Source organism: Pseudonaja textilis, chromosome 6 (assembly GCF_049901715.1).
Source record: "Pseudonaja textilis isolate UNSWEBS1 chromosome 6, rPseTex1.2, whole genome shotgun sequence".
In the NCBI taxonomy this organism is placed as follows: domain Eukaryota; kingdom Metazoa; phylum Chordata; class Lepidosauria; order Squamata; family Elapidae; genus Pseudonaja; species Pseudonaja textilis.
Window position 1 is genome coordinate 36,791,953 of NC_141995.1, and position 144,179 is coordinate 36,936,131.

A 144,179-nucleotide genomic window follows, 5' to 3' on the forward strand; every position below is an offset into this window, starting at 1 on the left:
AGCCTTGATTAGACTTGGAAAAGTCTAATCTTTTTCAAATAATAGGTTTTCAACATATTCTCACTATATACCAATCTAGATTGAAAATTGTTAAAAATAACTGACATGCTTTAAGTTAGGACTGCTGAATTGTAGCTTTTGCTTATTGAAACTGTATTAATTTGTATGGGGTGTAATAGAAATGTTTCTCTGGGAGCTAATTTGCATTTGACTTGATTTGATTTTGATTGCAAACAAGCAACAAAGTCAGCTTAATTAAAAACACAAATCAACAAAGAGGCATTTGAATCAATGACTTTTATTGAATCAGCAATTGATAGAGAGAGCCCAGAGGAGATTACGACCATATTCTTCTTGTAAAAAATCAAACAGAAAACTGCCCTCCATGCAACTTTATATCCTTATGAAGGGTACCATGCATTTCAAACTGATAGCATAATGGTAAATACAAATAAATCATGTAAATGACAACACATGTGCTAGATAAAGATACTTGAGGTTCTCTTATGAATATGCTAACACAATTATGGAAAAAGTAATCATTTGGTTTCTCTAAACCAAGGGTTGTCAAGCAATCTCTCCCTTAATTGGCTGGATAGCATGGTACATCATTAAAAAAGTAGCTACCAAAAGCATGATGAGACCTCATAGTGAAGGCTATTTTTAACATATATTTTTATATTTTAGCTTCTTGAAAAGATGTGAATCTAAAGCAACAACGCACCAAATTGCCTATTCACAACAGGCATCAAGTTGCCTATTCACTACTTTGTGATCTGTTTGTCTACTTCTCATGTTTTGTCTTTTTGCTTTTCCACTGGTTTTCAATTTTATTTGCCATCCTTTGCCCCATGCCACTTTGAGGACCATATGTTCAAATATTAAAAGGGAAACCATACAGAATATGACCTCATCAGATCCATTGGAAGGAAACATCTTCATGCATTCAACTGAATGTAGTTAGAAATCGTTTCAGATCTAAAGTCAGAACGTGCAAAATCCATATCAGTCACAAGATAATGAAAGAGTGTTGTCAATGTTCCTAGCAAATATAAAGCCACTTCAATACAAAGAGAGATTGGGGGATCATTTGGCAAAATCTTATAAGCTGCAGGTGTTGATTATTTAACAATGATTAGTCTGGCAGAAAAATTATCTCTGAATAAGGAAATGGTGTGTGCACACATATATAGCATGATTATGGCTTTTAAAAGTCAATTATACACCTGCAGCAAAGTAATAACTAACTAAAAATGTAGACATGATATTATATGTGCAGATTCATGTATGAGTGAATGAATAAATGGTTCAAGCTACAATATGTATTACTAAATCTCTTAGATGTCTATCATCATAATGACTACCATAAAGCATATAATGAAATGGTTCCTGGTAGGGCTCATACATCATATTAAGCCTGGGTTTATTTTGATGATTGGTTTACAAAATAAACCAGGTCAGACCATGTAACATAAACTATGATTTAAAAGTCATAATCAAACAAATCACCCAGCATTTATTTATAGAAATGAACACTGCCATACAGAGGCTATAAGCATCATAAATAATTTGAAAGGTGGTTGCAGTTTTAAAAAGTTATCCCACTATTTGTATACAATGTGGTGACTAGAAACACTGTATAAGAAATTACTGAACCACTAACATATTATTGCAGACTTGAGTTATGATTGCCATTTCTTGCAAGAGTTTCTCCTAGTCTCACTAGAAGTAGTGAATTTTGTGTGTGCATATCTGGCCTGTACCACTGAGCTGTAACTCTTTTCTTGAAGATGCACATAATAATTGTGTAAAAGGGGTATCTTTGTATATTAAAGATGAAACAATCTCAAACAGTCACTCTGTTATATTTTATAAACAGCACTTAGACTTATATACCACTACACAGTGAAAGTGTTTTTTCTCCAGTGGAACTGGTCTATCAGGGCAACCTGATCTACCCAATCATGAGACGGAGCATAGTGCTTCCATTTTTACCTTTCAGCCCCAATTCAGGGGCCTTCACAGGTAGTCGCTTTTATTTCTTCGTTGGTAAAACATAAATTTAACACTACACAGCACTTTACAGCACTCTCCAAGCAGTTTCAAATGTCAGCATGTTGCCCCAACAATCTGGTTCGTAATTTTACTCTCCTTGGAAGGATCGAATGCTGAATCAAACTTGAGCCCCCGCAGGATCAAACTCCAAGCTGTGGGCAGAATTAGCCTGCAATGATGCATTCCAACCACTCTGCCAGCAGCTCTCCCATAAATTGTCCCATAATTATGGGAATTGTTTTCCTCTGTTCAATTCTGTCCAATTCTCAGACAGGTCCCTGCAGTTTTTCAGAAGTGGTTTGCTATTGGTTCCTTCTTAGGACTGAAGGAAAGTGACTGGCTCAAGGTCACCCAGCTGCCTCTATGACTAAAGTGACACTATATCTCAGAGTCTCCTAGTCTCTAGACTGATCCCTTGACTACTATATCAAATTAACTCTCTTATATGAAATATACTGTCTTGTTAATTGAAGTATTAAGGATACCTGGGTTCGGTTGTCAGACTGCTATTTAAGTAATACTTTCCAGCTCAGAGCTAAACAATCTGCCCCACTAAATTTCAGTTTGTTCTTTTTTCCTTATTGACCTTTTCTTGGACAGTTCATTTGCGTTTTGGTTTGTTTATTTGTTAATCTTTTCATAAAAATAAACCTTAAAAATGATACATACAGAAGACAAAAGAATAAAAGGGATTTATTTTTGGAGAATAAGGTCAAGTCAATCAAACAGAAAATACAAAAACTTTCTGCCTTTCTCCAGTAACTACTATAACAGCACAATTGAAAGTTGTTTTTTTTTAATTAAAGACCACACCAACAGTGTTTGAAAGATTGCAGTATTACTTACTATATTGGAAAAGAGTCTATTCAGGATTAAATAGATGGAAGGTTGAAAATAAAGGGTGAATAATTACCTAAACAGAAGGCTGAGTATAACTTACAATCAACTCTGGCTTTGTTATTATAATTTATTGCAATCAATAACTGAAAAATATAGACAAGCTTAATGCTCAGGCTGAGCTTCTTTGGACTATTGTTTTAATGTTTTTTTAACTTCTGTAATTTCAAACAGTAGCTTTCAAAGATCTTCACAAAGGTGAATAATGCCAGGGCAGAAAGTCATAATTTATCATAAAATCCTTACTATCTTTAGGGGAAGGAAGGATTATAGCTGAATAGAAATATCATATATAACAAGTAAGCTAAAATCTCTTCAAAGACTATAGAACTATCTCTAGTGATATAAAATCTACACAATTGTCTACAAAACCACAACATGGTCTGATCTCGCTTGACTAAAGCATCCTGAAAATCTAAAATCATGAAATCATAAAGAACCTGACTGCTTACAAGTCTGGTAAAATAGTGTCGAAGAAAAAGTTTGCTACATGGAAAAGTGAAGTGAAGAAGCACAGTGACTGATTTCACAATTCAACTACCAGGTAACCTAATTGACAAAGATGATGGTGTTTCCAATAATTTTTGGTCTCTTTTAATCAGTCCCATTGAGATAGAAAATAATAGCATTTTTCCCTATGATGACTTCTTCACTTATTGATCTTTCATAACAACTGAACTCTTGAAACTTTTCTGTAAATGAAAAGTGCAATTAATGGAATATGTTTTTCTAATCCTGCATATTTAGTTCATTAGAAACTGAGTAGTCTTGTAGAGGAACAGAAAAGATATATTATCTTTTAAGAACATCCAGCTTCAATATAAGTCAAAATTAATACTGAAAAGCATATATTTAAGTAGATATTATTTCTATATTCATTCAGAGACTTTTACTAATCAAAAGCACTATATTTCCATTCTTAATACAATGTTAACACTGAAACATACTTCATATCAATCATATTTAGCAAGTTTGTTTTTTGTTTTTGTTTTTTACATTTATGGCTAGTTAGCTATTTTAGCTATTTTACCTGCTAAAGTACTAGTAGTTCAAATGGGGGGAGAAATCTTTTGGTGGCCAGATAGTACTCATAACAAATTACAATGGATGGATTTGATCACTTTCTACTTATAGACAAATGTGGGATAGTAAGGGTTTTATTTTAAAGGCATAAACTTATTTTAGGATTTATGTAATAATCTTCCTGTCCCCAAATGGAAAGAAATCTGCTGCCGGCTTTTTATTTCTAAATATAAGGAGAAAATTAGCCAACATAAGAAAGCTATGCTTCTACTTGATAGATCAAAGTTACCATACCTTATATTAAGGTAATTATTCATATTATTGTATTATTGTTCTAATTCGCCAGTTCACAAATGCAATGTGTGGAAGAAAAGCTAATGATTGGTCATATCTTCAAACACTTTATGTCCTATTCACAATCTAAAGCCTTTGGGCTTCCAAATCATAAAATGTGGCCTCCAGAGTTCTAAAATTGCTGACAAATTGCAATTTTTAATATTGTAGCATGAACCAATTTATTAAATAGAGACCAAGTATTCATACAATTATTTAATTTTGAGAATTGTAATTAAATTTTTAATTAAGTAAAATATAGAATGTGTTTTGGCTCTACCCACTTCTTTATCCCAATCACACAGGTTTTCTTGGGAAACTTCCCTGAGAACATAATCAAAGTATTGTTTTGGCTTCCAAATTTGCATCCCATTGATCTTCATGCTTGCACGAATGTCTGAGGGACTATTGCATTTATACAGAATGCTCTGTATGGTATGATAACATACATAATTAGGGTCATTTTGGAGAATTGTTACATTCATAGCCTTACCAACATTTCCTAGTACTTTTTTGTACTTTAATTTAAAACAAAAACTCATATCTGTCTCATATCTAGACTTAAAACTTATTAGCCAAAACAGAGTGGGCAAGTTGAGAGCCAAGATGCTGAAGTGTTTATAAGAACCAAAAATGGAGAGTGGATAAAAACAACATATATTGAAAACATAGGAGACTCTAGTAGATCCAAAGGGCATTCTCTAACAGAATAATCTAATAACATAGTTGGAAGGATCTTGGATGTCTTCTAGTCAACTCTGTTATTCTGTTATTCTCTTCTTGTGTTTATCGGCCGGTGCCGTAAAAAGTTTCCCTAATTTTGAACAAATTAGATGTCTTTCATCGTTTTTCGAAATATGTGTTTCTTGAAGACATATTATATCTGCATTATGTCGAATAAGTTTTGAAAATATCCTTTTTCTTTTTGATATTGAATTTAATCCATTTATATTGATGGAGAGCAACTTCTTCCCTTCCCCTTCTGTTATTCTCTAATACCAGCCTTTAGCCCTGATCCTATGAGGATAATCATTTTGAGGGACATACATAATCATTTGGAGACAAACCAACTGTTCTTTAGAAAAAGAACATATCACTTCCTATTTTCATAACCTATATTATGTGTGTGTGGATATGGGCATAATGGAGAGGTGGTATGCAGCAGGTTCTGACCAGTTCTGGAGAACTGTTAGCGGAAATTCTGAGTAGTTTGGAGAATTGGCAAATACCACTGACTGGAGAATTTACAATATTTACAGTATCCTTCCCCTGCCATGCCCACCAAGACATGCCCACAGAACCAGTAATAAAAAAAAATTGAATCCCACCATTGGCATAATGCATACAGGATGGGACATATTGTAAATCTACAATAAAACCAAAACCTTTCATCATATTTAGAGAAATCAGTTTGAAGTATCAAAATTCTTCATGACTCTTGTATTTTTGAAGAAGTCACATATAGTTAATAACTTCCATTTCTTACCCATTTCACTGACATTATTTGACACTATATGAAGGAGGAACTACCAACTTTTGATGTGGTCATGTCCAAATTGAACATCTGTCTTTTGATATTATATTTTATGTGATAACCAAGCCATGATCTGTTGTTTTTCTTCTAGAGTGTATATTGTCTGGGACAAACATATTGAATAAATATTTAATCGGCCAGTTCATTATATTCTTTTGGCCTAAAATATGCTTTAATTAGTACCAAAATATGCATTTAAGAATGGCAATTCATAAATCAAACTTATACTTTCTTCTGTCAAATATTTCATGGCATACCAACATATTTTACATTCTTATATAACTGCCATACTAAGACATGTCTTGAAATTTCAATTCATTTCCTTCCCTTCCCTTTCCTTCCCTTCCCTTTTTTCCACTTACTTGGAGGTTCACTACACTGAATTCAATACTACTTCTGAATAAGTCTGATATAATTGCAAAATTTAAACAAATAAACTCTCCTCTTCAAAAGTTGACATGCCTAATTACCTCACAGAATACTAAAACATTTTCATGGCTTTGTTCCAACTACAAGGAACTAAAAATGGGGCTTAGACATATTTATCCAGCTTTCTTTATGACTTAAAAGAGTGATCAGAATCTGCTAGTATTGCAAATAATTTGCAATAGATGGACAGGAGTAATAATTGAAGCTGTAATTCTGACCCATTTGTTTGGAAGCAAATCCCATTCAATTCATTAAGACTGTCTTATGAATGGAAATATTAGTACTGTGTCAAAAAACACATTGGGTTGCTGAAATTAAGACAATTTGACAAAAAAAGTCTAGAGTTTTGTTTTGTCTGATAGATATTGATTTCAAACCCTGATATTAAAAATAGATTCCAGAACTGATCATGATCAGAATAGCAGCTTGTTTTTCAATTCTGAAGATATGCATGATACATAAGCCAGTCACTGCTTGGGTCTCTTCAGCTTTGAAGCTTGAATTAAAAGAACTCTAAAAACAATAAACTCACAAATTTAAGAGATTATCTTGTCTTAGTCTCATGTCAATGTGTATAAGTTTATAACTTCCTCAGGAGAAGCCCATATACATTCTATAGTCCTGGTTTTTATCCCCAAAGTTTTCAGATTATTTTTAGGAATATCAACTACAATTTAAGCAAAATCAGTAGGTTGGAAACCTGCCATTCAGAAGCCATCTTTCTTTCCCTAGGTTCATATTTCTTTATCAGATGAGAAGAGATGCTTGGCTGGCAGGCTGTTCTCCATTAGGAGTATGGAAAACATACAGTGATGAACAGCTTTGACTTTGAATATCTGTACTGAGTATTCTGAGCTCAAATTAAATTTCATGGTTTCTGAGTAGGAAATAAAAATTAGGCATTGTTTAAGTAGCATAATTTCAAGTGTTCTGTGTTTTCTGAACATTTCCACCGATTTTTTTTCTAATGGCTTGCATATCAATGCTATTATGTGTGATTTTTCCAGTTGATCATGTCCTTGCTATATTATTAGCTGAGACTTCAATAGGGTGAACAGAAATGGGGATGGTGTAGTCATTAATGTGCATTCAGCATCTACTCTTCTGTCCTGTTATTTTATGTAGATAGATGATAGGTAGGAAGGTAGGTAGGTAGACAGATAGACAGACAGATGATAGACGTAAATACTTCTTTGTCAATGGTGACCGGTTTATGGCACATTTTCTTCTGCTGACTTTTGTCTTGCTTATGAGCTTTCATAATGAAATAAAAACAAGATGTTCTGATAACTGGTTCTAATAAGGCTATTTTTTTTCAGGTACTCTTTTAGTTGTTTCATAGGAGAAACCCTTATGGGGGCTTTTAAAAAAGTTTTTTGAAAAGTATTTTGAAAATCATCCTAGTTTTCTCTCTTCCTCAATGTTGCTGCAAGTTGGATGGCCAATAGTCTAGTCCTAAGATGAAAAAAAAAACAAAAGCTAGGAACATTTTTCAGAGTTTCTGCTGGTTTCTGTAGCTGAAATACTTGTAACATTTTGAGCCTTGTCCTGTCAGTTTTGTTTCATATACCCACACTCATATAAACATAGTTTTGGATGGATGGATGGATGCATAGATGGATATTCTGCAGAGAATATTATGATATACATTATTTTTGACTCTGATAATGAACTACCCCAAGCAATGAAAAACTCCTTGTTTTATTTTGAAAAATTGCTGTTTTTATCTTTTTTTACTTTCAGATGCATTTTCTATAATATGAACATTGTCAGAACAGGACAAAAAGGCAATTTAGGCTGTGTCAGGCAAGAGCTGAATGTAGGTTTAGTGCCTCTCTTTGGGTCGTTCCTTCTACAAACATAAGTCTCAGCTAAGCCAATTTGCATATCAGCCTGAAAGCAGTATCATATCACAGTGCTAAGCATGGAATGATGCCCAACAGCAAATTTTCTAAAATATTATGGAAAGTCTCCGTGTCAAAGTTTGAACCAGAGAATATAACACAGCTTTTATTTTTAACTTCCTTTCAGCAAAGGAGAATTACTACATCCTGCTAGACATATAGAGCCCCGTCATCTGACTAAGAATGCCATTTCTTCAGGCAAATGCTGCAGAAGTTAAGAGAACAATCCAGGGTTGTTTTCTTGGGTTGTTTTTGTCCTTCTGTAGTGACCTTTATAACAGGCAAAACATACGGTTTGCAATTTCAAAAATCCTTGATCATTTTTATATTTAAATGTTGATTTCCTTGTGATATAAAAGACAGGATTGATGCCATTCTTATAATTCAGTTATGTTCTTCAGGCATCAAAGCCTTGCCTGCATTTGAATGGCATCTTTATTTTCATGGAACAGCCAGTATGGTGGATATTATAGCCAGAAAAACCTTCTAGCCATCCTGTTTGTCATAGAAACATTTGGTGCTTGATGGCAGCATCATTCAAAACGCAACGTGCTTTCTGCTGAAGTTTGATGCACAATGCTGGTCTGCGCTAACTCTAACTACAGAGGAAGGGCTCAAAATATGTCAGGCTGAATAAATCAGAGATACACATTTAGAAGTCGCAAATGATTTATTTAAGCACACTGATACTTACCTTTTTGTTGCGTTATTTTGGTCTGGGTTCTGATAGGTAAGGTTTCAAATACCAGAGTACTGCATAGATTTCTTTAAAAAAAAGAAAACTGGTAATTTCAATTAAATTCAAAAGAAGAAAGCTGTGTTGAATATTTTAATTTTTCTGTTTCCATTCTTTCCCATATTTGGGTAATCTGTTCTCTTTCTGTTCACCTCTTCCCCATTCCTCCATATCATACCTGGCATATACTTATTGTTTGTTTGTGGCTGTTCAATGTTTTGGTTCATATTATACTACACTGCATGCTTCCTGTGGAAAAAAGAGTCCACTGCATTCCATATCTAATATAAGTGGACTTCCATTGTACTTTTCATTCACAGTAGTGACTACAGTCATTAAAAAAACTTGTCCAGCTTGATTCCATCAATGGAAATTTGAGATTTTTCTTTTGTACCATCTTGTTCACTATTATAGCATCATAACACGTGACAACATGATTAGGTTTGTTAATCCCCCCAAAAGGTCCATACATTATTAAAGATTTGATGCCTAGTGATTACCAGTTCCTTTGGAACCCATCTAGCATGAGATCATAGGTGAATTTTAACTCATACTTTTTACAGTTGGTTTCAGGGCAAAATTATTAAGAGACAATTTAAACAATTGTCATACCAACAACAGTGCATCTTCAGTCGAGACATATTTCTTGATGGCCAACAGTTATATTTAACATTGGATCATTAGGCTTTAAGATAGCCACATTATTTATGACGGGGTGGGTTTCTTAGTTTTGTCACTGTGTATATTTTATCACAAGTTCTTTTTCTATACTCAAGTTGATTGAGTTAGGCTCAAAGGATCAATGAAAAACATTAGACCCTAAACAACTATATTTTTATTTCTCCCTATAATATAATGGTTAGGGAGATAGAAGAAATATACAAAATAAAAGAGCCAGTTCTAGTGCTTAGGACACCAGGCTAAAAAGCAAAATATCAAAAATTCAAGTTCCACCTTAAGCTTGAAAGCCAGTTATGTGATCTTCGGCCAGTCGCTCTCAGCTCACCTCAAGTCTCAGGGTTGTTGTGGCGAGGAAAATAGAAGGAGGAAGGTGTGTTGGGTATATTTGCCACCTAAAAAAATAATAAAGGTGGGATATAAATACAGGTAGTCCTTGACTTACAACCGTTTGTTTAGTGACCATTTAAAGTTATAACGGCACTGAAAAAAGTGACTTATGACTGGTTTCACACTTTCAACTGTTGCAACACCCCCATGGTCATGTGATCACAATTTGGATGCTTGGCAACTGATTCATATTTATGATGGTTGCAATGTCCTGGAGTCATGTGATCACCTTTTGCAACCTTCTGACAATCAAAGTCAGTGGGAAGCCAGATTCAATTAACTACCATGTTACTAACTTAAGAACTGCGGTGATTCATTTAACAGTTGTGCCAAATAAAGTCATCTAATGGGACAAAATTTACTTAACAACTGTCTCACTTAGCAACATAAATTTTGGCTAGTAATTTGGCTCAATTGTGGTTGTAAGTCAAGGACCGCCTATAAACAAAGAAGCAAACAAATAAATACATTGCTCTCTATTATTATTATTATTATTATTATTATTATTATTATTATTATTATATACTATTGCTTATACCTCTATACTATATTATTCCATTTCTACTACAAGTAGATTATTACAGAGCTGTGATGGTGGAGTGGTTAGAATGCAGCACTGCAGACTCATTCAATTCTGACTGGCTCAAGGCTGACTCAGCATTGATCCTTCTGAGGTTGGTAAAATGAGGACCGAGATTGCAGGGGGCAATAGGCTGATTCCTCACCAGTTAGAGAGGGCTGTAAAGCACTGTGAAGCGGTATATAAGTCTAAGTGCTGTTGCTACTGTTGCTACTGTGCTACTAATATTACTAGTATACAATGATGCCTTCACTGTTAAAGTGGTTATTGTTTAAATCCTTTCTCTCTTTTTCTTTCTCTCTGTCTCTGGGGTTTTGTTCTATTGTTATTTTCCTTGGTCTGCTGTAGCAGAAAGTTTATTGTTGTTATTTTAAAACTTTAGCAGTTCTGTGAGTAACATCTAAGTTTCCTTGAACATTTCTAATGATGCATCCTTTTAAACAATACTTCTATGAATCAAATGGAAGGAAACCTGAAATTAGAGAATTTTATAGGAAAAATTGATCATAGGAAGGACGAAACTTATGATCAATTTCCTAATGTGGTTGTGAAAAAATCTAACTTTCCAATCAAATTATTTTTATCAAACATTATCCAATTCAGTGTATAATTCTTTCTGCCTGGTATCACTAGAATGTAATTAAAAATGTATCTTTGAACCTAATGTCTTTATTCTGTTCTTAATATGAAGAAAACTAAATTAATTAGTATCAAAAATGATAGCATTATTACAGTCTAATAAAAACATAGATGGAAGCAGAGTTAGTAAAAAGTGCAATTAGTATCTCTTTTCTCTTTTAGTTATCGGTTGCAATTGAAAAGAGGTGATTTGGCTGTGACAAATAGGCACACGGAAATAAATGTAGCATAAATAGTGTTAGAAATAGGTTTAATCTAGCACTTAGGTTGTTAGGCAAAAACAGTTATTGCTGCAAACCATCTTTTAACTGCTTAAGAAGACACTGACATCTATGGAAATAAGGCAATTGGATTTTTTTTTCCTAGCGGTGTATGTTAAATTTTATGAACTGTATCAAAAGGAAATAGAAACATTCAAAATGTTCAAGAGCAAATGTGTCCATCCTCATCCACAATATAAAGGGGAATCAATTATACTGAACCACAGGATTTCCTATACCTACACCCACAAAAGATCATTTCCTACCAGTTTTCAAACATTAACCAATAGAAAACGGTTTATTACTAAAGGGAAGCAATGACTTGGGGTCAAAATTGCTTCACCGAGCGGCAGAGGTAGTATTTAGCAGGTTCTGACCAGTTCTGGAGAACCGGTAGCGGAAATTTTGAGTAGTTCACAGAACTGGCAAATACCACCTCTGACTGGAGATTTTACAGCACCCTTCCCCTGCCACGCCCACCAAGCCATGCCCACAGAACCGGTAGTAAAAAAAAATTGAATCCCACCACTGCCAACCAGGTATATGAACAGAGCAAAAACTACATAGAAAGTTACAACATTTTGTAAACATTGTTCCAACTTTCAGGAAAAAAATGGCAGTTTCATTCTTCTTTTAATAACTCAGCATTATTTCAGATAATCAAGCTTTATATATGTGATGTTCCCAAAAGGATTTTTATCCAGATGTGCTACAGATCAGAAAAATAATCTTGCCTTCTGCCTCTGGAACACTGGAACTGTCTCTAGTTATTTATTTCAATACAATGTTGTCATAAAAATTGTAATATTTATTTAGTGTACGTTTTAGTGTTGAACTATTTATGCAAAGTTTCACAAAGACTCCTTGACTCCTTCATCTCTGTCAAGGTGGCTAGAATGCTGGGCTTATATTCAGTCATATGAAATTATATCTGAAAGGAAGTCCAATAGCAATTTAGTAGTTCCTCTCCAGATTGCCATTCAAGAATACAATTTAGGTTGCCTTGATTTATTGAAAGAGGGTTACATTATTTTGGGGGCAATTAACTTGAAAATGTGCAGAACTCAATGTAAATTAGAACCATGATGAAGGCAAGGAATTACAGAAACAGAGAGGAGAGGAGAAGAGGGGAGAGGGAGAGAGACAGAGACAGAGACAGAGACAGAGAGAAAAGAAATGGGAATGGGAATTGGGAGAGAGAAGGGAAGGGTAGAGAGGAAGAAGAGGAGTAGGAGCAGGAAGAGAAGAAGAAGGAGAGATATTAACTACAGCATGAGTGAGAAAGGTTGATCCCTAGTTATTTTAAATGGGAAACTATTACTAAATTACTACTTGATTAAGATTCACAATATTTAATTTTGATCCAGATCAACAGAAAGCAATAGCTGATGCTTTTGTAACCATGCATATATACTGACCAATCATATACAGTATGTCATTAATTGGATTACAGTGGGTTCTTTACTACTGCATATCAGATTTTTTTTTTAAAAAAACTATTCTATGACCCCAGGAATTGAATGCTTATTATTTATTGATGCCCCATGGAAAGCCATAGCTGGATACCATTTTGGGTTAAGTTTCTGAATTCCTAGTCAATTGTTGTGGACATAGAATAAGCAAAATGTCTACTGTCATTGTGAAATTTATTTTACAAATAGTTTTGTACTGCATTATCAGTGATGACTTCTCATCTGTGTGAAAAGTGAGTTATTCTTGAGTTATAAGCTTTAGTAGTCCTCTTTATATTTTACAATAGTAGAAATTAGTAGTAGAAATGGTAGAAATTAAAAGGGGAAATTTAGCATTGTTATAATTCATGGTATTTCCTGAGAGTCCTCCCTGTAAAAATAAGCTATTGTTTCTTGGGATGCATGAAGAATCTATATTAGTTGACCTCATCTGCAATTTACAGTTCAATATTTGAATCAGGATTTAGAGAAGTTATTTATTCATAGTCTTTGGAAATATAGTTCTAATGTCAGAAGAAAAAATTAAATTAGCAATTCATATTTTTAAATAGCATATCAGAAAGCTATTTAAGTTAGTATTTAAAATAAGTCACATTTAAATTTAAACATTAAGAAATTATATTTTAAAAATGGACTAGCAGACAAGCAAAAATGAGATGAAACACAAATAGTTCTATAATTTTCTCTTTAATATTCATCTGTAAAGGTATTTCCACTCTCATGTTTTTTATTTAATATCTTAATCAGGAGTACATTGAGTTTTCTGACTTTCTTCAGGCACATCTAAACCTCGTTTTCCAGTTGATTGGATAGGAAATCAAAGGCAAGGCAAACAGTTTTACCTGAAAAATAGTTCACCTTTTGTTTGACCTTGTGGGAAACCAGGAGAAAATACTCTATTCTACACATTATAACTAAATCATACATCATAAAAAAATCATCATAAAAAGAGAGGGAGGGAGGGAGAGAGGGAGGGAGGAAGAAAGGAATATACTTTGGCAAAAAAATGATCTAAATAAACCTTAATTATCAGCATGAAAGCTATCAGCATTTTACGGAAGCCTGGTTCTCCAATCAAACTTGAAAAGTCTTTTCCCAAGAATGTTATTTGTAAATATGGAATTGAAGTGCACAAGCCAAAATGTGAATTAATAATGAGAGAAGTCAGACTGATGTGAGATTGGGATAGAAGAGAATTGCAAAGGGTCACAGAGGTTATCAAAACAGCACTTAAAAGATATGAGGTTGATGACAGAAGGGATGGAGGGGGAGACAGAGGCAGAGAGGTAGGGAGGAATTGAGCTTGTATCATCATTTTTTTTGTTTCTTTTTTCATCACATGTTTGGAACAATTATTGTACTTTTTCAAAATAGTTTTGGATTATTTTTAGACTTCTTAATTTTGATTTTAGGATTTAATGATGAGATTTATTATGATTATATAAGTTATGCACCTTTATTGTTATTATTAGATACGTATATTTTATATTTGTGTATTTTAGGCTTAAATTGAAAACAAGAGATTAAAATAATTGAAAATAAGAGATTATTTTATTATATAATTATAGCATTTTGGTTGATTTTGGTTTTGGTTTAATTTATATATATCTAGATTTTTGCTTTGGAGAAACAAGTTAGTTTACTATATATTTGTATATATACTGAAGAAAGTCAGAAGTCAAAACACTTCTTTTGTGTTTCTTTTTTCCATTTTCCAGTCAGTTTTTAACTTTCTTTTTTCTCTTTTGATCCCCCACTCCCTATGCCTGATTTTTTGTTGTTGTTGTTAATTTTGCATTTTGTCTCTTTTTGAAATTTGATAAAGTTCATTAAAAATATTCAAGGCTTTTCTAGTTCTAGAAATTCTTTTAGCATCAGAGAACTTTCTAATGAAGAAACCAGACCATTCGAATAACCAATCAACAAGAGAACTAATCAGCTGCTCATAATTTAATTATAGCTCCAAATGAACAACCAATCACATGACCAACTGACCACACTGGCACACAAGACATTTATAAGTTAAGAAAAATAGGACAAGAAAATTCTTCTGATTTTACCTAGTCTGGTAATGAAACTTTCAGAAATTAAATTGACACAAACTTGGAGAACAAACCACTGACAAAAACTTTTCATCTTGTCTATCATTGTATATGTAGCCCTATTTTTAAAAATGTGAGTGAAAACCAAAAATCTTAGTTAGATGATTTTTGGAATGATTTTGGCATCTGTCAACTAGACTTATTCAAACATACCATTTAATGCTTTAAGAACACACTTTGTAATTAGTTTCATAATTTTAATAAAATTAAAAAGAACAAAAGATTTAGCCTAGCTTCATATATTTTTCCTTAGGAAAAAAAGCATAGCCCCAGGTATAAATGATTAAAATATGATGCTTGATGTTCTTGAATTAGTGAACTGTGATGGAGAAGGAGTAGATATTAATGAAGTTCCAGAAAAAGGAACTTTTTGTCTCAAATATACAAAACCACAAAGTTAAAGCAATCCCCGGAATGCAAACTCATTAAGACCATAATGTTTTGAAGTTTTTCAGGAGAAACTTTAAGCTTATCACCTCTAATTAAATGTTTGCTGTTTGATAAGGAACATAATGCTACAGCAGATATATAGTGCATGCGGCATTTATAAAAGCCTAATCAGGAAGTCCAATTTCATCCATCACTTGTAAAAAATTATTTATCTCTTTTTCAGTTTAATGTTTATTTAATAGATATTGTGATTCACATAGCTCTAAAAAAAGCAAAGTTTCTCTTCCTTGTAAATATGTGTCACATTTTATAATAGTGCAAAATACATGATATGTGTATGCCATGAAAATTGAGAAAAAAACATCATGACATGGATGTTCAAGCTTTACAGCTAAAATCATAATTCAATTACACTGCTTATCTGATTTTGTTCATATCAACTTTTGATATACAAACTTGGCATATATTGCTGGACCCTTCAACTTTCTCTTTAAAAACAGACACTAAAAATCCTTTATATATTATTGAACTGAAATAAATAATAGTTTTAAATTAAAGGCTAATTAGATAATTTTCCAAGTAATTAGTTAGAAGGGAAGCAGGAAATGTGGATAAACAAAATATATAATATTCATTGAAAAGGGTACCTTCACAAAGAAGCATCAAAAAGGCCAAGATGGTGACTGAAAACATGCAGTATTGATAATATGAGACAAAAGGATGGCCAACTTTTTGAGATATGGGGAGTTGTAGTGAATAGAGCAGCAACACAAAATAGGAGGAAATCCTTGACACATACAAAAATTATGCAACTCTTTTTCCCCCTTTTTTATTTTTAGATTAACATTTCAAATTCATGTAAGATAGAAGTAGTGTGTATAGAAAAGGTAACATGAGTTCTGTTTCAGGCATAGATGAATAAACCATGGCTCAGAAATTAAAATGAACTCTTCTGAGTAGATCAAGGTTTAATTGAATGAAAGCCTTGTGATGTTTGGTTTCTCTGGGTTTAAGCTGCCACATTTTGTAGAAAGATGTTACAAGGAGAAAAGTGTGACACTGCTATTCCTCATCTTCTCTCTGTTCTTCGTATACTTGACCTATCATTCTTCCTAAAGCCTCCTAATCTAATTTAATTACTGCTATATTTTAATTCATAATATAGTGGCTTGATCACCCCTTCTGCAATCTTCTTATTGCTGGAAAGAAAAATGGTGACCATGGCAGTGGAGACTAAGCAAAAGAAGGTGTGTGTTTGTTTGTTTACCATCACCACTACCATCACCATTGCCATCAATTTTGTGCTAGAAGCATCTGCAAATGCTGGCCATAGCAACACTGCAATATGTGCATTGTATGTATGTATGTATTTTTGTGTGTGTGTGTGCAATATTAATACAAAATGGGTGATGTGTTGGTCGTACTACAGTCCTATTGTACCACTGACCAACTTGATATTTTTAGAGAAAAAATCAATCACCATCATAGATGTTACTGGGTCTCACTTTTTTGCTCTCCATCTATCCCATACTGAAATATCTTCATTTGAAATAAATGGTTTTCAAGTCTGATCTGATCTGAATCAAGTGGAGGTATTTCAGGTATCTTGGATAAATGTGTGTCTGGCCATACACAACTCAAAATTAGCTGTTAGGTAGAAGAAATGTGTCATGAAATTGGCCTTTTAGTTTCTAAGTAGTTTTCAACCCTCATAAGAGATGCTTCTTTTTTTTTCTACTTTAATCTAAGAATGCTTGAATTTTTTTCTGGAATTTCTCTGGAGGTATGTATACAAGGAATTTTCCATAAAATGAAAAGCAATATTTTCACACCTCTTGAGTGCCTCATACCTCTTGAGTGCCATAACTAATTAGCTAGATGTCAGAATCAAATTATCTTTTGACAAATTAAATGAAAACGTATAGGGAGAAAAAGGCAAACAGTGAACTCCAAAATTTTGTTTTGCTCTAAATATATGTTATTAAGTCTGGATATTTAAAATATGAGGTCAGAGGGAGCACTTATTAAACCAATGAATTAGCTAAAATCCATGCAAAATTTTGTACAGGTTTTCTGCTGTTTGGTTTCACCATTTTATTTTACCTGTGTTTTGTATCTATCATAAAACAATGTAATTTACATGCCTTGAATTGGCTAGCCTATTATATATGTTTGCCATATGTCATTTAGTCGTGATTCTGATTCTGATTTATTGTCTGTTTGTAGATTCCCCCCCACCCCACCCCACCCCAGTAATTATGGTAACAATACACTAAATCAAAAGATTCTGGAATCCCAAACTAAAAAAAGATTTTAATAGCAATCTAGTTTACTTTCTGCTAATGCAAAGAAAGAATAATGGAGGTATTGATTATCAGATAAACATTTTTTTCTGAAACGGAAGTCTTAATTATTTTTCAAATAATAATCAAGAAGAAGAATAAAATGAATTAGCCTAGGCATTCTTTTAAAATAACTCTTTCTAATTAAGTATAGTCTAAATTCAGGTCTTAATCAGGAATTTTCTTTGAATGGTGAGGGCTAGTTTAAACATCGATGAACATGTACTATAAATTAATAAAATAAAGTTTTTGCTTGAGAAGAATTTATGTTCATTTTGCCACTATTGTTGTTGTTGTCATCATCATCATCAATCATTGCAGTCCAACAAATGAAATGTTTCATTTTTAACTTTGTATACCTCAAGATCAAATGTGAAATACCAGATTTCCTGCTTGAAGAAAAAAGCTTGCATGCTCAAACAAGATTGTATACTTCTCATACAAGTGCTGGGATTATGCCAAGTGAATGGCTTTTCTTTATTATTCATAAACTTGTCAGGCAGCTTTGTCACTATGTGAAATGGAGAAACATGCAGTTATAAACATTAAACAAAGATTAATGCCTAAGCATGGGACTATTTACAAACATAGAAAACAATATGATGGATGTTTTAGGGTAGATTAGTAGCTGTATCAACTTTATGCTTCTACTTTTCAAGCAAGAGACTTAAGCCTCTGTATTTCAAAATGATATTCACTTGCATAATATGTCTTCTATGCAACTTATATCTGCATATCCATCTTGCCTTCTGGTATCTGTGATTTTCCTCACCCATTTAATTCCAGTATAAATTCTATATGCGCCTATTCACCCTGTTACTGAAGTGAGTTATAGCTAATGAAGCTTTATATCTATAGTAACATTTGTTAGGCTGATGGTTCTGACTTGTACTTTCTAGATATTATATTGGACAAACATTCAACCTCTGCACAGAAGAACAAGTGAACACATCGAACATCAGAACTCAAAGACAAAGCAAACACTGGAGTATTTCAACCTTTAAGAATAGCCTATTCACAATTTCAAAGTAGCCATCTTGGAAAAAATAAATTTTGCCAGTACAGCTAATCAAGAAATACATCAAAAAGTTAAAAATATGTTCTCTCCAAGGGTCTTAAGAAGAATATTCAAATTGTTAACTGATGTGGTAATTGCAATCTGTCTCACCTATAACTTGCATGATCATGATCACTCTATTTTCTGTTCTCCATTCCTTCAAGCCATCCTTCTTCTGCTGCTTAATCCCCAATATAATCTTATATCAGTTTAGCTACTTCATTGCATCTAATGATAGGAAATGTTGCTATAGCTCACAAAATGTATGCTTTTTACATAAACCGTATAGTCCAAAAAAGGTGCTACCATACTCCTCCTATTATGTTGGGTTTGGAAGGAACAGAAAGATCATGCAAAGAAAGAAAATCAGTAGTTTGTGTCACATGCCAATATTGCCTCCCACTTTTCCTAATAGGCTGCCTTGCCCTTTCTAAGTACATCAAGTGGGTGAGGCAAAGTGACATTCAGACAACTAACAGTAAATTTGGATGCATACATTTCTTTTCCATAAGAGTAGATCAGGGTGAAAAGAGGGCATGTCAGTTTCCCACTCTAGGAGAGAGAATGTAAAATTCAGACTTTGTTAAATTGCATGGTACAATTTTGTTGACACTGGCTATAGATGAATATAGTGGTATTGAATTTCTCCTGAATTTCAGTTTAAAATGATTGTAATTTGAATACTACAGATTTTTTTTTAAAAAAATATCCAGACTTGGTGGAACAATGACCAATGTTGGTGTTGGTTTGGGTTCACAAGGCCATATCCCTTGAATTGATATGCCTTTGGGATGATGCAAGGAATCATGGGGAGGGATTCCTTGCATCATCCCAAAGGCATATCAATTCTGCACTTTGAGAAGGCAGTTATAAAGCCACCCTTGGTTGAAGAAGACAATAGAAAATAGGCACAACATTTTGGTAAAGAGTTTGACTTTTTAAATCCTCTGGTTTGAAATGCCTTTAATATGAGAATACAAAACATAGGTTTAGAGATTCAGAATGAGGTCAAATATTGACTTTTGAGTGAAAAGCATTTTTTCTGCTTTAATTAATACTGTTGGATAAATTTTCTGCATCCGGCCATTCATATAATTAAGAGTGATGGAATGAAGAAACACATTAAATTAATTAATGGTTACAATTGGATGGAAAATGGCTCCCATCTAAAGATCATCTTCACCAGATCAGGTGACATTGTTCTCCCACTTCCCCCAACATTTTATGAAACACAAATCACATTATTTTGACTTTGCTATTTTTCCATAATTTGATGGTGCTTTTTTAAATTTAGGCTTTCTTTCTAAACCCTAGAAACCTTTCTAGATGAACAAAAATAGCCAGCTGTCTAAAGTAAAAGACATTTAAAAATTAATGCAATACCTCACTTGTGAAATATGAATATATATGAGATGTTGAATGTCTCATTCAGTGATCAAAGACTATAACAAGAACATGACAACAAATTATTTGTCCTTCTGTTTCTGTTTCTCTAATGAAAAACAAAATAGCTATGAAATGTTGATTATCCACATAATGAAAAGAAGAAAACTCAGAAGGAACAAAATTGTATTTGAGAAGCTTGCTATTAGTGCATCCGACTGAGCAATCATTTCACTGTCAGGTTTCCATACTAGTAGCAAATCCCACTTGCTGTATCTTTATTTTGTGTCACAAATCTAACATGATGCATGAGTACAAAACATGCAACAGGTCACACCTGTTTAAGAAATGATGAGACTGGACCCAAAGTCATAGCATAGCATGTAGTGTCACTTACTGGCTCTTGTGTAAGTTACTGTGTACAATTCTGAGCCGCTCCGTGAAGTGAAGATTATCTTCACTTCATTGTTAGAAGGATTATAATTTGAATTCCCTTTTATTGGAACTCCACTTTAACTGAGAATATTTCTCCAGTTAATTAGGAACACAAATGATTTGGTATAGCTGGTAGACACTTCATCTCTCCCAAGTCCTTAGTTATTAACAGGCACACTGTAATTCCTGCCAGAAAAATCCTTCTGAGATGACTTTCATACCTAATATCCCTTTTGTGCATTAGCGAAATGCTCCCTTTTGTGCATTAGCGAAATGCTATGCAAGAAAAGTCTTAATATACCAGGGTTTGTATTCATCTTGCTTTATCAGCACAGACTTACATGCCGAAGGAGAAAATCTTTGGAGGAACAGAAAGATTTAAGAAACTGAATACAGTTGCAAAATGTGCATAGACAGCGTTCTATAAAATGTCATTACTTTTAACAGAAATGACAGAGGATTCTTATTTAGAATGCATTGGTTCTTCTCCGGAAATAAGGCGAGCTAATTTGGAAACTCACATTCTCAGGAAAAAGATTAACGTGTATAATTCCAAAATCAAGAAATTCTTGCCAAGAATAGGTATCATGAGGCCATCCCAATATTATTGGACTACAATTGACAGCATCCCTAATTATTGATCATATTGGCCTGAGAGTATGAAACCATTTGCACAGAGACATAGCATCCATAATAATATAGCTGGGCACTTGTTTTGCATGGAAGAGCTGATCCAAATATTTCAAGATGAAGCAGGGAAATTTTTCTTTCTTTAATACAATGTTAGAAAGCTGGTATGAGAACATGTGATTTTTTTAAAAAAAAAAGATTACCTGTTCTTTATTATATTATCTTTTTATTTCTTGCTATTTAAGTAAAAAGCACCAAGGGAAACAAATAGGGAGGCAAACATGTAATTACATACATAGCAGTTTAATCCTTAACCTATCTAAGTTGTCATTTTTCATTTTTAAATTGTTATTATTATTACTATGTTATAAACTTTTTTTTTTCATAAGGTTGGCATGGTAGATGAAGGTTGAAATAAAAATCCCCAAAGTGAGATGGATTTTTTTCTTTTTTAAGAAAATAGAAAAAATTGTCTATAGAAAAAAAAATTCAACCAGCCACCCTCTTTTGTTCTATTCCCCCCGCTTCCCCCTTCCTTCTCCCTGATTGCTAACTACCAATGAAGTATTTTTATACTGTGCTTCAGAGAACCAGTTTAATGCAGTGGTTACGCATGGAACTAGGCACTGAAAGACTGTGAATTCTAGTTTAACCTTAGGCACAAAATCTTGGACCAGTGACTTTCTCTTTATCCTAGGAAGGAAATAATGACAAAAACCACTTTTGAAAAAAACCTTGCCAAGAAATCTGGAGGGTTTTGTCCAGACTGTCTCCAAGAACCAGACATGACCGAATGGAAGAGACAAAAAATTTGGCAACGATATTAATTTCTGTGTAAATCATATCATTATTTTAAATCAGTTTTGCTTTTTATTTCAAAGCCATGTTCTCAGTGTTTTAATTTGCTTTGCTGTGTGTTATGTTGTATATAAGGAAGCCATTCTGCTTGAATTTAGTTAAATCTCTGTTATGACTATATAGAATTATTTTTTCCCACTGCTGCATATTTTCCGATTTTGGTCTTAAACTCTTGTCTGTCAACAAGGTTTTCTTTTAACTTATGCACTCATTCAGTCATTAGACCTCTATGGCTGCTCATCTTAAAAGACACAATTCTGGGCAGTTCACAAGAACAGTAAAAAGTAACACAATAACATAAAAGCAAAAGCTTCAACCATTTTCTGATGTGATTAGGAGATCTTGTTCTATTTCTTTTGATAATTTTGGAATATGGATTTATTGCACCCTATACAAATAAAATACTAAATATTTCTCAAGATCCTTGATGGCGAAACTATGGCACACATGCCACAGGTGGCATGCTGAGCCATTTGTGTGGGCATGCCAAACTTACTGCACTGTGCATGTCTCCCAGCTGATTTTTGGCCCATTTGAGGCCTTTTTCGACCTCCCAGAGGCTTGAGGGAAGCCTTTGCAGCCTTAGGAGGCTGAAAAACAGGCCTATTTCATAACTTCCTGTATTTCCAGAAATACCGGAAGTGACGAAATGGGCCCATTTTTTGGCCTCCAAAAGCTGCAGAGGCTTCCCTTGAGCATCTGGGAGACAGAAAATGGCCTCAAATGGGCCAAAAAATAAGCTGGGAGAATGCACACATGTGTAGTGCAGGTAAGGGGGTGGGAGGGTCACACGCATATGCGCAGGGGGTGGAGGCCATGCGTATTGCCTTCTGGGTGCTGACATGTGAGCGTGTGCACAATTTTTGGCACAGGAGCACAAAAAGGTTAGCCACCACTGCACTAGATCTTTTGCTATCTTGTAATCGGTCTCTTTATTCATAGTTTGCTTCTTCAAGAGTTATTATATTCTTCGTCCAGAAAGTCAGGCAAAATCTTTGATTACTTTGATCAACTACTATATAGAATTTTGTGGTTACATAATTGTTATTAGTGCATCATCTGCAAAATATTCATCTTCTTTATACTTTATAGTTTATATTATTCTGCATAGGAATGCTCCTATTAATGTGGATCCCAATTATCTTTTTATCTTTTCAGATCTTGTTGGCCAAAACTTCCAGAGCAATTACAAATAATAACAGGCAAAGTGGACACACTTCTCTTGTTACTTTGCTAACTGAAAATCTTATAAGAAGTATTCCATTCTCTATAATTTGCCTTTTATACAGGTTCACAGGCTAGCAGATCCCAAGTGATGCATTGTTGAAGTGGTTCCACTATGTAAAATATCTATCACTTTATCCTTGCCTTATTTTAATAGTAATATGATTTTTAGAATTGATAAAGAATAACCCACAAACTCACCTTTTGTGAGATGGATGGCCATATTAATATAATGAATGACATAAATAAATAACAACTGTGCAATACACCCACATAATTCTTCTGAAGGAAGAAAAAAACCCCCAAGGACAACATATATATTTTCCTAGAGAAAAAAATACTTTTACAAAACTCCAAAATATATAGTGTGCATAAAAATTGATGCAAACTATTTGGGAAGAGAAAAACAGAACTAATGATATCAGTGAGTTTTCAACTCGCACTTCTCACATATAAACCTCATCCTCAACAGCAACTAACATGTTTAAAGGGATGAAAGATACTATATGTATTTGTGTATATGAAAGCGTTTATTAATGCATGTTTTCCTCTATTGAAATCTAGTAGGGAAATGTTCTCAGATATTGTTTCCTTTTGGGATTTTAAAACAAATGGCAAATTGTTGAAATTTGAAATTACATCTCTTCCAATTATCTATTGTAAGTCCTGTTGTGACTTTCAAGTACTGAAGAGTTTCACAAATGAAGCTCTCCTTCACCTTCAAACAAATCCTATAAGCTATTTTAACCCTTCAGAAGATCCCTTTTAAATCTGATTAACAGTTTTTCATTCATCAAGCTTTGGATGAGTAGCTTGTATATCACAACAACTCCTAATGCTTTCTTAGTTTTGCTTGTTTTACAAATCTGCTTGTGATGAGACCTTATCATTTCTATTTTGAAGTGGAATCATGTGAACAGATGCCTCATTACATGACACTCTTAACATTTCCTAAGGGACACTTCAAATGTATTCTTTTTGTGTCCACACAGATGTATGCTTAGTTTATTGAAACTTGTTTGTTTAGACATGTGCAGGATTCCAGCTTCAGTAATTCATCAAACAGCTGTCCAGTTTTTTATATATGTTTTCAAATTTTCCTCACTCTACTAGATCCCAAAGTCTGAAATACTTTTAGAATAGTTGTAAATTGTTTCTTTTTAAAATTCATTTTACCAATTTAGTTCTTTTCCAACATAAATATTTTAAGGTTAAAAGCACATACAAAAAACAAAGATTATCACCATAATAGTGACAAATACAACAATGTTCTAGAAAATAATAGCTTATGATCATATTTTCAAAAAATTAATTAATTTTCAAAAAAAATTCAAAAAATTAATTAATACAACAATGTTTTAGAAAATAATAGCTTATGATCACATTTTCAAAAAATTAATTATATTGTGTTATTGTATCATTCCCATTGAGTTTTTCAAAAGTCCAGTAAGCATTTTTAAATTATTTCACAACATTATCATCATTAATAATTATAAACATATAGTAAACTTTAAAAGATAGGTCAGGAGTTATTTTCTTGCCATTAGATGTTCATAGAATGAGTTGCAGATTAATGTCCTCAGGGTAAAAATTCTGCATCAGACCAGTGTGGTGCAGCAATTCAATGTGCTTGTTTGGGATCTATTCAAACACTCTCTTCCATCCATCCCAAAATATAAACATAGGTGACTTTAAACTAACCAAAATATCAATCTACTCTAACATAATATTTCTACCCAATTTCTTAAATCAGAATATTCCAAGGGTTAAATGAGAAAATATACACTACTTTGAGTTCTCAAAGACTCAATGATGGGAGATCCTGAGAGACTTTTTCCATGTTAATCTAAATGTGCAATCAGATTGATATATACAGTAACTAGATCATCCTTCAAATATTCAGGTCCAAAGTTGACTTTAAATATTAAATCTAAGTAATCCTATTGTTTGGAAATGGATGAAGAACCATTGAGCCTTGTAATCATCAATGGCATATTCCTCAATAGAAAAAGCAAAAGGTCAATTCTTTTTAAGTTCCACCATGATCAAATCTATATTTATGCATTGCTCAAATCTGTGTCCACTTTTTCTTTTCTATGGAAGACTGACAACTCAAGATTAAAAATGGGTGAGACAAGCAGAGAGAGATAAAGATTTTCAACCCCATAGTAAACTTTTCCAAATACTTACAAATAATGAAATAGGTGTGAATCTCACCAAACAGGTTTACTTAAGAATAACTGCCTGGTGTGAAAGTATCTACCTTACTTCTTTCACTTACAAAATATCCAATGAAAAATATTCTCTATACATTTTTATAAAGTTTTAGTCAAGTGATATTTTGCTTGTTCGACAAGTAAACATCATAGCTGTTAACCTCTCAAGATTAAAGAATAGGTTTTGGTTCAACATTATGCTGCATTAATAATAATGGGTTTTTGAATGGTCAATTCCAATTTATATCTTCAGAAACAATCCCAATTTAGCGTGTTACTGCGATCTAATCTAGAAGTTAGCAGATATGTGCTGGAATATAACTAAATGACATCAATGCCTTCAGCTTCTCAGGATGCACAAAGGAAATGGGCAATTGAAGCAATTGAAATGCAAAGGAGATTGTAATTCCAACGCTGGTACAGCTACTATAACTCATGCAGATCTTTTTTCTATTTTTTTTATTTTTATTTATTTTGTCAAGTGATTATAAGATAACAGGTATAAGCATAAATATAGTTATGAATTCATGAAATGGATACATATAAGAAAAATAAAAAGAAACAATAGGACAGAGATGGTAGGCACATTGGTGCACTTATGCACGCCCCCTACAGACCTCTTAAGAAAGGGATGAGATCAATAGTAGAAAGTCTAAGGTTAAAGATTTTGGGGTTTGGGGAAGAAACCACGGAGTCAGGTATTCCAGACATTGACCACTCTGTTGCTGAAGTCATATTTCCTGCAGTCAAGTTTTGTGCAGTTTACCATAAGTTTGCATTTATTGTGTGCTCTTGTATTGTTATGGTTGAGGTTGAAGTATTCATTGACAGGTAGGACATTGCAATGTATACTTTTATGTACTATATTTAGATCGGACCAAAGGTGGTGTAGTTCTAGGTTTTCTAGGTCTAGAATTTCAAGTCTGGTGGCATAAGGTATTCTGCAACAAGTAGAATTGAGAGAATCTTGAGCTGCATTCCTTCAGGCTCAAGTGATACATACTGATACATATGTAAACATTGTAAAACATATATGTAAATTGAAATGTGAATCAGTGTCCTTGGATATGAACTCTCATTTCTGCACACGTACCTGCAAAGCATGTGGTAATCGGAACTTATTTTGTGTACTTTAGTGTTATGTCCCACCTTCAAAAATAAACAGATAAGGCTGAAAGCAGCAGTCCTCGCAAAGGCAGCAACCAGGAGTCTCCACCGATCACAGCTGTGGCCAGCCTCCACAAAACAATCCAAAATAATAGTTCCAACAAATCCAATTCAAACAAAAATACTTCAGACCCAAATCCTCCAAGTCAAAGTCTTCAGCTCTCCTTGCAGACAATTTGTTCCCGACAAGAGTGCAGAGTCATCCCTCTTCCTTTTATAGAGCAGCAGCTAATTAGTCTAATTACTGATCTGCCCTCCTCCTGTGCTCCCGTTGGTTTCTCTCGTCAGGAGACGCCTGCTTCTGATATCCACCCAGCGATTATCTAAATTATTACTTTCACCTGAAGACTTCCCGGCTGATAACCTGATTGAGAAGCCGAGGAGGTTGAAGGTTCAGGCCGGTCCTGCAAATCAAATGTCCTCCCTTGTAACATTCTCATTCAAAACTGCAGGCAAAACTGTTAGGATTCCCTTTTGAAATTCAAACAGTCATTTCATGATCAAATCAAACTACAGGGAGTAACGTTCTCATTCAAAACTGCAAGCAAAACTGTTAAGATTCCCTTTTGAAATTCAACAGTCATTTCACAATCAAATCAAACTAAAGGGAGTAACGTTCCCTGGTTCTGACGTCAATCCATGATCTAACAGTCATCAGATTCAAAGTTCCTAACAGGATTGGACCTTCCAATCACAACACTTTAGTATTTTTTTTTAGTATTTATTTGATTTGTCATCGCTTACAAGATACAGGTATAAGAATAAATATAGTTTTGAATACATAAGATAGTTACTTATAAGAAAAATAAAAAAACAATAGGAGAGGGACAGTAGGCATGATTCGTGCGCTTATGCACACCCCCTACAGACCTCTTAGGAAGGGGGTGAGGTCAATAGTAGACAGTCTAAGGTTAAAGTTTTTGGGGTTTGGGGAAGAAACCACAGAGTCAGATAGAGTATTCCAGACATTGACCACTCTGTTGCTGAAGTCGTATTTTCTGCAGTCAAGTTTGGTGAAGTTAACCTTGAGTTTTTATCTATTGTGTGCTCTTATGATTGAAGCTGAAGTATTCATTTGCAGGTAGGACATTGCAGTGTATGATTTTGTATACTATATTTAGATCGGACTGGAGGTGGCGTAGTTTTAGGTTTTCTAGGTCTAGTTTTTCAAGTCTGGTGGCATAAGGTATTCTGCAATGAGTAGAGAAGCGGAGAACTCTTCTAGTGAAATATTTCTGGACTTTTTCAATTGTGTTAATATCAGATACGTAATGTGGTTCCAGACTGATGAGCTGTATTCAAGTATAGGCCTAGCAAATGTTTTGTATGCTCTAGTTGGTAATGTGATATTACCAGAGAAGAAGCTACGTAGGATTAGATTAACAACTCTTAATGCCTTTTTGGCTATGTAGTTACAGTGGGCTCTAGCACTTAGATCAGTAGAGATGAGTACTCCAAGGTCCTTGACAAAGTTTGATCCTCAACAAGGTTTTGACTATTTAGCTTGTATTTTATTTTCAAACAGTGCTGAAGCAATATTTTCATTCTAATAGAAAAAAGGAATGGAGGGAGGGAGGGAGGGAGGAACTAAGCTATTTGGCTGTTGGCTTTAATGTAAATGGAAGTATACTTTTAAGGGGTGTATATGTAAGAATAACTTGCATTGAACAATATAAGATTCAGATCTGAGATGAAGATTTTTCAGTTGGTACATTTGCTTAATTCTGAATTAGGAAGGTAGAAAAGAGATGATACCCTTATTTTTAGAATGAATGAATGGATGGATAGGTGAATTTATTACAAGACAGATCACTGACCCATTAAGCATATCAAAATAAAAGCAATAAAATAAAATATAGTGAAATGAGATAAGAACAATTTAACACTCTACATACTGTAACCATTAATCTATTTCAAAGTATATTTTGCCCAATACTGATTATTGGAGTACCTCAAAATAAGAAAAAAAAATTAAAATACAATTAGGACAATTAAGAGAAACATTGCTTTAAGGATCCAGAAGGCAAAACAGCAGATAGCAGGAAACACAGAGACACAATATGGTTCAATACAGCTTCAAAAGGGCTCAAGGTGATTATCAGAAAAGAGACACAACCTTCTTTTCTTTCAGTTTAATGCTACCAATTTGCCTTCAGGAGAAGAATTAACCACAGTTTAAAGCTATGAGAAAACCTTATTGTATACAAATTGATCACCATATGATTTCTGCACATTCCTGAAACAGTGTTGGCTTTCCTTTCTTTCTTTCTTTCTTTCTTTCTTTCTTTCTTTCTTTCTTTCTTTCTTTCTTTCTTTCTTTCTTTCTTTCTTTCTTTCTTTCTTTCTTTCTTTCTTTCTTTCTTTCTCTCTTTCTTTCTTCCTTCCTTGCTTTCTTTCTTTCTTTCCAAAGCAAAGGAATGCTAAAACCCTTTGTTTTTCTGCTATTAGGATGGGTTGACTGGATAAATGGAAGTCCTGAAGTCCTGATGTGGGTTCAAGAGAAATATGTCATGAATTTCGGTAAAATATGTGAGTTGCCTAAATTGTAGCACAAATGTCAGCAATGAAGACTGCTCCTTTTTATATATAATTTCGTGCTCCAAAAAGAACAGGAGGAAGGAAAAAAATTAACAAATGTTAAAATTAAGGAATATGTATGTATTTATATACTGTATGAATATATGTACACATACACACCCACACACATTACCTAAAGTTATATGAAACTTTATCTAAGCATTAAAAAGTGCTTATTAGTTGTCATTTATATATTTCTCTGTAATAATGTTGAAAATGCAGCAGATTTTCCAGCTCTTAGAATAAAAACCATTTACTTCAAAAGCTGACAGAATATAATGAAATACCAGCTCTTGTGACCCTGAAATAGGACAAATGTATGCATCTCATCTCAGGATATCCTGCAGTACTCTCACTGTATTACTGCCATAGCCATCCAAACATTATCTGCCATTCACCTTCTACCTTATTCTGTTTTTTTCCACATATTCCAAGATTTTGCCTTCAATTTTCACAACCATAGATTAAAGACTAAACTAAACTCACCTATGCAGAGTCCACTAATAGGTTCTCACATGCAAAAAATCAACACAATGTCACTGATAATCCATTCTTCTTTATTTGTCATTACAAAGCTGTTATTTATTTGTCATGATTGTGACTGTGAAATGTATTTGCGTTGGCTGATCTGAAAATTCTGGGAATATGCATTGTTAAGTTAAAAAAAGAAATGTTAAACTGGCATCAAAAACTCTGTGTAAGATCTTGTGAATGTAATGCCTTCTATTCACCAATATGGCAGCATCTGTAGTTACTAAAAGTTTATATATGTGCCCTATTGTAAAATACATAATTTTTAAGGACTTTTCAGCTTTTTTTCTTATAATTACCTTATGAAATATACAAAACATAAAACGGGTGATTCAGCTTTAAATATAGCTTTCTAAACCTGAAGACATGTTCTGGGAGAATTCAGATATCAGAATAAATCCAGAAAACCTTCTGTTCTGTACAGACATTTGAATACTCGAGATCCGGCAACCCGGATTGGCTAAAGCGCACAGCCACTGGATTGGCTGAGTGCGCGGCACTGATTGGTCGTTCGGAATCGACCGCGATTGGCTGAGCCGATCGCGGGCGATTCAAAACGACCCGATTGGCCGCAGCACTCGGCAGAAAGTGTTTTTAAGCCGCGCTTCTTCCCCACTCTCCCCACTTGTGTTTTACCCTAATAAATGAGCTGAACCAAGTCACCGCCTCGCGTCTTTTGTTCGTATGAGATATACGACACTGGCGACGAAGGTGGGATTTTAAAACAAGTCCCACACCGCACGTGGCCCACGGAACCGCAACCGGCAGCATGGCCAGCGGCAACGTGCCACCCGCTCCCTTCAACCAAGCTACGGAGGATTGGGAATCGTACATAGACCGATTCCTCATGTTCCTGGAGAGTAGCAACCTCAAGGACGCGAACGGGCAGAGGAAAAGGGCCGTCTTCCTCACACACTGCGGGCCCGCAGTGTTTAAAATGGCAAAAGCCCTCGCCAAGCCGCTCGACGTAAAGGCCATGGACTGGGCTGATCTCGAACCGCTGCTGAGGAGCCACTACGCACCCGCCGTGCCCACCCTTATCCGCCGGCACGAATTCTACCGCCGCGATGAGAGGCAAGGGGAGAGCGTCAGCAACTTTGTGGCCGACCTCAGAGACCTCGGGGGCCTGTGCGGGTTCACCGATCTTGATGAAGCCCAGCGGGACCGCGTCGTCCTTGGCCTCCGGGACCCCGTCCTGCAGAGCCGGATCATGGCAAAGGGCGACATCTCCCTCGCCGACGCCCTTGCCGAAGCCACCGCAGCAGAAGCAACCCGGAAATCAGCGGCCCAATTGCGGCAAGCCGGCACCGCAGAGCGACCCGCCATGACCGAAGCAACCGCGACCCCCGAGAACCAGTCCGGATTCGACCATCGAGCAGCCGCCTCCACACATCACGGCGATCACGAATCCCCCTCCGACTCAGAAGATGACGAGGAGGACATCCACCGGCTGCAGACGGGACGCGACCGGCGCGAGCAACGGAACCGAAAATCAAAGTTCCAGTGCGCCGGCTGCGGCGGCGAACACCCGCGGTCGGAATGCCGGTTCTTTGATGCAATATGCCGGCATTGCGACAAGCGGGGCCACATCGCCAAGGTCTGCCGTTTCAAACGGAACCACAGCCCCCGCCACCGAGACGGCAGCCCACGGAGACGCGACAATGCCAGACGCGACAACACCCCCCCAAGGAACCGCGACCGGGATAGCGAGAGCCGTTGGAACCGGGAAGCGAGGAGCCGCCGTTTCAACGAAAACCGCCAGCGCGAGGAAACGCACCAGACGGTCATCGTTGGCCATTCCTCCAACTGGGATGGCCGGAAGGTCCACGTGGAGGTCGCCATCGAAGACCGCCCCTGCAAAATGGAAGTCGACTCCGGATCTTACCTATCCATGGTCGCGTGGCGGGAAATTAAGCGGCTAGTACCCTCCATGAAACGGCACGAGCTGGAGAGCCAGAAGCTCATCCTCAAAGACTACCAGGGAATCGCATCCCCGTGGTAGGGACCGGGCACTTCAAGGTCACATTTAAAGGGCGCACCGAAATACTACCCCTAACCATCATCGAACGAGACCGCCCCAGCCTCCTGGGACTTCAATGGTTCGCGCCGTTGGGACTAGAAGTGACCGGCACCAACCACGTCGCCGAGGCGGACTGGGAGGAGCAGCTCGTGCGCGAGTTCCAAGAGGTCTTCGACGGAAACCTAGGCAAGTACCGGGGGCCCCCAATATCGTTCAGCCTTGACCCCACCATTGCCCCTATCCGCCTCAAACCCCGGCGAGTGCCTTTTGCCCTCCGCCCCAAAATCGATGAGCAATTAAATAAGCTCATCGAGCAGGGAGTCCTCGAGCCAACAGACCATGCCCGATGGGAGACCCCTATAGTCACCCCGATAAAGCCAGATGGGTCGGTGAGAATCTGCGGGGACTATAAGGCCACCCTGAACCGTGCGCTACAACAAAGCGCCTACCCCGTCCCAGTAGTGCAACACCTTCTACACTCACTGGGGGGGGCAGGGTTTTCGCCAAACTCGACCTGGCCCAAGCCTATCAGCAACTGCCGGTCGACGAGGAAACCGCAGAAGCGCAGACTATAGTCACACACCGAGGGGCATTCCGCTGCAAGAGGCTCCAATTCGGAGTCAGCGTAGCCCCGGGGGTATTTCAAAGCCTAATGGAGAGGCTCCTCCGGGGCATAAAAGGGGTAGTACCCTATTTTGACGACGTGTTGGTAGCCGCGGCCGACCAGAAACAATTGGAGGGCCGCCTAAGGGAAGTACTGCAAAGATTCCAAAGTGCAGGACTAAAAGTTAAGAGGGAGAAATGCCAACTGCGCACGGCACGGGTCGAATTCCTGGGGTACCTACTAGATCAGCACGGAATCCACCCCACCGAGGGCAAAATAAAAGCTGTCAAAGAAGCCCCGAAACCCAGAAACAAAACTGAGTTACAAGCATTCCTGGGGTTGATTAATTTCTACAATGTTTTCCTGCCCCAAAAGGCGACCGTGGCGGAACCGTTGCATAGGCTGCTCCACAAGGCAGCCACCTGGACGTGGGGGAGACGAGAAGAGGACGCTTTCAACAAAACCAAGGACCTTCTCACATCGGACGCTGTCCTCATCCAGTACAGCGAGACACTCCCCATCACGGTAACGTGCGACGCATCACCCTTCGGCGTAGGAGCCGTCCTCAGCCACACCCTCGCCGACCGGAAAGAAGCACCCATCGCCTTTTTCTCAAGGACCCTTTCAAAACCCGAAAGAAACTACAGCCAATTGGACAAAGAGGCTCTAGCAATCGTCGCAGCCGTAAAGAAATTCCACGAATACCTTTACGGCAGGACTTTCTCCATAATCACGGACTACAAACCGCTGCTGGGAATACTGGCGGGAGACCGGGCCACCCCAATCATCCTCTCCCCAAGGATGACAAGGTGGTCCGAATTTCTCGCCGCCTACAATTACCGGCTAATCCACCGCCCCGGTAAGTCAATCCCGCATGCGGATGCCCTCAGCCGCACACCATTGCCCACCCTGGACGCTGACCCAGCACCCACCACATCCACCCTGAGCATCGAGACCTTACCCAACCTACCCCTGACCGCGTCAGACATTGCCCTAGCAACCAATAAAGACAAACGTCTGGCGCAGGTCCTAAGATGGGTGGGAAAAGGGTGACCGGAGAAGGACGTGGACAACGAGTTCAAAGCTTACCGGAACCGACAAACAGAGCTATCAATGCAGAAAGGCTGTCTACTGTGGGGGGACAGAGTCATAGTCCCAGAAAAATTGCAAAAAGAAGTTCTGAGCATGCTGCACGAAGGGCACCCCGGCATCGTTAGGACAAAAGCCCTGGCCAGAAGTCACGCCTGGTGGCCAGGGATGGACAAGGAGATCGAAGCCTGGGTGGCCTCCTGCAAGCAGTGCCAGGAATCAAGACCAAACCCCCGCCGCCCCGATCCGGGAATGGGAAACCCTCGGGGCCATGGTCCCGAATCCACGTGATTTCGCGGGACCAACCAGAGGACACACCTTCCTGGTAACCGTGAGACGCTTACTCCAACTGGCTGGAGGTAAGCAACATGAAGACAACTACCACAGATGCCGTCATCAGAGAACTCAGCAAGCTCTTCGCAACCCACGGCCTTCCCGATGTCATCGTGTCAGACAACGGCCCCCAGTTCACCGCGCTACCCTTCGAGAAATTCTTGGCAGAACGAGGGATCCGACACGCATTAACGGCACCGGCGCACCCGGCGGCGAACGGAAGGGCGGAGAAAATGGTCCAATTCACAAAAAGACCATCCAAAAGATCGAAACCGGGACATACAAGACAAAATAAACCGGATGCTACTAATTCAGCACATAATCCCGAGCACTACGACGAACAAGAGCCCAGCAGAGCTACTAATGGGGAGAAAATTGCGATCACCGCTCGACCGTTTGCACCCCACATACAACCCGGAAAGACCCCCTGACTCCACCAGCAAACGCAGAACATTCGCACCGGGAGACAGGGTCTACGCAAAAACCTTACCGGGACCCCTCTGGATACCGGCAACGATCACCCAAGCAACAGGCCCACACTCGTACCGCCTTCAAACTACCGACGGACGACCGTGGAAACGCCACATCGACCAATTGAGAGCAAGAACCACCGCGGGAAATACAACCGACACGCAAATACCAGACACTGAAAGGAACCGGCAAAACACCAACCAAGAGGGGAGGGAAGCCCCAAAGAACAAAAAGAACAAACCCACCCAAAAAGAAACCAGCAGTACTCACCACCTGAAGAACCGGAGAGCGACCCACTCGAAGCCTCACCTGGAAGGAGCAGCCGAGCCAGCTCAACCGACCCGGAAGCCCGAGCGGGAGCAGCCAAGCCAGCTCAACCAGCCCGGAAAAGCCGAGCGGGAGCAGCGAAGCCAGCAGCTCGACCAACCCGGGGAGACCAGGAGGGAGCCGCGGCGAGAGGCCTGACTCACCCTTCCAGGTGGTTCCATCAACGAGGCGGAGAGCGACAGGAGTCCCACCCGAACCGGCCAACAGCCAGGAGACAACTGACCAGCGCAAGTCAAGTCGGAAAATACGGAGCCCTGCCTACTTACGGGACTACGTCACGTAGGACCAAACCAAGAGGGGAGGGGTGTTCTGTACAGACATTTGAATACTCGAGATCCGGCAACCCAGATTGGCTAAAGCGCACGGCCACTGGATTGGCTGAGTGCGCGGCACTGATTGGTCATTCGGAATCGACCGCGATTGGCTGAGCCGATCGCGGGCGATTCAAAACGACCCGATTGGCCGCAGCACTCGGCAGAAAGTGTTTTTAAGCCGCGCTTCTTCCCCACTCTCCCCACTTGTGTTTTACCCTAATAAATGAGCTGAACCAAGTCACCGCCTCGCGTCTTTTGTTCGTATGAGATATACGACACTACCTTCCATGGTCAAAGATTTTTGCATGCCTGTGCTAGTCAATAACACTTAAAAAATTTCATTTTAAAAAAGTTACTGTTTGATAGATGCATTTGTGTGTGCATGCGTGTGTGCTGATGATTTAAAATCAGGATTGTGGGGAAATGATTTATTGGTCTCACATTCGGAATAAAAAGTAAGGCTTCAGCTTCCCTGAGGCCATATACTTAACAATAGTTAATAGTGCATGCTACCTTCAATGGGCAGTAAAAATTGTTCTATACCATTGATTTTAATGTAGTATTATGATTTGTTGGCCTCAAATGTCAAAATGTATGGTTTGTGGGCTTTTGTTGATATCTTTTTAGCTTTATATTTGTACTAGGAAATAAATAAAAGAGCAAAGATCTGTAACAAGTGCATGAGATAGTAAAGAAAGGCTATCTTAAATCTTCCTTGCTATTTAGCAGACAGAAAATTTGATCCATGTTTAAAGTGATGAACTGATGAGCTGATTCTAGTACCTTATCTTATATGATTGATAGATGACCACCTGATTCTTAGCTTTGTAAGTACCCAAGTCCATGCATATAATCTAAGCTAAATATTTAATGGGCTATTTCCCTTGATCTTTGTATCCTAAAACCTTATCTACCATATCTAGAAAAACCTGATTAATCTCTGGGTTCTTCTGGATAATCATCAGTACTCAAAATCACTAATTTGTACAGATTAATGCTAAGTCTGAATATTATTTACTGGAGATTGTAGGAGGAAAGTCATCTGAGCTTATGATAATTTAAAAAAATCAGAAAGAGCCTGGTAGAATCTTTTAAGATGAACAAATGTTACTATAAAGAATTAGTTTTCATGAACCTAGGAGAACAAGGTTCAGTTAATCCTCAAAATTCTCTTTTGTTTCTATATACTTTTATAGATGCAAAAGTATCTTTACTGTCATATTATAGATGATGAAATTGTACAATAACTTGTCATTTTGTGGCAAAGATGGTAAATTTGTCCTTGATCTGAAGAGCACTTTTAGCTATCAAAAAGAACTAAATAGTGTATTATGCTAGGCATATGCTGCAATGAAATATTATTATCATCTATCTAATTTGATATTATAGTGAGTTCAAATTCTTTTTTCCACAGAGCTGTGCTGATGAAAATAGAAAAATACATCTATTATAAGATGCTCAGGTACGTGCAGTATGTCTGCACTACATATGCTACAGATATAACAGATAATCAGATTTGGAAGGGACCTTGTAGGTCATCGAGTCCAACCACCCTGCCCAAGCGGGAGACCCTTCACCATTTCTGACAGATGGCAGTCCAATTTCTTCTTGAAAGTCTCAAGTGATGGTGCTCCCACAACTTCAGAGGGAAGCTGTTCTATCGGTTGATTGTTCTCACTGTCAGAAAGTTTCTCCTTATTTCCAGATTAAATCTCTCCTTGTTCAGTTTCCATCCATTATTCCTTGTCTGGCCTATCAACCTAAGTCAACTGGCAAGCCAATACATTATTGCTTCCAGTGGAGACACTTAAATGTTGTCCATGTGTATTTCTCTCCTAACTTCAGAAATGGGATTATTTTAGATTGCCATTTCCTTCTTCATAAAAACAAGCTTGATTGTCCACACCCCAACCAGGCACCCAGATGAAACCTAGCTTCCTAACAAATGATAGCCATCCATTTATCGGAGCCAAGCCACACTAAAAGCCTCCAATAAAGGAACACAATGTTGCCAGCCAATCAAGACAAAAAAAACTACAAAAAAAGAAGATATTAGAAACACCAATCAAGAAGAACACAGCAAACTCCAAGACCAATAAACACAGACCAAGATTCCCAACCAATCAGGATATAGAAAACACCATTCTGGCACAGCAGTAGGCTGCCCCAAATTTAAAACTGAAACAACTGTGGGGGCAATCACGTGGGAAAATACCCGAACAAAGCTGAATACCATACATACATACATACATACATACATACATACATACATACTCATTCTTAAGTTTTAATGGGTATTTATATGTATGGTATTCAGCTTTGTTCAAGTATTTTCCCACATCATTATAGTTGTGCTTTTAAAGTTGTAGCAACGTTTCAGCAGAATCTCATCTGCCATCATCAGGCTTCTGTATTGTGTTCGTCTGTATATATATATATTGTGTATATATTGTATATATATTGTTTTCTTAAGTTTTCACAGGTACTTACATGTATGGCATTCAGCTTTGTTCGGGTATTTTCCCACGTCATAGTAGTTGTGCTTTTAAAGTTGTAGCCATGGCAGATGAAATTCTGAAACGTCGCTACAACTTTAAAAGCACAACTACTATGACATGGGAAAATACCCGAACAAAGCCGAATGCCATATATATGTATATGGGTGTGTATATATATATATGCTAGCTTGATACACATGCTTCATTACAAAACTATGTAGCTGGGCTTAGTTTTTTTTTTGGGGGAATAAGGGGAAAAAATTCTGCCTCTGCCTACCAGCATCCATTCTGTACTAAAGCTGGTTGCTGCTATGAAACTAAAACTGAAACTGAAACTCCTCTTTTCCACTTGTGTTTTCCATTTGTAACAGATTTATTTTCAGGGGGAGTAGAACTCCTTAGCATCAGAGTGTGTTAATAATAATATATTAAATACTAATACTCTGATTGTCATTTCAAAAAATCCTTTCTTAGTGAGTACCTAGAAGCCAAAAGAAACATGAGTACCAATTTTCAAGTTTGTAGGTTTTATGATTCTGGAGATTTTGTGATGGTGCATGATACACACAGATACACATACAGAGAGACACACTTTCATAGATAGATAGATAGATAGATAGATAGATAGATAGATAGATAGATAGATAGATAGATATGTAATATATATATAGATATATATAGAGATGTGAAAGTCTGACTCACAGACAAACACAATACAGAAGCCTGATGATGGCAGATAAGATTCTGCTAAAACGTTGCTACAACTTTAAAAGCACAACTGTAATGACGTGGGAAAATACCCGAACAAAGCTGGATACATACATACATACATAAATTTTATTGACTGCCATGCTTGCTATTTATGAATATTGAAACTAAGAGCTCTTTGTTACCCAAGTTATCCCTGTGGTAAGAAGTTCTGCTTTGACATAATCTGTTACCAAATATTTTTCCATTGGAATGAAATAGGGAATAGTTAGGATTACAATGATGACAAGGCCAGATGAAATTGTAAAATAATAGAAAAAGGAAGTGAAAAGATCTGATAAATATAGCTAAACTCAAACAAAGCTACACTAAAACTCACCATGACTCATATAATCTATGTGAGAGTTACAATACACTTAAAATCCTTCCATGTAATCCATGGTGCTTAACACAATTTATATATTCCTGGATTGTATCCATGAGTAGCTCCTGCAACACATTTAAAGTTAATATTTTGTGATGTGCTCCAATGTAAATAGAAAAAAAACAACTATTTCTTATTCAAAATTCAAATGGGAAAGCTGCTCTTTTGTCAAAGTGAAGTTTGTCAATTTGCCAACCAGCAACATTACCTTAAAGAAAGTAGTGCAATTATTTTAACATCTGTTGCTTTGATGAATTTTTGCAAGAAGGGGAGGAGCTGATAATAATAGTTCTAAACCATTGTGAGAGAAATGACTGATCCTTTAATGACAGCTTAGCAAGCTCTATCCTATTTAACTGGAAGAATTAAAGAGAATTATGAAAATGTTTATATTAGTAAAGTATGCTATCTTGCTCAGCTTTCTTTTTCTGAAGAAATAACTTGTTGAATAAAAAAGTGTTTTCTATTAGTTCATGACACATAAGGGGAAACAGAGTTTGTTTTGATAAAAATTTGCATACAAGATTCATTTAGGATGTACAGATTAAAATTTTTAGCATAGTACCAACATTTTAGCATTGTGGATTTGATCTGAGTTGTAACGATATATTTTTACCATGTGGAAGAACTTATAGCAATTTCTAATTATGAGATAGTTAGAAATTAGTATAATCTTTAATGTTATATAATGATAATTTTAAAATAGCTTTAAAGGGATATTTAAGTAATGTGTGCTTGGTTGTCAGTTTGTGGACATTAATTTTATGGGAAAGAAACAAATGCAGCCAAAAACAACTTGTTTAAAACAGTATTATTGTATAAAGTTTCGTGATAACATCATGATGTCTTCTTTTGGAAAGTATGAAAAGTTACAGAAGCTACAGAGCCAGAAGGCATGACTAAACACTAAAAGTCACACACTGCTCACTCCAGTCAACATATACATACGTTAAGATTCCATAACAAAGTAAATGAAAGATTATAATGCACACAGTTATTTAAAATTATCCAGTTTATTGATACGAATTTATGAAGCACCTTTTTTAAAAATCCAACTGAATGGGAATTCACTAGAAATAAATTCTGCCTAGTATATAGCAAATGGGTTTTAGCTCCAGGAAACAAATTCCTCTTTAATACTTACAAGCATCAAAGATCCTAGACTTTGCTACCCAATGAGAGATTATATAGTCTGTTTATTTATCAAATTCCATGTTTTATTTACACAGGCAGTTTCTGTAATTAGCAATCTCACAAACAAGGAACAAGAAACATGCAAGACCATAAGGAACCCAGAATAAATATCTAGTGTTCTGCATACATGTTAGAGAAGGGCTGTCAAATTCCCAGTCGAAAGGCCAGATGCATTATGTACTGGCCACGCCCAAGCCCAGTTTAACAAAGGAGGGAAAGTCCTGATATGTCACATGACGCCACCATGATGACGTGAGTGTGACACCTCTGGGTTAGAGTGTTGTGAAATGCTTAAGAAGTAATACATTCCAAATAGGTATGATACATATGCTTGAAGTAACATGGTGCTATAAAACTATAGCTGCTATTTGGGATGGACTAGATGGAATGTTTCAATGCCTACAGAGAATCATAGAGATGATCTATGAGAAGGAATATTTTTTTACATAGTAAACCTAGGTGCCACTCACCTCACCTAGGGGTGAATTAAGCAAGTGAAAGGAAGAAAACATTTGGAAGAAATTTAAAATGACTCCATTTAACTTTATTTGGTATAAGAGTGGATGGATAAACTGTCAAGCTTTCATGATTGATATCAGTCCTTCAAGCAAACTCCACAAGAAACTCTGTAATTCTATTGATATAGACAACAGTGAAAAATATTGAAAGCCCAACAGCATTTTCCCCCTGCTTCTTCCCTCCCCTGCTTCCCCAAGGTCTCTTCCAACCCTACTATTATTATAGAAGCTAATCACTATGAATCTGTGTTAGGCAATTGTGGAATATGAACTAAGTTCTGATAGCATTTAACCAAATTTCAAAACATTTTGGGCAAGTGATCCATTCAGACCTCTGTTAAGAGCTCTCAGTTCTGTCAGTGCAACCTGTTACATGAGAAAGAAGGAAGATAATATTAGAACAGGAGCAGATACTCTTCTTCATGCTGAGATTAGGTCTGCTTGTATCAACACCACCTGCTTTATACTCTCCTTTAGGTTATATATGAGAGTAATTAGCCCCTTATCAGAAAAAAAATGATTGTTTTCTGTGTACATGCAGTGGAAACTCTGAGGCAAATATATGAGAGTAAATACAAAATGAGGATAGAAATGTCAATTCAAACAAATGGTTATTGGAACACACAGCTCTTTTAAATAAATCCTGTGTGTCTTATTCTTGGATTCTATTTTCTGACTAGAGAGGCCTGATAGCTAGTAGAGTTGGAACAGATTAGTACCAAACCAAGAGGCTTTAACAGCTTTAAAGTTAAGGTGATTTCTGAAGTAAGTCATTTAAGCTATACTTTGAGTATCCTTTTTCCATTACTTAATTTAGCTCACTCTCCATGACCTTACACATACTAATTGGTTCAGCTTTTAATTCCCTTTTTTAACTTAAGAAAAGTTATTTAATTTAAGTTATTAATACATTAAAATCATAAGGAAGGAGCACTAGATAGATAACCTGTAAAAATAAATTAATTCCTATTATTAAAATTGCTTATGAAAATGTGCTTGAAAACATTGTGCTTCCTGGCATGTTCATAATTAGCTATGGTCACTGTTGTTAATAAGAATGCTTAAAATACACTAAATATTGTAAAATAAACTGATTCCTACTTGGAATCTGCAGTTAAAAACAAGAACTATGAAAGCACTATGCAAGATATAATAAATCAAAAAAAGATTTTGTTTGTTCTACATGTGTAAATTCTATGTCTCAATTTTACTTCTTGCATTATTTAAAAGTGCATGTAGGAAAGTGTGATATGGTGGATACCATGTCCTTAGGAAGATTAAATGTTTTTAATGACATTTCTTGTAAGATATAAGATAAAGCTGCCCATTCAAGGCATTTCCCTAGAGTTCTCGCTTTAAGCATAAAAATCTGGAGAGATTTGTAACAGTATACTTACTAATCTTAACTTGGATTTTATTTTATTTTTTAATGACAGCATTCCTTTTAGCATTCAGTTTGAATTCCTGTTTGAGGTTAATCATGGATAAGTCATCCACTAAGCGATTTAAAGAATAAATATAATGACAAAAGACTTATGCTGAATAAGATCTGAGATTTACCCATGCTACATTATCCTTCTCAAACAGTCTAACATGGTATTTCTGGAAAATCTATTAAAATAAAACATAAAACAATCATTCCTGGCATTGCCCCTAATAATTAATTATAATAGTCTCTGTACATAGAACTTCACTGTAGTTGAAGCTAAGAGCTAAGTAACATTATGTAACATAAAAATATAATATATATGTTGTGTATGGTATAATGATCATAGATGGATGGATGGATGGATGGATGGATGGATGGATAGAAGGAAGGAAGGAAGGAAGGAAGGAAGGAAGGAAGGAAGGAGGGAGGGAGGGAGGGAGGGAGGGAGGGAGGGAGGGAGGGAGGGAGGAAGGAAGGGAGGGAGGGAGGGAGGAAGGAAAGAAGGAAGGAAGGAAGGAAGGGCCTCTGTTTGGAACACATTTTTGTTGAGAGAAGAAATACCTTGCAGCCATTTTCAGAAGAATAATTAAGCTCCTTTCCTCTATGGAATTAAATGAATTAAACATTTTCTGTTAAAAATCCAGATACAAATCTTTCTGAAATTCATGAAGGCAGATTAATCTTCAGGTCCTTGTTATAGTACATACTTACAATACATTCTCTTTATCTCATGTAATAATTGCAAACAAGCAAGAAATTCAACTGTTAGTAGAAACCAAATTATTTTTATTCTTAAACTCTAACCTCACTCCTAAATCTAAGATATTATCAGCTGGAGAGCCTTTAAAAATAAATCTCAGGATTTGAAATGTGGTCCTAAAGGAATTGCTCCTGCTACAGAATATTAATGTTTCATGACACATTACTATCTGATACTTTATATAAAGTATATAATTTATATATTGTGGGAGTTTTAGTACTATAATTTGTAGGGTACTGAACCAGACCAAACTCTAAGCACTCAGAGATCACAAGCTCCCTTCTTGTTGGATCTGGCAAGAAGGATATCATCCTGACCTCCACATATAGCCAAACATAGAAATACAGAATTTTAAGGAGACCTTGGAACTTAGTCCCAAGTGATAATTGAGATGAATTCCCCTTGCAATTTCCCTTTGAGAAATACTATAGGGAGAATTGTGTGTGAGTGCTTCTTCTTCATTTTAGACATTTTTTAAAAAACCATACCTTTTTTTGTTATTATTCCAGATAAAACACAAAAATCCATGATTAATGGACTCATGGGTATCTCTATCTTAGCTGTGGCCAAATGCTTTTAGAATGAGATTCTGTTCAGGTTGCTTGGCATGGAGTGAGGACTTGATATATTTTCAGAAAAAATGTTTTTCAGTATATATCTATAAAGATCATCTGGTTCAGTGTTAGTTTGGCTTTCTTTGCCTCTCATCATATATATTATCCAGTATCTCATCATGCTATTTCATATTATCCTGTATATTTCCCTTTTTACCACACAGCAAAATAATCTCATTCCTGAAACTGAACCTCAGTTTCAGTAGGAAACATTACACACCCTTGTACTTATTATGAACTTATAAAGCTAGTGTGTGCCTTATGTACTTATGGTGACAAGTAGGCTCAACAATGCTCTATAACTGATTAAATGGGTTTAAAACTGCTGCGTAAAACTGCTATGTAGTTTACACCAAAGGTACTATGGCCACTGGAGTGCAATCAAATATAAGACTGTGCAATTTACATTGTAAACACTACATATGTAATCTCATAATTCAGTGGGATTCGGAGAAAATGTGATTTGTCATTTTTTAATTGAATAATACTTTTTATACTGGAATGAAGATTAAGAATTGTCACATTTCCTGGGTTTTGTTGTGGGGTTTTATTTTTTTGGCTCATAACATGGATTCCCACTTGTCTACTGACCAATGTACTGTTTGAAAAAGATGGCTAGACATTTTTTTTAAAAAATATTCCTCTTATAAACCTGAGAAAAATATCTAAAAGCCAAATGGATGAAAGGCAATTTTCAGGAATGATAATTCTACACCATTAGATTCAGAGCAGTTGGACAGAATGTAAATGGAAAAACACAGCTATGCATGTGGCTAGAAAAAAGCAGCTATGCTTGTGGCTAGAAAATGCCAGACAACAGCAAATTCTCATTTAGAGGTGAGTAAATAATTCAAAGCAGTGTATTCATACTGGAACAAGTGGACACATTCAGCAAAGTTAGAGTTTTGTGTTTGCTAGTTTATATTCCTGAAAAAAGTAAAAAAAAATTGAAAAATATATCACCAACTGTTATTGTAAAAATGATCTGAATATCAGAGAAAGAAGAAGGAATTCAGAAATGGAGACACATATGAATAAGTCACAAGGTGAGTTGACCTAAAAATACGTATTTATCTATTTGGGGTTTTTTCAACACATAATCTATTTTCTAGTCCCATCCTTTCTTGTATAGTAAAGTTTCACAGGACAACAACAGCAATATAGCTTTTCTTTTTGTTCAATGTCATTTATGTACTGGACTGTGAGATAACAGGGTGCCTACAAAATGGCAAGCAACTGTGCTGCTTTTGTCCTGTCCTTTTAAGTCCTCTCTCTCACCATCACAATAATTATTTGCTATGAAAACTAAGTGGAGAGGCAGTTGTATGGTGGTCTTGGTACATAGCTTTGTAAAGCAGCCTGAAGCAGATGAAAGCAAATAAAAAGATATTGTTTTCCAGCAGTAGAACTCATAAGAACAGTAGTTGGGAAGTAGGAGGAGGAGGAAGTGTAGTAGAAGCAGAAAGAATGGAATAGCCTTTGAGTGCTTGTGTGGGTGTTGCCTAAAAACCTGTGGGATTCTGTTGAATCTTCTGAATTTTGGAGCCCACCGACTTGTATACAGGTATACAAGAACCCATGATGTAGAAATTGATTTTCTGTAAATCATATTTCTGTTCAAATAAAAGGATCCTCCCCTCCTGGTTTTTTTTAAATGGGAAACATTCATAACGAGAACCAGTTTGTTATAGTGAATGAAGGGCATCGAGCTAAAAACTCCAAATGTTGCGGCTTCTATTCCTACATTATGCCTGAAAACCAGCTAGGTGGTCTTGGCCCAGTCATTTTATCTCAGTTCTAGGAAGAAGGCAATGGCAAACCACTTTTGAAACACCTTGTAAAGAAACTGCAGGGACTTGCATAGACAGTCTTCAAGAACTGGACATAATTAAATGGAAGGTGAATAAAAGCCACAAGAAAAATCCATAGATATATTGAAGCAATCCACTTTGGAATATCTTCCTTTCTGTTTTCTTTCTGCTCTTTGCCAGAAAGGAAAAAAAAATTAAAAATCAAAAAATTTCTAATTCTGATCTAGATTATTGCAGCCAAGCAGTAGTCATGAAGTAAATAGCACTGCATTATGTCACCAACATCACAGGTCTTGTATATAATGACATCGCAGGTTGAATAAACCCAGTGGAGAATAAAGTGGGCAGTTCTTCGTACATCAGTTAGTATGATCTTAACTAATAGGAATGCCTACTGGATAACCTTTTGTGTGCAGTGTTTTCTCTGAATGCTTTTATAGACCACACATCTTAATTCAAGGCAACTCTTTTAAATTATCTTTTCAAAACTGCCCAATGGAAAAGTGTTTTTCAAAAATATTCTTAGAAAATATTTATTTTTCATTTTAAAGAAATTTCTGTGTGATTTGCATTTCTGGAATATCATTGTGAAAAGAAAATGAGCATCCTGTAGGGGATTTTATGCTAAGTTTGGATTTTATTTTAGTTTGTATATGGAGGTAGAAAAATGGTGTTCTTTCCTAAAAGCTATTTTATTCAATCATAGTAACCTCATCCTTAACATATGACTTTCCTATGCTTTACTCATATTTATGTTCCATATCTTACTAAAGCTTTGCTTGACCAACTGAGAGCTACAAGCTACTAAGCTGGAACAAATATCAATCTACAAAATGTCAAAATATAATGAGAAAAAGTATAGGAAGAGACTGTATAGTTTAGTGTGATAGAACTGGTATATGAAATCATTTATCTCTTACCATAGTTCTGAATTTTCTTCTCTCAGTTATGATTCTTTATTTTCTGGTTCTTTATTATATGAATTGATCCTTTATTATAGGACCAATTCAGAGGTAATCTGTGCAGTTATTTGTTGACTGGTATCTATATCATTGAATGCATATTTTCACTTGCCATAAATAGGTATTTTTAGCCCTATAGTAATAGGACTAAAGAACTAAAGTAAAGTAACAGTAAAGTTAGCTGTGGGGTACCACAAGGTTCCATCTTAGGCCCAGTACTCTTCAATATCTTTATAAATGATTTAGATGAGGGATTAGAAAGGGAACTCATCAAATTTGCAGATACTAAACTGGCAGGAATAGCCAACACCCCAGAAGACAAACTCAGGATCCAAAAAGATCTTGACAAATTTGAACAATGGACCCTACCCTACAAAATGAATTTCAACGTGAAGAAAAGCAAAGCTTTACATTTATACATGAAAAATCAAAGATATAAGTAAAGGTTATGCAAGACCTGGCTCAAAAACAGTAACTGTGAAATAGTCCTTGGAGTCTGAGTGGATGATCATTTGAATATGAGCCAGCAGTAGCCAAAAAAGCTAATACAATCATAGGTTGTATAAACAGAGTCATAGAATGAAGATCACAGGCATAGAATCAAGTATTAGTGCTGCTTTACAAAATCATAGTAAGACCACACCTGGAATACTGCAACCAATTTGGGTCACCATACTACAGAAAGATGTTGAGACTTTGGGAAAAGTCCAGAGAAGAGCAACTGAGATGATCAAAGGCCTGGAGACTAAGCCAAATGAAGAATGGGTGAAAGTTTTTGCTCTTGTTAGTTTAAAGAAAAAAAGAATTAGTGGTGACATGATAACAGTATTTCAGTATTTGGGGGCTGCCACAAAGAAGAGAGGGTCAAATTATTCTCCAAAGCACCAGAGCTCAGGGAAAGAAATAATGGTTGGAAACTGATAAAGAGAGAAGCAACCTGGAATTAAGGAGAAACTTCCTAACAGTAAGGACAATTATCTAGTGGAACAGCTTTCCTTCAGAAATCATGGGCGCTCTATCACTGGAGGTTTTTAAGAAGAGACTGGACAGTCACTTGTCTGAGATGGTATAGGTTCTCCTGCTTGAACAGGGGCTGGACCAGAAGACCTCCAAGGTCCCTCCCAGCTCTATTATATTCTAAATTCTAAAGTCACTTTATAACTAAAGTCAACATTTTAAGCAGTTCCTCAGAATTCTTTGCTTTGTTTTTTAGGTTTAAGTATGAAGCTAATCTCATAAAGATTGTGGTTTATAAATTCTTCTTTATAGCTTAATCCTATGCATAAACATGTCACATTGTTGTACAATAAACTATTTCTAGCACAATGTAAACCTGTTAACCATTTGAGATAGTTCAGACAAAATGCGTAACAATGAATACTAGCTCTATTGTTATTTTATGATTATATTAATAGAACCTTGCAAGTCTGAAAGTATTTCTTCCCTTTTCTTTTTTTACTGCGTGGAAAACTAGGGATGATCCATTCTGAAATGCTTCCCATAACCTCTGTTTTCTTTTGGGGATGAAAAAAACATACCACTTGTTCAGTCTGTGGTGCACCCTCCTGTCAAGGTGATTCCCACATGCCATTACAATGTGTGAACTCAGCCAAGAACATATTGTATAGGAGCTGCTCTGCCGAAATCCAGCTTCATCTATGAGTGCTAAATATATATAAAACGCAAATCCCTGAAATGAATAAAAATGAATTTATCTCATAGATATTATTTAAAATTCTTCTTTCTTCTTTGTTCAAAAATATTATTTTATATGCATTTAAATCTCTCTTTGTATACTACTACAAATATAGCTACAGATATGTCAAACTATGTGTGCAATTCGAGAGTTCTCGGGTACTTCCAACTTCCAAATAAATTCCTATTCAGAGGAATTTTTTTAACAGACTAGAAAAACCAACAGATACAGATAAGCAAAATGGAGATGTCAGGTTCTATATGTTCTGGGCAAATATGCCACAGAGAACAACAGAATGAAAAATAGCAAATTCGTCATTCATTTAAGGGCTTCATAAAATATCTGTTTGTAGTGATGTGAGGGCAGTCATATGAGATGGGAATATCTAAGTCAATGACCAGAAGAGGACAAGGCAGACAATGAAAGTTGATTATTTTATTGTGCTATTGCCAATTTGGTAAAAAAAAAAAATGGTATCTGGATAGAACATTTTCATATACATTTTCATTATAGTTTTCAGTCCAGAATGGCTAGGCTAGAATTCTGATATGATAATTTTTTAAATGCATTATGTTTTGGTTTTGAAATGGACAAATTTAGGCATTGTATCCCTGATTAGATTTGAGGACATATATTTATGGCCTTCAATCTCCTTTTGCGATGCTGTAAATTATTTACAAATTTTTGGTCCTTCTGTTCTAAAATATGTAAAATGTTGCTATCAAAAGATTTATTTGCTCCATTTTATTAGAACTGTCATTAAAAAGCATCTGTGCTTTCATAAGGTTTGCCTTGTAAAATGTAGACGAGGCTGCAAAATCATAATCTGCCCTTTCATTAGGCTGGGCTATTTTCATTTTTGTTGTCATAATGATAGTATAAGTCTCCTACTTGAGCAGGACTAGATCTCTAAGGTCCTTTTCAATTCTGATGAACAACACAGGACTAACTGATATGGATTCCGTTTCCATTAAATATTTTTGATTTAGTTAAGTATGTTCATGCTTAGGATATTCACATATTTATGGTTGTACAGGTATTCTTTTTTCATACCTTCATTGGATACATTGAGTTAAAAATAGGACTGCTCTGACTGGCAATACTTCAAATTTAAAATGTCCACTAATTATATATTCTGATGGTCACATGTCCACCACAAAAGTTGAACATTAACTTCAGTATCAAAGCTAGTCTGTATTACAGGAATGCAGAATAGTTAGACAATTGTACTACAGACTTATTCCTATATGAAAATAGAATGTGAAAACTTCATCACAGCTCTTTCTTCCCATGGTTCTCTGGGAAGAGTAAATTACTAAACTGTTGGTATAGATGCACTTTTAATTTTACACAAACGCATCTGTGTGTTTTATTGAGCATGTGTAATTCCAGAAGGGATTTCCATTTATCAGAGACATCAGGATAAATAAAATGAAAGTTTGTAGTTTTAATACAGTCCTGGATAAACAGCTCCATGTGGCTGGATGCCAACATCAGCACTTCATTTTAATGATAACTACAGTTCTGGAGTTCATTCTGAAATCCTTAAATGTATTTAACAACCTGTTTATGCTTGGAAAGTATTGAGTTTATGGGGATGGCTAAATGAAGCAGATAAGTATATTATGTAAAACTATGTTCGGAAATGCTTATTCTAGCAGTTAGTATGCATCTGGAGTGAATTTGTAGACTGTTATGTTATGGTTCTGTGCATATTAAATACAGGATATTCATTTTAATTTAGAAACACATGGTTATATAGAAAGCACAAAGAAGTCAATGAACCTTTCTCAGTTTATGCTTAGTTAAAATAGGCATTGACATTTGGAATTCAACATTAATATTGCATTCTTCCAAATATCCCTTGAATATAGTTGATGAGGTATTCAAGCATGAATAAACAGCAGTAGCCATTAAAATTTTAATCTGTTATATATATTATATATATTTGTTTGGCACCATGGCTTTATTTTTTTCTTTCCCCAAAATAATTCTCAGGTTAAAAAAATAAAACTAGTAGGAAGAACCAACTTTTTCCACTTAACTAACACATCTGTTGCATCTGTGGCTGTATTACTTTTCTTTCCCAGATAGTATTTTAGTTGGCAGTAGTGTGGTAACCAATTTTTTATGAACCAAAAGAATACACTGTTATGCTTCTATTCATGTGCCAACAATCATCTCCATTACTCAAGGCTGATAGTTATTGTCTCTACACACCTGCTATAAGCTATGCTCACGGAGTATACAGGAGTCTATTTTCTACTTATTGAATAGCTAAAAGGGTTCTGTTCTCTTGATCTGAAGTATGTCTAAATACAATTATTTGAAGACTATCTTGGCATTAACAGGAATTGTGTGAAGAGAGACACATTTCCATTATATAATTTTGGCTTCATATCTTTTGCCCTGTACAAACAGGTATAAGTGCACTTTAATCTCTAAGATACGAACCCCTTGCAGCAAACTCTATCTCAAAAAGTTTCTTTTTTGTATTATTAGTCATGTTTTAAAACTGGCCTGTGTAATTATAATATACAGTATGTCTAATATACTTCACCCACAATCTTTCTCTTGATAGAAAGAGAGAATACTTTCATGTGTAGGAATATGATTTCTGAATACACAAAATTGTGGTCAGGAAACCAGAAGGAATGCAAAGAAAGAGCTAATATGGTATAGTGAATAAGGTGTTAGTTTAGCACTGGTGAGAATCAGCATCTAGTCCAGTCTTAACTATGAAACACTTGCTGGTGACTTTGAATCAGTGATTGTCTCACAGTCATGGTGAAAAAGGTAAGAGGGAACAGTGTGATATAAACCTAGTAAATAAATATATTAAATATTATAAAGAGGTAGAAAATTTACATTTGGTATATTCGTAATGCTCTCTCTACTATTCTCTGGTCTTTATTTAGTTATGTTAATTGAATGTAAATGCAGAAATTAATCCAGATTATATGTAGTATGTGTTTGTGAGTGTGTATGTGAGAGATCTTACACATCCTGAGTCACCAATCAATAAGGCAACACAACTTTACTCCCAGATTGGATGAAAACAGATTGTTTCTCACAGTGGCACTGCAAGGATGAAACATAGTGAAATTGCAAGAATGTGGCACCTTAGGAAGGTTGTACCTTCTGCTTAGGAGACTTTTAGAACATTATGACAATAATTACACAAATTTAAAAATTATAATCTACAAACTCCTATGTATTTCTTTTTCCTACAAAAAATAATTCCTCCTTCACCTAAAAAAAGAAAATTTCTTTCTTCTTTCATCTTACACTTTCATCATTACTGTTGAATTTCTTCTTGATGGAATTTTTGAGTCCGTCTCCTTTCTGTCTCCTACTACATACTTCCATGTTGTAAGTTGGTGGTATACAACAATTCAATATGTTTAGGTAGTCCATTTCTAGGATATCACAGCTGTGCTGTGATTTCCTACTCATAATGGGAGTCAGGAATACTTCAAGAGAGAATATTTGGTTACAATAAATTTTTAATCACACCCCTTTTAAAAATATAACTAGTTATTAACTGCAGCCTTGAATCCTTGAAGATAAAAAAAGAAAAAGAAATGTTAAGCAAAATTTAAAGTTAATAATTCATGCCCCCATCTCCATTTTGGCTAAGAGCTGTGGTGGCACAGTGGTTAAAATGAAATATTGCAGACTAATTCAGCTCATTACCAAGAGTTCGATTCTGAATGGCTTAAGGTTGACTCAGACTTCCATTCTTGGAAGGGTTGGTAAAATGAGGACCCAGATTGTTGGGGGCAATATGCTGACCCTGTAAACCACTTAGAGTTGTAAAGTACTATTGCATGGTTTATAAGTCTAAGTGCTACTATTGCTAGTAAAACTACTTCAACATAGAGAGAGCTCAGAATGAAGACTCATTTTAGTCACTTGTAGTGGTTTCCTCAAATATGTAAACTCAATTTCTTTCTATGTGTAAAATTAATTCAGAGGTTTAATTGACTTTCTGGAAGCATTATTCAGACATTTCCTTCTTAAGTCATTTTATTTAAACTGGAATTTTGTTCCTCTATTGTGAGAAATGGAAAACAAAATAAGAACTTTTTTGAGGGATTTGAGATGGTTATATGGGTGATGTTTACCTGAAGGATGTAGAGACTTTCAAAGTTCATGTTTACATTTATGCACAGGAATGCTGTGAACTAGTTTAAAGTGAACCAACAGTAAATGATCTTTGGAAAATGGAACTACTATCTCTGTTGATGACTGTAACACAATTAATATGTCATCTGCATAATAACAGCTATCTCTTACTTTTCTAATTTTGAGTTGTGATGGTCTTCTATGCATTTATATCCCATCATGGAATTGTGTGGACCTTTAATAATTGGACAAGACATTCCCCAATTGATAGAGGCATTAAATAATAATTGGGCAAGGATAGTTTTTGTTTTACCCTTTTGCTTGATTTCCTTGATATTGAGATTACCCAGAGATGTGGCTGAATTGTGTTTGGTGCTTGAATATTATATCATGTAACAAAAATCTCAGTAATGTAGCAATAGGGATATAAAAATTTGGCATCATAAATCCATTTTATCCAAGACTGTCATACTACAGTGATAACTGTCTCTCCCCAACGTGTTCATTTGGGACACACCATAGGAAGATGGTGTAGCCTGCCCCTGAGGCAGAAAGCAGTTTTGATGTACAAGGGGAAATATGGAAATTGTGAAGGACAGAATAGCAAGTTTTTTTACATTAAGAAGTTGGCATGCATACACTATTATATTCAGATGGGTTAGCATTGAATCTTGTTCTCAAATGGATAAAAGTGTGTAGACACTTCTGAATCAAAGCAGAATCAAAGAAAACAGCAACTGAGGCACTGCAGCAGCAGAGACAGCTTATCAGCCTCTCCTGTATGACTCAGACAAATACAAGAAACTGTTGGCTAGGCTTCCTGTTTCGCTTGTCAATATAAGATTGGTGCTAGCGGCAATCCAATTCTTTTCTTTTCAAGTCAGTCTCTATCATAACAGGCCAGCTTTTCTAGTGTTGGTGAAAGATTAGAACTTTCTTTTGCTCATTGATTTAATTGTCACAAGATGAAGAAACTGGCTCATTTTCAACAAGAATTTGACAGATTTATGTTCTGTCTCACTTTTCTTCTTTCCCAAAAGATGAAAGAATACAAACTCACACAAACACAGGCAGGTAAGCTGGCTCGGACTTCACAGAGTTAATTCTTTGGAACTGATAATATCCTTGGCATTCCAACACCCTCTGCCTGCCAAGTCCAAACTGATAACAAATAAAAATTTTCTCAAAGAAAATTACAAGGCAGTCCACTAAAATCATTCATGAAGAAAATCTGAAGTAAGATTAAACTTTGTCCCGTACAAAGTTCCAGCCGAAAACACACCCACTTTTATCCCCTTTGGGGTGTGGCTCAATGACTCAGCTCACTCTCTGACCTCCCATGCTTCCTACGTTGCTGCTCATGTTTCTCCCTACGACGCTGCTTAGGATCAAGCCAACACTCTTCCTCTTTACTCCCTGTCAGGGGCTGGTCCGATATGCCTTCCTCCTGATTAATCTCAGGCTGTTCCTCTCAGCTGTCTGATGAAACCTGAGGCATTATCAGGGATGAAGGCATTGCCAAAGAGGAAGGTCCTGGGGAGGAAGGCATTCCTAGTTCCTCCTTCTCATCTTCCAGGTCTTCTTCCTCTGACAGCATAGGCTCGGGAATCAGGGCCACAACAGATTTATGAGCAGCATTGTATGTTGAGTTCATAACCTGTGATTTTTTTGATTATCCATAGAGAGATGGAAAGTTAAACCCTCTGCCAAAACAGACATATACTTTTATATATGATGGACCATTAAAGGCAAATATGGAATACAGAAGCAAAGCTAGGAGATATCCTCAAAAACAATCTGACATACAGGTTAGAACATCCCTCCCCCTATTATTAGTACTATTTTTATTTTCCTGAACTACCTACTTTCTCTTGTGCTTCTTTTAAAAAATAGAAATAAAAAATTACACCTAAGTTCCAATAGAATTTTTTTCAGTTTTTGTTGCCTAATTAAAAAGAAAAAAGTCCAGCACAATAATATTGTAGATAGCTCAGGGAAAAATAATAATAATTCAAAGTAAACAAACATAAAGCAGTTTCGATCCATGAATTTTCCACATGGCAGGCAAGTGTTATTAACCATTATGCTTGAGAAAAGAATGTTCTATAATGGGCATCAAAAGTTTTACTAAAAAATGAGAATGAAGAGGCATTTCTAACTTAGTTTAGGAGTCAATCAAAGTGCAGGTCTAGCTTGGAAAAATTAAAACATATCAGCAATTCACATGGTAGTAACTTGTAGTGACAGAAACTGAATAAGATGTTTCTGGAAGCAGCATGGGAAAAATGCACCTCAGAGTCACTTTCATGATGGGCAAATATATGATCTTATTCCTGAGCCTCAAATTGTTTGTTAACCTGTACAGGTAATCCTTGCTTAAGGACCTGTCACTTAATGACTCTTTAAATGACAATATGCTAAAAAAAAGTTACTTATACCCACCCTCAAAGTTATACACCAACATTCACTCAATCACAATTCAGGCAATTGATAACTGGCTCATATTTATGGTTGGCTGCAATATCCCATGATCAGTTGACCCCAATTTTTGAACTTATTTCCTGCTTTCCAGTATTATTTTTTACTAATTTCCAATGAAATATGCCCATTAGGGAGAATGGATTTGTTTAACAACTATGTGATTTATTTAATGATCATAGTGATTTGCTTTATGACCATTGTAAAAACAGTTATAAAATCAATTCATGTCATATAATGACCTATTTAACAACCCCAATGAATTTTAACCAAAACTATGGGGTCAATTGTGTTTATTAAGTTATTGATAGGGCAATCTGACAAATAATGTGACAGACTACTGTTAAACAACAGTTTCCCAGTAACAGTGGACCATATTCAAAGGGAGGGGAACAAACAACAACAAGCCTGAAGCTGGATCAAAGAAAGAGGAAGAAATTCACTGTAGTCCATCACAGATAATCTAGAGTCAGGAAATTGCTAAATTAAGCTGAAGTGTCACCATAATATATAAAAACCTGCATATGTGTTGAAATAATGATAACTGACATTACTGATCATCAAACTGCTGCAAGAAATGGTGAAGAAAATGCTGTTCTTCTTTGTGGTGACCATGTACTTCCAAAAAGGCAAGAATATTTACCAAACAATTAAATGAACCAGTTTCTCAGGATAGATGGGTCAGCTATGTCAGTAACTAAAAGTTGTATATTCCACAAGGCCACAACAATTTTTTTTCTTAAACTATAGCAAAGGTGGTTAAAAAAAAGACATGGAATTAAATTACAGTGCATATATGAATGGATTCCTTTTGACAAAGGGAAAGTAAAGTTTTAAAGTTGTTTATCCCAGAGATGGGCTACACTTTTGTTGACAAGGGGTTCACTGGTCATGCACATGTGCTCACTTTACTTGCTCTGCTTTGGGGCTGAAATGCAGTTTCAAACAGGCAGCTAATCGAGTCAGGCAGCTCCAGTGAGCATACCAGGGCAGCGTGCAACTCACCTGCACAGACTGGGCAGGGGAAAAATTAGTTATTTAGGGAAAGCATACAACAAGGGCGGGTGGGTGGGCCCAGCCAGAGATCACAGCTGGGGCTCACAAGTACCTCACTGACCATCCAGCAGCCCACCACTGGTTTAACCTCATATTAACAAGTTTTATTTTTAAACCTATACATACAATTTCATGTGTCTGGGAGACTTCAGCCAGGTTGGAGCCAAGAGGCTAGCCAAGTCGGGTGAATGATATGAATCATTGCTGAATTGTTGTTAGTAAGTTGCCAATTGGTTCGAACACCAAAGCTATTATTTATTTTATGAGCTTCCTGTTATGATCCAAAGTACGTTATATCATGAATCTCGATATTTACCTTGAACAAATGTTAAGTTATATTGAATCAGTATGTATGTTAGTTTAAATAAGATGCTCTGCTATAGGTATGTTCAACTAGATACACTATTAAAAATTCTGTTTAGTGTTTCCAAACCAGCAGGTATCCGAAAGCTTAGAAGACTAATCTTTGGTCCCAGTGACCAATGCAGATTGAATCCTGGGACATGTATATTTGCAACATTATTCTGGGAAATGTAATTTGCTTTCATTTGTTTCCAAAGCACTTTCCAAGATGTGGTATCATAAATAATATATCCAACAGCCAACATGGTTTAATTTTTGTTTTAAAGGAACATGGGTTATATATATTTGAGGTTAAGAATTTCAAATGAGATGAAAAATAGTATTTCATCCAGAACAAGTAAGAAATCATAGCTGGAATTTAGAAAACAATTTATATTCTGTAACTGAGTTTTACCTTTTCACTGACACAAACGTCATCGGTGGCATTTCCAAGTTTTGAACTGTATGACTCTATGTGTATACATAATACACACATACACCATTTCATTACGGTTGTTAAGTGAGTTATAATGGCATTAAAAGAACCATAAGGTCATAACTGCAGAATGGCATTATAGTCAGAAAATGGCAAAAAATATTAGAAAACACAAACAAGTGATAACAGGATACTGCAATTGATTGTAAATGTGAGGCAGTTGCCAAGCAACTAAAATATTATCATGTGGTCATAACTTCCAAGATGGATCATAAGTTTTTAGTCCATTGCGTTTTTGAATGGTTATTAAGTACATTGAGAACTATCTGTATAGCATTATTTCAATTAAATAATAATCTCACTGAAGCTATATGCCTTGCAGTAGTTAATAGGAAAAAGTCTGAAGCTATTTCAGCTTTTCTATAGATGATTGCATGCTTTGGAAGAGAAAATATTTTAATTTTCACAAACTTCCCCAACTCAATGGACACCTTTGGAAAAACTAAGTAGGGGTAGAACTGGTTAGTACTTAGATGAGAGATTACCAGAAAACACCAAGGCTAAATTGGGAAATTAAATACATCCAGGAAGAAGATAATGGAAGCCATTTTCATATTATTGCTATAAATCTACATGAACATGTTCATGACTCAAAGAAGCATTTTTAATTTATAAACTTCTCCCTGTGGCATAGTCTCACTTTGCTCATGCTTGCCAGCCCTAACAATTTCTATCACTCTTAGATCCCAAATACCAGATAACAATGAGATTGGAACAACCTGGAACATTTAGAGTAGGAAAAAGAAAAAACATCTAAGTAATGCAGGCTGGGAACACCTGCTAGCTGGACATTTATGTAAAGCAAGATCTGGAGAGACATGTAGAGTAAATTAATGGAAGCAATTTAGTTTCAATTGCAACTTGTCTTCAACTGCAACTTCTGCTTGATTATTAATTGGTAGCATATGCCATTTGAAACAAAGCAAATTACATGAGAAAGTTTTTCTCTCTTTGCACATTCTAAAATCTAATGCATGAGTTCAGCTTGTTCTTACAATTTAACTTAAATCTCTGTGAATCAACGTAAAAAAAACAAGTTATATCAAGTTATTTCTATGTCTTCGTTTTGAAAGTTAAGGAAGAATAACTTTGTTTAAGAAAGAGATTGCAGAAAGTCAGACACTGACATTTAGAAATATATTCTTGGATGAATTCCAGACAAATGGCTTTATGAATGTGAACTTTAACGGTACACTTTAATGGTTCTGAAGCAGTTGATATTATGAGAATTACTCTTATTGGCATAAAGAACTCCAGTGGACATTTAGGTTAAATAAACAAGTTTCTGAAAAAGGAAAGTTAAAAAGAATGATTTTATCCTGCAAGGTTTTTAATGCACTATTGCATGGATCAATAGAGTGATAGGACAACTGAGGCTTGAAATAATACACATTAGAATTATAGATAACTTGATATTATCTGATATCTGGAGTCCTATGTATCTCAGCCAATGTGGCCAGTGACAAAGAATTTGGAAGTCAATATTCAAGAATTTGGAAGTCAGATAATTTTGCTCCCTGATGTAAATGAATTTGGGTTTGTATGATGTAAATATATCCAGAGAGAATCGATCTGCAATGTTGATCTGCAATGATATGTTTTCATTTTTGGCTCAGTATAAACATACTCGGTGATTCCATTTTATTATTTATATAATAATAAAATAAAATAAAATAAATATATATTATTTAAGGAAAGCATAATTTTAGCAAAAAAAATCCTATTTATTTTTGAAATAAGCAAAATAGAGTTAAACTGATGAACCTATGAAGACCATAATTCTAAGCTCCAGAAAGACAATTGTGCTTAAGATGCCATTAAATCAATGTAATATACTGTATGAACTGATTAAATTATTGTTAAGATTGGTCTCAATCTTTGGAACGCTCTTTAAACTTGCCTTTGCCATAGGGCCAGAAGAATCCACTGAAGTGTGATGACTGCTAAATAGTTATATTTTGTGTAAACTTGGAATTTACTGTCTCATGTTCTTTTTTTTTTACTTATTATAGTTTTTTAACTCTTTTAATTAAATTTTAATCATTTTTTTAAATAGTGTGAGTGTTAGAATTTTTAATTATTTGCATTTATTTTTGTTGTTATGTGCAGCACCTAAAATCACAAGTGTGGGAAAGGCAGCTGTATAAATGCAATAATTTTTTTTAAAAAAAGATACCCACACAAATAAAATAAGTCACAATAGATGTAATTTTTATATTTAATGATATTAAATCTTAAAGAAGTTAAACAAATACATTCCAGGATAAATTTAGGATTTACCTTAAAACTTCAGATAGACTTTGAGATAGCTGAAGAATGGCATGTTTAAATCCAGAGCTGTGGTTTCCAATGTCGTTCAGGGACAGCAAGCCACCACAAGCTGTCACTCATGTCAGATAATTTGTCATGTTTGATATGTGCTATGTATTACTTTATCACTGAAGCCCTTGCTAGCTTGGACATCTCCTTATTATTGTCTACAAATAAATATGGAAGGGTTAGCTCAGAGTACATTTTTCAGCTTTTGTAAAGTCCCGGTTCATTTCTTCATATAAGCAACTGAATAATTTTTGGAAGCAAAACTAAGAAAGTGCTCTAAGGCTTGTTGCCTTACAAATCCCTTCAAATTATTATTATAGTTGGTCACATAGTCGGCAAGATGTTTGGCATTTATCCACTTACTAAGTCCTTCCCAAGGACCTGGAATAGGCAGATGTTATTAAAGGAATTGTCCCAAGATGTCAGCTGTTCCAAGTAAATCCATCATTTGAAATGGTGATTTTAGTGATTTTGTCAATAGCAATGGTGTTCAAGGCAGCTATTACTATTGGTACTATCTTTTCTTTCTTTTGCTACAGTTGTTCTACTGTGACTATTATAGTTTGTTACTCAGTCAGCTAGATATTTGGACAGGATCTGGCATTTTATCCACAGATGGAATCCTTGCCAAGGACCTGGGATAGGAAAATGTGGATGTTTGATGATCTTAAAGGTATCTTTACAGAATGTAAGCTGCCTTTTGCAGTTCAACGATAGTGATTTTGTCAATGGTAATAGTGTTCAAGTGGTGTTCCAGTTGTTTTCTTTGCTTTGTCTTCACATTTAAGTACTTTTTGTTTACTTTTAAAATATTCATTTATTTTTTATTTTATTTGCCCTTTTGGTGTTAGATTTTGTATGCAGTATTGATACTCTTAGTTTTCATTATGACTACAGTCTTGAAAAGTTGAAAGCAAGTAGATCTATCTAGGGTTCTGGGAAGGCTTGGTTATAATAATAATAGTCTTCTGAAAATCCATGTGGCTTCAGGCCAACCAAAGTAACTTCCATTAATCATTTAAACATACATGCAGTTCCTTCTACTCCTGTATATTTTACTGTATATCTTTTTGAACATATATGTTAGAGCTCCTAACCAAACTATTACAAAATTCATTGGAAAGTAGAAAATGATAATAGAAAATTATACAAAATGCAAGACAAGTAAATCCATGCACACAATAGAAAATAAATAATTTGTAATGTTGGCTTCTCTTTTTGATATAACCATAATATGTAATATTTTTCTGAATCCGTCTTAGATGTACCACATATTATGTATGGATCAGAGAAAATCTGTAAAATTTCGGATTAGATTTCAGTTAGTGGACTGTGTTAAGATTGTCTAGTGATTTAAATGCTTATCAGAGAACAGAAAGTGGAAAAAAAAACAAGCCTTGCGATGTGTATTTATCCAGAAGAGAAAGGCATACATAAGGCATTATATTCATTGTCTGGTATGTGCCATTCAAGCACATTCTTCATTAACTACTCTTCAAATGAACAGGAAGCCAATATCATTACTATAACAACTATGAAAAGATGAGCTTTGTCTATAGAGAAAAATGCTGCATTATCTTCATGCTTTAGGTGTGTACTGTCATTATCGTTTAGCCCCTGTGCAATGAATTATAACTCTTACAGAAAATGCCATGCATACATTTCCACCAGAATAATTTCCATGAAAGAGTGGAATGCATTTTTCAATAATTTTGAGGAAAGGAGAAGGCACAGAACAAGAATCAAAGGTAAAAAAAATGGTTATACAAAATACACACAAACCTTTCAGGGAATTATTGCCTTGCTCATCAATCTCTTCACAAAATCTGGTTTATATTGAATTTTAAAACGAACAATAAAATTATGGAACGATAAGGACTTTGGCTGTGTGTGTTTCTTATAAAACAGGCTGTGCTGCAGGATAGAATTTTGCCAATTTGAGACTTACCTTTCCAACATTACAAAAACACAATGGTTGTGAACCAGTGTTTCTGTTTTCTTGTGGAATCTTGAAATGCTTCCTTTGCTTTGCCTAATTCTGTTTGTTATATTAGGCTGTCTAAGATTAACACAGAGGTACTAAAAATTGTAATAGCAAAGACTATTTGTTCAGCCTACAATTAGACACTATTTTCCCAACTCCTTGAGCATTCAGTTAATCCATAGCTTGTCCTGGATGCTGTTAAATCTGAAAGATTTTGCCTTATATATCTTCCACAATGACACCAAATGATTGGCTTTTACTTTTTCTTAACACTTTGACATATTTGAAAAGTTAGCATTGTCCACTAGCAGATCTGTCCATTTTACTTACTCATGTTTCTTCAGTGTTCTGGTTCAGATAATGTAGTGTCAATACTAAGTGGCATTGTTCTGCCCTATCCTATTCCTACCATATACATTTTAATTTGTTGGAAGCTAAAGCATTCTGTCACAATGTTAGGACTTTTGATATTGAAAAATATTTTATAATAACAAGAAAATGTATTTAGGGAAGATGCATTTATTTATTGTTTAATTTTGTTGTACACCATCCAGAGTAACTTGTTTGTAAAATGGGCAGCTATATAAATTAGCTAAATAAATAAAATACTATAAAATAGACAGCTGAAAAGCATGTCCTCTGACTGTACATGTCTGTCCAGAAAGTGACCTCAGGTTAGCTATCTCATAGGCAAAATATTTTCTTTCTACCAAAAGTCTATTGTCCTCATGTGGTAAGTAGATATCATGATGACCAAAGAATCAATACTATTGTGTTCAAACTTCCAACAAAATTACAGTTTTCACTACTGTTTGCTCTTCTGCCAGGAACAGACTAGGTCAGCTTCAAGTTATGGTTTCTATTCTAGCTTGGACCCAAATAGTAGGACCACATTGTTTAACTCAGAAGTTACAGAACATCCTTCCTCCTCTTGCCCTGGCCCCCAAAGAATCCTCAATACACGATGTTTCATAATCTTTGGAAAGATTCACAGTAATCTTTTCATTTGCATGTTAACTGAACTTTATTACATTAATTTAAGTAAATTTGAGTTTTTGTCCTGAAGTCATCCTGTGACCTAGCATAACCTTTAATATGCCACTCAGTGCCAAGTAGACCCAGTAATATGAAACAAATTGATCCTAACATTTAAATTTAAAAACCTTTAAAAAAAAACCTTTAAATTTAAAACCTTTAAAAAAACCTTTAAATTTAAAAACCTTTAAAAACCTTTGTAGGCTGTCCACACAATGCTAAACAACTTACAATAATAAACATATAAAAGCACAACACATCCAATAAAACAGAAAATTACTATTTTCCCTATAGGTGTTCCATTCCATAACTCTTGGTGGTGAATTTGTCTAAGATCTGAGAAACAATGATTTGTGATAACCTGTGTTACATTAACAATCTACCTGGTGATGACTAGAGACTGAGGTTCTCACATTTGTGAGATGAAGCCATGAGAAGGCCAGTCTTTCTTCCTGATCCTCCCTGTTGTTCTTTTTATTTTGATGGAGGGATCAGTATTTTTTCCTATTTTCAAAACATTAGTCTCTAGTCATGCCCAAAAACTATGTGTCAGTTTTCATGAGTTCCCTACTATAACCAGTGAAAAATATTGCACTGTTTTTTCAAAACTATAATATGTTAAAAAGAGATTTGCAGTTTAGCTGCGATAGATGGATCACAAAATAACCCAGATTTCTCTCCCCACAGAAGGACATCATTTAGGTACCCAATTCTTGGATATTATCCTAGGACTACTTAATAACCCAAAGATACTGAATCTTACACCCTTTAAGTAGGTCAATTTTAGCCTGGTTTGCTAATAATTTAGATGTTGACATGGCTCAAAGGATTAATGTTTCCTAAAAAATAACCAGCTTTCAGAGTGTATATTTCTTTCTGTAAAACATTTATTTCACCCCAACTTTTCCCCAGCAAGATAAATACAAACAGAACTTTACTTTTACCAAGGTTGACTAAGATGTATGAATATTTTTTGATAATGCTGAGTTTCAAAGTCTGCTTTAGAATGAAACCTTCAATCATAGAAGCAATTTTGACCTCAGCCTGCCAATTTCAGAGGTTTAGATTAGATAGATTTCTGAGTTGGTTAGTTGTACATAAGAAAAAAAATGTCAAAAAGAAGATTTTATATCTTTTTTCCTTCCATTTTCTTTCTCATATATAGTTTCTCTGTTCTATTAACAGAACTTATATACTTCTTATAGCCTTTGCATTTTTCCCAAGAATTCCAGTGGGCTGATTTTAGCATCATGCAATGTGATATTTTCAAATTGGGCTAGTATCCTTACTTCATTATACCTTTATTTGTTTGTTTGATTAGATTAGGCAGACTTAGAGGACTTCATGGTGTCAAACTCAATGGTGTCATGTGTATTGTGACATATCACAATGGTGTGTTTTTTTGCCTTTGCAGAACCAGGGTGGGTGTGGTCTGTGCATGATGCATCCAGCCCATAGGCTGCCAGTTTGACACCCCTGCTCTAAAATGACTGAGGCTTTCAAATAGTTTAAAAGGAAAGAGAAAAAATCCAAAGAGAAGAACACGTATGCCTAGATAAAAATATCCAGTATTTTGTCAAAAACTGCCAGATGTTAACATAAAGCCAACCCCAGGCTTCACAGTAAAGGCATGTTTTTAAAGTATTATGGAACTCTTGCATGGAGGAAGCCCTGCAGAAGTGTGGAGGCATGTAGTTCAGCGGGCAAGACTAAATTCAATAATTCAGTCCAGTTTTATTAAAACTGCAATGAAGGGTAGCCCATCTTGCAAGATAAAGATAACCATCTTTAAGGTATCATATTCTTTTGAAAAGCAGAATTTACCTGGCAGTGCCATAAACCTTTGAACAGAAAGGTACTGGATATGAATTTTCTTACATATTTTAACATCAAACAATCTTAAAATCAAACAGGGTAGCATTCAGGTCACCCTAAAATATCGTCATTAGTTGTGGCATTTCTTAAATGTTTTCTTTTGAAAAGCCATTTTTTTGACATAATTCATCACATATGTAAAAAATGTGTGTTATAGTCATTAAGACAAGATTTTGTGTTGAAACCCAAGTGATAGTTTCAGTGATAGTCTTTATTGGTTCTCCCCATTACCATTTCAAAATAGACCATATGTGCAGGTCCTCTTAGAAACCTTCTATGTTTGTGATGTCATCTCTGAACTTGCTCTTAATAAAAAGATCAAAATCTATTGCCTAATTACTTCTTGCCTTCATTTCTTCCAGCAGAATACCCATAATGTATATCTTGTTATGAAATAAGTTATTTTGAATATCTAAATTGTTCCTTTACAGATTTATGGGGAGGATGATTCTTTTTTGTTCCAATGTAAGAAATTATTTTGCCAGTTTTTAAAATTTTGTGCATAACTATTTTTTTACATGGGAATATTATGATTTGAATCCAGACCTAAATAGACTTACTGAAATCAATGAATTTTAGGTAGGTCATGGCCACCTTACCCATCAATTTAATGAATTCATACTAATTTTGGCTAAATTTATATTTAATTCAATTACAACTACAAGATTACAGCAGTTAGGTAAATATTGAATAAGTATGATATAGACGGTAAGTGTGATGACCCGTAGTCTCTCAAAATAACCCCAAACCCAAAACATATATTAAAGTCCAGTAAAGCCTTCAACTTAACTTCACTGTTTTATTAGGCACAGTTTAAAGTCACAAAAGTAAATAAGGAGGCAAACAGAAAACCAAAACAAACCTCATTGATGAGACTTCTTTTTGTGGATGGTAAAAAAAAAAAAACAAAAAAAACAACAAAAAGAAAAAAAAAAAAAAAGAAAAAGATAAAAAAAAATATAGGGGGGGGGGATAACAGTTATATTTTTTTTTTTTTAAATAAATTTTTTTTTTGTTTTTTTTTTTTTGGTTTTGGAAAAATTGGGTAATAGAAAAAAAAAAAACAAAAAAAATTTTTTTAATAAAATTTATATTAATTTAAAAATTGTTTATTATTTTTTTTTTTTTTTTTTTTTGGGGGGTGGGGTTTTTTGGGGGTTTTGTATTTTGTTTTTTTTTTTTGTGGGGGTGGGGGGTTTTTTTTTTTTTTTGTTTGATTTTTTTGAAGCAAGCCAAGATAACTAATTATAAACTCTAGGAAAATAGCCGAGAAAAGTCCATGGGAAGAACACCAGCAAAGATAAGCCTCTTTCAAGGTGAACACTAATTGACTTCAGCAATTCTAACTGCGCAGTTGGAAACTTATATATATAGCTCCCACCTGCAAGCCACGAGGAGGATCATGGTAATCTCCTCTTGAGTAGACCTCGCTTTTCCCTGATCCTCTCCTCTCTGTGTGACCTAGGATGGATAGGGGATATGGGCCTGGATCCTCCTCTGACTGCTCAGCCAGCCTCTGCCCTTCCCCACCCTCCTCCACTACCTCTGGAGCCACACTCTCATTTCCTATTGGCTGTTCCTCCTCTTCCTCAGAGTCAGACTCTACCAGGGGCATGACAGGAACATTTTCAGAAGTTTTCAACTGACTTCTTTCAAGTGTTGACAGATAACAACTGGTCCATAATCACCTAGGCAACTTTGTGCCTAAGCAGGACCAGAACTCAGAGCCTTCTATTTTACAGCCTGATGTCTTAACAACTAAATCTTTATGCTGTCACAGGATCCCTATTTTAAAGCAGGCCTTAAAGCAGAATTATCAAACTTGAGCACTGCGGGCTGGTTGTGTTATGCACTGGCCATGCCCAACCCCAGTTTAGCAAAAGGGAAAAAACTTGATGACACAAGTTTTATACCCCTGCCTTAGATCATGCTTAAAATAAGGAGAAACCTAGCTAATTAGGACTATTCTTCACATTAAACAGAGCAATCTTGACAAGAAGGTATGAAACTATTATATGTTTCTTCATGGTTTAAATCAAATGCATTTCTTAAATTGTTCTGTCTGTCTCAGTTCTGGATGACAGAAATTCCAGGAGCAAATGTCCTTAACAAAAAAGAAGGGAAACTTCTAAATTTTTCACAATGTAACAAACAAGCATACCCTATATCTCATGAAACTATTTACATATGTTGGGTTTGCAGAAAGTCATTTAATTACCATAATTATCTGTTGCCATTTAACAGGATCCATACCCAACATGGTATCTGCAAAGGACTCATTGTTTAAGTGGGATCTTGTCTCTACCGCTCAGTGTGACTGACTTAAATTGACTTGAGTTGACAAAATATTCATCACATTGTGCCCAAATGTTCACCAAAAGCTTATACTGGCCCAAGGTCTGATTTTTTTCAACATAGACCTCCCTGTCCTTGAATGGCTGGGTGGACTGGACATTAACATTTGAACTATTATGAGTCCATATATTTGCCATACATTAAACAAAATAAATAAAACCAAAATTATTTTCCAATGATTTTGAACTATTTTTTTCAATATTTTAGTAGACATTTCCCATCATTTTCACATATATTTATCTAAATTTCAAAGCTTAACTAAAAACTGAAACTCTGGGAAAGTTTTTCTTTTGAATTCCAGTATTATACAACCTTTTAAAAAAGCAACCTTATAAATTCATAATGTAGAAGTATGTGCAGAAGTCAGTATTTGATTTATTTCTGATAGCTAGACATTTCTGCAGATATGTATGTACTCAACACCAACCACGTGCAAGGAATGAGGAAAGAGAAGTAATAGGGAGGTTTGAAGAAATAGATTCAATACTACCATGAAACCTCATATGATAACTTTGGACCAGCCATTCCCTATCAACTCAATGTAACTCACAAACTTGTTCTGAAAATAAAATAAAGGTGGATTGTAGATACAATGCTTAGAAGCTGTTTCATTCCAAGGAAAGGTATGATTTAAATGCAATGAATCAAGAAAGAAATAAGCATTGCAGAAATAAATAAAATCAGTTGAGAATAAATTCTTGAATAGCATTTTCAGTGGCTTTAGACTGCTTGCTTTTCGAGGAATGGAAAAAGGGAATGGAAGATTAATGTTGCTTCTTTTGACAGTAAACAGAAATCTTTCACATCACAACATTTTACTGCAAACCACATTTTAGAATATATTTCTTCAGATCACAAAGAAAGAGCAGCAGAATTGATCGCAATTCTTCTTCAACAAGGGTTGAAGAAACAATGTTAAATACAAAATATAACTATTCTACTTTTTTCAAGTGTGTTTCAAGTCTGTTTTCCCTTGCCATAATACTTCTTTTTTCTGCTACTTTGAATCTTTTCTACTTCTTTCATAATCTTCCCCTGTCTCTCCCTCTCTCTCCCTCTCCCTTGCTCCTTCCCTCCCTCCCTCTCTCTCCATTTTGAAGTTTTCTGAATATGATAATTAGGAAAAACTAAGCAGTTGTGATACTGAATTTGCTATTATAGTAGATCAGAGTTATCCATAAACTAGCAACGATCATGCTAACCATTTTGCAGTTAAGGAATCAAAAGAACAATGTCGCAGAAAAATGTCAAGTGGAAAATCCAAATTATTTCTCCTTGACTCTAAACCACGGGTGTCAAACTCGATTTCATTGAGGGCCTCATCAGTGTTGTGTTTGACCTCAGGGGACTGGGTGGGCATGGCCAGCTCAACATCACTCATGTCAAATATACCTTTGTGACCCAGGCCAGGCTGGGAGATCTCTTTTCATTGGCAAAGGGCTGCAGGAGGCTGTTGTGAGCAAACACGGAGGGGCGTGTGTGGCTCTCCTGAGCACTTTCTTTGCTGGCAAAGACCCTACAGGCTGGTCCTTCACTATTTCCATGGTGACCCCACAGGCAGGATCTAAGCACCCCTTTGGCCTTGAGTTTGACACCCCTGCTCTAAACAATAGCATGTTGCATTATAGTAAGGTATGCCATACATGGTCATCTATGATTGGGAGAAAAGGTGGCTAGTGATGTTATCTGATCTGAAAGGTGACTAATGATACACCATCACATCATCATGCAAATTATATATTTGACACATGTAATATAATTCATGTTACTTGTGCAATGACTCCCAGATGCCCATGGTATCATTGTTCCTTCTACTGCATTCAATAAAGCATAATTTCAGAAGATAGGTAGCTATCCAGGTATAAATAGCATTCATGGATTTTATCATTCTCTTGAGACCAAGACTTTATTTGATGAGCATTTGAAACACAGGCATTGTTGTATTCAAAATTGAGTGGAAAGGGTGATGGGTTGCCTTTTGAAATGCTTAATTTTATCCTCAGGTAACAAAAAAGAAGCAAAATCCTGTTGATTATCAATATTATGACAATTACCTGTAAATAAAGTACAAGCTGTCCTGACCAGATTTGGTTTAAACCATTTTATAGAACAAAACAGTAAACAGAACTGTATTCTTAAATGTAAAAATTTTTCTTCTTCTATTCAGTCATGTCCAATTATCAGATACTGCCTGGATGAGTACCTGCAATTTTCTTGGCAAAATTTTTCAGAAGTAGTTTGCCTTTGCCTCCTTCCTGGGACTGAGGCACAGTTACTAGCCAAAAATCACTGGCTTTCTGGATAAGTAAGGATTAGAATTTAGACTCTCTTAGTAGTGAAGTTTACCTAACATCTTTACTGAAGTATTACCACGACCAAACTCCACCAGCAGCTTTACTACTAAGGTGGGTATCATACACTGTTTTTAATTTTTGCAAAAATAATTTTCTAAGGAATGATAAAGATGACATTTTGTTAATTGTAAAAAATGATAATGATGCACTATAGTTTCATTTATTTCCAGGGTTTGATATACTGAGCTAATGCAATTTAAGCACAACTGTGCTAAATATTGTAAAGATAGGTATATGTTTTGGTCCTTGGTTTGAAGACAGTTTGGCCATACAGTATGTCAGTTGCAAATCTGGTAATGAAAAAATAACTTCTAAATATAGTACCAGTTATCATTTCAGTATGCTTCTCAACAGACTTTGTCTTACATAGGACAGAACAAAAGTTTGTTCTCATTCTCTGAAAACTGGTATGTATTTGTGTGTGTGTATGTGTGTGTGTGTGTGTACGTGTGTGTGTTCACATCTGATTCATCCAAAATGCATCAACATTTGCAGAATTCATCAGGATGAACATCCAAATTTCCTTCACAAAGCTCTGTAAAATTAATGCCAAATTTTATAGCCAGGTCATAATATAACAAAAAATGTGAATATGAATCCCAAACAAATAAGATTAAGCTTTAAATAGTACATTGGTTTAATCAGATAAAAAAGAAACAGGACAGACAGAGACAGAAAGACAGAGAACAAAACATGAATGAGAAGTGTACTTTGAGTATGCCTTCAAAAATAATAATAACAAGAAAGAAAGAAAGAAAGAAAGAAAGAAAGAAAGAAAGAAAGAAAGAAAGAAAGAAAGAAAGAAAGAAAGAAAGAAAGAAAGAAAGAAAGAAAAGGCATGAAAAATGAAATTGAAAGATTATGACATAAACCACCCTGAATACCTTAGACAGTATTTCAAAAATCTGCACATTGACAAAATTTCTATCTGGCAATTGCAAAAGATTGTACTGTTTGGATCTGCACATATACTTTGATGATACATTAGACCATCCCTCTTCTTGGGAAGAACTCAATATATATGAAGGCCAACATTGTTATGAACAGATACTAAGAATCATAAGACTGAGGTATTGCATACAAAATTCTACATAGCAATGCTTCACCTGTAAATGACTTTTGTAGCATTAATCATAATGTAACACATGTGAACAATTACTTTAAATATAATGTAAACTGCTCTAAACTTGATTGTAAAAAAAATGATTTTTATAACAGAAGTGTCAAAGTCTGAATATCATACCTGATTCAGTTGTCTCAGCCATTAACTTTCCCAGTTTTAATTCTAACTTACCTTCTGTGAACCTACATTGGCATGATTATTGCCCCTGTCACATTTTGATTTTCTTATTTTCTTTGAATGATGTAATTTTTGTTTGACAAATAAAAAAAAAATAGGAAGAAAGAGGAGGCATGTTGGAAGACAGTGTTGTTGACATGATCAGTTGTAATTTTGATAGCCAGGTTATGCAAGTTTCTTGCACTTGTGTTATAAGCAGCAGCATTCTTATATGTAAATATCAATGTGGAACAAGGAAATAGGAGAATTATTAAATATATATAATTATATCATCATGGAAATGTTATGACTTCTGAACTTGCATCAGACATTAGGACACAAATACCGATAGTTACATTTGTAGGCTGATATCATATGAGCATTGTCATTTGGCATCATTGTGATGTGTTGCAGATGTCCCTAATTGCATAGTGTCTCATATGCTTGTATGTATATATTTTGACATAAAAATACTGTGTTTGGCAGGTGCAGTATTTCTTTAAAACAACATACTATGATGACAGGTAATGAAATTGAAATCTTAAAAAAAGGAAAAAAAATCATATTTGGTAGAAACAGGAAAAATTAAACTGTAGAATGACCATGTGGATTTCATTATTCTACAGTTTGTTGGAGCTTCAAGAAAAAAAATGAATATTTTCCAATGGCTATTGAAATGCTTCTTATCTGTTCATCTGTCTTTCATATCTGCCTGTCTTTTATCTCTCTATCTATCTATCTATCTATCTATCTATCTATCTATCTATCTATCTATCTATCTATCTTTCAGAATAGAATAATCCAACTTGGTGCTAGCTAATACTTTAAAGTATTATTAAAGAAAGCAGGTCACATAATTTAAAGGCCACTAACAGTGCTCTCCTACCATTTTACAACTTTTTATGTTACAACCTTTTTTCTCTTTTTTATATCTCTTATATGACTCTTCTATTGTCCATTTGATTCACATAGATGTTAGAAACATTTCTCAACATGACAGTAATAAGGTTCTTCTTTAGGATACCACTTTCTCTTTCTAAATTGAAATTTGCTGAGTTGGGACTCTAGCAGTTACTCTCATTTGTCAGGTCCTTGTTAGTATGTAATATTCTAACTTTTCTAGCTAGTAGTCAGAATAACTGACTGGGTTTTTAACCATATGTATGAAACCAAACACACAAATATATAGATTGTTTACATTTAATAAATGTAATAGATCAAGTAGGAAGGCAAGAATAGAATAGAATAGAAATCTTAACACAGTTTGCAGAAATAGAAGTGCATCCAATGTGGTACATGAAAAATGTCAACTAGTAAGATTGGTATAGATCGTCAGGCATCATTATATTATACAAGTCAGCATAAAGTCTGTTTTGCACATCATTTTTAATATATCTTAATTTGGTAATTCAATTTGTATTATAGCAATAGCAGACTTATCTACCACTTCACAGTGCTTTTACAGCCCTCTGTAAAGCAGTTTACAGAGTCAGCATATTGCCCCTCACAATCTGGGTCTTCATTTTACTGACTCAGAAGGATGGAAGGCTGAGTCAACCTTGAACCGGTGAGATTTGATCTGCCTAATTGCAGGCAGTTGGCAGTCACCAGAAATAGCCTACAGAATTGCATTCTAACCCCTGATCCACTGCGGCAGTGGTTATAGTTTATAAATAAACTATAAATATTTATACTTGTCTAGCCCACAGCACAGATCTTGACTTTCCTTTGCCTAGTCAGGGAAAAATACATATTTCCAAAGAACAAGCTATTTAATGCTTAAAATTTAATAATTAATTACCTAAACAGCAGTTATAGAGTATATTTTTATTTTTTCTTTCTAAGCTTTAGTTTTCTTTAATTTTCTTTCCCAATTAGTCCAATCTTTCAGCAGAACAGGACTACCCAATTCCAGTTTTTCATGTGAGTTTCTTTTGTAGTTGCTTAGAAATGTTCTTCCAACTTCAACAGTAACTTCAATGCAGCATACATACCTTTACTGTGTCATGTCATAATACACAAGCTATTTAAGGGCTTTGATGTTACTCTTTGTCTGAATTAGTCTGCCTCAACTTTCCTGAGTAAGGCAGAAGCATTCATGTCAAATAACTGAATTCCTAAAAAAGATCAGTATAGCATTATTTCTTCAGGAGGCAATGTCTTTCAAAAAGGCATATTGTCACTACACCCTTAAGCTGCTCCTGTCTTGTGGTCATGCTAGATAGACTCTACATTGGCTTTAAAAAAAATCCTCTCCAAATTGAGAAAATTTGGCAACAACTTAAAAAAATATTCAGTCTAGATGGAGACTGCCACACTATTAAATGGACAATTTCCCTACTGCTGTGCCGTTCCAACTTCCTTTCCAGAAAACCAACGGTCAGTAATTTTCTGTCCAGTGGGTAGAAAATGTGTGCATGTCTGATTTTTATGTGTCTATTTCTCTGTATGTGTCTTTATATAAACACACAAAATTAAGATAAATTTATACGGACAAGGTTAAAACATCAAAATTGCCTGCAACTGTAGCCACAAATAGCAATTTTAAAATAAAAATTAACAAGTCTCCAAGTTCAGTATTTTATTCATAATGTCATAATAGTACAATGGTTATTACAAATGCATTTTAAATAAATTGATTCCTGCTCAGACCTTGATATTAAACATTTTAATGAATTTATTTCCTGATACTTTTCCTTGGACTTTTTAAAAAAGTAAGTCCAGTGATACATCATGTCAGGATTCAAATAGCTCAGGGATTACTTTAGATAATTTTTAATTTTTGGTAAAGGTTGGAATGGTCAAGAAATCTTATATGCAAGGGTGGGATTCAAAATTTTAGCAAAGGGTTCTCTGCCTGATTGCTGGGTGAGCGTGGCCTAGTTGGCCACCTGCTCCATGGCGGAGTTAGCGTTTTTGCCCTTTCCGCCTCTGGAGGTTTTCCTTTAGCCTCCGGGCTCTGGAGGCTTTCCTTGAGCCTCAGGAGGGCAAAAACAGCCTCCCTAGGCTCCAGAGGCTCTCTGGAAGCCAGAAACAGGCCCATTTTTGGCTTTCCCATACTTCTGGGAGGCCTGTTTTTCACCTACACAAAGCCTCCGTGTGCGTCCTGCACTTAAAATGGGCTGCATGGGGACTCCTGGGAGGAGAGAGGCAGGGAGGGGGCAGCCAGGAGTGGGATTTGGGAGTTCAGGTTCATAGCTAGGGACTCTCTCGAACCCCTGTGAACCCCCAACAGCCCACCCCTGCTTATATGTGTGTCTTTTATAACATAATATCATTATTGTTTCTAAAATATACAATGAAACTGAGCCATTTCTGGTTTTTAATCCCGTTCTTCTATTCTTGCAGCTTCTCATGTAATATTTAGATAATTTTGGGTTAGGAATACTGCTCTCATACTGCCAAGATATAATGGTATGTGAGAATGACCTTGATGGATCAGCAGCATATCTTCTAGGAAGATCAGACAAGAGAGTGGGGAGTCCACAGTTGCTAAATGATCAGAGAAAGAAGTTTAGGAAAGATCCAGCTTAATGAATAAGGCAATTAAAAGTGTCAGAGGAAGGTTTGTACTTTAATACTTGCAAGATTGGTCTCAGCCCTCCCATTTAAACACCAGACAGGAAACACAACCAGATGAACTATTTTTATCTTATTGCAAGGCTACATTAACACATTCTTGCAGCTGTCAAAATACAAAGCACCTATGACACTTATAACTGCCTAATCTATTAGGGCAGATTCTCCTAAGTTTCTTTTTCTGATCGTTAAACAACTGCTGGCTCACTTTTGTCTTGTCTGATTGTTTCCAAGGCAGTATCTCTTCCCCTTGTTCTCAAGGTTATTCTCACATCATTACACAAACACAGACCTACTGATTAATGCTTCATTTTTCTGAGGATTCTACTTCTTTAGTGCTTGTGAAACAAGACATATTTCAGTAGGTGCAGGAACAAAAGAAAGAAAGAAAAATAGAAGGGGAAGCAGGTTATATTATATATGGAGTATTTAACAAACCGTGTTCCTATTTCTTATGCCAGCATGAGGATACAAATTGGACATCCTCCCTATACACATTTGGCATAAGTTCATATCTATATCAGACATGCTATATTCATCTTGCTGGTACTGAACCTATAGAATACATGTTCTGATGCAGATCAAGATTATTAGATGAAAATATCCCTTCCTGGGTTAGAGATATCATCTTCTTTGCTTCAATTTCCAATTTTCACTGTGAGTCTGTCACTGACTTTTATTATCTTCATGACAAGTTAAAGCTCAAGCCATTGATGTCAAGTACTTATGTTCTGGCACATGGCTGGCTAACCTCCAGATTAGATCTCAGTGACATATTGAATTAGGATTGCCTTGGAAGACAGTTGTGAAATAATGGTTCAAACTCCCACTGCTGTTAACAGAGGTTGATGAGGGAACATGAATAATGTCCTTATTTTTGATGTTGACATGTTGGCAGCTACAATATTTACCAGACAAGCTAGCAAAAATAAGACAGATTTGTAGGACTAAAAGAAATTATTTTATAAAGAAAATAGGATATTTTTCACTAACTGTTCTGTATAAAGTTTAATCAAGAAAAATATGATTGTAAGACAATCATATTACACATGCCTAACTTCACTCAATTACAGCTAATATTCAATACAATCTGACAATATCTTGGTGTTTAGAAACTGTTGTCACAAGATTAAGCATGTTAGGCTAAAAAAAAATCAACCCAGAAAAATAAATTGAAAATTGAAAATAAGAAAAGCAAGACAGCTAAAATGATCGTTCAGAAGAATAAGAATAGCCATTACTTTTAGCTCTATATTGGAAAGCAGAAAGGACTCTTAATGCAAAAAGAGCAATTGGATATCTGCCAAAAACCTGAGCCCCAAACCAGAAAGGATACAAAGAGCTTCAGCCATTGAACATTCTATCCCAAAGTCAATACGCAAGTGAGGAAATTTAAGTACCATTGCATATTGTGTAGGGTAGGAGAAAATGAAATGGCTGTAGAACTTATTGTGGGCTTGAAGGGCCTAGTGAGTTTTTATGTCTCTGATGCTACAAATGCTAATTTTAGCTTCTGAGCAAAAGTGAAAGCCCATTACTAAATGATGTGTAAATGTAAGCACTGGGCTAAATTAGAATAGGGCCAACAAAACTTGTAATTTACTATGCCAAATATAATGTATCAGGAAAGTATTTGAGATTTGTCAGGTGTTTGACAGGCTCTATGTTTGTATGGTCCAAAGAAAAATAAAAAATAGAAAGTTAAATAAACATCCCTAGGCTAAACAATGTTATATAATACAGCATATTAACAGTTTAATGTTTCTAATGAAAGTAAATATGGAATAGAAAAAATGTCACCGTTTTCCATGGATACCTAATTTTAATTTCTTTATATCACATTCAATCAATATTGAGAAGGGAATCAAGATTCTATCTTCTGCCTCTCCCAACAATACTCAACTTAGCGTAACAGTGAGTATCACATAGACCAGAGGTGGGCAACTATGGTCCCTTTATGACTTGTGGACTTCAACTCTCAAAATTCCTGAACTAGCATGGCTTGGTCAGGAATTCTGGGAGTTGAAGTCCATAATTCATAAAAGGGCCATAGTTGCCCACCCCTGACATAGACAAAGTGAGATCAAATGGAACCCCCCAATCTGTCTTTCAAAGATGGAGAGGAAGCGAGAGATAGATGAGTTGGATTAATAACGGTTCAACTCAAATATCTTTTTCATAACAGCTCAGTATTTTCTTTTGTCTGAGTCAAACCTATGTTCATTATAATAGAATCCTTTCCAATTGTTTCCTTTTATAGAGGACTGGGACAAGGTACAGGACTTTCCCTAATTACAATTAGTCTAAGTGGTTATTCAGTTTGTACCTGTTCTAAAAAGAAACACTCTAAATTATTTGTTATGAATTATTTATAATTTTTATCTCCCCATGTTGAGGATACAAAATATAATAATTCATTTTTAAAAAATGGGTCTTCTTTCAAAACAATAAAATAACCATCTGACTAAATAAATAAATAGATTGTTTTTTAAAAAAATATGTAGATTAGATTTAGAATTAGATATTCCCAGGAAGATAAAACAGTCACATAGACCTAGGGAAGCAGTTTTTCCTTTCCAAGATATCACAGTGGTAGTGTCATCACTCAAGTAATCAGTCAATCACTTCTGATTTCCATGGAGCAGATCCTACTTGCCTGCCGTTGGAGAAAAAAATTATACATAAAGCTCATAAGCTCTTAAGTAAAACTACAACTATGAACTCGTGTTCTGTTTTTTTCTTGTGAGCAAATATTTTCAAAAGTTGTGACTATAAATGATATAGTATCATGTCTTGTCAATACTTGGTTTACAGCAATGAAGCACCCCAATTATGTGCTGTCAGATCAAATCCTCTGTTGCCACAGTTATTAAGATGTTTACAAGCTGAAAATAATTTTATTAAAATATTTCAGAAGTTATTCAGTACAGTAAATGTATATTATAAATTACAAAGTTCCCCAAAGAGCTGGTATATACTGTGGCTAAATAAAAAGCTTAATCATTTCATCTGTTTCTGCAATAATTTTCCAGCAAATATGTATACATATATAGATATATTTTGCAAATAAATTCAATGCTATTTCAATTTTTAAAAACATAAAATATCTACATTATCATTAGACAAAGTCATATGGATAAGCTACATTTCATAATTTAATGGATTTGCAAATGTATGAAAGAACACTTGGAATCTAAGAGTTTACAAGGCTTTCAAAATAAGATTAGCTAAATAAGATAAATTTTGAAAACCAATATCCCTGAAAAGATTATTGTACCAGAACTAGACTTCTCAAAGCAATATCCAGTTTCACAGAAATATTAACAATATTTTAAAATCCATATGTTATTTGTAAAGTATATAGAAAAAATCCTACAGTTATTTACTTTCTTGGTTACTACTATCTTCAACTGACATTATATGTTCCATGTGGGCCTCCTTTAAAGAATATTCAAGCATTTCAGCATGGACCAATTCTTTGCAATAAATTCAATCCCAGGAGATTTAAGTCTTGATTCAAAGTGCTTTAAGGACCTCCGATAGGCTTCTGCATCTATAGACCTATTAAGATAATTCCCTAAGACCATATTTATTGACTCTTCATTTGGAACCATAGGGTCAAAATACTAATATGTTAATAGTCTATCTCAGTGGTAGGATTCTTTTTTTTTTACTTCCGGTTCTTTGTGCGTGGCAGGGGAAGGATACTGTAAAATCTCCAGTCAGAGGTAGCATTTGCCGGTTCTCCAAGCTACTCAAAATTTCCGCTACCATTTCTCCAGAACTGGTCAGAACCTGCTGAATACCACCTCTAGTCTATCTGTATTTGTATCAGAAGCACCTACAAAACTAACTGAAAGATGCTTCTGGATTGAAAGGTTTTTCAAGTGACAACTCCATTGCCCAGCGAATGCTCCAATGCCAAAAATTATGCAATCTTCAAGGATCATCTTTTCATATCCTCCACTAATGATAGTTATTGAATTCTTTCCCTTATTGAATTCTCTCTAAAGTTATCAGGAGAACATAAATGTGTATGAGTATAAGGCTGTGCTTGAATCTGCTGGAGTGTTCAAAATAAGCAAGATGATTATGGCATAAGAAATGAACCCTGGCTCTTTTATAGATGTATATGATATCAACACTTATATAAAAGAGGCAGAACTTCAATTGCTACCATGTTACTTGTTTTTTATTTCTTCTGGGACTGGGACTCATATTTCAGTATCCTCTGGGGTTAAATTCCAAAAAGCTGAAAATTATGTGTGGATAAAATTGAAATGTTATTTCATCTGCATATAAACTTGATTTGATTAAGTATATTGATATTGATTAGTCTTTCAGAGCTCATCTATTGCATATTAGATCTACAGGTGGCTCAGTCTACTGCTCAGTCTACTAAGATGCCTTTTCCACATCTTCCAGAAGTTACATTAAAATGCTAGTTCTGTTTAAAGTTTGGATATTACTTCTTTTGACTGGGTTACTCATAAAATTGATTTAAAATTGATTTATGCTTTTAGATAAGAGTTAAAAATGTAAGTTTTCTATGACAAACTCTCTTGGGAAATGCAAGTGATTGCTTATTCCTTTCCTCCACCTTCCAAATTGACTTCTTAAAAGCAATAACATATCTGGAATATGTGCATGAGATTCACACTGTGGAAAGGTTTTACTGAACAGAACAAAGCTGAATAAATATACTATCATTTATTTCTCTGTTAAAATGATTATTAAGCTTTTTTTTTAATTTGTCAGAAAATGAGTCCATAGACAATGTTGGTTTGGTAATGTTTTCTTTTGTGTGATAGAGAACTTTAATTTTGTTTAATGTTTGTTATATACGTTGAACAGGGTGCTGGACTAAAAGACCTCCAAGGTCCCTTCCAGCTCTAGTGTGATTCTAATAATCAAAGTTAACTGGAAGCTATTGGCAATTTCAGTTCCAGATTTATTTAAGATAGTTCTAATTCTACCAACCCTGTACTTGGTCTTCAGAACTGAAGGATTTCCCTATTCCAAAACATATTTTGAGTCTGAAAAAATGAAAGAAAAAACAAATTGCTGGAAGAATTTGACTAAGTAGGTATAATATTTACACATTAAAACAACTTTAAATATTTTCCAGGTGCCATTTGTCTGAAGGAGTTAAATGAAAGCAGATATCTGCCAGTCTGATCAGTTCAGGCCAACTTCAGACCAGATTGTAGCAGCCAAACCTCCAGCTGCCTTCCTTGCTATATGAACAGGTTTCTGTCTCTTTTCTGATACCAGAGATTTATAGGCATGAGATTTGAAAACCAATTAGTTATACCAGAAAAAGCCTGATAGTCTTTATCAAAGGATTTTGGTGTCTGGAATTAAAAGCAGCAGGTTCATAATTAGAAGACCTTACTCCAGTATCTGCAAATTTGAAGAAGGATAGCAAGAGTTGAACTTTTCATATCTTAGGTTAGGCATTTTTTACGCTATGGGAATCAGTACTATAGATGTCCAAATTTAATTTGCTCAAGCAGTAATTAATAAACTTTCCATATCCAGGAGAGATTAAGCAGCAAAAGGAAAATATAAGAAATAAATTGCAAATGACATAATTTTTTTAATCAAAGCAGTCAGAACAGTGGTTTGTTCTCTCCCAGAATTTATGGGTGTTGGTCAGAAATATCCTATAATATTTTTCTTTACCAAAAAAACAAAACAAACAAATAACCTCACAAAAACCAACATTTCTTTTTGATGTAGATTATGTAATAATGCTCTCTGTGTGCAATATTTCCATAAATAAGTATGAATTCAGTGATTATTGTTGAAAATTGCTAATTGCTATGAGACTATATTGCTATATAGAAATATCTATGTTGCTGTATCAATGTATATAATTTATAATACACACAGTAGATATTTTACGTATGCAGCCCAAATTCAATTTTTCTGTGCTCAAAATGATAAGTGAGATTCTTTTTATAGCTGCTTGACCAGATGTTCTTTAATGTCAGTCTCTTGCTCACACTGACACCTTTATTGATTGCTACAAAATGACACAACTGAAGAGCATTTTGCTGGTACCTATGCTGCTGGTTATATTTCTGGCTATGATAGCAGATCGGATAACATGGGGACACTCTGGGTCAGCTTGTAAGGTGTAGGTGTTCTGTGACCAAAGATGTGTGCTCAGGATGGGCATATCTGAATTTTTATAAATGTCCATTTTATCACTGCCTTCCTAGCCCAGCAGAGTGTGTGTGTGTGTGTGTGTGTGTGTGTGTGTGTGTGTGTGTAGAGAGAGTAAGGAGGGGGGAACTGTTCTGTATTACTTCATGAATTTGTATCCTTTTGTTTTACTAACAATCATTTATTTTTGATTTGTGAATCACTTACAAGATAACAGGTATAAATATAAACATGAGTAAGAATACAGGAAATAGGTACGAATAAATTGGGACAATAGGACAGGGCAGGAGGCACGATGGTGCACTTATGCACACTCCTTACAGACCTCTTAGGAATGGGCTAAGGTCAATAGTAGATAGTTTGAGGTTAAAGGAGTGGGGGTTTGAGGATATAACAACAGAGTCAGGTAGTGCATTCCAGGCATTGACCACTCTGTTGCTGAAGTCGTACTTTCTGCAATCAAGTTTGGAGCAGTTAACATTGAGTTTGTAGCTATTGTGTGCTCTTGTATTATTGTGGTTGAAGCTGAAGTAGTCATTGACTGGTAGATCATTGTAGCAGATAATTTTGTGTACTATGCTTAAGTCCAGCCATAGGTGGCATAGTTCAAGATTGTCCAAGGCCAAAATTTCAAGCCTGGTGATATAGGGTATTCTATTACAAGCAGAGGAGTGTAGTACTTTTCTTGTGAAATATTTCTGAACTAGCTCAATTATACTAATGCCCGATATACAGTGAGGATTCCAGACAGATGAGCTGTATTGAGTATTGGTCTAGCAAAGGTTTTGTATGTCCTAGTTAGCAATTCAATATTTCTAGAGGAAAATCTTCATAAGATTAGATTTACAACTCTTAATGCCTTTTTGGTAATGCTGTTACAATGAGCTCTGGCTCTTAGATCATTAGATATGAGTACTCTGAGGTCCTTGACAGAGTGAGGATCATCAACAAGGTCATATCCGCCTAGCTTGTATTTTGTGTACTTATTTTTTTTACCAATATATAGGACAGAGCATTTTTTTTATCAAGATTTGGAGTTGCCAATTGTTTGATCATTCAGACACATAATCAAGGTCACTTTGAAGAACAGTAGCATTGTCAGTGATGGTGAATAGTTTTACATCATCCACGAAGAGGACACAGTTACTTATTATTCCAAAGGTCATTTATATAGAGTATAATATTACTAATTTACTAACAATGCCTTTATTTAGGGATTGTTTTAACTTCATTTGAAGATCAACTGATTATGAAATGTGAACAAATGGCTTTGAAAAAATTGTTAATGTGCCTCTCAAAGAAATCTACTGTAAAGTGAATACTTAACTTGACAATGTACTGTGTGGGATGAAATCTGATTATTTTTTTGTTATTGTCAATTGTGGATAAGTAAAACGATGGGATGTACCTACACACTGATTCATAAATGCTCACAGATACAGATAAACATATACACTCAGAGCATATTCAATTGAACACCTGATATGTTGGAAATGGAAATAAGCTCAAGTAACATGAATGACGAGCAGAACCTGCAGAAATGTTCTGACCAAGGCTTCCTGAGAAACCATCAAACACATGTTAAATCCAAATCCCTTTTATTTTAGTTCAACAGCTGTGAATTACTGTCATTCATAGCCTGTAATGAGTTTCAACCAGTTATAAATAATTCCATGGAAGTTCCTTGGGAGAAGTCTGAAAACAACACACCTTTATTTTATTTGAAGTGCTGCCAACTAATTAGTCTTTCAAAACCAAACGGAGCACAAATTCACCATGGAGCTTTCAGATTCCAAACCAACCAGAGCGAACAACATTGCTTCCTGCAAAGGTTCCTGTCCCTTTGCACTTCCTTTATGCAATCACCTCCAAGCCTTACTCCCAAGTCACCCCTTTTGCCTTCACTGCTCTTGCCTTCTGGCAGCTTTGCGCACATGCACACTGGAAACAGGCTCTCCTTGTTCCTCTGCCTCGCTGCTCTCCAATTCTGGAGGCTCCAGAGTCAGCACATAACTCCCAGATGGCCCTGGCCCCATCTCTGTGTTGGACACAGGACCATCGACCAACTCTTCCCCAGACTCCTGGACTTACCTATGTTCTTCCCCACTGTCCAGTTCTGCTGCTGTCTCTGTAGGCTGCCAGCGGACCACAACAAGCAATATATTTATTACTTTCAAATGCTTTATTTAATATTAGAAAAATAATTAATTGCCTCTCATTTATTCATGCAGTTGAATAGACTTCTTACTTTCATGTTATGTTTTGCTTAGATAAAGGTAAAAGTTTCCCCTGTTGGACTCTAGAGGGGTGGTATTTATCTAGGATACGGTGCTTATCTCTGTTTCTTAGCTGAAGGAACTAGTGTTATCTGATGTGACTTCAGATAGCTGAAGGAGCCAGTGTTATCTGAAGTCACATGATGGTCATGTGGCCATCATAACTCTATACCAAGAGTGTCAAACTGGTGGTCCATTGGCTGGATGCGTCATGTGGAGGCCATACCCACTCAGCTCCTCAAAGGCAAAAAAAGTCATGATACGTCACAATATGTCACATGACGCAATCAAGTTTGACACCCATGCTATACACCAAAGTGCACTGAATACTGTTACCATCCCACCAAAGTAATACCTATTTATCTACTCTCATTTGCATGCTTTCAAACTGCTAGGTGAGCAGGAGCAGGGGCAAGTAATGGGAGTGCACTCTGTGATGCAACACTCAGGTCTCGAACCCAGACTGTCAGCTTATTATATTTTAAATAGCAATTTGATTACTGTTGAGAAGCACTGTTGAATAGTGTCCATATTGCTCCCTCCAAGTTCAGCAACATTTGAAGAATTACAGATTTCCCATCTGAAAAAACAAAATAATACATTCTTACAGTGAATTAACATATCTTCTAATTTTTCTTCATTCTTACTCAACATGATAAAAATCTTGAAAGAAGATTTATTGAAATCTGGTATATTTTGGGGTCAATTTCATAAACAGTGATAATGCTTTAATTTATGTAAGTAGCAATGTTCCTTTAAAGCTTTACTTGTTTCTGCAGTGTTACATTAACACATGAATCTTCTCCTGGTTAAAAAAAAATTAAATGGCTTTCCTTTGCTTATGCATTTCTAGCAAAGATCTCATATCCAATATCTAGGCCTTGTAAAGAGAATACCAGAAGTGTAAGAAATTGTACTTGACACAAAACTGTGCTTTCTGCTTCTATTTGTTATGAACACCAAGAAACAAAGTTTGGCCTGAATTTTCTGTGGTACCATTCAAATAAATAAAATATCTGAAAATTTCTTGGTCTCTGAACATTTCTCAGACAAAAAAGCAAATGACTGAATTAATGAAATAGGTTTTCATTAGTAGAAACTTTTCTTTTAAAAAGGCTCCAAGGATGAATACTATATATTGTGAGACAATTTTTTTTCTGTTCTATAGTTGTTTCAGATTAGTGTGAAGAAGCAGGTATGTTGCCTCTTCAAAAATTAGCAAACAACAAAACTGAATGCATTGTTAACAAAAAATTGAATGTGTACGTGTGTGTGTGTGTGTGTGTGTATTTCAAAGAGTTTTATACTGTACAAACCAACCAGATACTTACAAAAATGTTAAGACTGAAAAAAAATATGATAAACTCCATTGTGTATATGGAGTTTGTATATATCCATCCATGACTATTCAAAAATATCAAAATATCAGAATATTGGGTTATGTAATTAATAGAAGTCATTAATTCTCTGTTGACTGGGCATTTTGCTATCCAAACGAATTTTTGAAGTCACTGTTTTCCTCTTTGCCAGTTCAGTTTGTTAAAGTCACTAAAATGCTCTCATGTTTTTCTAAATATCTGAACATGTTCGTTACTGTTCCAAGATCACTCTGATAAATTAGTCATTTTCATCTTAGCTCAACATAAAAGCACTATAGAATAATTTACAATGTGAAAATATTTGACTAGAGACATAGGAAGTTGCTCCTATTGTGCATTGGCATAATGAAATTTAAATGTCAGTGACCAGGTACCAGGAGCATAATTAAAACAAAAACAAAAATTGTTGGTTTTTCTGAAGTGCCATTTCCTTCTTCCCAGGCTTGAGATAAAGTGATCAGTTTCAGGTCACTCAGTTGACTTTGTGTTGAATGTGGGACTCACAAGTCTCCTGATTTCTAGCTTGGCACTTAAGCATTACACCAAACTCGCTTGCTGTCAATGATTATAGACAATAATATTATTACAACATTAATAAATTAACCAATCCAGATAATTGCTGGCATTCCATGCCACTGGTTGATAAAGAAGTGGCAATATCTTTTGACACTGACATATTTCTTCTAGCTATTTTCCCACCGTTACTAAGAAAGGGCTCTTGAGAAGATAGAGACATAAGTCAGGAATAACCTGTTTCCCATTACAGAAGCCATGCATACATGCAGCTATATCTATCTAGAGCTCCATTTTCATTTTGATCAAGTTAACAACCAGATTTATTGAGGAACATCAATTTCCCATGCTTTACACTTGGATGAGGGAATATAATTTGAAATGTTCATATGGAACCATACTTTATATTCAAGGCAGTAAAAAATTAAAAGAAAATATTAAGAACATTTCAGTATTTGGATTTACTTTTATTTTGCTGGCCCATTGATTCAGTGAATAAAAATAGATGAAAATATTCTGAAATAGGATTGAAGTAAAAAATGACAGTGAAAAAGTGAAAAAGAAGGAAAGAGATAACATTTTATACCCAGGTGTCTTGCAGTGGTCCTGAGTACAGCTCATAACATTCTGAGTTCAAAATGTTAATGAGATTTTTCACCAGCTACTTTATAGGTGCTTGACCAGGCGTACTTTAGTGACAATCTCTTATAATGACACTGTGAAGTGACACAACTGAACAGTCATTGCTGGCATGTAGGCATGGGGGGAAAAAATGGCCAGCAAGCTGACTTTTACTAGTCTTTCTTGATTTCTTTTTCATCATGCTTGTGCTATTTCATTCCCACTGAAGGAGTGTGAATTTCAACATTTCAAAGACAGTTGAGTGGTGAAGAAATTCAGCTAAATATATATCAGTCATCCCTATCACAGTTTTAGAAAATATTCTAAATGTCAATCAAGACACAATTTTTAAAATGCTGTATTAATAATAAACCACATTGATATATACAGTAGAGAACCAAATAACTCCTTAGCTTTCAATGTTTATTTTGTTATTGTAATTGAGTTTTTCTCCAACATACCTTGGAATTCTTAGATACTGTGTACTTCTGATCAATCTATGTTTCTTACTATTATCACTGATAATAAAGCAGTGAAGAAACATTTCCATTTTCCTATCCGATGTATAAAATGAAAAATTGTAAACTTTCTTAATTGGGGCCAATAACAATTAAAATATAAAGACCACTGTATTTTTCTTCACAAAAACATATTAAAATAATTGTTATTTTATAATTGATAGAAATAGTGCACTATTTAGAAATAAAATGAAAAGTGGAATATCAGCAGCAAATTGTGTGATCACTTTTACAGGACGAAATTGAATTGCTTCAATTCAATTGTTAGAATTATTAGAGTTAGACTGAAACAATAACTTAACATCACACCCTACTATTATAGCTACATATAGAAAGTGTGATCATGGTTGGCTTTAGTAAAACTATTAGGGTTGATAGCAAAAAGAAATACCTTGTTGGATCAAGACTTAGTCTAATGTTCTGTTTTCAATAATTGTGATGGAAAGTAAGAAGGAAATAGATTCCCCAGACAGATGGGGTGCATTCCAGAGGAGTAAAACATCCAAATTGAGCAACTCAATCTGGATATTATGTATGAAAAAGGGTGAAAACAATTTCTCCCTAATAGTTCACAGTGTGTATTGTGGCTGCATATAGTAGACTGCTCAATCTGGCAAGATTTTGTCTATAGGTGCGAAACAATAAAGAACTCAGCTTGGAAGAATCATCATGTGTCACTCATGGTTTTTACATTAACAGCTAAATTAGGAATAGTCAATCAAAGAAAATATATTTTAATTTCTTCTTTTAAAAAGTAACTAGTTTTCAATTTTCTTGTCTGTCTTCTTTATAATTACTATCTAGCTTTCCTTAGTAATTTCTAGTTAATTGTGCAACAATTATCATTCAGAAAAATCTATCAAGGTTGATGAAGACCAAATGGAACACAATCACTTCTTTTTCAATTTTCATAGCATATAATGATCTGACTACTAGTGAATTATCAAAGTCAATTGATATACCATAATAATAAGTTTTGAATGAACTAATAAACTTATTCATTATTTTATTCACATACCTAAAGCATGCATACACCTCCCACAAGATAAAACAATCAATATAAATTAAAACAAGCAAACCATTTAATTAGAAAATATATGTAGTAACCATAATATATTAATAGAAAGGCACAGAGATTTTACAGAAATAGTTGAACATACCTAAGCTGTGGCTATTTACTCAAAGGATGATGAGAACTTTGATTTGGAAAGTTACAAATAGAATAAGGGTTTCATTCACTTATTCAATAAAAATTTGAAATAAAATTTTGGAATTAAGTATTTGAATCCTTCACATCAGTGGTGGGATTCAGACACTTTTACTACCAGTTCAGTGGTCATGGCTTGGTGGGCACACCAAACACGCACTTTGTGCAGGAGCAGAGGCATTTGCGCAAGTGCAGAGGCGTTTTGACTCACCTCCTTCAAGCCTGCACTCTCCCAGTCACTTCAGCAACTGCCATGCACCACTCTTCTATGCTGAGCAAAGCAGCTGTGCTTCAAAAGCAGAGTATGGGAGTCCGGGCGGATAGAACTGGTTCGGTCTCCACTGCTCATTGCTACTAACAGCTCAGCAGAACCAGGCCAAACTGGTAGAATACCACCACTGCTTCCAATGTGAAAATTGTTTTGTTCTGAATTCTTTAAAAAGACATTATAAGATGGGGCTTTGAAGGTTAGACATAAGAAGAACCTAGAAGGCACTAAAGATTAACAAAGTACAATTAAATAGGGAGAATACTTGAATTTGATTTACTGATATAGAATAGAGTAAAATACTTTAACATTAGATATGTTGAAGAGTGTTTTTGAACAATCAACCCAGTAGTTGATTTTATCTCTATCTCTATGAATAAACTGTGTTTAAAGACGTCAAGGAAAAAGAAAAATATTTCATTGGACAAGACTAAGATTGATCTGAAAATGGATATAAAAATGATAGGCCACATAAATAATATGGAAAAACATTACACATTTAATAATGAGTGATATTCAAATAACAAATCTAAAGAGTGAACTTTAATAGATTTCCTATTCTGAATTTACAACAGACTTGTTAAAGCTTTGAAGAATTTTATGAGAGGGGACAAAGAAAAATGAAAAGAATTCAAGATCTTTAGAAATAGATCCTTTAACAAGGAACAGATCATAACAGATAATCAGTGTTGGAAGGGACCTTATAGGTCATCTAGTCCAATCCCCCTGCCCAAGCGGGAGACCATACACCATTTCTGACAAATGGCAGTCCAATATCTTCTTGAAGATGTCAAGTGATGGCGCTCCCACAACTTCCGAGGGCAAGCTGTTCCACTGGTTGATTGTTCTCACTGTCAGAAAGTTTCTCCTTATTTCCAGGTTAAATCTCTCCTTGTTCAGTTTCCATCCATTATTCCTTGTCTGGCCTACAGGTACTTTAGAAAATACCTTAGCCCCTCCTTTCCTGTGGCAGCCCCTCAAATATTGGAAGACTGCTATCATGTTTCCCCTGGTCCTTTTCTTCACTAGACTAACCATGCCCAGATCCTGTAATCGTTTTTCATATGTTTTAGTCTCCGGTTCCCTAATCATCCTGGTTGCTCTTCACTGTACTTTTTCTAGAGCCTCAACATCTTTTTTATAATGTGGTGACCAAAACTGGATGCAGTACTCTAGGTGTGGCCTTACTAAGTCTTTATAGAGTGGTATTAGTACCTCACTTGATCTCAATTGTATCCCTCTGTTAATGCAACTTAGGATTGCATTAGCTTTTTTGGCTGCTGCTACTGCACGTTGCTGGCTCATATTTAGCTGGTTGTCCACTAAGACTCCAAGATCCCTCTCACAGTTACTGCTATTGAGCCTGGTTTCACCCAGTCTATATGTGTACTTTTTGTTTTTCTTGCCTAAGTGTAGGACTTTACTTTTCTATCTAGGACAATTGAAGGAATTAAAAATTAAAGTTGTTAAAAGTAAAACGAAGGAATTTTTTGCGATAAACATTAAAACAAATCTGTGTTATCTCTACTAACACTTAATAGACTTTTGCTGTTCAGTACTGAACAATGGGGCTTTAAGGACTTGTTTATAAATCGGATATAAGAAAGATCATTTCTTGAATTTTAAGCAGTAATAAGTTACTAAAATTTCTTATACTTATTGAGATGAAAGGGGAAGTCATTTCTTTATATATTTATTTTCTTTTTCTTTACTGTATTCTTATTGATTTCATATTTTTCTTTCTATATTTTTCTTTTTCTGCATTTTTTACTTTTTTGTTTTTATTCCTTTATTTTTAGTTTGCATTAGTTTTTATCTTTTTAATTGTTTTTTTAATACAAATGACAACAATTGACATTGCTGTCTGCATCAAATAAGCATTCTATTATTTAAGTGATAGCAGGTGTCAGAATCCATTCTTGTTTGCCTATGGCTCCATTAGTAGAACATTATAGAAATAAAATTGGTTGAATAAATAAATGTATACTATTTGGAATAAATTCTCAGAGGACCATTAGCAGTGTTAAATTGTATTATTTAACAATGTTTCCTGGTCCATAAAACAAATGAGGTATTTATCTATTCATGACTCCATGTTTTAATCAGTTTTGGGTATTCATTATATGCTAGAATTAGGAACATATTATGCTATGCATTAACAAAACTCAAAATTTAGAAATGCAATAATATAATTATCCCCTTTATTCTAGTTAGGACCCATAAGAGTCATGTGGCAAACATAGCTGAGGAAGCCACAGAGTTGTGTGTTTAGTCTTGCTACCAGATCTGTGAGGTTCACAAGCTGGTTTCTTCATGCAGACTTGGAAATCATCTGTAGAAAGCAACCTGTACAGAAGTTACATCAAACATAGCATGAGGAAAATCTTGGCTGGGAACAAACTTAAATTTAACAGTGCTCATGCTATCTCATCTTGCTTTACACGGACCTACATGACTGAGAAAAGATGTAAACAAGTAAAACTATACAAAGGATCTGCTTCTGGATCCCTCTCCAGATACGAGTTCTGAAGAGAAGAGTGAGTTGAATTGGCAGAGGAAAACGTGGAGCTGAGTGTTGGTCAGGATCGGGGCAGCCTCAATTGGGTCAATGGATAAGCAACAGGTCGAGACTGATTGAGATAAGCCACAGTTGCAGCAAGTTGGCCAGGAAGTTCTAGGAGAGGATCAGAAGCAGTTGTCGACAGTGGTGGAATTCAAAAAGTTTTACCACCAGTTCAGTGGGTGTGGCTTGGTGGGTGCACTTTGCGCACGTACACACACTTTGTGTGCACGTGCATGCCAATCATGCACTTTGTGCAGGCGCAGAGGCATTCCAACTCATCTCCTGCAAGCCTGCATTCTCCTGATCACTTCAGCAGTAGCTGCACTTCAAAAGCAGAGTATAAAGGTGAGTATGTGAGCCCAGTTGGGCAGGTGGGCCCAACAGCAGAGCAGCGGAGAGAACCGGTTCTGTCTCTGCTGCACATCGCCGCTATTGGCTCAGCAGAACCAGGCCTAACTGGTAGAATACCACCACTGGTTGTTGACCATTAGCAATGATGATAAAGTGAAACCCACAGCTTTTCCTGATCCAAGGATACATAGAGCAGAGTGGTGACAGGCACAATGCCGGTCAGCTAGACTACTCATGAGGAGACAACCTCACCTCTCATTAAAGGCTGCCCTGGCGTTGCCTACTTAATCCCACCTTGAGGATTGAGTGTTGCTGAAGCAATGTGCCCAGTTCTGTGCCTTGTATACTTGTGTCATGTATCCTGACTCATTTGAATCATGAACTGACTTACTGGACTTTGTTTGGGCCTGTTGGGCTTAGTTACCAGTAACTCTTACTGTGCTGAACTCAAAATCTGGACCCACATAATTGGGGTGCTTTCTTGTTTGGGGGTTTGAATAAACATCAGTAGAACTCTTGCTGTACATGTGAGGGGGAGAGCAGGGCAGCACAATAACAGGTGATCCTTATCACAGTCTTCTACAACACATGTAAAATATCTCATTTCTCATTTTTGTCAATAAGTGATTTCTAAAATAAGAAAAATCAAATATATTCTTCAATTAAACATATGTATGTAAAAGAAGAACAGACTGAGCTAGAAGATGGGGTTGAACATGTCATTAGTTTGGAATTATTGCATTGCCACAAGATGCCCAAATCCACTCCTGATGAATTCTGTTGATCCTTATTTAGTGCCAATTGAGCTCTGACCATTAGTTAATTAGATTCTTGTGTATAGGTAGCAATAATAAAATCTCTGAGCTTCTATAATTTAACTCTTACTCTTCTGCCTTACAAAAGTTACCAGGTATATATTTTTGCCATTGTTACTGGTCAATTAATACTTAGCATCTTATTAATTTTTCAGCAACTAAGATCATTAGCCATGTAAGTACAAAGACAGCTAGAGAAATGCTTGAAGCCTGGGAAATGGGACCCTTGTCAGTTAACAGGAGTGCTGATTTGCCACCATCAAATACCTAGGAGCCAAGGACTTGTTAGCGCAAGGAAATAACAGCCAACCACCAGCCATCAACACACCGATCAGCCAATAGGAATGCACTAAATAAACACAACTCATAGAACAGGCCAAAGCACATTTTCCAGTAAAGAGAAATTCCCTGAAGATGGGTTCCAGCATGAGTCCAAAAGTTCGGAAGAATAAATCTCTGGTCTTGGTGACTGACCCAAATTCAAGCTTACAATATCTAGTATCATTTTACAGCTGTCTGTTTGTTTTATATTATATATTTTTTATTGTATTAATTGCCTTCATTAATTAATTAAGTAGAAAGTCAGGATGTGAAGTTGATAGTAAAAAATATAAATGAGAGGCCTTCTTAACCAAACATTAACAAAACGATGAGAAACTTTGGGGTGGATTCACTTTTTTTTTTCCTTTTCTAATAGAAGGGAGGGGTATTTTTTTCCTGCTGGAAAGCTTTTTATTCTGGGCACTGATATTTCATAGGAAAAAATTCACAGCTGTTTATATGTCTAAAATCATTTAAGAGAATTACATATTTTAAATTGCATCTGTGGCTTTGACAAATGAGCAGGGCATCTGTATATCAATTTTCCATGCATTAGTTTTCTTTTTTCTTTTTTAATCTGAAGAAGCAATCAAATGTTAATCCAAATTTAAACTGTTTCCTTGTTAGAGAATACTAGTTTCTTTTCTGTAGCAGCATTGAGATATTGAAATTAAATGCAGGAGAAGTTTTGTAGTAAACTTCTTTGCTAAGATTTAAGAGCTTTCACAGTCATATATTTTGAGATAAGCTGTGGATGGTGAGCTGGAAAATTCCCTGCTATGCACTTCTTAAAGTGATGCAATGTTTTAAAAACTTCCTCATTGACATTTCACTTATTTATTTAAGATTCTTAAATTGGGAGACATACATTCTTTTTTCCTAGGAGAAACCCAGGTCTGTTTGGGCCAAGGTTATTGTCAACTCCAAAATATAATATATCAAATTAATGCACCAAATCATTTATTTATTTCATAAACTGTGTTTTCTATATATGTAGCATCTGAGGCAACAGGCAATACATGAATGAAATACTTTCATGTTTAGTTACCCTTAGGCAAGGAGCAAAAAAAAAATACTGGAGGTAGCAAAAATATTCAGTATTAAAAGGACTGATATTACAGAATAATCTTTACTAGATATCAGAAATAGGAAAGAAGACTGACTCATTTTGATTTCTCTGTTATTACATTAAACTGTCACTCGTGAGCAGGCAGTAGCTCTATGCCTTATCCTCTTAGAACTAGAAAAACAGAATACATTTATTATGGTAGCCATGCCTACAATTTCCATCAAAGATTTACACCTTGAAATTTATGAAAAATGACTGGTTTTTTTAGATATCCTGAACCTAACAAATTGTGCATTATACATGGAAACTACCAAGATGTAGGAAAGCTCTTCCAAGGTTGATATAATGTGGTCTACAAAATACACTCCTTACAAATATCACCGTTTCTATAACTTGCAGGTCCTGAATACTTTAAGAAAACCTTTCCCCTTTTCACATTTGCCCTTCATTTCAATAACCTAAATGAGAGGTGATTAATGCATTAAAGCTTGTAGCCAGATTTTTCTTCATCAAGAAATACCACAGCTGGTGCACTGGGTGATTTTGGACAAACATGTTGCTGGCTGTCACTCTTATGAAACCATCCAGGGGGTGGCCAGATCCAAGAGCCCATTCTCCTCTCCCTCAGTGTCTCCTGATTGCCTGTGCATTTGCTAGATTTAAAAGCCTGGCAACTTTCTTGTAATTAGGGCTGGAAGGGTGTCTTTTCCATGTTCATATCAGTTATTAGCTAAAGTCCACAGACATTTCTTTCTAGAAGGTTTAACAGCTGGGCTTGTTTTCATGCCCAAAATATAAAGAGTTTCTAAATTATCATTTCAAATCATGGTATGTGTGTGATTCCTACCCATTTTCTGATTATAGCCAGGAAACTTTCTGTTCCAAGTTTCCATTTTTTTCAACAACTCTAGAGACAATATATACATTATATATATACATAAAAAGGAATTACTGAAGCGGTGGGATATTTTCAGAGAGCTTAGTGTTCAAAGCATCTAAGCATGCCGAGCAATTTTGAGGACATCATCATTTTTTCCTATTAGTGTGTGTTATACCAGCTATTTTTAATTAAACCCATTTGTCCTTCTCATTACCCAAACTATTCTTGTAATCTCCTCTATTTATCTTCCTTACAGAGCCAATCTTGTAATTTTAATACACAGGAAACTTTTTTTAAAAGAGTTTTATGAGTGCAGTATAAAATGGCCACTTCCTTTGTCAAAATCCCATTGTATCAGGAAGGAAAACATAAATACCATAGTCAAGTCCCATATTCTTCAGCTGGAAACTTGGAAAGGACTAACTATTCTCCTTTGCCCCCACTTTTTGTTTGCATTCACATGTTCTTTAAAATCTGATGCTGAGGTTAAATGCTCTCTGTCACATGAATGGATTCATCCCTTCTCCAAAGTGAAAGTGAGAATATGCATGGCACCAAGAGAACAGATTGCTTTTCCCCTCAATCCCATTCCCATCCCATTGGAGCCTTGAATGTGTAACAAATGTCAGAGAGTTGTGTGTGCAAGCTAGAGATAGGGCTTGGCAGTAAACATGTGTGGTAAAGATAGCGGTGCCTTAAGCTCTGGGGTAACCAAGATAATAACCAGTCTGGTCTCATATACACAATACGTTAGTGAAAAGATAAAAATGTTAATGAGGTCACTGAGTCATTGCACAACTTCAATATAATGGGACATCAAGTTATGCAGATAATTCAGCTAAGGGGAGATGAAAGGAAAATTAAAAATAAGAACCAACCTTCCTTCCTTCCTTCCTTCCTTCCTTCCTTCCTTCCTTCCTTCCTTCCTTCCTTCCGTCCTTCCTTCCTTCTTAAAATCAAACCAGCATAAACACAATAGGAATAACTTCAATGGTAACTGTGGATATAATATATTCCAGTTGTGTAAACAACCAATTTGAAATAAATGATTTAGAGTAGAAAGATAAATGGAAATGTATTTATGAAGCACCTGGTTATAATTTGCTGTTAGATGAGGAAGGAAAGAAAGAAAGAAGGAAGGAAGGAAGGAAGGAAGGAAGGAAGGAAGGAAGGAAGGAAGGAAGGAAGGAAGGAAGGACTGAAGATTAAAAATTGTGACAAAATGTTTCCAAATACATATTTGGAAGGACAAATATGCCCATAAAATATTAATATATTCAGAATATAGGCTTTCTCAGAACAGATCAGCACAACATGTAATGCTCTTTTATTATATTAAAAATAAAACTATTTTGAATTATCTAGTCTGTGGCTCTTTTCATGCTTCCTTCTTGTTCCTTTTGAACTACTTATTTCTTTCAATGAATGCCTCACATAATTCTAACTTAGATTACAAGTATTGTTAGGCCCAAGTATTATCTTTTATCTATGAAGTATCTAATGAACTGCATTCTTAATCAGCTCTTTAAATTTTTCAAAAGATTCTTTGGTGGAGTTTTTTTTTTAATTAAATATATCTATGTGCAAGTTAAGGATTCAGCTAGATGTGGTTTTATTGTTTTCTACTCTTCTGCATATTTGTCATTTATAATGTTGAAAAGGTACAGAGAAAAGATCTATGATATTATCCTTCTATTTTTGCTTGTAATACTTATACACAGAGAGATGCACATGGAGATCTATGGGATGTCTGCAAAATGTGTGTTATGACTGGGGCTGCTGGGAACTGTAGCTAGTTAGCAATAACAAAAGAACCATAGGTTCCCAACCCTTATTATAAAATAACTTGATCAAAAATCTTCCACTCTTCAGCCTACACTTTTGTCTTCTTGGGAACTTATATGAGACACAGTGATGAGAGCAAAACAACTGAAATGGAAGAGAGATTAATGTAGACAGTTGCTTAGGAAAATCCTGTAAATTGCTTTTAGAAAGATGGTCTATTTCTTTCTGCCTCTCACTCAAGTATGTTTATGTCTTCTTTATTCAAATGTATCGGTGTATTCAGAAATTGATCTGAATATTATCATAAGTTATCAATATCTCTTTAATAAGAAGATCAGGAATAGCAATAAAAGTAAACAACTAGATACCTCTCCTTAGTACATTCTGCAACCTGGGCTGCAGCGTTTTACATTTCTGATGCTCTGTATGATTATCTATCTATCTATCTATCTATCTATCTATCCATCCATCTATCCATTTATCCATCCAGCTAGCTAACAATTTATCATCTCCCTCCTTCCACCCCTCCCTCTCTCTCTTTCCCTCTCTCTGTCCCATCTGACAACCTACCTATCTTTACAATGAATTTTCCAGTAGTTGAAACCAGCTTATCAAACAGTTGTTCAAGTTTACTGTACTGCATTTTGTATATCAAGTTCTGTGCAGTGAAGCTGCCAATTCTATTTTGCTTCCAATTTATCTTCAACCCTTAGTAAGGTACTTACTCTGTCATTACATATTTCATTTTATATGTATCAGCTAACCAAAATTTCAAAGAAAATATTTAAACAAGACATCCTTCCTTGGATTTTATTCAATATTGGTTACTTCGTTCTGGATTTTTAATTTTCTTTTTAAAACACACTACATACTTCACTTTAATTGTGAATTAATTAATTCACTAATTCATTAATTCATTTAATTAGCTGGCAATCACAATAATTTTAAAATAATTGAGTACACCAAAACTGCATGAGATCCAAGACAGGTCAGAAACCAGTGCAGTTAACTGGTTTTTGGTTTTTTTTTCAATCAATATAAAATTGAAAGATCCAATCTGAGTCAGTCAGTCACTGGGACCAGATGTTTAATCTTCCAAGCTTTTGATGGCATGCTGGAGGCCATTCTCGGGAAACTTTTCTCTCTCTCCAGATTTTACACATTGGGCTGTTTTATATATAGTATTTATGTGGTGCTTGGTTGTGTGTGGCTTTTAGTTGTTAACTGGAGAGTTGATGGCCAGCTATTAAATCATTCGCGGTTGATTCCTTGTACTGCTACTCCCTCTGCTCTTAAGTGCCTGGTAAGCTGGTGGTAAATCAGCACTCCTGTTGTCTGACCTTGTTTTGCATGCTTGAATCATTTTCCTGGCTACTTTTGTCCTTGCTCAACCAACAATCTTAGTAGCTGCAAAATTGAATATATGTTCTTATTCATTGAAATGTGAAGCTACCAATGAGTTCAGGTCTCCTTGTCTAATCACTCACTTATGTTTTTGCAATCTGGTTATTAGATTCCTCCACATCTGCCCTATATAATCATAGGGACAAACCATGCAGAGAATCTGATAAATTGCATTCTAATGCTTCCAAAATATTTTTAATATATGGCAGGTTGTGACATATAGTTGGTTTTGTGTCTTCTTTTTTCCTTTCTCTGAATATTGCATAGGCATCTTGTGATAAACTCTTGTGGGTACTCATTCTGCCTGATTTGTTCACATAGATACCTTCTCTCTCCGGTTGCTGGATATTACAGTGGTAGTATCATCCTGCCAACTAAAGGCCACATACAACTGGGCACCACATAAATACTCTGCATAGAACAACACAATGTACACATTGTGGAGAGAAATTCCATGAGTCTGAAAGCTTGGAAGATTAAATTTCTGGTCTTAGTGACTAATTCAGATTGGATCCTGTAACATGACCCTGGGACATGTATAGTTGCCTTTATTCAATATGAAATTACTTTGCCATTCCATAGGTTTATATAGACAGTATATAAGACCAAGGAAGTCTGAAGGTATCTTACTTCCCAAACAAAAGATTGCCAACTAAAAAGATTCCTATTATACATATACACACACATAAACAAAACCTACTTAAAAATGTTAGCATACCATTAAATTTTATACCCAAAGACTGGAATTATTATATCTGTGAGGAAGCTATATTGTGCCTGCTGCAGAAAAGGTATATTGTTTTAGGACAAATATATATATCAGACTATTAAGACTAGCTGAATGAAATTCATTATATCTTAGCTTTGGAACAGCAGAGACACAGATACATTCTTTATGAGGAAAATTGTTGTTTAAGAAAATGAATTCTTATGCTTTGTATATTTTTGTCCTGTAGAAGAGAAAAGTTACAGCATTTATTCTACTTATTTTTATATTACCATTTTTCCTTTTAATTTGGATTATATAATTTTTAATACAATAATTACAATTAGCATATTTATTTTTAACATTGCTTTTCAAAAACTCTGTACCATAAATTTGATAGTTTCATTTTAGTTTAACATTGGCAATAGCATAGGATTGTAATAAAACTGAGAAGCTCAGGTAGAGTGCAAGATCCACAATGATCTGCCTAGCCCACCTAGCTCTGTCTATCAAAGGTAGGAATTTATTAAGGAGGTCGGGAAAGTTGCTTTATAATGTGTAATTCATCTCCCACTGCATTTGACTTTTTAAAAAATAGGCCAGTGAAGAATATTATGTGATAAACAAATCCTTTTTCAGCATTGATGCCTTATTTAGAACCTATATTTCCATACATATCAACCAATCAATTCCTTTTTTTTAAACAATGTTATGCAGAGTACAGGAAAATAGTAAGACAGAGGAAGAGAAAAGAATCAAAAGCAAAATCTAGTTTACACCAAGTCATTCACTATATGTCTCCATATATCTTTAATTCTTGTGAACAGTCCTTGCTTCCATCTTTTCTATGCACCATTTCCTATATAAATGTATTATTGAGAACCTACTGTTTAATAATACTAAAATTGTTTCTTCCATAAGTTGAGTAGCAGCTAGCTTACATATTTGATATTATACTGAATGTTTCGGCATCAGATCTGATGATAAGAAGACTGTTTTATGAAGAAAGTGAAAGATGTCTCATCCTTAGCCTGTTTCCCAAATGAGATCTTTCTACTTCAGGAGTGGGAAAGTGAACACATTCTAAAAGTTTGAATTTGTTTTCCATCCTTCTTCTGTATTATTTTATTAAATATTCCTAAAACACATATTGCCTCAAAATATATCAAACTGGTTTACAGCTACTCGATGCTTTAGGCTTCTCACTGGAATTATGCATAATCTTTTTCTGTAGAAAAATAGCAAATTGGGGGAATACACGATAAAGTAAAAAAAAAAAAAACCTTATATTTGAAAACTAAACCAAGTTATTTATAATTCACATTTTTAATGTTCTTGTCTAGTTTTGCTTTGTTTGTATTTAATTTTTTTCTTTTGGATTTTATACTTTAATCTTTTGAATAAAATAAAGAAATTTTAAAAAGAAACTAAATCTAATACAGAATTCCATTCAAACCTGGAAATCATTCTTATATTTCAAGTTCACTGATGGTCATCTATCTTATCTTGGATTTCTTCTAAAATAATGATTTAATATTTAAGCTTCTTTAGGATCAATGATAAGTCTATATTACATAGACAAAGCTACAGAAGTCATTTCTTGCATGAGTTGATAAGAGAAAGTGGAGGGAAATTTGTTCCTATAATTATTTTGTCATTTGCTAACATGACACATATATTGCAAATCTATTAAATTTACAGTTCCTATAAACTGAAAGTTTATAGTGAAAGCTATTAAAGTAAAAGCTATTAAAATTTCTCCAAACAAAATATGTGTATATAATAAATGCCACCTATTAGATTAAATGCAGTTGTATAGAAAAAATATATAGAATAAGTCAAATTGTACACAAAAATGTGAACTGGAGAAATGGAAAAATAACCCCTCATTCACACGTCTGATTAGTATGCTTTAATGTTCAACTAATTCCCATTTTATCTTGCAAATTTTGGTTCTCTAGATTTGTGACAGTACTTGAAAAATATAGTGGGAACTTTTTTCATAACTTCGTTTTACTTCAAATTATGCTCTTTCATAATTTATTAATTTATTAAATATTCATTTAAAACTCAAAATTAGCTTTTTGGAGGAACATTATTTGATTTCATTTTTTAAAAAATGACAAGGATTGCACAATTTGCAGAGTCAGAAAGAGTCAAAGTTTATTACTCAGCTATAGATTATGCATAATTAAATAACCACTCATTTAGAAACATTGAAGCTTGTATAGTAATTATTACTGTCAGAAACCAGTGAGGACTTGTGTATATGTGTATAATACATGAATATTCTTTCTTTTATTCTTTTAAATTGTTGTTACTGCTTTTAATGGTTAAAATTTGTTTAGTGTATTCAAGTCATTACTTGATTAAAATATAATCCATGAGTAAAAGGCAAAATGCCAGAATTTGTTACATTTGAACCAAAGCCATTGAATTATTTGTTCCATACTGTATTGTTAACTCTCTAGATCTCGCAAATATGTAATAAATTTTCAAGATTCAAATATTGAATGCTTTCCAGAAGGTCATTATAGTCTTAACTCTTCTTCTGTAGCTTCCAACAGAAACAATGAGGCTTATGTTTGTGTTTTCAGTGCCATAGCCAAACTTTGGAATAATTATTTCATCTCTGATTAAAAGTTAGTCAAGCACAAATCTGGCAACACACTTTGGTATTTTTGAATTAATGAAATCTGAATTGACCAATGCAAGAAAGTTCTATCTACTATATTACATTTGGCAAGAGGTACAAATATGCAGAATTATAAACTTCCACAGTGAGAATATATTGGGAAGGGATAAATATTTCAGTGTGTCTGGAAATCTTTGCTCTCATCAACCTGCAAAGCTATGAAATTGTGTTTAGGCAGATTTCATAGACTGGATCCAGAGCTGCATGAAGAGAACATTTGTGCATAAGGAAAACTGGTCTTTGGGTTTTTTGCTAAAATGAAGAAGACTAGACTATGATTTTTTATCAATAATAGTTCTACTGGAGATGATTCATTGTACAGTCCCAGAGGCAATCTTGTCTCTTTACCAATCCAAAATATCCTAATAAATTTGAATATTACAGCAAGCAAAACCAATCAGGTTTTCACCCAGTGTTGGTATTCTACCGGTTTGACCTGGTTCTGTCAAGCCGGTAGCAGCAATGTGCAGTGGAGACCGAACAGATTCATTCCGCCACTCTGCTGTTGGGCCCACCTGCACAGCCAGGCTCCCATACTCACCTTTATCCTCTGAATTTGTATGGCACAACAGAGTGCTGTGCAGCAGCTGCTGAAGCGACTGGGAGTGACTGGCAGGCTTTCTGGAGATGAGTTGGAATGTCTCTGTGCCTGCACAAAAGCCTCTGCACCTGCGCAAAGTGCGCATTTGGCAGGCACACATGTGCAAAGTGTGTGCATGCACACAAAGCATGCCCAGCAAGCCATGTCCACCGAATCAGTGGTAAAACCTTTTAAAACCCACCACTGTTTTCACCTCTATGTAAAGAATAAAATAATATTGTATGGAACTGTATCCTGGAACTATATTTTAACCGGTCCAAAAAACAGATTGGAATCCCAAAAATGAATAAATTCTGATCATTTTATACATTTTTGAATTGTCCATCTTACTACTGTAGTCTAATATATTTTATTTATTGAACGTATGGTGTTACATTTATCTGTTCCTTTTGAAATCAAAATGCTTAACTCCACCTTTAAACTATCTTTCAGGAGTTCTCTTGTAGGCTGGCTTTTTATATGTGTGTTTGTGTGTGTGTGTGTATATGTATGTATCATGTTAGATTTGGCAATAAATATTTGACTGGATCCATGCAATTTGTAGGGAGAAATGAAAGTATTTCCTGTTCTTTTAGCTTGGATACATTAAAATAATTACCTGAAACATCAAAGATTCTTACATATAATTATTATTAATTATGCAACATGTTCTGTAAGAATATTTTTACACTAGATCTTTGGGTGTATTTCTAATTATTGTGAGAAGGAATACTGACAATTTAGTTTAATCCCAGGTATGTAACTTAAAGGAGTTTGAAAAACAGTGGTTTTATAAATTAGTCTACCCTCTAGCTACATCAGAATGGAAAACAATCAAATGTTGCTTTAAGCAACAAAAAAATGTAGGAGTAGCTGTAGAAAATATAAAAAAAGAGTTTTGAACCAAATAATGGTTTTGCTTGTTTTTAAACTAGCAAGTGCATAGGAGCAGGGGCAAGTAACGGAGCTTATCCTGTTGCATGGCACTCAGGTCTCTGCAATTTTGTGTTCATCTAGGCGGGTACTTATTCTTCTATTGGTCTGTCCAATGTATGTGGCCGGGCATGATGCACAGGGGACTTCATATATGCCTTGGTTTTTCAGGTCAATTTTATCTTTGGGATTTCTTAGGATGGCTGCTATTTTTCTATCTATTTTGAAGGCAGTCTTGATGTGATGCCTGTGTAGTATTTTACTGATTTTGTCTGTAGTACCTCTTATATAGGGCAGGACAGCTGTTCCATAGGTCTGTTCATCTTCTAGGTCTCCATTATATCTCACTGTGTTTTTGTGGATCAGACCTGTGATTTTGCTTTTGTGGAAGCCATTGGCTGTCAGTACTTTAGTCAGGATGCATAGTTCAGACTTTATGTGTGTCTTGTCTGCCAGGCATTTGGTTCTGGCAATTAGTGTTTTGGCCACAGAGTTTATCTGTGCTGGGTGGTGATGGGATTGGGCACTGAGGAAGCGGTTGGTGTGTGTTTTCTTCTGGTATATGGTGTGTCCTAGTGTGCCATCTGTTTTTTGTTTTTTTTTTGTAGATTAGTACACTAGGAATGGTAGTTGTTTGTTTCCATTTCCATAGTGAATTTGATTTTTGGGTGTGTGCTGTTTAGGTGTGTTCGGAAATTGTTTAGGTTTTCTTTTCCATGGGGCCAAATAACAAATGTGTCATTGATGTATCTTAGCCCTGTGCATCATGCCCTGCCACATACATTGGACAGACAAATAGAAGAATAAGTACTCGCCTGGATGAACACAAAAATGCAGTAAAAAAGCTGGAACACACTTCCTCACTAGTCTAACACACGAAAGCCATAGGTCATAACATCCGACTTCAATGGCACCAAAACCCTAGCCACTATAGAAAACCGAAGCTACAGAATTATCAGAGAAGCCATAGAGATTGAAAAAAGACCTGAAAGCATGAATAGAAGAGATGATTCCACCAGACTGTCAATTATCTGGAAGCCTGCACTCACAAACAAAAAAATGTCCACACCACAAGCCAGGCAAACATCTGAGCACAAACAGACCACCCCGATACCTCCAGCTCAAACACACCCCAAGATGAAACCTAGCTTCCTAAGAAATGATAGCTGTCCATTTACTCGGAGCCAAGCAGTACTAAAATCCTCCAATACAGGAAACACAATGTTGCAAAAAAACCCACTACAAAACAGACAGAAGATATTAGAAACATCAATCAAGCAGAACACAGCAAATTCCAAGACCAATAAACACAGACTAAGACTCCCAACCAACCAGGATGAAGAAAAAACCATTCTAACACAGAAGTAGGCTAGCACCAAATTTAAAACAGAAATGGCTGTGAAAGCCTGACTCACAGATGAATACAATACAGAAGCCTGATGATGGCAGATGAGATTTGCTGAAATGTTGCTACAGCTTTAAAAGCACAACTATAATGACATGGGAAAATATCCGAACAAAGCTGAATACCATAGATAGATAGATAGATAGATAGATAGATAGATAGATAGATAGATAGATAGATAGATAGATAGATAGATACCATGTTTCTCATATAATAAGGCTGGGTCTTATTTTTTTTGAGCCCCGAAAAAATGGCTAGGCTGTCTTTTCGGGGGTTGACTTAATTCCTCCCCCTTGCATCTTCGGGCGGGCGGGCGGCAATGGCTTGGGTGTTGACCTCGGCGTTGGTGGGGCACTTCGTATCTGGGTCAATGCAGGCAGCACCATATCCGGGTGTGCAACAAAAGTACTTCCTAACGGCAAGGCCTCCCACCATTCCCCCTATTTCACATGTTTTAATATAGGCCTTAATTTGGGGGGAGGGGCTTAATTTCATTTCATGCCTATAAAACATGCTGGGACTTCCTATTGGGGGAGGCCATATTGTTGGAGAAACAGGGTAGATAGATTATAGATTATAGATTATATATAAAGCCTTTTTTCTTCCTCCACAGACTGAGTTTTTTTTTTAAAATGAAAGTTATAGCAGTTGAGTCTTTTTTTTAAGAGAGAGAGAGAGGACAGGAATGAAACAATTTTGCTAATTAACTGGCTGGTGGAGGAAAAAATTCAGGCTATTTCTCTCATACACTCAAGACTCAGTCAAGATCAGAGACCTACCACCTTACAGCAGTCTGGACAGAAATGAATGCCTGCAAGCTATTTCTTCAAGACAGCAAGTGGCCTAGCTTTGATTGACCTCTGAATCTTTGACAAAGGTCAATGATAACATTGAATTTCTTGAAGCTAGTTCTGTAACTGTTTAACTGTTGAAACTTCTATCCCAGGAAATATTTATTCATATGTTAGATTTATATCCGGCCCCTTCTATAGGAGCTCATGCATAGGTATCCTGCCTCCAATTTCTTTCCAAAACTTTGTTGAGTACACTGGGGTGGAGGAGTGGGATTGTCTGAGCCTAGACCATTCATTATCTACCATATCATTCTGCAGTAGCTCTATTTCCTTTGAATGTATAAACATTAAGTTATGACCACAGCCACAAATTGGGTTGTGACTACACCCTATGCTTCCAGTCCTTAAGGCATATGCATGTTTGTAATGTTTTTTCCATGAAAAATGTTGAATCCATGTACTCTGAAGTTTCATATGAAATAGGATCATAATATACACTCTGCAATAGCTGATTAGATGTATTGCTGAACCCCACTGATACTAACTCTATGAGGTAGTCCAGACAAGAAGCACAACCAGAAGTAGTAGATCTATCTTTAGTGTAAAATTATATTAACAGAATCTTTCGGGATTGAAATATTTCTTTCTTTCCTTTTACTCTCTGGAAAACTAGAGAGGCTCCATTCTGAAATGTTTCGAGCCTCTTCTGTAACTTGAAACATCTTTTACATGCTGATTGTCCAATATGCAGCTCTCTGTTCTCATTCCCACATATCATTATAGTTGAATGTTATTATGGTTCATCACATAGTTAATTAGGCTGGATTTTCTATTTTAATCACCTATCAAGTCATTCCTATTGACCTGGGACAGGCAGATGTGGTTTTATGGTTTTAAAGGTATTGCTACAAGGTGTAAGCTATTCCAAATGAAGCTGCCTTTTGCAATTGACTGATGGAGAATTTGTCAATGGTGCTCAAGTGCTGCTTCAGTTATTTCGATATTGCATCTAGGGCACATGAATCATTGGTACTACCTTTGCTTTCTTTTGCCACAATCATTCTATTTCTATTTGCAGGTCTTTGTATTTTGTTATCTTCTACAGTTCCTTCTTTTCTATTCTGCTGTCTTGAGATACTGCCATGTCCATTATCCAGACCTTTTTGTCTTTCTTGTAATAAATTGTTAAGTTTTGAGTACTACGTGTCTTTTTGAATTCTAAAGTCCCATAACATTTCAGCTTCTTTTTCTATTTTCTATTTTATGGTCCTACTAATTCCTACTTACAAACAAATGGTATTTCTTGCAGATATTCCAATGCAACCATTGTTACTATTTTGTTACTACACCATTGTTTGTAGTCAGTTTGTAATCAGTCTTCTTGCAACAGATAACTAAATCTACTGTTTCTGCAGCTTCTTTCCAGAGGCAATATTTGCTATCTGTTATTTTTATTATTATTCAGATATACACAATGAATTAATCTTTTCAAGTCACTAGAATGAGGAAATTGTATGCTTATGTTCCTGCTCCTTCCCTTTTACTTAGTAATTCTGTGCATGTGACCAACTGACAGAGTACAATCCTCTATTCTGAAAGGGATAAGTCCATATATTGCAAATAGGAAATATATCAATCTTTAACTGTTGATTTTATATTTATTGAAAAATGAGGTATTGAGATACTTTCTTCAAGGAAACAATTATCTCTAGAGAAAACAGGATATGCAATATTTTGGCTACCTTGAACCAACTGGAGCAAAGGTTCATCTCCTTAACCTTTCAATTTCTTTCTTGCCATTTGTTTTAAATCAGAGTTAACATTTCATAGAACTTTCTTTTTTTGTGCTGAAATAATTTATTTCTTGTTACAACAAATCCCCATGCTAATGAAGATGAATTGTTTCTAATTAAGGGAAACTTGGCATTTCAAGATTGGTTTGAAGACTGACTTCTAAATGCCTACTGAGAAAACACAGCAATCAGAACCAAATAAATGATATTGATTCAGCAATGGTCTAGCTGGAAATGTTGGATGTTCATGACTCATATCATTGTTCACATAATAAGATTTCTGTGTGAAAGTGTTAAAATGAAAAATTTGATAATCAAGAGGGTGGCTGGCAGCCTGATGTTAATGGGACTTTGTCTACCAATAAAGACCAATCTATCTCTATAATGTTGTTGTGCTCACTTCCATTGGTAGTGATGTTGTATATGACAGTTGATTATTAACTAATGTACAGAGATTAGACAAAAACATTATGAAAGGGCTACAGGGGTCTGCTGATGATACTACAATTGAAAGAGTGTGGAATTGAACTATATCCTGAAATAGCAATGAAAGTCCCTGGGAATACAGAATGCCATTTCCCAGCTGCTGACATGTCTGTAAGATCCAAACTGCATACATATTTAAGTTCCAAGTTACTGCTTTTAGGAAGTAACAACATTAAGCAAGGAAGTTCCCACTTTTAGTTGTAGAGGAAATATAAACACTGTTTAAACTAGTACTTCTCAGCCTCAGCAGTTTTAAGAGATGTGGGCTTCAAGTCCCATACTGTCTGAGTGATTCTGAGAATTGAAGTGCATACATCTTAAAGTAACTAAGACCAATTTCAACCTCTTCCTTGTCCCTGTTTTACATGTATAATTTGTAGATACATGATTAATAAAGCATTTAGAATATAATATAGATTTGCATACAAAATATCGATTTGCATACAAAGTTGTTGCCTGTTATTTCAAACTATGAAATGTGTTAATTTTAGATTGTAAAGTTAAAAGAAATATATGCAAGAGTCATAATGTTATTTCTTAGAACTGGTGTTAAAAATACCAGTTCTAATTGTTAAACAAGTGGCTAAAAAAAAACACAATGAAAGGCAGCAAACAGAAGTAAAAGAAGACTAGAATGTCTATCCAGGGAATATTGTTATCAGCTAAATATTACAATTGCTTTAGTAAATCTATTACAACTTAAATGAAGTTGAAATATTTTTTAAAGTTTTATATTACACTTTTTCCAGGAATAATCTATGATCCTGAAGGTGTCAGTAAACTGGGCTGCGTGTCTTTTTATTTTTCTTGATCTGATCTAATTAAAATCAAAATAACTGCTGCATTAATTATTGAGTGTACTGGAAAAAAAAACAATTGACACTGTTTCTCACCTAATCCAATGAATGTTAGATTCATAAACATATGACTTTGTACAGGTTGCATACCATGAAGCAAATATTTAAGCATAAACAATGCCAAAACATCATGTTCTGAAGATATTACCTAGTTTGGATAATGAAATGTATGGAAGAAAACAACCAAGCTCAGAGAATATAAAAGATTCCAGAACATCAGATAAATTATTTGCTTTTTGTAATCAACTCAGATTGGTCTAGGAGGCAGACAACAAAGCCAAGATGAAGGAATAATCTGAATGAGAGAGCAATTGGAATCAGGAATCAGGACTAGAGATCAAGCAAGAACAAAAGTTAAATCTTAAGGAATGCATTTGGCAAGAAATAATAAATACTTTTTTGAAAATAACTATTGACTGGTTTGGAAAATGTAATTTCCATATGGAAACTGCTGAAATTGTCTGGTTAAGAAGAATTTCAGTTGTAAGAATGAATCTTCTACCGTGATTTAACTTAGTAGAAGATAATTCCAATAAAAATTAAAAACAATTACTGGTCTAAACAAATAATCATGGTATAATAAAACCCCAAGGATTAAAATCAAGATTCTACAAGAATTAAGCAAATGCTAGCACTAAACCTTAAATCTTATTATCAAGCTAGCTGCTGAAATTGAATTACAGACTTGATTGTATCTTCTTATGTCCTAGTTGCTTCAAAGGGGAGAGCAGGATGCTTAGATGATTTGGATTTATACAAATAGAAGCAAGCAGGTTATAGTAGTTTATACAATAAGAAAATATAATGAACATTTTGGAATAAACAGAAAAATTATCTGCAGATTTATTCTTTCTTGCATTATTTTTAAATGTGTGTGTTTATGAAAATGAAAGAAAAGGAAATTTACACAGTGGAGACATAGCAATTATACAATTATATATTACAAGATTTGATTAATAATTATACAAAGATAAAATCTTTTTAGACGTTTACTTTTTAGTGGCTTCATTTGTCTGGTTTGACATCTTCAACTGTGTAATACAAAATTTAAAAAACTATACAAACAAGGTGAAATATTTAAAATTTGATTGAATTGAAGAATCTTACATCATGACTGAGAACATTTTGGGGAACCTCACTTACAAAATCTTGGTAAAATATGACTGAAGAACTAATCAAGTTAAAGATCATATGGTTAAATGAATTCAGAATGTAGATATAGAAGCATATATTCAACAATGTGTTTTCAATATAAATTTATACAAAATATCATGCCTAGAGAAAACTGATATAAGATCTTTTAGTTTCAGCATATTACCTCAGTTCTGATTTCTAAAATAGTTCATTTTCTAAAATTTGTTAGACATCTAATGATTGTCAAATCATTCCTCCATATTTAATGGCAATGCTTTAAAGATGAAATTCTGAAAAGTGACCTTTGTTAGAATGAAGCACATTTTAAAATTCAATTTCCTTTTCAATCTGCAATATTATTGCTAAATCATACTTTATTAAATCATAAACTCCCAGAATCTTTTCCTGATCTAGGGCTGTATATGCAAATTACTGAATGATTCTTATTGGAAAGAAAGATTTGCTAACACAGTTGTGGGTGCAGGTAAATACCCAAAATAATTTTGTACATTAAAAGTAAATCCCACACAGAGAATAATTTCACACAGACATACATACATACATACATACATACATACACACAACAGAAAAATTAAAGATCAAAAACTTCTTTTCTTTCCCTCTTCCTCTTAAACCTAGACAACTCCAAAATGAATTGATCTGATTTGCACATATTGGATTATATTGTGGACTAGAATGTAGCTACCTAATTGATTTAAATATCCTTAGTATCACAAAGGGATTATAGCTTAAAGAGAAAAAAATAGTATGATATAGTTTTTGAAAAATATAATTTCTGGAATTTTTTTTTAAAGCTGTTGTCTCACTTGTTTACATTTATATATGGAATATAAATTTATTTATGGAATAGGCCTAGGCAATATAGATTTAGTATTTCTTTCCTAGCAGTTCTCAATCAATGTAAGGACAAAAAGTTCTCTCTTTATTTTTTTTAAATTAGATAATATATAGAAATGTTCATGGCTGGAGATTGTCTTGTACATTTCTTTTACTTCAAGATAGGCAAGAATATTTATGCAGAACAATCTCTCCTCTGATCTAGTTTGGCATCAGTGAAATGGTGGGGAAAAGTTCCTGCAAAATATTTGGAGAAGTTTACTTCTTCCTAGGAAAATTGGGAGAAAACACTCACCCAATTTTCTGATCATAGATAAATTTCATTTCTGGTACAAATGTTCAGAAGTTTTTGGGCCAGTCCAATGTGAATTCACACAGTATATTTCTTAGTAAATGCATTAGATCAATGTGGCTAAGCAAAATTCAAGGGTTTAAGTTTAAATAATGACTGTATATCTCCCATTGTGAACATAGTATGTTTCAAACTAAATTTGAAATTTTTTTCAAGTGACAATCATGTATTTATGAACAATGAAAGCACCTGAATAAAAATCCAAGTAAATATCATGTCAGGTTTCTTATTATTACTAACTTTGTATCCCCTTGGGCTGCCTTTCACTTTACTCATTATTAACTGCAAAATGAATCTTTCAAGGTTTGGTATATCTTTTGCTTTTTATTCTCTGAACAATGTGACACATCCCTTGGAAATGCCATTTGATTGTGCTACTATTTAAAAATAAATAAAAGATATTCCAAACGTTATCTGCCTCAGTGCTATAAAAGACTTGTTTTTCTTTGAAGACACTAGACAATAAAACATATCAGATTATAATTCACAGAAAATGGAAATATATATCTTTACGTTCTAGTAAAAGCTCAATATCTCATACATATGTATACTAAATCATACTTAAGTTTGAAAACATTCACTTGAGGCACATAGCTGCATGATGATCTAGTTTCATGGTGGAACAATGGGTAAATACTGAGCATTTTTCTCCATCATGCTTTGAAAGGAAAATATCACTACAGTTCTCAGCATTTACTCATTCCATATAAAAATTTCTTCATTAAGTGCTCTTCACTTTCAGCCCTTGCTCCATAGTGATATGGGTGTAGGTTTTCCACAGCTTTATTTTGCTGTTGAAATATTTCTACCTCACGTGTAAATATCCCTATGCAAATTAGATTAAAATGAATAGATTAATGTGCAGCACAAAACGTTTCAGTACAAATAAAAATTTTATGATGTGACTTAGGCAATGCAATTATTTTACATAAGAGTTTTCTTTACTTTTCCCACTTGAACATTTTTTACAAAATACATGTCACTGCTTTTAAGAATACAGCAGTTTAGTCACCATATATTTGTTTTTAAAACATGATTAAGGGTAGATATGCACTTTCTACTTGTGCCTATCACCAGTATAGGCCACAACTATTTTCTGGGTTCAGAAGTCAGAAATCTTTCACAAATTTCCATCCTATCATAAATTCAGCTTACCTACATTTTGAAGCAAAATTATTTTTCATCCTCAGCCAACTCAAGTACTTCTGAGTGGATGGTCTGAAGCACTTCCTTTTAAACTTGAGATAAGTGTATCCTTGTCATCTTGGCATCCTTTAGAGGGTATGAAAGCACCTCATGTACAATGTCTGGGAAAAGAAATACAGGAGGGTACAACTCTTAAAAGAAAAGTCAGGCGATCCGTCCATGCATGAGTCAACAAATTACATTTGCCTTCCTGGCATTTGAATTATAATTAAATTTACTGGTGGCCATACTCCAGACTGACACCAACCAGGCTCCATTATCAACTCATTGTAGTTCAAGCTGGAATGATTGCAATTGGTTTCAGGAATAGCCAGAAGCAGCAAAGAAGACAAGCAGCATAGGCTGAAGTACAGAATTGCCTTCAGTCTGATTCACCATGTTATGGCTGAAGTATGGAACCTAGTATAATTCACATATTTCATGTTCAGCTTAGACTAGATCTGATATCAAGGCTATTGGGAACTAGTAAGACCTTTCAATATTTTAAGGATAATTAAGGAAACTTACAAAATGATAAACCTGATAGATGTTAGTAATATCCTAATATCTAAAAATAAAGCAAATTGGATGAGGATTTCTGATAAATGACTACATCCAGACATTTTAGGCAATAGGGTTGCCTGGGATCAGGAATCTAATTAACTTATAGACTTCAGGATTTTAAATTTTGAAAACATTAAAAGCATTCCATTGATATACTATTCCTATCACCCTGACATGCTCAGAGTTTTTAACTGGCAGGTCCTTTGCTTTTTTCCTTAACCTGCATTAAAGTCACTACAGTTCCCAAATTATTGTCAATCACATAGTGTTAGGCTTGCAATTTTTCAAGCAGTTTTCACATAGCATATACCAATTTAACCATCTGTCAGTGTTACCAAAAGAAAGCATCTGCCTAAAAGAATTCCGACACATGAAATGCAGCAGAAGTAATTCAAACTTTACTTTTCTTTCTCTCCTGTTTTTCACAGTTCATAGCCACATACATTCTTCTAATGATTTAGTTTATTTCCTGACCCATAGAAAAAAATCAACTTAGCATTTCACTCTTTTTAGAGGTTCAAACTGCTCTGACAAGGCTATTCTTTACCAGATGGTGACATTTTAGATAAGCCTCTCAGTTCTATGTTTGTGGTCCAGTCATTTTTCTCTGGCTGTACATTGCAGATGTACCGGGAAACTCTACAGAACTCTTCTTTATTTGAAGAAAATGATTCTTTCTGCACCAACTCAGAAAGCTCAAACTGCCCAAGGAACTGCTGATACAGTTCTATAGAAGAATTATTGAGTCTATCATCTGCACCTCTATAACTGCTTGGTTTGGTTCTGCAACCCATTAAGACAGACACAGACTTCAGAGAGTAATTAGGAAAAATGCAGAAAAAACAATCACTACCAACCTGCCTTCAGCCAAGGACCTGTATACTGCACAGTCAAAAAGAGGGCTGTGAAAATATTTACAGACCCCTCACATCCTGGACATAAACTGTTTCAACTCCTTCCCTCAAAACAGTGCTATAGAACACTGCACACCAGAGCAACTAGACACAAGAACAGTTTTTTTCCCAAATGCCATCACTCTGCTAAACAAATAATTTCCTCAACACTGCCCAACTATTTACTAAGTCTGCATTACTAGTACTATTAATTGTCTCATCACTCCTTATCACCCATCCCCTCCCACTTGTGATTGTATGACTGAAATTTTATCATGTGTATCCTTATGATTTATATTGGCTGTTTCCTAGTATGATTTGATTGCTTATTCTACCCTATGCCTATTATTAAGTGTTGTACCTTATGATTCTTGACTCTTGAAGAATGTATCTTTTTCTTTTATGTATACTGAGAGCATTTGCACCAAGACAAATTCCTTGTTTGTCCAATCACACTTTGCCAATAAAGAATTCTCTTCTCTTCTCTTCTCTTCTCTTCTCTTCTCTTCTCTTCTCTTCTCTTCTATTCATAATCCTTTTGAAATAGGGTAGCCAGATTGTCACAGCATGTGCACCCTATAGGCATTGAAAGTACCTTATGATCCTAACTCTTGGTTCAGGAACTCAGAGACTCCTGGATGCTATGAAAATTAGAGGTCTTCAAATATGATTCCTAGATCTTTGGCAGAAGCACTAGAAATTATGCTATTTTAAGTCAATCTTGATTGTCAATCTTTTTTGTTTTGTTTTGCACATCTTACAATACAATGTTTTATTTACTTAGGTTTCATATAGTCAGTCCTGATTAATTGGGTTTGCACAACACACCTAAAACATCAACTATAGTTTCTATACACATTTTGGGGTAACACGATTTTTGAAAATAATAGATGCATCCGTTAATTTGAAGTGGATAGAAAAATGAAGGTGTCCAGAAAATCACTCTAAAAATATTTATCTAAAGAGTTTTCCAGTCTTGAGTAACTCATATAGCAACTAGTCTGCCTGAATAACACATATGTGAATACCAGATATAAATATTTCAGCGTATCTCAATTTTTTAAAAAGGGAAAAAAATAATGCCTGTTTTGCATGGATTTTTATTTATTTGTTTTTTGGTTGGATGATAGAATGTAATTAAATTAAAGTACACACAAACACACAAACTAAAATGCTTTTATAATTTTCCCTATAAAAAAATCACAGAAATTACTTTATTTACAATTTCAAATAATTATCTTGCTATATATATCAAGCTTAGAATTACACTATTTCATCAGTGTACCACCACTAACTTTCAAATGGGACAGGGCTCTCATTACATATAGTTATATACATATATGGGGCACAAAAGCAGACACCTCTTAGGCTGTGTTCCTTGGACGGCCTTCCACACACAATCTCCTGAGACCACAAGCTGTGCACTGGAATGGCCTTTCTGCCTTGGGATGTGAAACAAGAAGAACCCATGTTTGGCAGCTAAACATTTAAATGTATGCAATCCTCAGAGAATAGTTTAGCATGAGTATTTTAAGACCACTAACCAAATATTTTATGCATATTTTTGTTAAGGTATGGAGCCCAGCAGTTCTTTTTACAATGCAAATTATGTGGCATTGCAATACTGTTGAGGCATCTCGGATACATTCTGCATCAGCAATCTTTCTAGAATGATTATCAATTACACCAGTAATATATGATTAACTGCCATGGCCAGCTTTCTGCAGAAAAAGAAACTGCATGGAACTCAGGTTTTCCAATATTTGCCTGTCCCATTTATAATTCTCTATTACATCATTTTTGGAATCATCTTGAATCAGTTTTTATGGATATCCAATTGCAACCTATGAAAAAAAAATTCATTTCTGTAAACTTAATAAAGTGTATAGATTTTCTAATTCACATATGACAGCTCCTATATCATATGCTGATACCACGGCACAATCTCACGTATCTTCTCTTTCTCAGAAATGTCTGTGTGCTTTTATAAGATTTCAGACTTGTTTTATTTATTAAATGTAGATTGCCCAACTCCCAGCAATTCCACATGGTTTACAAATTGTTAAAAGCACGATAGCAAGAATACAAAAAATAATATGGAAGAAACTGCAAATCCAGGTGGGAACAAAGCAAAAGAAGATTTGTTGTGATTGTTACACAGATATTTTGAGAAGGTCCAAGGAAGTTCCCCGCTGAACCTTGTACGCATATCTGTTCTATAAAGAGATTTTAGCTATGTAATTCAGCATCTTACAAACCTTCTAAAATTTTACTCAAATCAGTAGTACCAAAGCCAATCTTAAGTGTCCTTAATAGCCTATTGTTCAGTTATAGTTTTTGTTGGTAGCTGAAGACTGTAGGGAGATAAAATGTTTATAACTCCATAGTATCAAATGAAGGTACACATTTTGAATCGGACCATGTGTCATTTAGAGCAGGAAAGTCCTAATTTCCTTGCCTAAAAACATGCCTGCCAGATTATGCATACTTTCCCATTAGGTATATTCTAAATCTAAAGCAACCTGCAGAGATTGAAGCAAATCAGAGGAGGCACTGCACCTTTAGGGGAGGCTCTTGTGTGGAAGCGCAAGCATCTGCTGCAAATTATTCTTTTAAAACCATTACCTTTAAAATGTTATCTGTTTATTGCAGCTCCTGGGAAGAAATCATAAATGTTGTGGAGGAGGGAACTATACAAACAGCTTTCCCTGACTGATAGAGAAGGGATATTTTCTTGTGTGTGCCTTAGTATCAAACTCAGGTGAAAGGAATACATTCCTTTCAGGCAAGGGAAGAAAATGTTTTTGGAGAGAAATCAACAGGGATTTGCCCATTGTTTGCTTTGTTAAGCAAAAATAGTGTCCTTATTCTGTTTCAAATATCAGTCACAATCCAGCCACATCCATACATTTACAAGGATGAAAGAGATTGTTTCAGTAACTTGCCCCCACTTGTGGGATATAAATGATTACATCTCCTGGGTTTTGGGGGGGGGGGGTGGGGGGGTTGGGGCTAGCTTGGAGACCATGCTATGAAAAATGTCTTGAGACTTTGTTTCCATTTATTATATTTGTAAATGTTCTAACTGAATGATAGAGCATTACAGAAACTATAACATGATACTGAATTAGAGTAAAGGTTCCAGATGAAAGGTTAAAATAATCAAACATTTAATTCCCCTGGTAGCTTTTCAGGCTTTTCTCTCTTATATTTGATTCCTGGGTGTTCTATGCTCTGTACAGCTTGCTGTAAGTTTTTTATATGCTTTAGGTTCCCTCAGGTTTATCCCTTGTTTTACTGATTTGTAACCCCACAACTGGGCATTAGGACAGGCACAGTTCCAAAGGGCCCTGTTTCAACAGTGCTTCATGGGAAGCATCTCTTCAGATCTCCTTTTCAAAAAATGTATGCATATGTATGTATATCTATACACACACAAGCATATATATACACGTACAGTGGATAGACCATGCTGCTTAACTAGAGCTTATTTCTGAGACCTCCTATGGCAGTTGTACTGTGATATTGCGTTCGCACAAGACACTGACACGACACGGAACTTCTTCAAGACAAAGCAGTTTATTGTTACGATTCTGCAGAAGCGGGTTCACATCCAAGGCAGCAGGATGGAACCCAGAGCTAAGTTAAACACATACTTTTATACTCCCAGTACAAAGAAGCGAGATACAATGTATCAGCAATACGGAACATTCTGTTGCTTCTATCTGGAACTTTGCACGTATACTAGTTAAGCAATAAACACTTCCTTGTTCTTGTTTCTCCGAAAAACCACTGAGGTTGCTTTTTGAAACACACACACACACACACACACACACACACACTGGAAAAGTAAAAAATACAAAATGGAGAGCTTATCTAAAATGGAGTTACATTGGTTCACTTCTCACAGTACTAACCATATTCTGCACACCTGCAATGCCTATTCAAAAGACTCTTCCCTTTATTGAAATAGCTGATTGAGGCTTGGAGGCTACACATAGTGACTTGTAGATTTATACTGCATCATTTCTTTAGCACAACATGCTTAACTGAACCAAACTCAAACAACCTTCAGTTTGGATTCCCTATCCCTTCCATCACTCTATGTTGTTCCTTATGTTCTTATTCATTAAGCTGACACAAAGCTTCTCTTTGCAGTTTTTTTTTATTGCATACTTTTCTGTTAGAAATTGTTGAGATTCACAACAGGCAGCAAAATATAGTTTGTCAAAGAAGCCTTGGGGATATTCACCAAAACAGTTTTCCCTGGTTTGGCCTGAACAGCACTTTGATCTGCAGAAATCAGCAGCTGCAGTTTCCTTTTAGGAAGAGGTACAAAAAGGATAATACACTTTGCACTCCTAAGATGATGTCTGTGTTTCCAAAAGGATAAAAAATATTGGACAATAAATATGAGTACAAAAAGTGGTGGCCTGAGGAGGGGCTGGGTTGTCCCGCATTGTCCTTCAACCCATATATGTCCAATCTTCTTTTCTTTCTTTTCTTTTTTTCTTTCTTTTCTTTCACCCCTCATTTGCTGCTGTATCCTGTTTTTATTGCTCCTAAATGCTGCCTCTCTTTCTTATCTGGATGTGTTTGCCTATTTTTCCTCTTTTCTGTTTCTGTATCCCCAGCTGTGACCTTTTCCATTTCTTTCTCTTGTTCTACTTTTAAGCTTGGCTTAAAAAAAACCAACAACTTTCTTGCTACTTCAATTGTGCTTTCTCCTCCAATGTTACCTTGCCCATTAGTTTCCTCCAACTTCCCCTTGGACTTTCCTATCATCCCATCCAAACCTCTTTTTCACATTTCCTTCCATCAGTCTGGTATCCATACACTGCTTTCCCAACCTCTGCCCACATCAGACAAAAGGGATTCTCTCCACTTCAAAACACACAAGCCAAAAGAAGAAATTTTTCAAGTGTGGAAGCTTTGATAAAAAGAATAACCCCCTTCTCTGTTAGTAGAAGAAGCTACTTAGAGATGAAACAAAAGGGAAGAGGTGACTTGGAAAGAAAGTGAATAGAGAAGTTCTACTTAGTCACTAAAGCAAGTGTTAATTTTAGTAGCAATCCCAAATAACAGCTGATACGCAGCCCAATTTGTCATCCAAGTTTGTTAGTAACTAAGGCTCCATAGACAACAAATAAGGGTGTAAGAGCAGCCCCTAACACACATATCAGTAATTGGGGAAAATGGAAACAGTAAATATGGTAATTTGAGTCTGCCTAATTTGGTAGTATTTTAATTTATTTTCCAATAATAACATGTGGTCTAAACCTTTAAAAAAAAGAGAGACAGAACATCATACTGTAGTAAAGAACATAGCATTTAAAGGACATATTAATTATTCGGGTAATGGCACCAAAATTCAAAGGCTAAAGTGAGAGTTGTTCAAAGGACTGCTCTAATTACTATATTGGAATTTTTTATTTTACTTAAAAAAAACCCTGAACATTGAGTACATGTGAATTACATGGGATGCTTTAGATCAGTGGTTCCCAAAGTGGGCGGTACCACCCCTTGGGAGGGTGGGATGCCTTAGGGGACAGTAAGAGGCAATGGTGCCAGCGGGGGGGGGGGTGCTGAGAGGCAGCAAGGGGGCGTTTGAGGTGCTGGCCTCACAGACTCACTGACTGCCAGCCACGCAGCCCATTGACTGTTTCATCACTCCGTAGCTGGTGCCTTGAATGCGGAACCCACGTGTGGTGAGCCTTGCCAAGCCAGCGGGGGGAGAGAGAGATGGGAGGTGGTGGGAAGGGGGCGCCTTAGCTTGCAGGCTGCCCTCTCCGGTGGAAACATCAAAGGCACGCCAGAAGGCCCAAAAGCAAAACCCTTCCAAGGTGTGCAGTGGAAGGGGTAGGTGGTCCGGCGTTAGGGCCCCTTTCCCTGGAGGAGAACAAGGGACTGCCTGGCCTCCACCTTTCCAGACAGCTGAGCTTGCGCGCAGGATGGGGGTGGGTGCAGCTGTGGTTCTCCAAGGTGCGTGGCTCAGTTCGGTTCAGCTCTATGTGGCCATCCAGACCTAGAACCTAGCCTCCCTCTGCAGCCCGGTTCTTCCGACCGAGCCCTGCACTTCCTTGCTTGCTTGTTTAGTTTCCAAGCAATCGTTCCCTCTGCCTCCGCCAATCTGGGCTGCTTCTGCAAGCCTTCCTCCTCCCGGGTGGAGCGTAAAGATGGGTGAAATGCTTCCCCAAAGTTGGGAGTCTCTGAGCATGTGCAGAGTATCTCCCCTTGCTTGGCCCGATGGAAGTGGACCTTGGGTTGAAGCAAAGAGGGTGAAGTCAGCCGTATCGCTGCTCTGGGGAAGTTGGCATTGCAAAATTGGATGCCAAAGAAAGAACTGGGGCAGAGGGCTGGAGAAGGGGCAGAGGGGCAGCTGCATTAAGGAGCAGGAAGTTCTTTGCCATGGTTTATTGACTAAGCCAGAATCAAACAGCATGCTAAACTCTAAACCAGAATGGCTGGGTTGATATATTCAGCCCGTGTTTCTCAACCTTGGCAACTTATGTGGACTTCAATTCCCACTGTGGCTTTGTTCTACTTTCCCAAAGTGCCGCCGCTGTTTCATTCTTTCTTTCTGTCTGTCCATCCGTCCATCCATCCATCCATCCATACGTATACATACATGCATCCAAAAGGTCTGCCTGGCTGCCTGGCTGGCTGCCTGTCTTTCTGTCTACATACCTACCTATCAATATATCTATCAATATAGATCTATCTATCTATCTATCATTCTTTCTATCTATCATCTATCCATCCACCCATCCATCCATCCAAAATTGTCTGTCTGCCTGCCTTCCTGCCTACCTACCTACCTGCCTGCCTACCTGTCTTTCTGTCTACCTACCTACCTACCAACATAGATCTACCTACCTACCTACCTATTTACTTATCTACCAATTTACCTACCTACCTACTTACCTATCCATATATTCATCCAAAAGGTCTGCCTGCTTGCCTGCCTGCCTACCTACCTACCTATCTACCTACCAATCTATCTATCTACCTACTTACGTTTCTTTCTCTCTCTCTCTCTCTCTCTCTCTCTCTCTCTCTCTCTCTCTCTCCATGTTCAAAGCGCCACATTGGGAAAGTAGAGCAAAACCAGTCAGGAAGGGAGGGAGGGAGAGAGAGAAAGAGAGACAGAGAGACAGACAGACAGACAGACAGACAGAGAAAGAGAGAGAGACCTGATGCATCAGACTGAAATGTGGCCTAGTTTAGACTGAGGCCCTTTTCCACACTGAAACATCTTTGCCAGCACATTGAAACATCTTTGGCTTCTATTAAAGGTTTTGTGGACGAAACATGGTCAAGACTATCAGGAAGTTTTCACATTTTGTTGAGAATTTAAACAGGATCCATTGGACCAGATCTCCACCCTAAAAATTAGTTTTCCCCAATGTATTACAGTGCCAATTCTGAAGAAGGCAAAACCAAAATGTACTGGTAAATTATAGGGAGAACACACACACACACACACTCCCTTCTAACCTTGCTGGAGCAGGTGATTGGACTAGAATAGATATCTCATTATCTTTCTCCTCCCTCCCTCCCTCCCTCCCTCCCTCCCTCCCTCCTTCTTTATTTATTTTTCTTTCTGTCCTTCCTTCCACCCATTCCCTTTCTTTGTCCCTTTTTCTTTCTTTCCTTTTTCTCTTTCTTTTCTTCCTTCTCTCTCTCTCTCTCTCTTTTCTCTCTCTCTCTCTTTCCCTCTCTCAGGCTCACCCCATTGACTTGACTTGCTTGGGCAGGTCCCTCAAGTGCAGTGGGCTCAATGGGGTGGACCTGTGGGGCCGGCACCTAGAACGCGGCAGTGGCGGCATGTTTGAAAAGGAGAGCAAAGCCAGAGTTTGGTAATTTTTGCTGCAAAGAATCACAAAAGCTTCTGGGTTGTGCACAAGAAGGGACACAACTGTCAATGCAATTCAACAACATGATCACCTACAAAGTAACAAAGTAAACCTAGGCTTATAGACTTAGAAGTAATGCCCATTATGTTCAATAAATATCTATTTCTGGCTATAAAAGTGCATGAACAAAATCACCAAGCACAAAAAGTGCAGATATCTGTAGCTCCATCAAAATTTGAGTTTTAAATAATTCAGTGGTACTATCCCAACAGAGATGCTATAGACAACTCCTTTTGGATATATATTTTTGACTATATTCAAAGATTTGCAGCCAAAAAAGATGACATTTATATACAAAATGAGCCAGAGGGGCATAGCGTTGCAACCCACTAGTAGCATTCATTAAGAACTAAAAGAAAAGCAATCAGCTTTTAGCAAAAATACTCTTCACATGTACATCCAACAGACTTGACAGTGTGAATGATAATGGTGTTCTAGGAGCCATTAAATTCCACCTATTAAATATACAGGACTAAAATGACGACTGCTGAGGAGGACATAGAAAATGATCCTGGTGTCTTTAGGTCAAGGCCTTACTGAATTAGATGACATATCTATCAAGCAATTAATAAATAAATATTTTCAATTTGGTAGACTTAAATGACTTAGTAAACATTTTCTTCCTTTTAGTTGGGGAAAAAAACGCACTCATGCTCTTACTCTGAAAGTTTATTAAGAAGTGCCAATTAAATTCTATTTTGATTTTCAGTCTTTCTGACCTATTTAAGAAGCTACCTTATATAATCCTGTAATCCATGCTTAACAGAAGCTTTTCTCAGAAACATGAATAATTGTGAAATATTTATTGAACTGCAGAAACTAGGTACAAGAATACGATCATGCTCTTGTGAGATTTGCAGGCAAGACACGGGTTATTTTCTTGAGATTTATGATGTATCTGAATTACTGGCAACACTTGTGGATTGAAAAATACTTTCATATTCCTTCAGTACAGTTCATGGCTACCTTTTCCCATCCCATTTTGTTTTGTTGCTTGTATGCTGCTGTGTAAATTTTCTGTTTTTCCTCCTCAACACATGAACATTTTTCCAAGATTTGATCTGGGCTTCCACAATATTCAATAATCATAAAATATCACAAAGCTAAGGATCATGGAAAATATTAAAAAATTAAGGTACAACAAATGAGTTTCAGGGATCCCCCCCCCTCCCCACACACAGAGAGAGTTGTTTTCTGTTTTATTTCCTCTTTGTTATTTTACTTTGCATGATTGGCATTAGATTAATACAGCTGTCCATCATACAGAACATCATCAAATTAAACTAAGCTGAATTTATGAGACCATTGCAGCAAGAAAATTACTACCCTGTAACAATCTAATGGATGCCACTGTGTCTTTATTGCTCACCTGCATGATAAAAAGCAACAATTTAATGTTAAAAAAGAGCATGTATTCAATCAGAATAAAGTGGCTTAGTCAGGTACAGCTAATATAAGCAAATTACTCTGATTATTGAGATAAGAGGGTTTTAATTTCTCCATGTACAACAACTGTAGTGTACATGCAACTATGTACACTTGTTTTTCCAAAACTCAAAATCCACATAAGTTACTGTCACCTCATTGCCATCTACATAAAATATGGAAATTGATAATCATCAATAAGAATGAGATAGCCTGCAATGTGGCATCTAAAGACATTTTTATCAAGGAACATAGAAGTTCTGTATCTAAATAATTGTAAGACTTGGGTCTCTAACACATAAATTATTCAGATTTTCAGACACTCAGATAAAAGAAAATAGTCATTGCAATCTACATTAGTGTAACTAGAAGTACAAGGAGAACTGGTAGATGACTGCTCTAAGTTTGCACCAATAGAAATGTTTGCATTAAAACTTTATATCCATCTGCAATCAAGAGGCAACTTGTGGCAATGTAGGACACATTGCAGATGGCTGCCAGCTGTGAAAATTGTTCAAGTGCAGCTGATTTTTTTTTTATGTAGTTATCATCCTGGCAAGCCTATTCTTCTTTTTCCTACTCAAAGAAAGCAGGGTGCTTAACACTGAAGGAAACAGTGTTAAAAATAGAAATGGCTGTGGTTTTTCTTTCCACTTACAGTAAAAATGCAACAATACCACAAACCCAATCCTGTTATTTTAAGCAGCAATTTGGAAACTGTGACTAAATTGACGGGTAAATTTTACGAGACATTCCTCTTGCCAGAAATTTCTCTTGTCTGCTGATTTTCACTTGAACCCTTAAATTGTTCTACCAATAATTTCAAACTGATCCAATTCATAACAAGTTGTTTAATCAAATGCAGGCAATTGTTCTGACAGTGGGACTGTCATAATGTCACTTTTTATAACATTGTCATAAAATTTGTTGTTTTATTTTGTGTCTTGCAGAAAAAGAAAGCTAGCTTGGAGTAGTGGTTAAGGCATTAGGCTAGAAACTAGGAGACAGTTTTGATAAATATAGTTAAAGATAAAGAAAATAAAGTTTATTTAAGTTTCATATATTTAAAACATTTTTAAAAATAACAAACAAACATATAAACAAATATATGTACATATATACATTTTGCAGCAGCTATTGAGCATTGGTTACACTTTTCTTTTCTTTTTTTCTTTTACCCCATAACATTGACGTGATGTACCTTGTTACAATAACTTCCTCGTTCTTTTAATGTTTTAATTTCACCAAATACTTTATAAATAAATGCATGTCCTCCATAGTTTCATAACTTATTCAGTTGTCAAATGTTGCTTTTTCTTTAACCATTCATACCAACAATTCCAAATTTTATAGTATTCACTATCTTTGTTGTTTTTTAGTAATTTGGTTAGGCTATCCATCTCTGCACACTCAGAGACTAGGAGACAGTTCTAATGCCATCTTATGCACAAAGCTATCTGGATGACCTTGTACCGGTCACTCTCTCTCAGCGCTAGGAAGGAGGCAATGTTAAGAGAGTCACCTCCCTCTTCTATTGGCCTTCTAAAGTGGGACAAGGCTGGAATCAGAGAGGTAAGGCATTCTTTGTATGTTTGCTTATCCATGAGCAGAAGCCTCTGGTTAAATGGAAATAGCAGTGGAGCAAACTGAATCTTTTTCAGAAGTCCTCCTGACCATAGTATGGGAAAACTGCTCTTATCAAAAGCAGAGAAAAGAATAATGTGTCTGTCACATTTCCCCCTACAGATCCAACTTTACCTTTTAGTAGTATGAGACACTTGTCCCTAGCAGATATTTTGGCATTCCAGAGTGGATTGGAAAAATGAAAAGAACCATGTAAGTTAGTGTACTATCTGCAGGGAGAACAGAACATGTTGTCAGAGTAATTTGTTATGCTGATTATGTGATTAATTTCTAGACATGGAATGATACCATGTGGACTATCTTGTTCTTGGCCAAAGATAGGGAATTACCTTGAGATGACCTTTTTTAGCCTTTCCACCAAAGAAAGAAAGCTGTTTGACCAACATAGGAATTATCTTATGTGTTTAACCAAAATAATCAGTTATCTACCTAGAAGTTGCAGATGTGGTATATTTCAGGTTGCTAAACATTAAGGTAGGACCATTCAGAGTAGTTGTTTAACAAATATTTATCAAAATGAGAAATATTTTATCTTTGTATCATACATTATCAAATAAAACAATAGAGAAAATTAGCCCACCTTACTTCATGCAATTTTATATTTTATATTTTGGAACTTTAAAAAAATAATTCTTCAAAATGTGTGTGTTGTATTTATGTCCACATACATTTTAAAGAATATAAAAGGTTCATTTGAAGGAAAATAATGTAAAAAATAGCATATACAATATGCATTTGGAAATAATGGTGTGCATTAAGCACAAAAAATTCATGCTAACTTTTAAATAGAGTAATTGATGAACAACTCTGACTATTACTATGCCTCTGCTGTGTTCTTATATTTTGATAAAAATAAAAATTCTTTTGCTTTCTTGGTGTAACCCTTCATGGAATAGTAATCTCAAAGCAATTTACTTCTATCTAAGTGTCTTATTTGAGAACATGAGATGGTGATACCTAATCCAAGTTAAAAGAGAGAAAAAGGAGAGAATTAACAATTTGATTCCATCAAAACTATTGTGGGGTGCTTGTTTCTTTTTTAAGATGGAAAAGAAACCGGCAAAAATGCCAATGAACATTTAAACATTTCCTGATCTTTTTTAAATCAGTGACAACAATTTATCACTTGGACTCTTTCCAGTGTTTTTCTTGGGTCTTTATGCAAAACAGCTTCACCATGTTTCTTGCTTTTCTTCATACAGCTTGAATACAGCTTCATACAATTTACAGCTTGAAGAACATGAATTTTAATTATATGCAGAATATAATCCACAGCAGTGATATAGATGATGATAAATGAGAATGCCTAACAGTAACTTTACTCTTCATTTAAGCTCTCCATATTTTATAACTATCAGAAACAATTTCAATAGTTAATGTGTATGAAAGGAGATTTTTTTTTTCCTTTCTGGAAGCAAAAAGTTCAAAAGATTAGGAAAGGGAGTTATTAAAACAAAACAAGTTTGCTGTTTCGATTCATCCTTGTTTCATATGTAGATTGTGATGTGTGGTGAAGTGTGTGTGTGTGTGTGTGTGTGTATCCATGTCAACATCCCTTGTGCCCAGACTTAGCTACATTTACAAACCAGATGTTTTCTCCTGTGAATACATCTCAGTAAATGAACAAAGTGAATTGAGTCCTCCATCCTGTAAAAAGGACGGGGGATTAATCAAATGACTTTAAAAAGAAGAAGAAGAAGACACTGTGCTTAGAAATATTATAAATGAAATTGGGGCTCATTTGAGAATATTTACAAGCACATAATCATTTATTCAGTTGAATCTGTAGTCTTTTAAAAAATGAAAAGGTGTCAATTTCAGTTTTAAATCTGCAGCAAATTTTTTGTATGATATTCTAACTTAGTAGAGAGAAATGTATATTCAAGAGAAAGGGTAATTAATGAAGGGTTGATGATTAATGATGGTAAGGCTACTACTTAAATAATTGTTCATGATTGAAAACTTCTTACCATAGGATATTTTGCTTAACCTTCAATCATAATCTGCTTTCTGCATCTTAAACCCTTACGCCATGGCCAGCTCTGGATTTATACAAAAGATAATTACCTTCTTTGTGAACATCTGTTCAGGTCCTTAAAGACTTTTATGAGGCTAAATAAGTTTTTCACAAGACTAAATACACATATAGCAGTCCCTAAATTTATTCTTACTTTGACTATACTTTAAGCAATTCTTTTGTACTTTCGCCATTTCAAGTGCCCTTATTTATAGCATCTGTTTAATTAAGCAATGGAATAAACCAATGCATAAAGAATTCAATTTGTCCATTTCTTCCTCCATTTATCTTCACACAAATGTTGTAAATTATTTTATTACCTATCTGCTACACAATCCAAAGTTTAATTATTTATGTGCTAGCAATAGTACAGCTTCTGTTAACAGTATCTCTGTTCAAAACTTTAGCAAATTCCCCAGAGATGTTGATGGTTTAAGACAAGCTCTTCAAGTTTCTGCCAAACTTCAAGTATATATTTCATGACTTGAAACTCAAAACAAACAAACATTTTTAAAAAAAATAGTCTTGCCGATGGGTTTTATGGCATTCTAGGAATTTCTAGGTAGCCCATGTATCCGAGGTTTGCCCACTTGGATATTAAAAATAAGCATCTAAACTCTGAAATTATTGCTTTATAACCAGAATAGAAGAGCATATGAATACATTTGGACTCCTTTAAATTACCATTAATCAGAATAATCCTGAATGCCAAGGACACAGACATATTTGACTGAATGACAATGTGCTTCCTGTGATTTCAGGTTGTTCATTTTAAAATAATGAAAAATTTCTAAAAGTCCTATGTATATTTTTATTTTAAAAAATGTAACAAAACCAAATCCTACAATTATGCCAGTAGAATGAATTAAAAATAGTTGGGGAAAGTATATGATTTTCTCCATATTCAGTAGTGTTGATATGGAGCAGGACACTCTTCTCTTATACTTGAGTAAATGTTGGTCCTGTGTCAGCATGAGACAAAGGCTCAAAACAGAAAATAAAGCTTCAGTCTCAGGCTTAATAATTGGGTTTATGTACAAGCAGGCATTAGAATTTAGAATTTTCTATGTGTAAAACAAAGAGATAGGGTAGTGGTAGATTTTTCTCTCTCAGGGATCTTCTTTTAGAAATAATATAAACTGCATTTCAAAGTCCCATTTTATTCCATTAAAACTCCTGAATAGAAAATTATGCTTAGTTTTCTTATAAATAAACCCTATCTTTGAAGCCCTAAAACAATGTACAAGATTCAAATCTATTTTTTCAATATTTTCTTATTTATGGGCATCCTACTGTGTGTGTGTGTATGCGGGGGTGGGGGGGTGGGGGTGGGAGTGTCCCCTAAGGGTTTTCGGTTGGATGCTTCAGTGATTATTAGCTTAGCATTTGTTTTAAAAAAAAACCCAATTCCTATTTACCAGATTAAAAATGTATTAATCTTCCATTATTGAACTTCTCTAATTATTATAACATTGTTCTCATTTATAAAGTAGCAAAAAATGTATGCATATAAAATATATTTTGTTTAAAAATGTTTTCAAGTGTGAATTTTGATAAATTAATCTGGAAACAGAAAGGGCATATCCATCCATATCTCATCTTAATTGCTAAATTTAGAGAAAGGGTACTTAAATACTCTTCTAGATAATAACACTGAATTCTTTTGAGAGAGGACTTGATGCTTTTTAAAGGGAAAGATATGAAGTACATTTTTATGAGTCTTATATGAGGCCAAAATTATTATAAACAACCAAATAACAGTACATATCAATTATTAAGCAAAGCACAATTTCTTCAATAACAGTCTAAATATTTCCTAAACTATTGGTTAAATTTGATGCATTTATTTGCAAGGGTGTGCAATGAATCTTAAAAAAAAATCTCTTGCACATAGCCAGATAATGAGAATTGTAGCCAACAATTCAGCAAATCATCACAAAGAAGAGCTGAAGGGAAGGACCATTCAACTAATAATAAATTATAGCTCTTACACTGTTGCATTTCTGGTGCTGTAATTTCACAATTAAAAAGAAATGTGTCATAAGCACAGTGAGTTGACAATAAATGAAATGAAAAGAAAGTATAACCAGCAGCATCAGGGAAAAGAAAAGCAATACAATTATTATAGTAATTACATTTTTAAAAACCATTTGGCATCTAAATCTGTCCAAACAGTTTGGTATCAAATCTGTTATATCTCATGTGCTAGCTTTGTTTTACACTTAAACGATTCTTTTGCATTTCTTGTGACGTCAACCAGAATGCTTTGTTGCTATAAAATGAAAAGCAAATAAAAATGTTTGATATTTTAGTAGATCATGAAGACTCATAAGAAGATATGAGGAAAAAGAGGAAGTAGATTATACAGTAACAAGGTCAGAAAGGAATTATCTAAATGCTAGATGGAGGTGACATGGAAAGACATCTGCTTTCTCATCTGATTTGGTTGGGGAAGGAAACTCTTTTAGTATCTTCCTACTTTTATCATTTTGGATTATTTCAGTAATATTGATGGTGCAATCCCATGGCAGTTCCATGGCAGTCATGGGAGTGTCAATCCATTGCTGACATGACAGCTTTTTCAGGATCTATTCTTGAGCCTATTTATTTATTTCCTGCTTTTATTGTTTTTAACAAATAAACCAAAGGAGCAAACATGCCTAATCCTCCTTTCTCCTCCTATCTTCTCCATAACAACAACCATATGAAATGAGTGACTAAAGTCACCCAGCCACCTTTCATGCCTAAGATTAGATCTAGAATGTAAGATCTAGAATGTCTCCTGGTTTCTACCCTTAAGGCCTTCTAGGCCTTAGCCTAGATCAAACTGGAACTGATAAAGTTTTGCAAAAGGTAATCTGATGGTCAGTGGGCTTGCAACAATCCCATTCTCATGTGAATCCATTTCATGTTGAATTTTGGTTTCAGCTGCAGGGGAAAAGATCTATAAGAAAGAGCCAGCCTTGGTTACTTATAAAATAAGAGCTGTTTCTGAATATTTTTAAGCATTTCTATCTCTTGGAGTTTTAATGTTAAAGCCTTGGTTTGATTATGGAATAATACAGCAGTAATCATCATTCATTATTTTAGCCATTGTCTATCCACTGCAGAATGAAAACCTCTTCAGCATTTCTAAGCAATACGCTCCTGAATTTCCTTTTGAAATTGGACCTGCAATACTTGCTGATATCATCGCTCTATCTTGATTTAGGTCTCTTTTATGGACATCTTTTATCAAGTGGAATCCATTCTATGATTGCCTTGGTCCACCTATTATCCGTTCTTCTTGCTGTGTGATCAGTCCATTTCCATTTCCATTTATTTATTTTATTTATTTGATTTGTCAATCGCTTACAAGATAATAGGTATAAGTATAAACATGAGTAAGAATACAGGAAATAGGTATGAATAAATGTGGACAATAGGACAGGGACAGGAGGCATGATGGTGCACTTATTCATGCCCCTTACAGACCTCTTCGGAATGCGATGATTTCAATTCCTTTACTGCCTTGATAATATTGTATACTTTCTTTTGTTCTCTAATCCACGTGCAGGTCTTTCTATCTTGACTTGTAATGGTGAGCCTATATCTTTCCATGGCTTTTTGGCCATGTGTAGCTTTTGTGTCAATTGTGAGATTAATCACAATCACAGCAGTAAGATTTCCCCTAAATTCCCATTCCTAGGTTGCACCATGTTGAGCATATCCGTGGTTTTCTATAAACATTTGAAGAATAAAATTTGTTGGACCAATTTAAGGTAGCATTCAACTGAAAATAAGATGCAAAGTTAATATCTGTACCTAAAGTATGGCAATAAAAGCAATAAGAAAAATTCTTTGCCACTCCATCTCATGCTCAAGTAACCAGCTGTGCAACATCAATCCCTTGGTTTGGTTTTAAATGAAGTGCTATAAAAATGCAGCAGTTACTCATTACTGTCCCAGTCCTCCCAGATATCTGCCTCAGCATAATATCTGTGTTTACTAGGCTACTAGGTTACTAGGCAAGGCCTAGTTAATCCTTGAATTGAAATTGCCATAAAATAATAAAAGGCATGTCAGCTATACTGAGAGGTTAAAAACAACAACAGAAAGGAGGCAATGTGAACAGAACTCCATTCTGTTGCCGGGAAAACTGCATGGTTATTTCTGTAAAGTCACAAGAGTCAAATGGAGGCTTAACTCACATATCTGAATTTCAGCTTATTCAGCATATCCAAGTTATTGGAACTGCAGCTAAAGCAGCTTTTGCCATCAAAAACTGATTTTTAAAAACCCACATCTTTTTGATACTGCTGCAACTATCATAAATACCTGCCATTGACAAGCATCCAAATTTTGATAACGTGACCAAGGGGATGCTGCCTTGGTCACAAGTGTGAGGATACATTGTAAGTGTGATATCGGGTAATGAGGAGTGGCAGGACAGGAGAACGGAGGTGAAGAAGTCTGGTGCAGGCTTCGAACACCTTTTCTGGCGTCAGGAGCGATCCCCCAGGGATACATGAACCCCGGAGAGGTTCGTGTCAACGTGGAGATCCTCGAGCTGCAGAGGGGGGAAGGCAACTCCCCGACAGTGAAGAGGGAAGCTCCCGAGCTCGGCGCTAAAGAGTAAGCTGTCATTTTATGGCGGCTTCCAATCCGGTCTGCCACTTGAGTGAATAAGCAAAGCAGTGACAGCCTGCGAGATCGAGTAACAGGAACAGAGAAACGGTTTATATCTTGGATTCTTTGAAGTCTGAAGGGAGTAGAATGACAGAAGAATGATAGCATAAATTCTTCTCTCCTGGTTGTGATAAGCACCTCTTGGAAGTCGGGTGGAGAGCGGCCAGAAAAGCAATTGGGAAAACTTTATCCTGTGAGGGGGAAGCTTTGGGGAAAGAGATTGCTAAAACCTGGAGATTGGAGATCCGGAACTGTCTGAGCACAACATGACTATTACATCTACTTAATATTGGGGAGAAGATAAATTGAGCATTATATTGGACTTTGGAAGATTTGTATGTGGATTTAAAAGTTGGAAAGCAAAGAAAGAAGCAGCAGCAAGAGGAAGAAGCCAGAGGCGAACAGAACGCTGGGAAAGACGGTTTTGGGACTGCAGATTAGTCAGCACATTTCACCATTTGCTGATTGGAAGGCTGAAAAGAAACCTCTAGCTGGAAGATGGAACTTTAGCTCACCCAATTTGCTCTCTTTATTACGTGGTACTACTTAAGTTTACTAAGTTGGCACTATTTTCTCTTTAAGATGACTTCCTTGTTGTTGTTTGTTTGTTGATTTTCTGAAGCTGTGGTAATCTCTCTTCTACCCCTTCTCTTATTATCTTGCCCTTGCCTCCCTATTGTATCTCCTAAATACTTTACATAATTTTACTTACTGGGGGAGAGGAGGATACACTATTATCAAAGAGTTAAGAGTTTACTGTTGTAAGTATTAATAGTAAAAAGGGATAAACTTTGTTGATATAATCTATTTATAAATTATTTAGACTACTTACGACATTTAAGATTAATTCCTTAAAGTGTTAATTGATGTACTATTGTTGACCAATTTTCTTATTACATTGACTAGAATATTGTTGCAGATCTCTATTTATGATATAGGGAAAAGACTGTGGAGTGAGATATAAAATTGAAATACGTGAATAGTCTTTCAAGTACAGGACCCAAATACTGAATGGTGATTTGGGATAATATATTTAAAATTGTGCATCAACAAAAACAAATACTTAGAGAGATGACATCCACAACAACTATGGCCTTAAAAACAGGAAAGAAGGCTATCCCGACCCTATCGACTACGTTGACAGCCACCCCACCAACATCTCAAAAACTATCGAGGAGTCTTTAATAGGGGAAAAGCAGCCCAATGTCCCCAATATTAATATACAAACTTCCATATTAGCCTTGCAGGAAGCTATATCTAAAATGCAAGAAATGATGATTAAAAATCACAAGGAAACTAGAGCAGATATAAGCGAATTGAAAGATGAGATGGGGAAACTGAAGGCTGAAATGAAAGCGGATATAGCGAAGGTGGAGGGTAAGATAGGGTCTCTACAGCAGGCCATGGAGAGAAACGAAGTGAAAATAAAAGATATAGAGAGTAGAACAACACGCATGGAGACTAACTTTGAAAGGATGGATGAGGAATTTAAAAATGTACTTAGAGAAACGGAAGACTCTCTGATCCACCTCGAGATGGACAAAGCAATGGCGTATTTAAGATTCCAGAATGTGGCAGAAGCCAAAAATGAAGAATTGGAACATTTGATGGCAGAAATATTGGCTGAATGGCTAGGAAAGGAAAAAGATGATCTAATTAAAGAGTTTGATGAGGTATATAGGGTTAGCACAAGCTACGCCAGGCGTAACAACTGTCCAAGAGAAATTCATATCCGCTTCTCTAGGAGATGTCTGAGGGATTTAATTTTGAAAATGTCTAGGGAGGAAACAATATCATATAAAGGCAGAGAAATTAGGATTTTAAAACAAATTCCAAAGAGAGTGAGGATGATAAGACAAGATTATAAATTTTTAGCTAATGATTTAAATAAAGAAGGAATCCATTTTAAATGGTTAATCCCGGAAGGGATGTTAATTACATGGAAAGAGAGGAAAATCAAAATAGAATCGATAGAACAGGCCCAAGTTTTTCATCAACAGCTCACAGATAAGAATAGTCAACCCACCAAAGAAGAACCTAAAACAAGACCACAGGAGGTCCGATATTATCACAGAACCCAAAAGGAACGACTTTCTCCAATTTCAGGAAGTGATAATCCACAACATGGGAGAGAAGAGCAAATTCCACAACAACAACAACAAGAGAACCGAATCATTACTAGGCAAAAATCTAAGCAGAAGTAGATAAATGGTGGAGGGGAAGAAGTTGCTCTCCATCAATATAAACGGATTAAATTCATTATTAAAAGAAAAAGGATATTCTCAAAACTTATTCAACATAACGCAGATATAATATGTCTTCAAGAGACACATATTTCAAGAATGACGAAAGACATCTAATTTGTCCAAAATTAGGTAAACTTTTACAGCACCGCCGACCAACACAAGAAAAAGGAATTGCAATTTATGTAAAACAAGATGTAAAGGCAGAATTAATCTGGTCGGATCCTGAAGGAAGAACTCTGGTTATACAAGTTTGGATAAACCACATCACATTTTTACTTGTAGCAATCTATGCCCCAAATGATGACCAGGGGAAATTTTTAAACACCTTCACCAAAAAATAGTAGGCTTTGAAAAAAGAAACATTTGCTTGATTGGTGATTTTAACTCCATTGCAGACTACCAGAAAGACCATAGTAATATGGGAAAAACAAGAAGGGGAAAAGGGAACTCTCTGCATGTAAGGAAATGTTGAGAGAGTTAAATTTAAAAGATCTATGGAGGGAACGGAATCTTGAAGGAAAACAATTTACATATTATTCTAACCCACATAAGACTTGGACCAGAACAGATATCGCTTGGATGGATTTGGACTTGGCTAATGAAATAAAAGAAATCAAAATTCTACCGAATGAATGGGCTGATCATAACCCAATACAGCTAATTTGGAGGGATAGGAGACGAATAAAAAAAAGATGGACACTAAATAACCAAATTGTAAATGAAGAAGAGTATATTAATAAACTGAAAGAGGAGCTAAACTATTTTCTAAAAGATAATAATAATGAAACAACTTCAAAACAGAACATTTGGGATACTATGAAAGCATTTATAAGAGGCACAACAATTTCCTATAATGCTATGAGAAACAAGAGAATTTATGCCCAACAAAACGTGTTACAACAACAAATCCAAGACTTAGAAACACAATTACAAAAAACCCCTAAGACCCAAGGACTACAAAATCAGTTAATACTAGCCAAACATAAGCTGAATTTAATTGAACAAGATAAAATAGAAGTTAGCTTGAGAAGGTCCAAACAAAATTATTTTGAACACGCCAATAAACCAGGAAGATGGCTATCTTATAAACTTAAAAAAGAAAAAGAAAAGAGATTGATACACCAATTAATAGACGAGAAAGGCATCCCACAACATGAGATTGAGAAGAAAAAGGATATTATATTAAACTATTTCCAAAGATTATATAAAAAAGAAGAAATCAATGAGGATAAAATAAGAACTTATCTGGAGAATACGAATGATAAAACAATAGGGGAAGGAGACAAAGAATTACTAAATAAGGATATAACATGGTCTGAGTTAAAATCTGCAATGGAAAATCAATGTAATAGTAAGTGTGATATCTTCCCCAGATGCCAGCTTGGAAGAAGAGGAAGAGTCATCTCCAGAGACTTTAGAGGTGGTGAGCAATTAAAAGTTGTCAAAGATTCCAAGCCAGGAGTGGGCCTGACACAGCAGAGAAATTGCTGGAGGAATAATTGGACAAATAACTGGTTGAAGTAGGAACAGGAAAAGGACGCAACATCTGGACAGCTCTGATGCCCCAGTGGAAGCATAGAAGGGAGAAAATTTACAACTGCAGTTGACCAATGAAGATGTGGAGCAATTGCCTTCTTTAATTGATCCACGGACATGCAGGGTAGAAAGGAGGCAGGCTCAACGGAGTTCAGTGAGGCTACTTGTGGGGACGCAGTGTCGCTCTTCCTGATAAGCTACACTGGCCAGTGACTATTTAGCACAGTACATGGAGTAGTGTAATGCTGGGAAAAAACTATCTATTTGTGTGTGTGCATTTGTTTAGCCATCGTGAATTCATTCAAGAAGCTACTTCAGTTAGAGGTTATCAGGGATCCATTCATCACTACTAAAGAAGCTCCTTGGATGAGAACTGAAACATCTTAAAAGAAAAATCAGAAAGTTCAGTTGTCTTTAAAATAAAAGCACTTTGAAGGAAATAATTTGGTGGATGGAAATGATAAAACCTACTTTGTCTATGCCCAACATTTCAGCTCTATATTTTTGGCTGAGTATCTTTTTTCTTATTCCTCTATTGCTCACCAGTTTGTTCTCCATCCCAGATTCAGACCACTTACTCTTTTCTTCCTTCCTAGGTGTTTGTGTGTATGAGACTGCATGTTTGAGTATGGCACATATGCTTGAATATATCTTGGGTTTTCAGAGAAAAGGTGATATATGAAGGTATGAGTGAATAAAAAAAATGCATTGTTAGTGTGAAACTAATTGCAAAATATGAAAGCTTATGTCTTTTAATAAAAATGGTTAATTGGAAAAGGTGCTACTAGACTCCTGATTTTTGCCACCACAGACTAAGATGGCTTTATTTATACATTATGAGTGTTATAAGAGTTCTCTTTTAAGAAAAGCAAAGTATTTACCTATAAGAGAAATAATACAGACTTTTCTATAAAATAAGAAGGAAGGTAGACCAGGTAGTCTTAGGTGATCTAAATAAAGAGGGACTTGAGAAAATAAGATTCTTTGTCACTTAGCGGTATGTCTTGCTGTACTATATTATGATGCTGGAAAGTTTTACAAAATGTTACACTTTTTTAAAAAAGATATCAGTCATTCTAAAAGGAAATGTTGTTTCTTTTATTCTGTATACTAGTTCCTACAATCAATCTTTGATTTGCAGAGTGTTTTCCTTTCACACAAGCTTTATTAAGAAATGCATTGTACATTATATTACTATATTTGTTAGACATATCAACAAAATATAATTTGAAGTAAATCTGATATACTAAATAAGCTTATTTTCCAGTCAATGTATATTTAGATGCTTTTAGATGCTTGACTGGCATGTTTGCCACTTGGGAAAGTATTTGGTCAATTAATTCCTAATGGCTCCAAAGGTGTAGCATTGCTGACACAAAATTGCTGCTGTCATGGCTGTAGGCAGTCAGGAAACATCCATGTTACAGAAAAAGAAATTTATTATGCTAAATGGAGAAAGATCTTCTTCAAGGCTGAATTGTAAAGTAAAAATCAGAAATGGTATTCAGCAGGTTCTGACCAATTCTGGAGAATCGGTAGTGGAAATTTTCAGTAGTTCAGAGAACCAGCAAATACCGCCTCTGACTGGGCCCACCCCCATCTATTGGAAAGTACTTTTATGGATTGAAGTCCCTGAATAATAACAAGTTGCATTCTTTATCCTCTGCAGGTTGAACATTAGGTTCCCTCTATTATTTTGCTTATTTTCAATATTCCACTTGTATTTCAAATAACTGGAACTTTTTGCACTTCATTTAAACTACTTGCTTGAGCAATACAATAAACCTACTATCAATGATAAAAACAGTGAAACAGATGAATGAACAACAATATAAAACCCATAACTTGAACATCCTTGATCCATATTTTCAAATGCAACGTACTCCAAGTCCAATTTTTTTTCAAAGAAAAATTCATCAAATACCAACAATGCTAAATTAATACTTCATAGCAAGATTAAATTAATCAATAGCAGAAGAATAAAACAGAAGATAAAACAACTACCAAAATAACCAGACTTCACACTGAAAAAAGAGCAGCCACAGGGCAAAGCCCTGAAGAAGAAAAGTCATTTAGGATGAATTGATTTGAAGAAATCTGAATAAAGTGATAAGATCAATAAAATGAGAACTGACAAAATCAGCAATGGGAATGTAAATGTTCAGTACATTCAGTAGCATTTGATATATTTTCATCACCATTTCATAATTAGAAGGTATCTGATATGGCCAGCTGGCAGATACTGGAGAAGAGAAGAGAAGAGAAGAGAAGAGAAGAGAAGAGAAGAGAAGAGAAGAGAAGAGAAGAGAAGAGAAGAGAAGAGAAGAGAAGAGAAGAGAATAAAGATTGTCAGGCCTGGATCCATCTTGTGATGGACTAGACAGAGCTGTCACAGCAGGGGATGGGACAGCTGTGGGAAAGGGAGTGTAGCAAAGGGAGTATAGCCATAACAACATATTTTCACATGAGATCAAGAATGGGTTGCTGGCACGTGGAGGGGGAGAGACGGAAGTTTGGCAGCATAGAGAATGCAGATTGATTGGATCTCATGATGTGCATGTCATTGAATAGGGCAGGATGTGAGTTTAGCGTGGGTTGGGGAAAACGTGGGATCTCAGATTCAGGCTTTCCCCAGATGTGCCAAGATGACTTCTCTAATAGATTCTTACTTTGATGGACTTCGTTTTGGAGTTCTCAATTGTCTTGAGAGTTTCTTTGGAATGCTGACATTAGACCAGATTAGACTAGACTAGACTAGACTGGACTGGACTGGACTGGACTAGAATAGAATAGAATAGAATAGAATAGAATAGAATAGAATAGAATAGAATAGAATAGAATAGAATAGAATAGAATAGAATAGAATAGCAGAGTTGAAAGAGATTTTGGAGGTCTTCTAGTCCAATCCCTGCTCAGGTAGGAAATCCTATACCATTTCAGACAAATGGTTATCCAATCTCTTCTTTAAAACTTCCAGTATTGGAGCATTCATGACTTCTGGAGGCAAAGTTGTTCCACTGGTTAATTGTTCGGTCAGGAAATTTCATTTTAGTTCTAGGTTGCTTCTCTCCTTGATTAGTTTCCATCCATTGCTTCTTGTCCTGCCCTCAGGTGCTTTGGAAAATAGCTTGATTCCATCTTCTTTGTGGCAACCCCTGCAATATAGGTCTAGCTACTGGCTAAATGAGTGCAACAAAAGGAAGTTCTCTAGTTCATTAGGAAATTGACTGCATTGTTGAACTGCTCTTACTACTTAAAAATCTGCATTGGTGTTTGTATATCTTTAATTCCATGCCCTATGCTCAAGTACAAATGTAAACATGTCTTCATGTTTTCTGTGATCTCTTTTAAGGCACCTACAGAGTACTGTAATATTCCCATTAATTTTGTTTTACTATATAGTAAACATTCAGCTTCTAGTCACAGGACTTAGTTTCTAGCCCTTGCTCATCTATACCAACCACTAAGCCTCTTCTAGTTTATCTGAAATATTAAAAAGTGCTATCTAGAACTAGGAAAAACTGGCAATATAAATAAGTGGAAGTATTACTTCCTGTGATTGGAGAATTATATGTCTGGTAATGTAGCTTAAAATTACAGCAAATTAAATGATTAAAATTTGTGAAAACTAATTTTGAGTTACAGGAAGCTAAATTATGAAAAAGGCAGAACACTTTAAAAGCAATAATCAACTTCATTTTAAAAATCTGTCTTCATTTTTAAAATCTGTTGCTACAAAATTGAATTATATTTTGCTACAGAAAAATTTAAATTGTTAAAATGGTCAAAATACATTTGTTGAAAATATAAATACATCATATATTAACCACAGTTTTACATTAGAAACATTGTAAATTTATTCTGGGACTTTTGTTTCCCCAATTTTCCTTTTAGCAAACAATTGTGGATTAAAATATTAACCAGAGTTATCCCTGCTTGATTTCTAAGATCCACAAATGACAAGGTTGACTAAAATGACTAAAATTGCCAGGGTCAATTTTAAAATATGTTGAATAACTTTAATACAATCTCCTTCAGACCAACACTTCTTTGTTTATTTCTATACTTAATGTTTGTGAGTAATCTTTAAAATTAGTTCAGGTTAGCAACTATTTTCTGAAGTAAAAGGAAAACGTTTTCCACAAAAAAGAAAAAGGGGAATTGTACCATGAGAGACAAACTTTTAGTGATTTATTCAATTCTTTCCTTGTTATTATATGTTATATTGTTATACTGAAAGTAATTATCATAAAATAGAGATAAAAGTGAGCTGTTGCTGTTGTTATTATTTCAGAACAATTCACTGCATGATAAATGCCTCTACAATACAGTTATGGACTATGAACTATCCAATTGGCCGAGTACAGGCTAGTAGATACAATAGAAATTTTCTGAATTCCTACACTTATTATGAGACAAAGTTGTTTGGGTCAAAGAAACCCAGCCAGCTACCACTTAGGTATCTGTATCTAAACCTATCCTTACCCCTATACCTATATTATCTGTCTGCTTTATTTTTTTAAAAAAAGTTAATTAATATGAAATTACTGATAGGACAGATCATATTAAATAAAATGTTAATATTACTGTACTTATATGTCAAAGCAAATACTTTGCTTCAAAAAAACAAAACAAATATATATATATATATATATATATATATATATATATATATATATATGTTTGTTTTGTTTTTGAAGCGAAGTATTTGCTTTGACAAATACTATATATATATAGTTTGCTGCCTGTGAGAAACTAAACAGCTAAAGCCTGAGAGAAACCATGGTCAAAATAAATTCTCTTATAGTGCTAATCAACATACCATTAAATATTCTTAGGAAATTAAATGCAAAAAACAAAACAAAAAACAAAACTTAACTCTAAGTATCTAGAAACCCAGAAAGGTTCAAGTTACAAGATGCAATCTTTCAAATGCCCTGATTCTACTTTCATACTGCTCTACTATTGTTATCTTGTTCTGTACTATATCAAGAAAATCACCTGTGACCTACTACCATTGATTTAGTAAATAGCCTGGCTACAATGGTCAAGTCAGCAGAAGGTATGTACTAGAACAAGGGTGCCAAATTCAAGGCCTGGGGACTGGATCTGGCACCACCCTGGAAACAGCGAAGGATCAGCACATGGTTCCTCTGCCAGCAAAAATGGGGCTCAGGAAGATTGTGCACAGTGGCTCTTTTCACTGGGAGAGGGCTACAGGAGGACATCACAGCCAAAAATGAAGCCCGGAGAGGGCCAAAGGCCCCCTGGCTTCTGCTTTTGCTTGCAGAGTGCTAGCAAAACAAACTACTAGCAAAAGTGGGGGCTGGGCCACCACAGATGCCTGTGACTCAAGTGATATCGAGCTGGCCATGCCCTCCATGGCCATGTACCCCAGATCTCCCAAGGTAAAATACAATCCTAATGCAGCCCTCAATGAAATCAAGTTTGACACCCCTGTCAAACTCTGTCACCATGTCAATAAATTTTCAAATCCTGAATATGTGGTTCCTATTCTGCTTTAATCTTATGTCTTTAATGGAAACTTAATAAATTATGCACTCCAATAATTTCAATTATTTATTACTATTTTTGGAACCATCTGGATTTACTGTATTTTGTTATAAAACAGTACTATGATGTTTCAGGATTTAAAAACAGAGATGGGAAAAGGAAAACATGTTGGGTATTCCACACCATTTCTCCCACCGTTTCCATATTGTATTAAACAGTAGTGAGAACAGATGGCTTTAAACCAATCACTCTCATTCCATTTTCAGAGTTGGTAAAAATAATTCCAGAAATATCACATAGAGTTTCAGAATCACCTCTGAAGCAAACCCTGCAGCAAAGAACAAGGAACAGAATTCCTATGAAATAGTGGCTCCAAGTTATTTGAAGGACTCTATAGTCAATCACCCTAAAAAAACTGGAAGCTTTCCCACCATCCAAATATATCTGATTATTGATAGCCTATACTGAAAAATGTATGGTTTCTGCTCTAATTTTTCCCTACTGATCAAAAGATAGGTTCCAAAAATAAAGGGAAAAGGCTATTTAGGCCAAAATTAGTACATTTTTATCAGCACTGCCTTGACTTATACCTTTCAAATTAGTGGTAAAAATTGAATTAGTAATCAGTTTTCACATACTTCAAATGAGCTCTTAAGTCAAAAGCAACCAATTAATGAAACTGTAAATATACAAAGAATATACAAAGAGCATATTTTGAGAGAACATAAGCTTAAATGGATTTGTGAGGGGAAATGCTTTAAAGAACATGTTAGCACACATATTTAAATATTGATCTGTCTTTTGTCCCCATTGATCCCTCCACATTCACAAATTGCCTGCAAATATATCTATAAAAAGTACAAACTTGACAGTGACTTGTAGATGAGAAACAATAGTTTCTTGATAAATGTTGCTCATTTTCTTTACACAGCATTGGAATTTTCTTGCACCTTGAGCTCTTTTAAATGTGTTATTACTTATATTCAACTGATTTCCCTTTTTCCTGTTATATCCAATCAGACCTGGCTTTCTGTTTGTGGTCTCTAAAGAATATCTGAGCTTCATAGTACTTAGTTAACTAGCTTTGTCAGCTATGGCTCAACATGCCAGTTGCAATGAACAAATCACAGAATAAACAGAAAAGGGAATGACTTTAAAAATACATTTCTTTGACATTTAATAAGACATTAGCTATTCAACCATGGTTGTTGGTTGACTGCAGGAAGCACCAAAGCATTGTAATCTTCTTGACAATGTAAATCGAATGATTCATTAATATTTTTGCATTGATCTAAAGCAATATACAATACAGCTTCATGTTTTTCTATTGAAAAACCCAGGAAAGCATTTTAGAAGATACTCTAAATACAGACATAAGAAGCTTCACAAGGGAAGCACAATAATAGGCACAATAATTCTGCAAAGTAGCAAGAAAACTACAAGTGACTTTACTAGAAGGGCAGATTTTTTGTGTGTTTTTGAAATTTAACATTGCAAATCCAAATAGAAAATTTTGAGAACCAAAACATTTTCATGTTATGCTTAAATTTGTAAGCTCCCACCTATCCCAAATGCTGCCCAGTTGTGCTACCAAATTTGTCAATTCTGCACAATTTGCAGATAAATTTGGCCTTTCGAAGTAATAATGCTTAGAAAGAGATTTATCTCCTATTATTATCTTCCCATTTCAAAATCCAACCTAAAAAATACTTCCAGAAAAACAGATGTTCTGGAAGGCATCATATGACCTATTGATAATTTCTTATTCTAAAGTACATCAGGAATATGTGATTGCCCAACACAGGACAGGAAACACATTCCAACCTATTTGTATGTCCAGAACTCTCCAAAATAGACAATCCCTATTTTTTTGGAGTCTACATTTCATAACTTAAGTGGAGTTAAAGAAACAAAACAAATGCCTTAAGTATATCCCTTAAAATATCATAATCTGCAGAACTGAGCTAAATTTCCTCATTGTATCATGTTACCATATTAGGTAGAATAGTTATACTCAGGAAATATTTTGAATTAACTTGATATGTCAGACAAATGGTCTGAAATTCATCCCCCCAAAAATGCAATGTTTGGCATTTAGGAAACAAAATCAAATATATTATAAAGTGAATAAAATCAGAACATTAATGTGAATGCTGTAAAAGGCAAGTGTAATTTTTTGACTGATATCACATTGTATATTTTTATATTTCTTTTATTGTGAAATGGTTGTTTCATTTCTATCCGTTGAGTTGAAGTTTCACCAGATCTTCTTCCACATACTTCCATCAATATTTAGTTTGAGTTTATTGATGGAATGCACAACTCACAGGCATGATTTTCAAAACAATGGATAAAGAAACCAGGATGGGACAATGTAACAGGTTTTCCCCCTCCCCCCAAAAAAACCCCTGCATCGATGCTTCTGAATTTTACCAGTTACCTGATTGATTGCAACACATTCTTTAATTCTGTATTTTGCCCTCATAGATTGCATTTTCCTTTTTAAAAAATATATTTAGTAGATTGAATTTTCCAGTGTTTAGCATAAGGAACATATTCAGACATTTTCAAGCTTTTACAAATCATTTTGAAGCAAGGTAAAAGATTCTATATATATAGTAGCATCAGTTATATTAATGATTGATAGATGCATGTTTATACTGTGTAGGTTACCATAGGCTTCTCTTTCATTGTCTGCAAAAGTCACACTGTCTCCGTAAACCAGGGGTCTTCAAACTTGGCAAGTTTAAAACTTGTGGACTTCAACTCCCAGAATTCCTCCTCCAGTCATGTTAGCTCAGGAATTCTGGGAGTTGAAGTCCACAAGTCTTAAACTTGTCAAGTTTGAAGACCCTTGCTGTAAACATTAGATGTGATGGATTTAGTTTGATCAAATTTGACACCAAAAACATCTCCATGATTGCATTGATCACAGTGTTGAAAAGCAACACTGCAGCCTTGCTTCATGCTGCAGCCTTGAGTCATGCCAATACATACAGATATTTAGTCATTTTGCCACTAATATATGCCACTAATACTTTGTGACTCCTGATATATTTTCAGCATGAGATGCACTATTAGTGAATGCCTTCCATAGCTTTAGCCCTTTCCACTGTCCCCTAATCTATTCCTCAAAGAATGGTGGTGGCACAGTGGTTTGAATGTAGTGTGGCACAGTGGTTTGAAAGCTAACTCTGCATTCCAGTGCCAGATGTTCAGTACTGACCAGCTCAAGGTTGACTCAGCCTTCCACTCTTCCAAGGTCAGTAAAATGAGGACCCAGATTGTTTGGGGCAATACGTTGATTCTGTAAGCTACTTAGAGAGGGTTGTAAAACACTATGAAGCAGTCATAGTGCCGTATAAGTGTCATATAATTCATATAAATCTAAGTGCTATTGTTCAAGTTGCTGTTGTAATGTAACTATTTGGTCATAGCATCCTCTTCTAGGTTGGGAGGGAACATCAACATCAGCATCAACTGTTCTATATCCAGCAAGTGTAACATATAAATTAATAGAAGTTACAGGAAGCGATTCTAACTGGATTCCAGCAAAAGCTTCATCATCATAATATTTTAATTACCAAGTAGATTGTACTGGCTCCACTTTGCTTGACATATTTAAGCAGAAACTAGGCAATACCTTTCAATGTATTAATTTGGATACATGCCCCAAGCTTGAAATGATACCTAAAGACCCCATTTCATGTTCTAGGTTTTTTTTTCAACCCCTTCATCTGATTTTAAGAACTGACTATACTTTAATCAGTTATTCAATCAATATTAATATTGATTTTTTTTCTTACTCTTCAAAGGTTCCTTCTCCATTTTTATCATTTGTCTTTCATGGGATATCCTGTTTATTTTCTTTCCAAACATTCAATCAGTTTTTAAAAAATACAGCTTATTGAATGTTGGAGCTATGTCATCTTTCAAATGTGAAGTTAATTTATCCAGATGGTAGCTCCATTGAGAGTCTCCTCATTGTAGTCATGATAGTCATCATATTTGCTTTCATCTCTTTCAAAACTGTCAGATTTTCCTTTGACTGGGAACGTTTGTCATATTTGTGTTGTATTTGTACTTGTATATGAAATATGTTTTTCAAGCCTGTTCTTTTTAGCTAGCTGATGGAAGTGAAATTATTTTCTCAGTATCACTCAGTATCCACAGACAATTTTATATAATATATTCAAAGTTTGCATGCAATAATCAGTATTTCGTTCTGCACTGATTATTTTTTTCTCACATGCCATATTATCTCTAGGATTCTTTTTAGAGAAATATATTCCCTTTGTGCCCAAATTTCATATGATGGCTGTTTAAAAGAGAAGGCATTTTCATGCAGAAAAACATCTATGAGTGTCCAACCAGAAGCATTTTTCTGTTATCTCTGAATTAGGATGCAGAACTTGAGCCCCCAGGATTATGTAATATGTGACCTCCTACTGTTATGTCCTACCTTCCGAAATAAACAGATGAGGCTGGAAGCAGCAGTCCTCGCAATTAAATGCAGCAATCAGGAATCTCCACTGATAACGGCTGTAAAGTAGTCTCCACAAAATAGTTCAAATTAATAGTTCCAATGAATCCAAGTTCCAACAAGATACTTCAGATTGAAATCCTCCAAGCCGAAGTCTTCAGTTCTTTTTGTGAACAATTTGTTCCCGACAAGAGTGCAGAGTCATTCCTCTTCCTTTTATAGAGTAGCAGCTAATTACTGATCTGCCCTCCTCCTGTGCTCCCGTTGGTTTCTTCTGACATCCACCCAGTGATTATCTAAATTATTACTTACACCTGAAGACTCCATAAGTTCCTCATTAACAACCGTTCCTGGCTGTTAAACTGATTGAGAGGCCGAGAAGGTTGAAGGTTCAGGCCGGTCCTGCAAATCAAATGTCCTCCCTTGTAACATTCTCATTCAAAACTGCAAGCAAAACTGTTAAGATTCCCTTTGAAATTCAACAGTCATTTCACAATCAAATCAAACTAAAGGGAGTAACGCTCCTGGTTCTGACGTCAATCCACGATCTAACAGTCATCAGATTCAAAGTTCTTAACAGGATTGGACCTTCCAATCACAACACTATCCCCACCTCAGGGCCCGTCCCCGAGTCTTACGTTCAGGATGTGGTTTTGAAGGAAATTCTGCATGATATCTTCGAACAAGGTCTGGGGCATGTACCTTGGTCACATCCTGCCAATGACGGATCTCCGCTTTCATTTTCTACTCTTCCCACAAAGTACTGGAATCGTCCCTTTTTCCATCGTGAATCATAAATTCCAACCACTGTAGTATCTGTAACAGGTTCAGTGCGGCCTAGATGTGAAACGCACCAGACCTAAGGCCTCCTTAAGATCAGGTCTACGCTGTTTTCCTGACGAGCCAAGAGTGGTTTCAGGTACGGGTCTGCGGTTCCCTCTCCGATTGCAGGAATTAACAAAATGTCCCAGACCCCGCAATAAAGGCACAAGCCTTCCTGGAACCGTCTCGAACGTTCCTGCTCTGTTAAGCGAGGGCGGAGTGCTCCCAACCCAACGGCTCCTCTGTCATATCTATGGGTTGGAAAACTCTCAGTGGCGTGGGTTGTGTACGAAAAACGAAGATGGTTCCATACTGAGCCGTTTGCGTCCACGTTGCTGCAGACGAGCTTCAATTGTAAGCACTGAACTATCAATGCATCCAAAGTTAAAGCCCTCTCTGCATGGACCAGCTCATCTTTGATGGCATCAGACAGGCCTTCCTGGAATGCAGCCATATGAGCCGGTTCGTTCCAGTTGGAGTCCAAACACAGCACCGAAATTCTGCAACGTATTCCTGAAGGGAACCTTTCCCTGAGTAATGTCCCGTAACCGCTATCCACAGTTTGTGATTTAATCGGGTTCTCAAACATTACCCTTATTTGTCGAGAAATCCCTGAAATTGTCTAATAATGGGCTATCCTGTACTAATAAGGAGTAGCCCATTTGGCAGCCTGCCCAGATAAAAGGCTGAGAATGAATCCCGTCCTGGCCCGATCATTTGAAAAGTCTTCAGGCCTCAAGGACATAAATAATTGACACTGCCCCAGAAATGCCGGAAACATGTCCATTTGCCCAGAAAATTTCTCCGGCATGGATACTGGGCTTTTCCTCACAGGAGGGGCAGGGGGAACAGCAGCAGGGCTTGGTGAGCTGGAAACATAATTCAGCAATTGTGTTACCTGATTCTGAAGCGTCACATTGCTTTGCAGGAGCTGATTTATCTGTAACTGTTGCTGCTCGATCAAATTCTGCAGCTTTTTTGTATCCATCTTGGTTTGATGATAGTTTTTCAGGCTTGAAAGCAAAAATGTAATGTCTTACCTATAAACTCAGATGAGCAGACGAAGTTTCAAAACTCAAAATATTCAAACGTACACAACACCGAATTCAAAGGAATAAATTAACACAGATGTCCCGTCTTTTGGCAGACTTCCCGGACTCTTATCAGGCTAAATGGAAATTAATCAATTTTTTGGCAGATTTCCCGGACTCTGTCAGGCAACAAATTTTTCTTCTCCGATCACACACCAGAGTTGATTTATAAGTCCATCTTACCTGAAAGATGGTTTGTTTTGGGTCGGGAACAAAAATGTTATGTCCTACCTTCCGAAATAAACAGATGAGGCTGGAAGCAGCAGTCCTCGCAATTAAATGCAGCAATCAGGAATCTCCACTGATAACGGCTGTAAAGTAGTCTCCACAAAATAGTTCAAATTAATAGTTCCAATGAATCCAAGTTCCAACAAGATACTTCAGATTGAAATCCTCCAAGCCGAAGTCTTCAGTTCTTTTTGTGAACAATTTGTTCCCGAGTGCAGAGTCATTCCTCTTCCTTTTATAGAGTAGCAGAGTAGCAGCTTTTATAGAGTAGCAGCTAATTACTGATCTGCCCTCCTCCTGTGCTCCCGTTGGTTTCTTC